Consider the following 144,179-nt stretch of genomic DNA (forward strand, 5'->3'; position numbering starts at 1 on the left):
CTCCTAGTGTTCTCTACATGTCTGAAAAATTGAAATCCTTCACTTTTATTATTGTTTCTCAGATAGGGAAAATACAAATTACTATGCAGTGGCAATATGTAGAATAGTTGACTTAAAAATAAGCCCTGTATCTTGCAGCATGCTTCAGCAGTAACCACTGAAAAACATAGCATGGTGTACTCATTATTGTTACTTGTATGACCTCATCCCTTATGATTTTTTTTATTTATTTCAACAAATAAAGATTTTTAGAGAGGTCAGTTGACCTCAGCACTCAATCTATAACATCTGTCATATAATTTACTTTTCATTTCCATCACATTATGCCATTTATTTGCTTTAAATAGAAAGTTTCTATATAAAGAAACTCATTGACATTGGCTATTATCAGAAACTCCAAATAAAGAATCAGGACATTTCAGCACAAAGGGTCAAGTCCTCTGCCTTAGCCCATGATGTGAATGGTATGGTTTAAATCATTTAGCAAAACTTTATATTTGGTTCTTTTCAAATACCACCTTTTCTATAGAGCTTTTTTTCTAGTGTTCCAAAAAATGTCATTCCCTACTGCAGTCACAGAATATTCTTTATGCATCTGTTATAATTCTCCCAACCATGTATTCCATGTACAGTCTCCTCTAATTCATTACTACATTTTATATTTCATAAACAAGGATATTAATTGTGCCCAAAACATAATTGATAGGTAACATCCTGGCTAGTTTTATGTCAACTTGACACAAGCTGTAGACATCAGATAGGAGGGAACCTCAATTGAGAAAATGCCTACATAAACTCAGGCTGTAATGATTGATGTAGGAGAGCTTAAACTATTGTGGGAGAGACAACACCTGGATTGGTGGTTCTGGTTTCTGTAAGAAAGCAGGCTGATGGGAAGCAAGAAAGGAAGCAGTACTCCCTGCATGGCATCTGCATCACCTCTTGCTTCCAGGTTCCTGGCCTGTCTTCCTTCAATGATAAGCTATGATTTGGAAATGTAAGCCAAATAAAACTATTACTCCCCAACTTGCTTTTGGTCATGGTGCTTCAACATAGTAATAGTAACCCTAACTAAGACAAGTAATAACAGATTTTTGAATGAATAAGTGACAGGTTGGGTGAATAAATGACTTTATTGATGGTTTTTTTCTCAGAGAGATGTCTTAAGTTGAAAGCATTTTTGAGGGTTTTCAGAAAAACAAAACAAAACAAAACAAAAACAGTTCTAGAGAACATTTACCTGGAATTCCTTCTTATGCAATTGGAATATGCTACAATATGCCTATATATGTAATTTTCTTTTCTGTTGCTGTTAATTAAACACCATAACTCAGGCAATGTATAGAAGAAAGAGATTAGTTTAAGCTTCCAGAGACATCATGGTAGCAGGCAGCAGAAAGGTGGCAGAACAGTAAGCTGAGAACTCACATCATGAAGAAGAGAGAGCTAACTAAAATTGGCATGAGGTCTGTAGCTTTGAAAGCCCTACCCAAACAACATACTTCCTTCAGCAAAGCAGCACTTCAAACTAAGAGACAACTATTCAAGCATGAGATCCTATGGGGAACATTCTTTTTTTTTATTTGACTTAGCAACAAGATTGTTTTACATGTCAATCCCAGTTCCCACTCCCTCCCCTCCTCCCCTGCCACCCCTCCTCCACCTAATACCCTACCTATCACATATCCTTTCTGCTCCCCAGGGAGGGTGAGACCTTCGATAGGGGGGTCATCAGAGTCTATCATATGCTTTGGGATAGGACCTAGGCCCACCCCCGTTTGTCTTGGCTCAGGGAGTATTCCTCTATGTGGATTGAGCTCCCAAAGTCCACACCTATGCCAGGGATAAGTCCTGAATGATTACAGGAGGTCCTGTAGATTTCGGAGGTCTCCTCACAGAAACCCATATTCCTGGGGTCTGGATCAGTTCCATGCTAGTATCCCACCTATCAGTGTGGGGACCAAGAGCTCCCTGTTGTTCAGGTCAGCTGTTTCTGTAAGTTTCACCAGCTTGGTCTGGCCCCCTTTGCCCATCACTCGTTCTTCTCTGCAACTGGATTCCAGTTCAGTTCAGTGATTAGTTGTGGGTGTCTGCTTCTACTTCCACCAGCTGCTGAATGAAGGCTATAGGATGGCATATAAGACAGTCATAAATCTCATTATCAGGGGAGGGCATTTAAGGTAACCTTTCCTCTGTTGCTTAGATTGTTAGTTGGTGTTATCTTTTTAGATCTCCAGACCTTTCCCTATTGCCTGATTTCTCCGTAAACCTAAAATGTCTCCCTCTATTATGGCATTTGTTTTCTTCTATTCTTCCACCGACTCAACCTTTCTGTTCCCTCATGTCCTCCTCACCCCTCCTCTTCTCCCCTTCTCATTCTCATAGCTCCCTCACCCCTCCTCCCTTGCTCCCAATTTGCTCAGGAGATCTTGTCCTTTTCCCCTTCTCCAGGGGACCATGTGTGTCTCTTTTAGTGTCCTTTTTGTTTACTAGTTTCTCTGGCAGTATGGATACCCAAACCATTACAGAAACCATCAATTATTTTTATCTTAAATGTTTGACAACATTCAGAAGGAACATCTTAAGTCCTGGAAGTCCCAGTACCTAGAATAGAAATAAAAACCCACTGAAATAATCTATCAAATTCCCTACAATGCTAGACGTGATACTTTTAAATGCCATTTCACTCTTAAGCTTCTGTTTTCTTTTTAGCTATTCCAAGTTCCATTGTTTGAGAATTGTCATATCTTTTCTGAATTCACTAGAAAGATAGATATAACCTCATATAAGACTCTTAGATGTTGTTTTCCTGAAATTCAACCTAGCCAGTTTAACTTGGAATGACTTCTTATCCAACAAAGATAAATCCATGCTTTTACATGCTTCAGTTTCACTGGAGAGTCTACATATTGCTTCCTAATTCCCTTCCAGCACAAGAAAGAATGCCTTAATATTCATATTCACGTGTTTTACACAGAAAATCTTGGATTCATGTTCCAGATTTCCCATTTTTTCTGTGTCTGTCATTTGACCTTAAGTAAGAGATTCTGGGTTTTTGTTGGTTTGCTTTCTTACATCCAGGAGTTACAAGTAATTTCATCATGGGCCTCTCTTAAAGACACTATGAAAGTATGTTGAGTGCATAATACACTGTAAATTTGTTCACATTTAAGGTATGGAAGACACTGATACAATGAAGCTCAGAAAAGGAAAACATTTAATGAAATGCTCAAAAACACTTTTTTCTTTTTGGCTGCAATCACTGTATGTCTAACTCTGGTTTATTTTAAGGTGACTCTGGAACATTACTGGCTTTGTTGTTCAGCCTTTCATCAAACATGTTCTCATCTTGTTCCTACTAGATAACATGCATGGTGCCAGATTGGTTAGAGAAAGATGAGAAGTTCTGACTTGACTGAGTATGCATGGTGGATGAAAGGATGAAACACACACAAGCATGGTTCTGAATTTGGTAATCACACAATAAGAAACTTGTAGGTCAGTCCTGGAGAAGGAAGACAGTTCAGTGTGTTTGGGGAGCTTCTGCAAGATGATAGAGCGTATCTCCAAAGATGGTGTAGATGATTATGCTATGCAGAGACATTTATCCTTAACTAAAGCTTTCCAAGGCAAGTGAGTGAGCATACTGGAACTGTTGCAGCATCAATTAGTAATTGAGAAATAGAGTTTCAGGTAGCCTCATAAACATTTATTAAGCATCTTCAATGCACTTTTTTTTTCAAGGAGTCAGGACTCCAGCAATGAACCTATCTGGTAAGTTCTCAGAGATCTTACACTGAAATGAGAGGACCTGGTGTTGAAGTCTACATTTAGACATAGTGGTAAGGACTAAGAACAATCATTCCCACAAAGTGGCTGGTACTGGACAGTACAAAGGACACCAGGTGACAGCTCTCCATTACCTGAAGCATCCAGAGCGAAGAGAAGCCAACAAGGAAAGAAAGATGAGAGCTAACTTAGAAAAGCACATAGTGTGCCAAGGTCTCTTGTGACCCAGAGAAGAACATGATGTAGTGAGAAGCAGGAGGGTAGCCTGCCAGGCTTCAGTCTGGAGGTGAAGACAAAAGCAGTGAGAGGTAAAGGCCAAAAGAGCAGTGATGGTCTGTACAAACTCACTGAGAACTTCAATTTTCAAGCTAAGTGTGTGATTAGCAGCTTTCCAGGAGATTTAAACAGAGTCGTGTCAATACCTTAGGAGCATTTTGAGAAAACCTTTCTCAACATCTCTGTAGAGAATTTTTTGCTGGGAGAAAGTGTGAAAATGAAAGGGGCTTTGCTCTTGTCCAGGTGTGAGATAATGCATTCTTGGACATATTGTTTTAAAGAGATTTCTTTGAAAAGAGTGGGAGGGGATTAGAGGTAGAACCATTACCTCCCTTCATACTTTATGAAGAGTAATGTTGCAATGAAAAAGACATGATTACCAGATAGCAAGGTACTACTCCCTTGATTCTCAATTTGTTTCCATCTTCTGACAGTATGCAATAATTTTCCTCTTGCAGACAGAGATGATTGGACAGGCAATATTACACATTCTGTAGAGGAAGTAGAATACCAAGGAAGTATGTGGCCTTTACCAAGGTAACACATCTATCAGGTAGATTGATTCAAATCTGAGCATGGCTTGGTTAGCTACCACAGTCTTTGCTGTTGACAGGTGTTCCAAGATGTCATCTAATGATATGATAGACCACAGGGTGCTATTGGGGAATTTAGGATACAACTGTCAAAATATGGCTGACAGAATGCTTCCTTTAAACAGCAAACCCTCAGGTCATAGGCCGCTGGGAAGATTATATATATATATATATATATATATATATATATAATATATTATGTATAACAAGTAGTGATATACAGATGGAGCAGGTTGTGTTTATGTATTTAGGAGTATCTGTGTGTGTGTGTGTGTGTGTGTGTGTGTGTGTGTGTGTGTGTGTGTGTGTGTGTGTGTAACAACAACTAATGAAAAAAGAGGCCATGATTTTGAAAGAAATAATGGAGGTGTATATGATGGAAGGGCCTGGGGGAAGAAAAGCTATAGGTACATGATGCAATTATATTATAAACTGAAAAAAAAGCCACCAAAACTTAAAGTTCTCTGAAGAACCTCTCAAAGATTAGTTGTAAAGTTTAAGTGTTTGTGGCTAGCGTGGATATGTTAAAATGTCCATGTGACCATTTCACGTTATCTCTTATAATAGAGACACAATTTTGATTAGCTAATTAGAGAGAAGGGGAGATTGGCATAGACATAATGATAATCAATTTGAAACTAGAAGATGGGACAATATTAAATTTCTGACTTAGCCTTTCTATAGATGATAACAGGAATGGAGATGATACTACTGTGTACTGCTAACTTCTCAGCACACTGAATGATTCTCTGGTGTTTTTTCTTGTGATATCATTATATCTATTTCAAATTTCCACAGTAAGAAAAGACAAAGCAGAAACCAGATGAGAATCTATGAACACATTTTCCTGGAGGGCATTTTATACATTCACATCTCTTCTAAGGAGCTACAGGCTGCAATTCCTCATGGTTGTTTTGGCAATTCTCAATACTTTGGATTTTATGAAAGAAAACCAGATTTGGTATGGCAAAACCCCTAGTGTTTTATACAGAAATGTGTGATGTCCCTATTAAGACCCTGAAAAGTGCATCATTTTCAAGTGGTGTATGAGTACTGAAGATTTAATTTTTAATTCAAACTTATCCTAATTTATTTTTAGTAATTTCATCCATGAATACTGTATCCGCATCATTTCTGTTACTCACCTCCAACCCTTACTATGCTCCACTTCCTCTTTCTTATTCAATGACATCTACATGTGTGTGTGCACTCACACATGTGTATCTTAATTGGTCTATTTGGTGTTGCTTCTATTGCTCATATGTACAAGTGTTTAGGGCTGGCCACTTAAAGGTAGAATCTATCAGGGGCTCACCCTTTGAGTAAAAGGTTTCTCTCAATTTCCATAAACATTGATCACTTGTATCTCTTCATGTAGAGGTGGGACTCTGAAGTTTCTCCATCTGCAATGGTGTATTTATTTTCTGGCATTTTCCTTTTGGTAGAGAAAATGTAAAATGTAATCTGATACTTCTATTATACATATGCTGGGTGCAAAATAAGTTTGCAACTTGCTACAGATATATCCTTTGAGCATATTAAGTTAATATTTACTTGCTTAAAGATGGTTACACATGGATGTGAATGGTCAAATTGACTGAGTTATTGATCAGCACAGGGTAATACCTGAATCATGCTCTAAATCCAAGAATAACTGTGTGCATTCAGAACAGGTATGCTCACACTTCAGTACTGAAAATTCAGAATCTTACATAAAATGGTTTGGGTTGAAGCACAAGGATGTGCATATACACATGCATATATATTCATTCTGTTTCACACTTAATTTCTTACTATGTCATGATGGTACCCCACCTGTTCCTGAACATTAGCCCAACCAGGATAAAACACAGTCATGAAGGAATTTAAAACATAGGCATTCCTTGATATTTAAACAAATCTACCACCCACACAACTAATAATGTTTCATAATCTTCTTGAACTCACATGAAAACTGACAAGTCACTAATGAACCCTCAAGTTCAACTAATGGAAAATGGGATCAAGTCTGCTGAGGTGTGCATTTAGGTTGTGCTTCTACTTTTATAACACCTAGGAAAAGGAATTTTTTCTACAGCTGGCTACAGAGTTAGATGAAGAACCCAAGGCAAGGACTACACAGGATACTGGTCTGTTTGCCTCCATAACCTTAGGTCTCCCCTGAAGTGAGATAGTAAGGCAATGGACTACCATCTGTAGCTTTGCCATCAACATCCAGGAACACAACAGGAACAAACTCAGCCAAATAAAGACAAATCCTAACCTCAAGTCCCATCAAAGCCAGAAATAGGCAAAAGTGAGTCAAGTCATGTCAACTGTGTAGGAACTGACAGCACAGCAAAGCAAGGTCAAGGACAAGGTAGAGCATCAGTCACTGCAAGTGAAATCTCTACTGATAGCGCAAGAGATGAACTGGGTGACTTAGAGCAGTAAGCTTGAGAAAGAAGAATAGACACATATCACAGAAATGTAACTCTCTGCCATCTATCAAGTGTCAGGATATGCTGGTTTCCAACATAGACATCTCCCTAGCAACTGAAAACCTTCCATATTGAAAAGCTCAAGCACAGAAAACTTTGCTAGTAAATTATATGAATTGTACATATAATAAACATCTCCAGTCAAGGCTTAACATAGTTGGACATCTATACTTACACAACTGTACAATCATGTGCAATCAACCAAATTCTGGGAAACAAAAGATACAAATACATGAAAAATTGACTGATGTACCAGTAAGTTTTATTTATGCATATTCCTGAGGTTCATATTTCTTATACAATTGTATATGTAAACTTACAATGTGTATGAAAGATAAGTACTAAATGTATGCAATAAACCCAGACTTTTATAGCAATGTATAAAATGTAGAATAGATCATAGGTTAACATTCTTATGACAAAGATTCAAATATTGTTCAGAATTAACAAGTGGATCAATTTAATTCACCCAAAAATTGAAATTATAAAAATTATGCCAAGTAGATGAATGCATAAAAATCTATTCAGAGCAGAAGCAATACTATTAGTTTTTCTTTCTTTCTGTATTTGCACTTGTAATTTCACTTTCCGGATCTTTCTCAAGCAATGCACCTCAGCTGTTATCTTGTCAAAGCTTTAGTCATACTCAGACCAAGTCACTGCTAGTCAAACATATACAGTGATTTCTATATGGATTATTAGAACTGGAAACAGAACAACAGATAACAGTGGGAGGATGTACACATAACTATAAAGTGAATTAACTTAATAAAATGTTCTCAAAACACAAATCTTGCAAAATGCTATTTTAGGAAACATAAAAATAGGAAAGGAGAATATTACTTTATTTCACTGTTGGGGAGTTAGCAAACAACATATTTTATTTTTCATGGATTTTTGTGAGAGTTAAAGCTATTATAAAAAGTAAAAGGTCCTTATTATCTACCTCTGATGAGAAAGAACCATTAGGGAGGATGAGAATGGGCTCAGGGATGGCCAGCATGTTCTAATGGATGGAAATTAATCATTATTTCATAAATATTTGTGAAATTAAATAACCATCCTATGTTTTTGAATGAACAATATTTTACATCATTTTCAACACATTAAAGAGGAAAATAAGGTGGAAAAAAGGGAGATAAATATTTGTAACTCTTCTGGGTGACATTTAGACTTGAAATGATTGTGTTCAGCCAAACAGGCAATGACTTCATATTTGCTGCTATGGCTTCTAAGCCCTTTGACTAGAATCCATGTAAAATTGCCTTTCAGTGAAGCCCAGGCATCAGGAGTGTCAAAATTCCCATTGAACAGGTGAGGACACTAGTCACCCAGAAGATGAATAATTGTCTGGAGGACAAAACTTAGCAAGCAGGGGTGAAAAAAATGAATCCAGTGTCTTCGATATGTAAAGCTTCTCCAGAGAGACCCACAGCTGAATCCTAAATCACTGGCCTCAACTGAGGTACCTTGTGCCATCTAGTTTCCAAGCCTACTAAGCCTAAGAGCATTAAAATAAGGTAAAACCTCCTAAAAGGCAGTACCCAATCAGATTGAATGATAGGGCACACTGGCAGTACACAGTCACTGTAAATCCCTCAGTCTGTATCATCTCTTTGGAAATACCAGCCCCACAAGAGGTTCAGTTACCATAGCTGCAATCTAGAACAGTTTCTAGCATCTTTTTAAAATTGCACTTAGAAAGAAAAAAAGAGGCAAAAGAGACCACAGTTCGTTAAATTGCTCAAGACAGTTTCCAAAGAGGAACTTCAGTGGATGCATTCATCCATTCGTTTGTGTGAAAAAAGTAGTCTTGACTATGGCTCGGCACGTGTATAGAGGAACTAAGCTCAGGCTACCAAGACCCATTGTGAGCTATTTTAGGAATTTGTCTGTAACCCCTAAGCTATGTGAGCTGCCCAATGTCTTTGTCTACAGTCACAGATATCTTTACAAAGCAATGTGTTGGTAGGGCTGGCTTAGCAGTTAAACATGAAATTTATCAGTCTTGTAGGAACCCAAGAAAATGTGTTTGAAAAGGATCATAGAATTTTTGAGAGTATTGTCAATATTGCTTCTAAATTATAAAAGATAGACTTAGATATTTGGCATCTTACATGACATTTGTCTTACCTAATTTTATTTAATTTTCAGAGTAACTTAAGGTGATTTTAATTTCACAGATTAGAGATAATACATTGGAAGTTTTGGAGCCTTTTCTGTGGTCATGCAGATTACCTGACTTAGCAATTTCCAAATGCCAGGTTTTTCATGTTATGATTTAAACAGCAATGGGAACTAAGGGAACTCCCTGTGCCTGGCTACAGTAATTTCTTTGGTAACAGAATCTCAGCCCAGGCTGTCCTCGAGAATTTGATAACTCATTATAACAGAGGATGATCTTGAACCCCAGATCTTCTTGGTCCCACTGCTCCAGTGATAGCATTACAGGCCTACATTAGCACACCAGGCAAAGCAATTTGTGCTCTGCGCAATTTTCATTTTTGTTGTTATTGCTTTGGTATTTCATATTGGAGTCAGGGTCTTAGACTTATACAGACTAGGTAAGCACTCCACCAAAAAAAAAATTTACATCTCCAGATATTTTCATTCAAATTATGCAGTTTGAGTTCTCTGTACCTTCACTTTCTCTGTAGTAACCCCTTTACAAACTGCATAGCTAGATGCCCATAAACATTAGCATTCATATGTATTATTCTGAACAATGACCCCTAAAGCTGGTTATCAGACGCAACAATGGGTGATTACAAATTAATTGAGGTTTGTAGAAGAGACACAGTGCTCATCTATAGAGATTCTGATTATGCTTATAATGATACAACCTGAATATTGATATACAGAAAGGTTTCCCAGGGGATTATGACAAGATTTGGGCTTAAAATTTATTATCTTAGCAATTCTTGATCTCAGCAACTATGCATTCATTCTTATGTCTTTGCATAAACAGCCTTTCTGTTTGACCTGCTCCATGTAGAGCCACACTTTTTTATTCTTTCTAACTCCTTGAGGTTGTGCAAAGATTATGTATGCCTCATTTTTTCTACTGTCTCCTGGTTTTCTTGCCAAAGCTCCAGTAGTTGGTCATTTCTCAGGTCTCTCTGATTTTCTCTTGACCTAACAAGAGTGTGACACTTGTTATTCCTAACCCACTTTTATGGGTTTCCCCTCTAGTTTGCATACAACTCATCTGAGAAAGAATTCTGTTTCCAAAAAACCTTATTATAAGGCATACATCCACAAAATGTAGTTTTCTCACATTTAAACATCTAAGCAATAATTTATTTCAAGACATCTCATTCTTGGAATAGCAGCAGTTACGCTGTATCAGATTAGATACTAGTTGGTAACATATTACATGGCCATAATGAGAATTCACTGGGCATCTACTTCAATATATAAATATTTTATCAAAGTGAGAAACTATAAAATATGAAACTATCCATATAATATACAAAATCCACTATTACTAGAAATGGTATCATTAGTTCTCTTTTTGTTAACTCCTTACTTTTAATTTGTCTTTTGATATAATAAAATCACTTTTCTACACAAACTTGGGGTTAAAGTGTCTTTGCTGGTTGATATGAATGGATGTAGATTTCTATGTCACAGAGGTTATTTGCTATAACAAAATACAATATTTCTGGTCCCATATTGAAATTTATTACATTCATTGATTTCTGAGTTATTGGCACTAGAATAATCTGGTTTGAAGATGAAGAACAATGCAGAGAAACAGAGAGCTTTCTTCTGAGTTTCCTGCCTGAGCAATGTTGTCGCCAGTGCCAGGGCTGACCACTAACCCTTTTGATTTGTATGTTTACCATGGAATCCATGATCTGTTGCTTTATAAAAATGTCCCCAGATCAGTGATTACTTTTCAAACTAAACTAGAGAATACTTTTTTCGATCACAGTTTCTAGACAATGGCAATTTAAGATGTTTGGTTTCTATTTTCCCTCTGTACAAACCTTTCTGCATCTGGATGTGTATGCTGGATAAAAGAAATCATAATTAGCTATCTTTGCATTATTCAGATCTTCAAGGGCTGGAAAATTCTGCTCACCAAGGGAAATAATCAAACGACTCATTAATAGAAAATAAATAATGAATCAGATGTAAAACAAATTCTCATGCATTAGAGAAGCATTTTGAAAAAAATCAAGTTACAGATTCTGAGTTCCCCAGGTGAAAGAAAAATATGCCTTCTAGACAGAAGCATGCCTTCTTTATGTACAGCTAACCCATGAGAACTCTCAGGGAGCCAATAGTGGTAGCACTGGGAGCAGATATTTAACCCCAGGAGGAAATGAAAAGACAGTGCTGTTGTAGGGTCATTCTGGTTGACTACAGCATTTTGGTCAGGTGTTGTTGATCTACTGAAACTTGGATGACCCTTTGTGGATATGCAGACTCATGCCAAGGTCCTCCTGGTTCTTCTCACATTGTATTATGTGCCATATTTTTTCCTATATCCCACAGATAGACTCTACTATCAGAACCACATATCTGTCATGCACCTTTGTAAGAGTGCTTGATACAAATTAAGTGTTCCACAGATGTGTGTCAAATGAAGTAACAGAACTCTAAGTGGACAATTTGGGAATACCAGGAGACAGTTCAAAATGGATCATATCCACTTGAAAATAACAGTCCCATCTTTATTATTGTAGCTATTAAAATAGGTGTTATTTCCAGTGTCACTACCCATCCTAACAACTTAAACCAGATGCTGCCAGATGCAACATGTATAAAACTACAATAGGTACATGCAAAAACATATTAAAACAAACTGTGGTAAGGCCTAAGCCCACAGAAAGTTAGCGAATATCTTATTTATCAGCCTGACAGAATCTGGGAGATGGGCCTCCAGCTGTGCCTAAAAGGGAATCTTAATTATGTTAATTAAGGTGTAGAGATCTGCCCAATGTAAGTGGCACCAGTTCCTCCCAGGAATCCTAGACTAAGTGTAGAAATGGACTGAACAGGAGCATGCATTCATCACTCTGTTTCTTGCTGTAGATTCAGTGTGAGCAGCTGCTTCAATCTTCTGCTGCCTTCACATCCCCACTGTAATGGAATGTGTCCTGAACCATGAGCTAAAATAAACCCTTTCTCCTCCAATTGCTTTTGTTGAGTAAGTTGTCTTGGCAATGGGAAGAGTAACTATGACAGAAGAATTAATTTCCACTGATATCATTTGGGCATCTAGGTTTAGACAAGTCTGAGCCATTGAAAGAAGTCAGCTTTTCAATTGCCCAAGGCAAAAATTTCCTTTAGAGCTTAATTAAGTTGAAAAGGTGTTCCTGTTCTATCATTTACAGCTCAAAGAACTTCAACTCATGCAGAGAAATACAAGAGAAAGTCTGTTGGTGAGCGTGTTTCTCTTCCCTCGGTGGAGGTTTAGTTGACATAGATTTGTCTTTTCAGAGCTTGTGAGTTAGTGGGTATTTCTGGACAAAAATTTATTTCTTCTTACTGCCTGGTTAATTTAGGGACCAACATGTCCAGGTTCTTGTCTGTGAGAAACCCTAGAGTTTCTCATTAATAAATGTACTGGGGATATCACAAATGGATTAGTATGTTAAAGGAATTAGACCTATATTGAAGCTCAATTTAGGTCTTTTTAGTATATTAAATGAGTTATAGTCTCTGAAATGAGTCAAAAATATATAATTACATACTAAACATTGGTAATTGTATATTTTCAAATTTAAAATTTGTGAACTGGGCAGTGGTGGTGCATGCCCTTTATCCCGGTACTGGAGAGGCAAGACAGGTGGTTCTCTGTAAGTATGAGACCAGCCTGGTCTACAAAGCAAGTTCCAGAACAGCCAGGGTTGTAACACAGAGAAATCCTATCTCAGAAAACAAACAATCAAACAAAAAATCAAAAAAAAAATGTGTGCCTGGAAAACAATCTTAAATTATGTTGTTATTGGAAAGCAAAAATATGGAGAAAAGGAAGACATTGCCATCCTCATAGAGAGGAAATGAGTTTTCAATACTTTGAAGATATTATTTTAGGTATGGTATACCACAAATTTTGCTTCTTTACTTCTTTCTTATTCAAAAGGATGTGGTAACTATGAGTCGGTGAATACATATTCACCTTGTAAAAACAAAATGGCTAATATTTCATTCATTTATTTTTAAAGTTTATATAAAATTTCCTGAGTCTTTATTTGTTATATACTAGAAAATAAATTTAATGATAAGCATTTGTCAAAAGCAGCTACTACCATTCACTAAACTCATACTTTTACTTATTAAATCAATACAAGCAATAAAATAAAAAATGGTATCTTTCAGGTGTTAGCTAAGCTTCCATCTCTTGAATCAGTGGCAGATAATCAAATATCACTAATAGATGAATGCCAATGACAAATGTATAAATGTCTGACTTTTCCTGTTAATTCACTGCCCAAGGACAAATGAAGTCCACACTGTATAGAAAATTCCAGAAATGAAAATAAATAATTATTTTAAGTTGTCTAATGAGATCTCACCCTCTTCCTTGGCTGCCTGGGGTATGAAAAATCTTGGCATGCAGAGTATCCACACGGTGTACCTTTCTTACCCATTAGTCCCTTGATAGCCATCTAAGCTTTAGTTACTCTCGGCGTCACAATGCTTTGTTCATAGAATACTGATTTATTGAATAGCTACTCTACTTGAAAACATAGTAGATATATAAAAAAGAAGTCATAAGGCACTTGCTTTAGGTTAAAGGTGAACATCTGACCTGTTATCATATCTGTGACTATGTGAGGAAAGCCATACTTCTACATCTTATCTTGGGTTTGTTACCTTTCAAAAGTTCAGGCATCCACTAACATCTTGTAATGCAGGCCCCATGATCCGTGGATAAAAAGTGAGAGAGGTTCTCAGAAGCACTGCTGCAAACCTTGAAACAATTCCTTCAAGAAAGTGACAGATTATATGAGTCTGATGTCATCCTTCCTCTAGAGAAGCTCCTGGAAATGCATCCCTGGCTATTTTTTCCAGAACTTTTTTATATGAATTAGCACCAGATTGTTTTATATGACAATCCCAATTCCCTTCTCCCTCCCTTACCACTCCCTCAACTAAAACCCTACCTATCACATATTCTTTCTGCTCCCCCTGGATGGTGAGGCCTTCCATAGGGTGTCATCAGAGCCTATTGTATCCTTTGTGATAGGGCCTAGGCTCACCCCCATGTCTTGGCTCAGGGAGTATTCCTGTATGTGGAATGGGCTCCCAAAGTCCACATCTATGCTAGGGATAGGTACTGAACTACTACAGGAGGTCCCATAGATTTCCAAGGTTTCCTCACTGAAACCCATTTTCTTGGGGTCTGGATCAGTCTCATGTTGGTATCCAGCTATCAGTCTGGGGAGCAAGACTTCCCTGATGTTCAGGTCAGCTGTTTTATCCCTGGCTATTGATCAATTGCTCTGCAAAAGGCAGAATCAGTAGGTATGGATCCAGAAGAGACAGACAGGAGAGATAAAGATATTGTTTACTTAGCAAGGTAAAAACACAGTAAAATTTCAAATGGAGCTCGGGTTAATGTTTGTGTGACCACAGTCAAGTCCAGGAAAGAACATAGCAATGAGTCAAGCAAATATGAGGAAGTGCATCTGTGGCAGGAGGATTCCAGGTTTATAGTCAGTCTGGGATGTTTAGTAAACTTGACTTCAGATTAGGCTACATGGTGAAATCTTATTTCAAAAGCAAATATGTAGAAACAAAACTCAAACAAACAATGCTAATATCATTATATTTGAATGGAAATTAAAATCAAAAGGTACTTAAAAAATTAGCAATTTAAAAAATTACAATTACCATGGGTCAGCACAAGTGAGAAGAGGGCATGGCCACAAATGTGAGCTGAAGGTTTAAATTGGTTGAGCTTCTCAACAGAATCTGTTTACTGCAGATACCTTAGTCTGCAAAAATGAACATGCTTTCTTACCTAACACATCTTTATCTGTGAGTTCCTTCTAAGGAAACTGCAGGCTACAAATTTAAATAAGAACATATTTTACAGTTTATAGTTATGAGGAAATTAAAATAACTTCAAAAATATTAAAAGATAGAGTCAATGCTAGTACTTTGCTCTCCAGAAATAATATGTTGTTAAATAAAGGAGATAAGGGACATTAGTAAGAAGTGTTAAAATAATTAACTTTAAAATTAATTCAAAATAAGTTCTAGAACCATACAGAAATCATGATCCATATAGATTTACAAGATAAAAGTAAGTATTCACCCAAAAGCGTGTGTCTGAAGAATAAGGAATATCTTTGATTTAAAATCAAGCACACAAAAGTGGAATATATGACCACCTCAGATGGCAAAAGGCTTTTGGGAGTAGAAAGGGATGAGTTCTCTCTAGTCCTCCATAGACTGAGTCTGACTCTCATTCTGGGGTAGGGTCCTTTAACATGGTGTACAGTGCTAACATTTGAGACAGAGCATTTCTTTCCCAATGCTTATTGAACTAAACTTCTCTTCCTGATGAAATACTGTAACTGGGTTCTAAAATAACCCTCATTTTATCCCTGCTCCTTTTCCTTAGACTAGTTATCATTCTCATCCAAGATAACCTGTAACTACAATAATAATGTGGTCAGTCCTAATAATTCTGCAGTAAATATATTAATGTAAAAATAACTCTAAGTCATTTATAGTCATGATCTTTTTTCTGTCAAGCTCTTTATAGTTTATATGGCACCACTGGTTGAAGCACCCCACACAGTCTTTATAAGAGCTGCCTAAAGAATATTTACTATGTTATCAGTTTAGATCCACAAACTGAAAATTAAATAACTTGCCTAAAGTATCTTCTAATAATTGGCATTTCATCTTCTGCCTCCAAAGCACCCAGAATTTCTGGATATAGATTTTGCATCTGTTTTGATAAACTGTGTAACTGCCAGCAAGTCTCTTAACTTCTCTGACCTCTACAGTAAAACACTCTGGTCCTGGGACTCCTATGGAAATGTCAAAACATAGACAAACATCACAGATGTGTGGCTGGTTGGCTTGCCAGGGTTCTGCGGGTGTCTGAGATTTCTAGAACCTATTTCCCTCTAGGATTTTATGGTGTGACAAGCCTCAAGCGTCTACATGTACTAGTATTCCAATTACAGGCTTTGCTGTTTAGGGGAAAAACCAAATACCCCATCTAAAGCAGGCAAGAAGTCAGTGAGACTGGGATGCAGTGAGTGAGGAGCAAAAACATGGAGATCTTTTTTTAAAAAATATTTTTATTTAGCTTAGAAACAATCTTATTTTACATATCAATATCTGTTCCCTCTCCCTCCCATCCTTCCATGCCCCACACTGACCTCCCCATCCCAACCCCCATCTACTCCCCAGAGAGGGTGAGGCCTTCCATGGGGGATCATGAAAGTCTGTCACATCATTTGGAGAAGGGCCTAGGTATGTAGATTGAGAGAGTATCCCTCCATGGGGGAATGGGCTCCCAAAGTCTGTTCGTGCACTAGGAATAAATACTGGTTCCACTGTCAGAGGTCCCATACACTGCCCAGACCTCCCAAATGACACCCACATTCAGGAGGCCTGGTTCGGTCCAACACTGGTTTCCCAGCTTTACAACTGGGGTCCCATGAGCTCCCACTTGCTCAGGTCACCTGTTTCTTTGGGTTTCCCCAGCATGGTGTTTACCCCTTTGCTCATACCTCCTCCCTCTTTACAACCGAATTCCAGGAGTTCAGCTCAGTGCTTAGCTGTGGATCGCTGCTTCCATCAGCTACTGGATGAAGGCTCTAGGACGGCCTTTAATCTAGACATCAGTCTCGTTATAAGGGAAAGGCCCATCCACTATTACTTAAATTCTTAGTTGGGATCATCCTCGTGGATCTCTGGACATTTCCCTAGGGCCAGATTTCTCTTTAAACCAAAAATGGCTCCCTCTATTAAGGTATCTCTATTCTTCCCTTGACTCAGTCTTCCTGATCCCTCATATTTTCCTCTCCACTCCTCTTCTTCCCTGCTCTTTCTCCTACCTTCCATCCCCCCACCATGCTCTCAATTTGCTCAGGAGATCTTGTCCCTTTCCCCTTCTCCAGGGGATCATGTATGTCTCCCTTAGGGTCCTCCTTGTTTCCTAGCTTCTCTGGAGGTGTGGATTGTAGACTGGTGATCCTTTTCTCTATATTTAATATCCATATATGAGTGAGCACATACATGGAGATATTTCTTTGTTTGCTGTCTGCAAACAAGAGGTGGTCATCTGTATAAAACAACAAATAAATAGTTGGTTCTTGTTTTAAACTTCACTTTTAAAACATTGACTGTGTGCTGTGCCATAATTGGGACACCATTATAAAAGATAATATCACAAAGATATGCATGTACCCTCAACACTTAGGAAATAAAACATCAGTAGTACAATTTCAGCTGCCTTCCTTCTTTATCTTTAGCTCACTTTCCCCGAGTAAACCTAACCTCAGAATCCACTGTAAGCTCTTTGTCTCTATTAATGTTTCAAACACGGTGGGTTTTTTTGTTTTGTTTTTGTTTTTATAGGGGGTATGCTATAGATAATTTATTCAAATATCTTGAAGTCTTTCTCTCACTTTACATTTTGTTTGTTGATTGATGCTGATGCATGTAGACTTGTTTAATAACATTGGCTGCTATGGAGTAACACCCCGTTTGTGTAATGAAAAATATTTTTGCTCAGTTTCACACATATATACACACCCATATATATGTTTAATGGTCACAAACATATTAATGGTAAAAAATTTCTTTGGATAAACAAAGAGAAGGTCATCATATATTTCCATCTTAAATTTTTGTAGATAATATATGTTGCTTTCCAAATTATAACAGTTTATACTGTCATCATACGTACTTGAGGGTTTCTATTTTTCTATCTCTGCTAAACCTTGGATTTGTCACACTGTTTCTCATAAATGTATTTCTTGGGTTGGGGATTTAGCTCAGAGGTAGGGCACTCAGCTACCAAGAGCAAGGACTTGGGGTCAGTCCTCAGCTCTGAAAATAATTAAAAGTAAAGAAAAACATGCACTTATTGTGTCTTGCCTTTCTCATACCCATATTCCTAGTGAGATTTATTACCACTGCCCCTCCTTAGACAATGAAATTTCCTTTTTAACAAATGACTGTTCATATCTTCTGGCCATTTTTTATTAGGTAACTTGAATCTTTGCTTAAGGGGATGTATGATGAATAATTGTGCCAAGTTCTTCTGCCTGCCATTATGTTGTTAAAAGTTTATTTTGAAAAAAAATATATGAAGTCTTAATTTTTATGCCAAGGAATTTTCAGCAATTCCCCAGTTGATGAATTTTGAGAATTACTCATAGAATTTTTGGACAAAATATGTAATTTTTCTAAAAATTAATTTTTTCTCTTTATGAGATACGAGTTTACACTTTTACTTCAATCATTTTCAATCCCATTGGAAAGTCATATTTCTCTTGAAGTATATTCTATTCTGGCATGTGTATTTAATTGGCTGTGGCCCCATGAAGTTATTGGCTTATGTCAGCTCTCTTTTGACTGTAAAATTATGAGAGGACCAGAACCTTTTCCTTAATATTTTGCATGTATAGTTGATGGAAAGGAAGCCTGAAGTTGTTGGGGGGGTACACAGAATGTGTGGTAGTGTTCTCCAGTGTCAGTGCTAAAGACTTTAGTTTGAGCCCTGATGATTGCCAGTATATTCTTCTTTATCCATGTAAACATATCTTTAAAAGAACTTTCCCTATACCTTCACATGTTGTAGAGAGACATATATTACTTCTAATTTCTGTTTAAAACAGTAAGATTATATAAGATTATAGTTTTAATAGAAACAAAATACCATGTTATTACTTTTAATATTTAAATTTTATTTATCAAAAATAATTTAGTTTGATTTCCTGTGTGCGTGTGTGTGTGTGTGTGTGTGTGTGTGTGTGTGTGTGTGTGTGTGTATGTGTGTGTGTGTGTTTACAGAGAACAACTAGTATGAGTCACTTCTCTCCTATAAACATATGAGTGCTGGGGTACAAATTCAAGTAGTCAAGAGCTATGCAACAGTAGCAGCTGAACCATCTTTCTGGCTTTCCCATGACATTCTTATTTTTTAAACACATGCATAACATGAATTCAAGAGTTTATTTATTTTACTGTTCACTCACTCAAATTTACATATTTTTATTATTAAAATAAACTTTTACAACATACCAATCACAAAATATAGCTCATTTGTTCAACTGGTGATTATTCCTTCATTAATATTAAATCAATCCCTGAGTATAAACTTAATGTAATAATTTGTAGGACTAATAAGAGGTATTTTTGAAAATAAGCAGTTGAAAATACCGATCCTATTCACTGTCCTTGTTTCTAGCTCTGTGTACCTGCACAACAGAAGTTCCAAATCACCAGTAATGGCTCAATATATGACTGATGTTGATGAATATGACTGCCTACTAAGCTATCAGATCCCATCTGTGTAGAGTTTTGTTTGCTTCCACTGGGTCTAATTTACCTAACCTTGGCAACTTAAAGGAGGAGAGATCTGTTGGGGCATGATTTCAGAGGACTCAGTTCATCAAAGTAAGGAAGAGGTATTGGAGCACCTGAATTCACATCACAGCAGGTTAGGAAGCAGAGAAAAAGGAATGATACCACCCTACTGACTTTATCCCCTTTTCCTCTTTTATCACATATTTCCCCTAATGAGTTGAATGTAATAGGCAGATCATAGCAGATCTTTACCCCTTGGTTTAACCTCCCTTGAAATGTCCTCAGACCTCCTAAATATATGCACACCCATAAATTTGCCTTGCAAACTTCTCAGTGGTTCTGAATACAATCAAGTTGACCACCCTGGTCAATAACCACGGATGTCTTGGATTATTCTAGGAAAATTCATTTCAAGAGGAAAAGCATTGTCTAAACATGTAGAGCACCTGTATTTTGGTTCACCTTTGGTAAATTATGACATTGTTATAAGCAAGATGGAGAAAGATAATGAATTTCTTTCTTATCAACTTTGACAAAAACTGAAAATACATATATTTTTCTATTTCTTTATATCATACTCTCTTAAAGCTGGGAAGCATCATGACCAGGATATATGGCCAAGGTCTTAGGTAAGATTTCCTTGTTATGTTTCTTCACCATTTTGGTATCATGCCAGAGGATGGCTCTTAAACAGTAGTCCACAGGAACAAATTAAATAAAGAGCAGCAGAGATACAATCAGGACACATGAAAACCTTTCCTATTGTAGATGTGAAATTCTTACTCACAATGTGTCTTTGGGGAAGGATCATTAGTCAAGGAATTAAGGACCAGGAATAAAAGCTGAACCCCTTGCTAAACCTGTTCCTTGATCTGTCACATACTTCAAGGCAAATTGCCATCATCTATCAATCAAAAAGGAGGGAACATGGTCTCACATTCCCACATGCTTTTGAAATTGTTGACACCTATAATTTCCCCAAGTGCATGTGGTTGCTTAAAACCAAATGAACATACATCCTTCTACTGGTGGCTTTTGATAGTAAGGGCAATTTTAAGGGGTAATTTGGTTACTGTACCTGTTTTGAAGTTTTAAATCAATGATATGTAGGTACCAAAGGCTCAGATATGTAACTTGTTATGAAAGTACTATGATAAAACATAGAGGTTCTTTTTAATTTATTTATTTTTATTTAAATTGGAAACAAGTTTCTTTCACATGTCAATCGCAGTTCTCTCTCCCTCCCCTCCTCCCCTGCCCCCCACCAACTCCCTATTCCATTCCCTTTCTCTCCCCAGGGAGGGTGAGGCCTTCCATGGGGGATCCTCAAGTCTGTCATAAAATTTGGAGCAGGGCCTAGGCCATCCCTGTGTGCCTACGCTGAGAGAGTATTCCTCTATGGGCAATGGGTTCCTAAAGTCCATTCATGTACTAGGGATAAATACTGATCCATTACCAGAGGGCCCACAGATTGCCCAGACCACCAAACTGACATCCACATTCAGGGGAGCTGGATCAGTCCTATGTTGGTTTTCCAGCTATCAGTCTGGGGTCCATGAGATCCTCATTGTTCAGGTCAGCTGTTTCTGTGGGTTTCTCCAGCCTAGTTTTGACCCCTTTGCTCATCACTCCTCCGTCTCTGCAACTGGATTCCAGGAGTTCAGCTCAGTGTTTAGCTGTGGGTGTCTGCTTCTGCTTCCATCAGCTACTGGATGAAGGCTCTAGGATGGCATTTAAGGTAGTCATCAATCTCATTATCAGAAGGCATTTAAGGTAGCCTCTCCAGTATTGCTTAGATTGTTAGTTGGAGTCAACCTTGTAGATCTCTGGACATTTCTATAGTGCCCAATTTCTCTTTAAACCTATAATGGCTCCCTCTATTATGGTACCTCTTTTCTTGCTCTCCTCTATTCTTCCCATAATTCCATCTTCCGCTCCTTCATATCCTCCTCTCCCATCCTCTTCTCCCCTTTTTTTTCTCCTAACTTCCTCTCCCCTCCCACCATGCTCCCAATTAGCTCAGGAGAGCTTGTCCCTTTCCCCTTCTCTGGGGGACCATGTATGTTTCTCTTAGAGTCATCCTTGTTTCCTAGTTTCTCTAGTGGTTTAGATTGTAGACATAGAGGTTCTTAAATGACCTCCACTAAACACCTCGTATCCAAAATTCTAACTTAATTAAAAATCATGCAACCACCCACAGTGTACCCTCACTCAAGCTGCTCCCAGTAGGTATGCTTATGTTTTCTCTTATGCTTCCTCTAAATATTTGACAACCTATTTCTGCCTGTAAATTCTTCATTGAAGTGAACAAGAGCACAGGCATCAGTAAAGATGTGAACTCCCTGGTCAACCTCTCTTATAACTTGGTGACCTTCCAAACTGAAAATGCATGGCATATTTTCTTGAAGATTCACAATATGCTATTCAGTGAACTTAGTGACTGGTAATATATAAAAGAAACACATTTTTGATTCTACTTTACAGATGAAAATGCTCACACTCAAAGAGGTCAGAGAGGCTGTTCCTCTGAAGAAGATTCTACTCTTTCTCTTTATTACATTTTAGGTATAAAGTGTCCCCCTAACATGATCTTATATCAGGCAGAGCAGATGGTACAGCAGATAAGAACATTAGCTTGTATAGCAAGAGGTCCTGGGTTCTGTTTCCAGCACCCATATGATGGCCAATGGTGGCTCAGAAGCATCTGTGGCTTCAGTTCAAAAAGATCTAATCTCCTCTTCTAGCCTTTACACACCAGCACCACTGAAAAGTGAGTGGATCAGGAACAATCTAGGTTAGTAACTAGTTTAATTCATTGATGAAGTCATCTATTTGATAGTGTCATTGGAAAGGATGGGAGTCTTTGGTGGTCATGGGGGCATATCCTTGAGGAAATTGTTTTGTCTGAGGCTACTTTCCATCTCTCTGTTTCCTGAACTCCATGAAATAGACAACCTTATTCCATCATTGTTCTACGACCTGTCTCATCACAGTCTTAGAAACAGTAGAGCCAGTTGTACACTTTCATTTCTAAAACTATTATCTGAATAAATCTTTCTTGTTTTTAAATCATTGCTCTCAGTTGTTTGTCCAAACAACACAAAAACCCAACACACCATCTATAATTTTTGCAGTACATCCTCGGAGCTGCAGTTCTTTGAAGAAGCCACATCTGCTTTCAAGCACTTCTAAACAGTTGAACATTGAAAAGGGCATGATGATGACAGAGAGATAAAATATTGCATATTGAGAACCAAAATTGTCTTGTCTACTTTCATAGCTTCTTAAACTCATGCTTTGTATGTAACTTAACATGTTAGTGGATCTTTAAAAAGCTCTTGAAACGTGTTGTTCTTGGTAGATCTCTAGCACTGGCCACCCTTTAAGATAAGGCAGTTTTAACATCTGAAATCCATGTAAGATGTTTCCCCTCTTGACTGCAGTCCACCAGCCTATTACTACAATCAATGTATTGAATAAATGTACTTACTATCTAGTGCTTTCCTGTTCTATGCCTTTAGTTGTCTTCATATAATAAAAAAGCCAATTAAAGGTAATTTGAACACATGGTCGAGCATATGTAATGCAGCATAAGCTATTTTCTTATTTCCCATAAAAGACCAATCATTGTTTTAATTGTCTAGCACAAAGAACATGTTTCTTGGACCCAGTTACTATCAAGCATTAAGGAGAATCAGGCAGCCTGGACATGCTAGTGACCACGAGGCTTTTCCCAAGGCATTTGGATAATGTCTTATTGATTAACACATGTCAAGTGACCAACTTAGATTCCTAAACAGAGACTCTCCATTATTGGATGCAATCTACATAATCATGAAGCAACAGGCCATTTTAAAATCAATTGTGTTTATGGTTTTCAGGTCTTGCTTCCTTTGCTGCATTTTGTATCTTGGAAGTAACATGAGTGACACTCCATGCAAATATATCTTCAAAAAATGTTGAGATTGTTTTCTTTAAACTGTCTTCTGTTGGAATGCCTTAAACTCCTCTGCCTTTGGTTAGAAATAGAGGACTTCCAAGCTTGGCGCTGAAAGGAAAAACCTGTAATTATTCATACTCTATTTAGTTTTTGTGTCATCTCAAATGTCCTTCAACTGTCCCCAATTTTTCATGTAATTCCTCCAGCAGAAGATCAAGATTGAATAGATGAGGATGTTGCTGGGGTTCTGCAGTTTTATTGCATACACTGAGGTGGAGATTTTCTCAGAGTCAGGGGTAGCACTTTTTCTCTCTCCAGTAAAGTTAAAGCCAAACCTCTCAGGAAGACTTATAAATTAACAGATTTTCCTAATAATTTTGGAATTCTGGTATAAGAAGATCTCTATAACCAAATTTTTATCTTAAAACACATGTGATATATATATATATATGTATATATATATGTATATATATATATAGCAGTAGTAAATCTATAATTAAACATCAGTATAATATATTCAATTCTTATCATGTCCACTTACAAGGAAACAGCATTTGAAAATTTATACCAACTTAAAATAAAAGATACTCATTTAAAATTCAATCCTACCAATTAGTGGCTATGAAAAGCTTTGGATTTTTAGATATTAAATTCATGAACTGGTGTTATGGTACCCAGTGTTAATGTTACCCTTAAATAAATTGGAATATACAAGAGAAAATATTGTAAGGTCACTTATTACACCATTTATATTCTGAGTCCTTTGTTTTCAGTGGGAAACTATAAAGAATTGGGTTTATAATTAACTTAGGTGCTTTGAAGATGGAAGGAAGAGGAGGAAGACATTACAGACAATGTCTAATGTCACTGGGAAATTTTGTTTCATGCACAAACAGCCAGAGACCCCGAGACCAACAAAAAATGACCATGTGTGAAAGTCAAATCCAGAATGAATGAGAGTTTTACTAAGATATGAAACAACCGTTCTAAAAGCACTGTTGATTTCTCAAAGAAAATTAATCACTGACATCACATTCCACAGACTAGATTGATGTTCTTCAAAATCTGCAAAGTAAATATATAGGCCTTCTTACTTCCAAGCAGTATTTGCAATCTGTGTCTTTACAGAGTTAAAGCTTTCATAGGGAGGTAAAGAACACATGCATTCTGCCTTTCCACAAACACAAAGAGTGTGTGTATGTGTGTGTATGTGTGTGTGTGTGTGTGTGTGTGTGTGTGTGTATGTGTGTGTGTAGAGGAGGTGACAGCCCTGTTACTTGCACTCTCACTATTTTTTCTACAGTGATCTCTGCTTAAGTAAGGATGCCAGCTTGTGGCTGAACAGATCTCCTTCTCCCACCCACTCCATTTTTTTTCAGATATGCTGACACAAATATGTTCCCTGTCTATCTGTTTATGAGCATTCTTTCAAACCTACATGGAGCAGTTGTGAACCAGCACAGGTAACATAACTGTGAATTACATTGTATTCTAGGAATGAAGCATGCTCTGGGATCCAAAGAACTGGAGTTTTACAGAGATTCTTACACACAAAAAAAATGATTTGGGCAGAAGAGAAAGAGTCCAGCATTCTAATGAAACTACCACAATGAAGACGTTTTTACATTTTTGAGAATACAAAGCTTACTATTTCCCATGTCTATGTCACCGACCTGGACAGACACACACACATTCACACACTTACTCACACTTATTCACACACAACCTCACTCACACACATACATACACACATACTCTAACCTTGTTTACTTAACTATTCCTACTGTAACTTTCATTAGCCCAACCCAACGAGCAAGCCAATATCCCTTTCAGTTTTATTCTCTTCCTCAAGGAGACCAGGAAGATGAAAAGTTAGGAGCTAAGGGAGAAAAACATGACTACACACACTAGTCAATGATTGTTGCTCAGTGTTTTGGTTTTGTTTTGCCAAAAGCAGTTTTATAATATCTTCAATTAAACTTTCAGTGAACTTCAACTGAAAGATTTCTTGAAGGCCTTTCCCTGAAAGAGCTGCACAAGGTATCCAGGAAGATATCCCTCTTATTCCCTCTTTCGTTCTCAGTTTTTTTTTTTTGTTTTGTTTTGTTTTGTTGTTTTTTTAGTCACCTGTCAGTGAAAGAGCCAATCAAGCAATTGGCAGTACTCAGATGCGGAACCACAGTCAACCTGAAAATAAAAATCATTTCATTTTTTAATGAAATTATTTTTGTGATTATTTCTTCTTTGAGAGGAGGACCCCACAGTCTCAGAAACAAAAATCACATTAGATAACTAATTATAGATCCTTATTCTTCGAGTGTAATTTAGGCTGAGAGCTATGTTCCTAAAATTATTTCCTTCCAGAAGAAATAAAAGTGCTTCTTGCTGCAGGCTCCGTTTTTCTGAGCAATAAATATAAAAAGATTAACTTCTCATCATTTCCCCAGAATGCAATGAATGCAGATGCTCCAAGGAGTTGGACGGAGTAGATTCTGATTGAAATTAGGCAACACAGTGAAGAATTACACCAGCTACCTGGTGTTGACACAAGACAGAAATAAAATCATCCAGGGGAAAATATTACCTTTGATGCAAGCATTTAGGACTGAGACAGTGCTCTGGACCAAGACCTCAGAGAGAAGAAACATGCACCCCCACCAGTGGTGCTCTCCATTTACACCTCATTTCTTGTCAATTGTTTCCCCTGATTTTCTGCCTTTTAAGGTTTTTTTTTTTTCCTCTTGGAAACCCCCTTCCACAATATATGTGGTTCCTCAGACACTCTAAGGTCTCCATCACCCTCCAATACTAAAATATACTTTGTCAGGTTATTCAATTCTTGAATAATATGTATTTCCCTGAAGTGAGCCTTCTGCTTCCATGACAGAACAATCCCATCGATGGCAATGAGAGCTACGGGAGCAGAGCATTTTGTCTGACATCGTTAACTGTATGCATTAGTAAATCCTGAGACAAACAATGACTGCTTTCAAATTTCAGTATTTTTTTAAGAAGCATCTACAGAGAATTTTCAGTGGATGAGCCAAAAAATGAATCTTTTAATCAACTCATTAAAGAAAGATTTTATTCAGCTCAGAGAGAACAGTTATTGTGTCTAACAATCAGGGGGCTGCTATTTACTGCATGCAGCATTCCTTGGGTTTGATGTATAAAAAACTCATTCTAATTCTTATTCTAAATTTGCCATAGCCTAAGAATCCCATGTCACAGCTTGAGCAATTCTAGGACAGAAAGATTAGGAAAAGCACTCTGGTTACCAAGAGCCAGAATTAGCATCCCTTCCTGAGAGGCCACACATACACATGTGTGCTTGATAGCTTTTATTGTATCGCCTTTCAGAATGGACTCTGAAGGTCACAGACTTCAACCACTGACAACCACCTCTTCTGTTTCACCCATCTCAGCTCAAGGCTTCCATTATGTTTCCTGGTTATGCTATACTCTACCTGTCTCCTGGCCTCCCTATTCTATCAATGGCTGAATCAGTTACAGTAGAGAGGGAAATTACTCCTGACACACCTATCCCCCCTATTGTTTTATACAGGGTTTCTCTGTGGCTTTGGAGGCTGTCCTGTATCTAGCTGTTGTAGATTGTAGACCAGGCTGGTCTCAAACTCACAGAGGTCCACCTGCCTTTGCCTCCTGAGTGCTGGGATTAAAGGTGTGTGCCACCATCACTAGACTACACCTATCCTTTCTTAAGAGTGAGTCCAGTGCCATCCTCAGCCTCCACTGACTAGGTCCAGAACTTTGATATTTTATTGCTACACTTTTATCCCTCAAGTGTGACATCTCTATATCATACTACATGCTTGACAGAGGTGTCTTCTTAATGAACAGGTTTTTCTGATCCATTGTCATCTGGATCTTGTTCAAGCTAAGGTGGTATTTGATTGACCATAACTGATAGGCCCCTTATATCTTCCAGTATAAACAACTAAGAAGAGATGTGTGAATAAGGCTATTTCAAGGATTTGGCTATGATTAAGAGTTTTAGGTCATCCCCTAGGAGAAAGCAGGTTTTGATGCTTTAACAAATGTAAAGAAATATGGGATCTCTGGTGAAAGTTCCCAGCTTTGAAGCAAAGCATGTTGGGAACATAGTTACTAGGCCAGCTTCCCATGGTCACTGTCAGTAGTGGGTTCCCATGGTTCATCTGTTCACTCAGCCCTATATAACTCAGGGGAAGAGTCTTCAGGATCTCTGGGGACACAATTAGCCCTTAACTCTTATTTCCAAACCTTTGCACCCCTTCAAGCACTAATTTTTATTTTATTTCCTTCAATACAAGTGCAGCAAGCACAAATGCTGTCAGGAGTGTGCTAATCACAGGAAGAGGGATAAGGAATGAGACCACAGACAGCACGAGAGGCTCATCTGTAGACAGAGGTTCCTGTAATTTCAAAGATCTTTGACAGCCTTTCTGATTCATTATTCATTATTCTGCATTCATTATTTCTAAGGTGAAATGTGAATTTTAAATTGGGATCTCAAGGAAGTGACTCCTGAGACGAGGGTTTGATTCACTGAGTTGCTTGAGAAAGCTGGTTGATCTTCCTAAGTAGCACTATCCCAGGAGCATGCAAACCAGACAGGGAGGAAGAAATAAAAACGGTGTGCTGCTGGATGATCATCATCATGGTCTGTTTGAGGTTAACTTTGTAGGGAACGCTGAGACTCTGTAGAACATCCCTACAATAGGAACCAGGGTTCCTGGACCACTTGTCCATTACTTCTCACCTGTCCATGGTACCTCAGAGCAATTATAACCTGTGGGGAAGCTGAAAAACCTCATCTAGACAATTCTAGAGACCTGAAGGAGGATATGACTAGGAATAGGGAGAGGTAGGCAAAGTAGCAGGAAAATCTGTTAAAACATAAAACTCTACTGAGTGTCTGCTCACCATTGAGAGTCGTTGTATAATGAAGCTTGAAGTGAATTTGAATCCAAGCTTTGTTAACAAAACACAGGACGACCCTCAGGAAATATACAATGTCCTGCATCCTCAATGAGGGACAGACACACATCTTCATGCTTATATTAGTCTGTGCTTTTGTTACGGTAATGAAATACCCAAGGGAGGTTGATGTAAAGAATAGAGCTGTAAGCAGTATGCAGTTTTGGAGACATTATTCATGTTTGGGCAGCCTCATCAATTTGGACTCAGAATTTTCTCTCCTGGGTTGTATTACATCATGGTCATGTGACGGTCAGAGGGCATCTGTGATCAAGAGACAGCATCATAAAACAGAAATCCAGAGAGATATTGAGGTGCTCTGTTCCTTCCAAAGTTATCTTTCCAAACTGAACTAAGGACCTGCTACTTAGCCCATATTTTCAAGTTTCCATTTCCCACAGAACCAATTCTCCAATTCATGAGTGTATAGGAGACAAGCCACATCTGAACAATGGCAAGACTGCAATAGAATAAAAGGAAATGTCACAGATATGGTGTATGCATGGAATATAGATAGTTACATATTATATGTGTGCCTAACTCTTTTTTCTTGTTTAGGCATCCTGTATGTGAAGCATGTCTCTAGAATCATTGTAGTCTGCCCATCATCTTCCTCAGGAACAGATCATGAAGCATTCCTTCCATTCACAAATTAGTCCAGAGCTTGCTCTTTCCTACCACTCCTCATGACACTTCACTTCATCCTTGCTAAAGTAGAAGCATCATTAGTCTGTAAAAGCAACACAGACAAATACATGAAACCCATACATGCCATTTATATAATATGGGTGTGACTTGCTAACATAAATTTCCTACAATGGCAGAGTGGTGGTGCATGTGTTCTTGCATCACAGAAGAAGACATAATTTAGGGCCTAAAGGTGAAGGGGAGGACAGGGATCAGAGGAAACGGAGAGAAATATAAGATAAATGAACAAGAGTAGGAACTCTAAATTGTCAATAAAGCAAAGGAAAGGGTCAAGGATTTAAAAAAGGTTTACAGGGACTAGAGTGATGGCTTACCAGTTAAGCACACTTCATTTATTGATCCTAGAGAAGAACTGGGTTTGATTTGCCGCCTGTACATGATGGATTACAAACTATAACTCAAAATCTAAGGGATACAATGACCACCTCTGGCCTATGCTGGCATAGCATCTATATTAAACATATACATATACTCAGTCACACAATATACATAAAATAAATAAACACATGTATTTTTTAGAAGATGTAACAGATTGGAGCCAGCTCATCTTTGATAGATGTATGATATGAAAGTGGAGACAGTTCAGTGGCTTAAGGGCCATATTTCCACTGATCTGTATGTACATTTGTAACCCAGTATCTAGACTAGTACAGTATGAGGTACACTATGTCCCACAAAGAGTTAACAGATGAATAAATGCATGAGTGGATCTCTGAGGGTGTAACCTCTTGAAGTGTTTTTGAGAGGTAAACAATGCAAAAGGAGGCAGAAATAGAGTTGCTGGTTGAGAAGACATCAGGGTATTCATTCTTTCATATTTTATCCTCACAAATCACTGTCACACATCAGGAAATCAATCTTCTCATCATTCCTTAAACCGATCTGACATTTCATCAGCTTTGCTGCACACCTGACATGCTCATTGTCAGAAACTTCCCTCCCCTTAGATTATAAGAAATCTTCCAGGAAAGTCATGTGCCTGTCCTGTAAATCTCTCTCTCTCTCTCTCTCTCTCTCTCTCTCTCTCTCTCTCTCTCTCTCTCTCTCTCTCTTCTCACACACACACACACACACACACACACACACACACACACACACACACACACACACACACACACACACACACACACACCTCTGTCCCCCTATACCTTATATTTAGTGAGTGTCTTATCCATCTTCATCCTGTTGTGCTCCTGTTCTCTCTATCAACCTTTCAGTAGCATTCCTCTTGCTTGGCAGGTTCTCCTGTGACATTATACACATACGTACCTTCATTATTATCTCTCCACATCTTATTGCATCTTTTTTTTCATTTGATTTTGACTAAGTTCCGCAAAGATGGTACATAGAGGTTTATTACCTATAGTTACAAACACAGCCCATACAGCAAAGTTCATCTTTACATACTTTTAAATATATTTTATTGTTAAACACTTCCAAAAAAACAAAAATAAATACTATAGATGAAATTCAGCCAATTCCAAAGTCTATTCAATTTAAGGAACTTATGGGAAACTGGAATAGGAATTTGAAACTAAAGACATAAAGGTTCTCATTAAGTTTTATACTTTTAGAATTAAATATATGTTATATACTTATCAACCACCAAAACTAAAATATCCACTACATAACTAGAAAATAAATAATTAGCCTTATATCATCTTTCATAACTGTCCTGTTACCTTAATTCACTCCTTCATCATCTTTATCAATATTTATTTTTCATCTAAAGCATATATCATGCAAAATATCTTGCATAAGTAGCAAAATCTCTCAAATGTACATGGGAAGAATTTTCTCCTCAAAATATTACTTTTACATATACTCAAAGTCCCAATTGAAGTCTCAAAATGTTATTTTGTAGATATTGATAAACTGATTCAAAGTTTCATTCCAGTGGCAGATTGCCAAAAATAACATCAAAAATACATATTCAACAGCTCCTACTACCTGACACACCATGAAGCTATAGTAAGGAAGGCAGTGCAATATAATGAACAGGAGACCCATAGATTTTCAACTGACCCTAAGAATAATTGCAAAAGAGACACTATGGAGGTAGCTCAGGGGATAAAGACAGACCACTCAATGACTATTTCTCCTTGCAGTAGACATCCTCATGAAAAACATTTACCATCTATATAGACACCAGGGTTCAAAACTGTCACGAGTCTAGATGTAAAGTGGTAACTAAAGAATCCATAAAAAATTACTGGAGAAAGTAATTTTAGAATCAAGAACACTTTAGATCTAATACCAGAAAAATGACTAATGAGCAAAAAATAAAATAAAATATTAGACTTCATTAAAGTTACAGAAAGATAAACCAAAAACTGGAAAGTGAGTCTATGAAAACACATGGCAACAGAGAACTTATTTTCAAGCTACTATTTAAAATCCAACAAGAAAAAGGCCAGTAACTGAGACACAAATAAGCCACAGATATTTTATCGATGTGCAAATGGTAAGTACACATCTTAAAGATGGTCAATATATTATGTCATTAGAGAATATTAAGATAAGTAAGGATAACACCATGAATATGGTAAAATGGCAGTAATTCGGAACACAGACAACACCAAGTGCAGATAGAAATGTGGGACACCAGGGACTCCTAACTATTAGTGGTGCAAATGGACATAATGCTGTCACTTTGGAAGACAATGTGGTAATTTATAACAAACCCAAGCCTACTCCTTTTTTATTTTTATTTTTGAGAGTCTTACTTTGTATTTGTTTTATTTAAACTAGAAAAAAGCTTGTTTTTCATGTCAATCGAAGTTCCCTCTCCCTCCTCTCCTGCCCTGTCCCCTACCAACCTCCTATCCCATTACCTTTCTGTTCCTCAGGGAGGGTAAGGCCTTCCATGGAGGATCTTCAAAGTCTTTCATGTCATTTGGAGCAGGTCCTAGACCCTCCTCCATGTGTCTAGGCTGAGAGAGAGTATCCCACTAAGTGGAATGGGCTCCCAAAGTCCATTCTTATACTAGGGATAAAAACTGATCCACTACTAGAGGCCCCATAGATTGTCCAGGCCTCCTAACTGACACTTATGTTCAAGGGGTCTGGGTCAGTCCTATGCTGGTTTTCTCAGCTATCACTCTGGAGTCCATGAGCTCCCCCTTGTTCAAGTCAGTTGTTCCTTGTTCAGGTCCCTTTGCTCATCATTCCTCTGTCTCTCCAACTAGATTCCAGGAGTTCATCTGAGTGTTTAGCTATGGGTGTCTGCTTCTGCTTCCATTAACTAATGGGTGAAGGCCCTATGATGGCATATAAGGAGATGGCATTATTGAAGAAGGGTATTTAAGGCAGCCTGTCCACTATTGCTTAGATTTAGTTGGGGTTATCCTTGTAGATCTTTGGACATTTCCCTAGTGCCAGATTTCTCTTTAAATCTATAATGGCTCCCTCTATTATGGTATCTCTTTTCTTGCTCTCCTTTATTCTTCCCCTGACTCAATCTTTTGCTCCCTCATGTCCTCCTCTCCCCTCCTATTCTCCCCTTCTCTTTCTCCTAACTCCCTTTCCCCTCCTGCTATGGTCCCAATTAGCTCAGGAGATCCTGTCTCTTTCCCCTTCTCCGGGGGACCATGTATGTTTCTCTTAGGGTTTTCCTTGTTGCCTAGTTTCTCTGGCAGTGTGGATTCTAGGCTGGTAATCCTTTGTTCTATGTCTAAAAGGAAACCTCTTACCACAGGATCCAGCAGCAAAGCACAAAGCTATTTGCCCAAATGAACTAAAAATGTTTGTTGAACCTCATACTTGGGTAGGAGATGTAGCAGGAAATGGTCTGAGAGGAGTTAGAAGGGGAATGGGTTTTTTTATATTATTAAAATATTGTATACATGCATGAAATTCTCAAAGAATGAGTTAAAAAATGAAAACTTGGTCCCTGTTCAGCTAAAGACATTTCATGTTAACTGATTAAAAGTATATCCAGAGTGTGCATATCAGTATTACAACAGTTTTACTCATAATTGTAAATGTTTGAAGGAATCAAGATGTCTTCCAGAATGCAGATTAATACATGTAGTAAATTAGAGAAATGGGGTATGATTCAGAGGCAAAGGGTAATGATACCATACATATGGAGGGACATTAGATTCATGCTGCTAAAGAGAAAGAAGCCAATCCAAAAAAAGATGTGATGGTTTGCTAACTACATGACATTTTGAAAAGACACAATAATAAATTTAGTAAAACAATTTGCAGTTATGCTCTACACAGGGAGCATTTTGAAGAGGTGAAGTACACTAAATAGAGTCCATTAAAACTGTCTGGTGTGATACTGTGACCATGGATACATGCCACCACATGTTTGTCAAACACCAGAGGAAGTGTGACATAACAAAAATGAACCCTAAGATGAACTAAAAACTACAAGTAGCAATGGCATATCAACGTGCGCCAATTAGCTATGACAAGTATGCTACATGAATAACTAAACATAACTAATTGAGGAAGCTATGGAAAGTAAGAGCATATATATGAGAATGCTGAACTATTACTCAAGAGTTCTCTAAATCTAAAATTTCTCTAAAACTATGAGTTTTAAAGTACTGCTAAAACCGAAGTTGAATAACTAGATGTTTGTAATGTCGCATTGACATGCTGAATCTCTACATGCTGGTTGTTGGAGAATTTATCACCTTTATGACCTTAAGCTTTGTAAAATTAACATATATTCAAATAAGAATAGATAAAAATAGAATTCACATGAGATGTGAATGTTCACATATTAGTATAATGAAATTTGTTTTGTTTTACATTTTGTATTTCCAACAGGTAATTTGGTATCATCTTACTTTATTGATTACAGTGTAAGTTCCCCAATATTGAAGACTGTGCTACTGACACAGTATGTTTCAGAAAACCATCCTTTCTGTCTGAATTCTCTGCCAGTAAGTAACTTCAGTTCATTAGTTAATTGATCCATGAAGGTGTTTCTTCCCAAGTCTCTTTCAGTGTCCATTGTTCCTCTTCTTGGTTTCATATTTAAGTTCGGGATCAACTGCGTTAAAAGATATTGTTGGATACATAGAAAATGCCATGACTGTCAGATGGTTGCAAGAAGTGGGACGATTGATTGAAAGGAGATGGTCAGAGATAGAATCCTATCCTCTTACATGCTTCTGTGACTGTGGTCCAGTCACCTGTTTCTCCAAACCTCAGGCTCCTCATCTGCAAAATAAATGTGCACCAACACATATTCCTGTTCCCACTAAGTACAAAGGGCAATTCTTGATTGTTTATCTTCCCATTATGCCTTTGCCCATATACCATAGCATTAAATCGTGTAGCTAGGCTTTCCAAGCCAGTTAAGTAGATATATTTTTACTTTGTTCTTCTGTTTAAGCTGCTCTTTCTGACCAAACATGCCTGAGTTGAAGCAATGCTATTTATAAATAATGAGACTTTTTTTGAGACTCTCTATTTTTAGCTTGAGCAAAATCACCACTTTTTTTTCCTGCTGAAAGAGCAGTCATGCATTGGAGACTTTTTTTCTTGCTAAAAAGTGGAATACAAAATCATTTCCCAAATAATAAAACCCTATGCTTTTACTTTGTCTTTAAGTTCCAAAACGGACAAACAAATAAACAAGAAAATACAACAACAAAAACTGGCTCAGAAGGTTTTCCTATGGAATGCAAAAGATGACAGGAACTGAGGACATTATCTATTCTCCCTCCTTTATTGAAGGTTTTAGAAATTGAGTGCCAACGAGTTCTCATCTCCTGGGCAAGGAAAAGTCACAAGGACTATGCACTAGTACTCATGAAATGAAAGTACTGATGTATCATGACTTGAATGGTAACAAATGCAACTGTTTTCTTCTAGTTTCAGTGAGGCAAGGAAATGATCATCTCTGAAGATATATCATTTCCTTCACACAGCTTTAAGGTAGATCAAGCTGAAATACATATGGGTATGCTGTTGTGAATTGTTCTTTCCATGTAGCCACAGAGGGACAATATGTGGCTTCTGGACATTTGATGTACTTCTTGCTCTTAGTTTCTGTCTGCAGCAATGTAGGATTCATGTTTCTGTGTATGCAAAGATACAGACAGGCCTGGAGCTTAAATCAGTACAAGCATATTTTCCTTTGCTTTCTTTCCCTGCATATTTCTTTCCATCACTTAACAAGAAACCTTGTCAGCAAAGCTCAGCCAGAAGTACAAAGGTTAAGCTTTGCCACCCTGGTCTTACCCTCCACTAAACTAGATCTAAATCACATGTGTCAAGTTGTATTGTAATCTGTTTTTTCTAGGCACAGAACCATCTCTTATTAAGGTGATACCCCTTGTTCTATGTGTGTTATCACTCTTTTGTGGTTTCAGTGGAGCAAGAACTGACTAATACAAGGTATTAAGTATTCTTATATTCAGAAGGTTATCTCCTTCTCCAGCTTCAACAACATCCAAACTTTGTATTGGAAAATACCAGGTTCTAAATAAGGAGGTTCTTTAATGTTCTAGCACTTGGTGAACTACATCACATACATCTTTCCCATCTTTGATCACCTTGCAGAAAATCAAATTTTGAAAGTGAAGTGTGAAATCCTTGTTTGTATTTCTTAGAACCAATAGGTAGAAGCACTGAAAAAAAAAAGAACACCAGTAGAGCAGGGCAAAAAGATCAACAATTGATAAATGGGACCTCAAGAAACTGAGAAGTTTCTGTAAGGCAAAGGACACTGTCAATCTGACAAAGTGGGAGCCTACAGAATGTGGAAAGATTTTCACTAACCCCCAAATCTGATAGAGGACCGTGAGCAAAAATATATAAATAAGTCAAGCAATTAGATACCACAAACCCAAATAATACAATTAAAAATCAGGTAAAGGTCTAAACAGAATTCTCAATAGAGGAATCTAAAACAGGCTGAGAAACACTTGTAGGAATGTTCAACATCCTTAGCCACAATGGAAATGCAAATCAAAACAACTTACCCTGGTCAGAATGGCTAAGATCAAAAACACAAGTTACAGCTCAGGTTGAAGAGGATGGGGGAAAGAGGACTACTCCTCCACTGCTGTAGAGTGCAAACTTTTACAGTCTCTATGGAAATCAATAGTGCAGTTCCTCAGAAAATAGTCAATCAATCTTCCTCAGGACATATACACAATGGATGATCCACCTACCACTGAAGGGACCAGCTCCCCATTTCAGCAGACATGACAGTCTAACATGTGTTTGCCTGAACTTGCCTTGGTCACTAGGAGGTCAGATGCCTGCCTATTGGCAAGGAACCAATCAGAAGTTGGCTGGTGGTGCTATGCTTTACCGCTCTGGGTGTGCTTTACAGACTAGTGCACAGCAATGACATGCAGAGCATAGCAACTGCCCAGGGAGGGCCTATGGGCCATAACAACCAGTTGACCAATCAACAGAGGGCAAGTCCTCCAAGCCTGGAGGCACACCAATCCTGAGCCTGTGCATACCCCTAGACGCTTCCCTTATGCTGCCCTATAAGATCTCTATGCTGTGGCTTCTCGGTGTCTTTCCCAGCCATCTGCCATGGTGGATGGATGAAAGGCCTGAGCTAACATGGGGTTAGCTCATTAAATAACTGCAATAAAACCTTTTGCTGGTTGCATCAAGCTCTCAACTCTGCCTGGTGATTGGGTTCTTCTCCCTCCTGGTCAGAAATCCTGGGGACCTGAGCCTCTGGGGAGTCTTTCACCACAAGGACACTTGCTCAAACTATCTTTGTTGGTGGCATTATTCATAATAGCCAGAAAATTGAAACAACATTGATGGACCTCAACAGAAGAATGAATAAAGACAATGTGGTAATTTACTCAGCCATTAAAAAAATCGTGAATTTTGCAGGCAAATGGATGGAACTAGAAAGAAAATCATCCTGAATGAGGTAACCCAGACCCAGAAAGACAAACATGGTATGTACTCACAAGTGGATGTTAGCTGTTAAATACAGGATAATAACACTATAATCCAAAGGCCTAGAGGAGCTAAGTAACAAGGAGGCCTTAAGCATGAACACATAGACCTCCCTGAAAAAGGGAAGTAGAATAAATTTAGCAGGTGCACTGGGGGTGTGTTGGATAGAAGTGGAAGGGATCAGTCGGAGAGCGGGTGGAGGGAGAGAGTTTGAGGAGAGACAGCTAGAATTGAGAATATAGAGGTTTGGTGCAAAAGCAGTGGCGTTGAAACCTCCTGGAATCAATGATGGTAAATCTAGTGAGGAGTCCTAGTAATTGAAAATAAGAAATCTGAACTGGCCACCGTTATGTAAACAGGCAAGGTTTCCAGTGTTGGGGAGGAGTTGCAATTGGTTGAGTGAGTCCTGTGGAGATGCTTAAACAACACAGACTGATGCTAGGACAGAGGGTTGCTGCTCTCTGCAAGCCAACAGTGGGGAGGGCAACATCCACACAGCTCATTGAATTTGGATGTCAATCTGGTGCCTGCATGGTACCTTTACCAGTTTTAGTCTCTTTGGCATGGAAAGCTACTCTGCAATCTAAGGAGAGAGGGGAAAGAGAAACCTTGACATCAACCTTGCCTATCCTGCCTAGGCGATCAGAGAACCCAGCAAAAAAGGGGAGGAAAGGCTGTAGGTGTCAGAGGTGATGGAAGCCACCAGGAAAACATGGCCTACTGAGTCAACTAAGCAGGGCTCATATGGGCTCACAGAGACTGAAACAGAGCACAGGGCCTGCAGGGATTTGCACCATTTTTTTTCAGTGTTTGTTTGTTTTTCTGTTATGTGATGGTTTTTAGCTTGGTGGTTTTTGTGGGATTCCTAATACTGGAAGTAGGTATATCTCTGACCCTTTTGACTGCTCTTGGAACTCTTTGTACAATTGGGTTGCCTTGCCCAGCATTGATATGAGGGCTTTTGCCTTGTCTTACTGTATTTTCATTTGTTCTGTTTGGCTGTCATCTCTTGAAGGCCTGCTCTTTTCTGATGAGGAACAGAGGTGGAATGGATCTGGAGAAGAAGGTAGGTGGGGGTAGCTGGAAGGAAGTAGGGAGGGGAAACTGTGGTTGGGATGTATTGTATGAGAGATGCTACTCTCAATATGTAAAATAAAAGAAAATATAGAGAAATAGAAAAAAACCCTATTCTAAAAGAGAAAAGGTAAATTTAATTTTAAAGTTAAATTTAAATGCTATCCAGAACATTTGTCATCAGCCAGCCTACTGGAAATAAGTAATTAATAGTCACCACTTTGATCTTACATTGCAAAGATGTCAATGGCTCGAACTCAGGGTCTGCAGTTTCATATAGAATTCTTATGCAACAACTGAACTATATTTAGCTTCACCAATGATTGATGTTCCCTTTGACAGACGGTTTTTAAAAGACAGACACATTTGTGCATGGGTGTGCCTGAAGTTCTGGGAACACACGACAAATCGGGTAATCAAGCAGAGCCACAAAGAGCCAGCTCAGAAAGGAGGAAGTCATTAAGATTCTCCATCCTGGCCTTGCCATGCCTAGGAATAAATAGCAATTTCCTATAGCGGTTTCTGAAAAGAATCAGGAGGAGAGGCTGTGAGTCAGGTGTTATGAATCCCAAGACCTTCCTGACTAGATAGGAGTTCATACAAGGTCAACTAGGTTAGCATCACATGTGATAGAAGAAAATTCCAGTAATCCTCAATAAAGCTAAATTGATTCTCATTGCTTGTTCTCCCCACATGGTGAAAAAATGGAATGGACCAGGTAAAATGTCACTTCTGTAAATGCTTTGCCTGCTCCCTTATAACATCTTTGTCTATCTTTATATGTAAGACATGCTATTGTCCATTATTCTATGGCAATATTAGTATTGGTAATTAGTAAATTAGTAATTAGTATTAGTAATTAGTAAATTAGTATTAGTAATTAGTAAAACATTCGTATTAGTTTGAGTTTTATTAGGAAAACAGACTTTCCTATCCTGGGGTAACCTGAATACAGGAATTGTGACTGGGTAAACCATATCTAACTGATGGGGAAGTAAAGTTAGGGATAACAGGGACAAACCGAGGTATTAAATAATAAACAAAACCCTAGATTCCATCAGCAAATCATGGTCTACATCTGTACTAATTCTAACTTCCACTGTGGAAGGAAACTATGTATGAGAATCTGATTACATTTCATCAGGAACAAGTTCTCACTTGGTCCAAGATAACATGAAAGCGGGAACCCAGGAATAGTTAGAGGGACTACATATCCATCATCTGTCCCATAGTGACAGTGAACTCTGTATACCAGCCAGAGCATGCAAACCTTGTAGTAGCTTCATCTTCTTAAAGTGATATTTTGAAGATAATAATGGCCTTAGAGTCCTCCATCTTATATCATGGTCATATGTGGATTTTCCAAATGCTCATCTAGATTCAGATAAAGAATAAAGAATAAGATACAGGGAGTTTGCTTGCAGTAGCTTGACACTGTTAATGTCCATTCTATTCTGTAGTTTTCTAAAGGGAGATTTGGTAATACTTGCTCATTTTCTAGCCATTGGTTTGAGACAGGCTTGCTATACTGTCAAAGCTGGTCCCAATCTCATGTTTTAGATCAAAAGAAGCCAGAATCTAAGGATCTCTACTTTAGGAACCACAGGAAACAAGTTCATTTAAATTAGAAAATAATTGGCTCTTGGAGATAGATCTAATGTCACTGTGTTATAAAATTTTTAGGAAATCTCACAAATTAATGTATTTTGTATTAGTAGAAATGTACAAAATTTGATGTTAGTGGCCAGAATGGGGTTTTAAAGAAAAAGCTACTACATCGTTTGCCATTCCTCCCATTAAGAGGTTGATTCTAAGTCTCAGTGACCATCTTTCTCATAGATTACAGAACGAACACTTTTGGTTTTCTTGCCTATGTTAGAGGTAGATGCTTCCACTGCTAGCTCTTGGGGCCGCTATTCATGAGTCCAGACACCACAAGATGAAAAAGCACAGCCTAGCTGATTTCTGGCAACAAGCAAGGATACATCTATTTTCTTTGGGCTTTTGACTAGGGGTGTGATACCTGCTTCTTGAGTTTCTGTTCTGAGTTCCTCAGTGGTGGATTGTATCATATCAATTTAAATGTAATTAGAAAGACTGCCATGGATCATAGGTAAATGAACTAAAGAGTGGTGTGCTGACTTGTCTTGTTAATCACAACTGATTCTTCAGCCCCAACTGACCAGAAAACAGAGATTCTAAGAACAAAATATTGCACAAATGGCTTTGACAGGGTCCTTGACAAGCCATGTCTCCACTCCTGCACCATTCTCAGCATTCCTGTCTTCTAAACTTCCATAGTATCTCAGTCAGCTCTGAGCATTGAATAACATTTTCTAGGGCAAATCCCCCAAATCTTTCCACAAAGCTTTCTCAAAGCCCATCATGGTCTGATCTATTACAGAAATACCCTATTCTCTGATATTGATTTCTTTTCTTCTACTGTTTCTGTTGCTGTGTTGAAACAACTGACAAAGGGCAACTTGAGGAAGAAAGGACTCCATGTTACAGATTATAGTCCATCATGGAGAGTAGTCATGGCAGGAGCCCAGGGCAAGAACCTGGAAATAGAAAATGAGTTTGGGACCATGGAAGATTACCACTTACTGATCCGCTCTTCATGGTTTTCTCAGTCAGCTTCCTCATACAACTCAGGACTAATTCCCCAAGGGTGTCACAAGCTAAAATGGGGTGGACCCTCTCATATGTAGTGTTAACCTATAAAATGTCCCAAAGACATGCCAACAGGGCAATCTGGTGGAGGCAATACCTCAGTTGAGATTCTCTGTTGCTCAGTGACTCTGGTTTGTTCAAATTGACAAGTGCTAAGAAGCAAAGTCGGTCAAATTTCCCATTCAAAAGCAGATGACAGGATTAAGCAACAGGATGTAGTTTTCTGACTCTTGTTTTAATGTGCTAGACTTCATCTTAACTTTGCTTAGTTGTACAATGGGAGAACCACACGTGAGAAAGCCCTGGGGTTCATTATCATTATCAGAAAAATGAGAATGAGAATGGCAAGCCTCCTGCCATTACCAGTATGAAGACAACCTAAAACAATCTAAACAGACAAACAAACTGAAATTACAGACTTTCCTAGAAATGTCTATTGTGTTGGAGATATAGTAAATTAGTAAATAGTAAATAGCTGTGTCTGCTATCTGCCATATCCTTGCTGCCAAGTGGGAAAGTTGTCATTCCTCCTTTGTAAGTGGTTTGTAAGAAGTCTTAAGGGACACTTTCAGGATGTTTTGACCTGTGTGTCATATGTGGTTGTTGTGCCCAAATTCTGAATCCCCAAATCACCAAGAGGCCCATTTTGATGCAAAAGCAATGAGTCTTTTATTGCCGTTGTTTAAAGAGCTAACCCCATGTTAGCTCAGGCCTTTCATTCACCCACCATGGCAGATGGCTGGGAAAAGACCCTGAGAAGCCACAGGGCAAAGATCTTATAGAGCAGCATAAGGGGGGTGTCTAGGGGTACACACAGGCTCAGGATTGGTGTGCCTCCAGGCTTGGAGGACTTGCCCTCTGTTGATTGGTCAACTGGTTGTTATGGCCCATAGGCCCTCCCTGGGTGGTTGATATGTACTGTATGTCATTGCTGTGCACTTGTCTGTAAAGCACACCCAGAGCCATAAAACATAGCACCACCAGTATAACTTCTGAATGGTTCACTGCCAAGAGGCAGGCATCTGACCTCCTAGTGACCAAGGCAAGGTCAGGAAATCACGTGTTAGGTTGTTATGGCTGCTGAAATGGGGAGCTTGTCCCTTCACTGTCAAGCTTGTCCTGTGACTCCTGAGCTGTCAACCCATCTCAGCCCTTTCCTAAGTCACCTGGTGCTGCCCATTTTGCTTCATTTTATTTACTTATCACCAAATTATCAGACATTATCTTGTTCTTTCATATCTTGGTTTCATAATTGTATTTCACCCTTTTAACAACAGCAGTTTAGATTCAGACTTGTTTAGTTATGAATTACCCATTTCCATGCCTACTGTCAATTAAGGCTCAGAAATATTAGTCAAACAAATTTAATGAATGACTTGTGGAATCTTGGCTCATTATCACTGATGAACCAGAGGCTTTATTATGTATTTAGTCTTTTCCTCTCAGTTTTTAGTGTCTGGACTAGAAACTTTACTTTCATATAAATTAGAAAGGATACATATCCTTTCAAAGTATCTTATATCTCTGATATAAGACTTCATGAGAAAATGGGTGAAGATGAATTGACAATGTCTATAGCACTGAATGAGAACCACACAATATGTATTTAGCTAGAGCATAATTGTTTCCTAGGGCCTTATCGTACAGTTTATATACAGTGTCTATTCCTGATTACCTGGTCACACAGCTTGCTGTAACAACAGTGTGCTCTGTCAGCTGTGCATTTGCAGAGGGTTCTCCAATCAACCCTTTTCTGAATGCCTTGTGTCTCATGACTGCCAATTCTCTGTGTACTATTCTCTTTTTATCAGAGTGTGCTTTGACTGCATTTGCTAATGAAAACTTGGTTATTGGACATGCCCTTGTCAAATTGAGTTTAAGTTGGAAATAGATTGCCTTTTGCAAAGACACATAGATATTGTTGCACTCTGTTCCTCTCCTACTCTGTCTAAAGCAAATGAGGACTTTTCTCAGCATCTTTTTCAGCTGCAGCCATGTGTAGGCAGGGAAGCCATAGTATTCATTACATGGGTGCTGAGCCTAAGGCAGGTCAACTGAAGGACAGAAAAGAAGAACAACTAGAGGAGGCTACAGGGTCACCTTTAAAGAAGTGTAGTTTTGAAAGCTGGATTCCTAAAAGCTGAGTAGGTGAAGCTTGCATAAGAGACAGACAGCCCCACCCCCACCCCCAACCCCACCCCCAATGCCAGTGCTTTTTCAAGCCTTTAATGTTGAAGATGCTACCAAAGGCAAATGTGGAGTGGCAATGGGTCTAACATGCATTGAATGTGAGTGAGTTACCTAGATTCAGAGAATGTAAAAAGAAAAAACATGGTGATCCCTATGTGTTCTTAGCATTTTTCCTTTCTCTTTGTAGCTACTTGCATCTGCAAGCACTCCATGAAGGTGGGGTGAGAGATGAAGTGTGAATGCTTGTTTGGGCTGGCTTACCAGGTGATTTGAAAGGCTTCTTAAGGATTTGAATGCTGTCTTGAAGGGAACTGGTAGACACTGACAGGTTTTAGGCAGCAAATTACTTTGTCAAATTTACAATTTAAAAGCTACCCCTGGCTACAGTGTGGGGGATAAATTGGAGTAGGCTGAGACTAAAAGCAAGGAAAAGATTAGGGAACCTGCTGCCACTGTCTATAAAAACCATAGTAACTTTACAATAGAGAAAAGGAATTCTTTGAAATGGATGAGGGAAGAAGCAATCAGTGTGGGCTAGGGAAACCTCTTCTCAGTGGTGGCCTCTGAACAAAGCTGGCATCTCTTGATTTATTAATATGCTTCCACTTCGACACCTACCAAATGAAGCACTAACACTCTGAGGTGGGGAGAGGTGGAGGAAGAGCCAATGTGATTATAGTCTAATGCCGGCCGATGGAATGAATGAAAAGCTCTGTAATTCTCAGCTGAGGTCTCTAATCACATGTTTGCTAGCTGTTTTCCTTTGCATAACTCAAGGTATTTCAGGAAGATATACTCATTCAGTGGTCAAATTCACACTTATTGTAAGTTAATTTTGTATTTCCTAGAAAGCCTTTTGGTGCCAAAGGAAGGCATTGTTCACTCCGGTCCATTCCTTGAATGCCCTCTGTCCTTCAAGGACACTGAGTTCTTTCTCCTATATGAGTCACTCAAGTGATTGACTTAATGGAATGGGGGTAGGGCAGGAAGTGATTGATATAATGGAGTAAGGGGAAGGCAGGAAAATGAGTCAAGTGTCTCAGCAAACCTGAAGCAGAGAAGGAAGGGCTGGATCTCAGATTCAGCTTCATTCTAGAGTCGGACTATGGGATTTAAAGATAGGAAGTACTGAGTTGAATGTGTGGAGTCATGACCAGTAAGGTCATCCCACAGATAGCCCACTCAATTCCAATCAAGGAGCTTTGAATTTCTCAACATGGGGTCTTGCCTAATACATGTATTTGATTTGTGTCATCCTACTAAACTTGCTGGTGTATAATGATGAAGTAATGACATTAGTCACAATGATAATGAAAAAAGGAGAGAGATTGTATGGGAAAATGGAAAGCTTGTTACAAGCCAAACTCCTCCCACATTTCTCTATGTGTCTAAGAGGTTCTTGATTGGGTCTGACAAAGTGAGATAGGGGTGGAATATGGCCTTATTTGAGCCTACTTCTTACATTAACTAGTATTGTTGTTGTTTGTCACAAGTTTATTTAAAGCAAATTAATGATGTATTTCATGCCTGAGAAAAACATGACAACATAAGATATACAGAGGAAGGAAATTGATAATGAAGACCTTGAAACAAATTCTGTTCACCTTTAAATTTTAACTTCTCAGAGGGTTTTGAGGGTGACTTGTCTTGATGGAATTATAAGCTGAGGCTATAACCTGAAAAGTTAACTACAGAACCTACTCTTAACTATGCTACAGAATTTCAGGGGTGATCATCACAAGCTATTTTTGCAGACAACAGCACTGAGAATCCAGGAGATAAGTTATCAACCAGTTAATGATAATAGCTAAGACAATGAATACGGTTTTGTAGAAGTAACTATTAGTTTCTATCTAATACTTTCCTCTAGAATTTGTTCCTCAGTTGTGTATGTTTCATACCCTTCTCAAAAGGGTTACTGTCAGATTACTATTTTGTAGAGGTATGTGTTCCAGGGAAAACCAGTCTTCAAAACCCACATGTACTAATTTACCTCTCAGGTATGTGATCTATCTATCTATCTATCTATCTATCTATCTATCTATCTATCTATCCATGCATCATCTATCTGTCCATGAATTGATTCTATGAATTCATTTATCTATCATCTACCTATCATATGTCTGTCATCTGTCTAACTATCATCTGTCTACATATCATCTGTCATTGATTATGTATTATCTAACTCTCTACCAATCATCTATTTATATGTTTGAAGGTATTAATTCAGAAGCCTAAGCCCTTATTTAAAAACACAGTAATATAATATTAAAGGGCCCACTTACTTAAGAATATATTAGGCTTGAACTGACCCAGCCCCTCATTTAAATATATAATATTTATTATAAAATATATATGACTTTGCTTTCCTACTGTACCTGAGAAAATTCTTGTCTTAATTAGGGCTTCTATTGCTATGACAAAACACCATGACCACAGAATAAAGTTAGGGAGGAAAGAGTTTATTTGGTTTACACTTCCACATTGCTATTCATCACTGAAGGAAGTCAAGGACAATAAATAAAACAGGGCAGCATTCTGGATGTAGGAGCTGATGCAGGGGCCCTAATTGGTGACTTGCTTCCCATGGCTTGCTCAGTCTGCTTTCTTACAAAATCCAGGACCATAAGCTCAAGGATGGCAACACCCACCATGAGCTGGGCTGTCCCCTATTGATCACTAATTGAGAAAATGCCTTACAGCTGGATCTCATGGAAGCATTTCCTCAACTGAGGCTCCTTTCTCTCTGATGACTCCAGCTAATGTCAAGTTGACACACAAAACCAGACAGTAGAACTGTCTTCCTGGCCTATCTATATGATGAAGTGATGTTTAAATAAATGTCAGGTACAAGACTGTTTTGTAAATGTAAGATGGTGAGTCTTTCCATGTATCCGCAGAAAACTGTTGGTGTCTGTTGTGGTTCTTAGATACATTTTCTATACTTCTTTTTCTCACTGTGCCATGCCATAGCATCAGGAATAAATAACTTAAAACTTGACCCCATTGACACCCTGAGGAAAAGTAGAACTCCTTGGAAGGTGCCCCTGACTCAGAACCATACTATATATGTATATCCATTCATTAATTTACTCAAATATTATATGTCTAATGTAAATTTATTTTGTAAAGGACTAAGATTTGGAAAGTAAAATAACACTTCTAACAAAGGATATGGTCTGTTACAGAAAATATGCATCCTATTTTAAAATAAGTTAATATGTAGGCCTTGCTGTGTAAAAGTCAGTAAGACTTCCTGAATGCAACCATCCATAGAATATTCAGGGGAAACAAAATTGTTCAGATAATTCAGAAGGTGCTTAACTAAAGGAAAACAGAATTCCCCCTGCCCCTTTAGAAAAAGAAGTGTGAAGCCTGGCCTGGGCAACATGAATCCACAGAAGCTTCCTGAATTGGAGATGCTGTGTTCTAAGCTCAAAAAGGCCAATCCTTTCTCCTGGCACTAGGGCAGGAGGTATTAAATACTGGTAAGTACTCTCAAATGCTAATATAAGTGCTAATGTTGAGCTTTGCTTCAGTCATGGCTGTTAATAACTCCTTTAATCATGTCTGGAAATGATTGAGCAAATCTGTGAACAGCAGGGAACAAAATAGGTTGTATTCTGAAGTCTAGCTGTCAGGAGAACACAACTGTCACTAAGCAGGCCCTTTATCAGAAACTGGCCACACTACTGTTATGGAACTCCATCTGTTAGGAACGACACTTTAGTTATGTTAAGGACACCTCAACAGCCAATACTGAAGACATGATCTTGTCATAATTACTTCAGACAGCTTCTGCTAGCCTAGAAAGTTAACACTCTAAGCAAGATGAGCCTGAGTGGAGTCTAAAGGACCCCATAGCTATGTATACTCAAGCCAAAGGGAGAGCATTTATCTGATGTCCCACAGAAGGCTTGGGACTGTCATAGATCATGACCTTTCATTTGTTTGAATGGTTGTATAATTACTGGTGCACAGACCATTGCCATAAACTCTTTATGGCTATATAAGTAAGGCAGCTTACTCACTTTTTCAAATCTCTCAAGCCACTCCCTTCTTGATGGCCTCTGGTATCAAAGAGTTAGAGTCAATAAAATTTTCTATTGAATGAGTGTTTCATGCTTGTTTCTCAACTTATCTGTCAGCAGGACGACCTGAGCTGGTGACACAGAGAGAAAACAATGGAATCTTAGGCACATTAATGGCAGTTGTGAAAACAGCAGCAGCTTGCTGCCTGGCAATTTCAGGAATACTTGCAGTGATAGAGGCAGCAGAAGCAAGAACCAATGAGAATTAGAAAGAACAGAGAAAATGGCCATAGTAGTGTGGCCAAAGTTGAGAAATTGAATCTTGGTCACTGGAGGAATTCTAGGTAGATGCTAAGCCATGCCTTCTAAGGCTTTTATGTTCTAGGCACATGAACTACAATTCTTAATGTTCAGAACTGAAAGAGAGATGAGTGTAGTGGTGTCTGCCTTGAATCCCAAGTGCTGAGTTCCTGGATAGCCAGAACTACAGAGGGAGACCCTGTCTTAAATCAAAACCAACAAAAAACAGAGGCTTGAATCCAAGCCTTAAGAATGATCTAACATTAGATGTCAAGTGTCAAGGGTTCCAACACACTAAAACCATGAGCTGTTGTACCTCTCACCACTTCCATTACTCAAGGCCTACTCATGAGCTGTAATGCCTGCATCCACAGTCTGCTGCTGCTATTCCCTGATACCAAAAGCTGAAGATTACAATAATGACTGAGTGCTGGGGCCACTGTTGGTTAAATCCCAGAGCAGTAAGCCTCCAACTTAGTTATCTGAAGCTATACATCTCTGGCCTCTAGAGACTGGAGCAACATTTCCTTAGCTCCTAGAGCTTAAAAGAGGAAGACTAAGTAAGCCAGCCCTGACCCAGGGTTTTGATACTAAAGAACTCACCATACGAAGAACTTTTCTTTGCCCATATACAGAGTTCATGTAAAGCAAAATGTTCCTAACTAGATGAAACATAACAAAAGGATGATTTGGTTGAAGCAGATTTACTAAATTATTTAGCCAGTGAAGTGCCAGGATTTCTCACGTTCTTAATCAGGTTCTCGGTGTTCATGACCACTTTGTTAATGGCTGCTATTCCAAACTTCTAAGCAGAGAATCCAAAGTAGAATGCGTAGACTTGGAGAAGCAGAGTCTCTAACTTCTATCTAGTTCTAAACTTTGAGTCCTAATTTGTCTTATGTTCTAGAAACACATGTAGACTTTTAAGGGTTTGAGAATCATCCTTGGAAAAATCAGAGTCATCCTGAAAGTTCACTAGAGTTGCCATAACAAAATGTCATAGCCTAAGTGGCTTAAACAAGAGACGTGTTACTCCACAATGACATATCAGCAGTTCTTGGTCATAGTGAGAGACATGAAAAAGAGTCATCACCTCTTTCTAGCTTAGTGTAGTTAGTGAGCACTCTGTGGTGCTCACCGGCTTACTAGCCTCCATCTTCCCATGGTGCTCTCTGTCTGTCTGTGCCTGAAGTTCCCTTTGATTAGGACACCATCATACCACATTTAGTTCTGCTCTAAGTCTTCTATGACTCTTTAACTGCACTATTCCCATTGCAGTAATATTCTGAGGTATTAGGAGTTGGGATCTCAACCAATGAATTTGGGGGAGGGGGCTTACATAATTCTTCACCATTACTCTCTTCTGTGAAATATCCAGTACAGATTGAGGCTTTGTGGAAAATTTGGGCTGAGAAAGAAGTAAAGGAAAGGACATACTGTAGTCTCATTAACAGCTTGTTTCATACAACGAGATAAGCACTGGTTTTGCAACAAGACGGGTCAGGTTATAATAGAGGTTTCTGGTGCTTCCATAAATGTATGAGTGCCACCCTCAAGCATAGCCCAACTATGCTAACCACCAATCAGCCTCCATGAAGACACAAGCAGCACACTTGACTGACAGCCACTGTGCATAATTGACCAAGCAGGAATCTGGCTGTAGGCTTCTTCTTCCCATTTACAAAGGATCTTCCAGGGATGGGAGTGGGGTGTAGGGATCTGCCTGCCAGGCCCAGCTCTGGGCCACCTGTGTATCTTGAATCATTCATTAGCAGATGTCCTGTCTCAACTTGCAAAACAGGAATATCTTAAACAAGGAGGAAGTCTCTGCAGAGATGTGGCATGGTGCTTCAAGCAAAGCTGCATCTGAAAGTGACAATGGTTGGGTGCTAGCTTTGGGGCAAAGAGAATTAATGTGCTTCATTTGGAGTGGCACATGAGTTGTCTGTTACAAGGACAGCACCCATATTGCCTATCAGTTTTGTCTTTCACAGCAGGCCTCACTTCCCAGCAGAGTAAGTGTCATCTTTAGAACAGATTCTTATATTTTCCTTAGTAGACAGAAACACACTGGGCTTAATTTTAGACACCACTAACATGGATTTATTTTGAATTCCAGAAGTTTCCATTTAGGTCATCTGAAATGCACATCCTGCAGGTTTTGTGTGTTTGTGCGAGAAAAATCCATCAACTATCTTGAATAACTCTGAATTATTTTAGAATATCATCCATAGATGGGTAATTTTGTGCCAAACAGAATAATTTTGTGTTAAAATGGAATCTTAACCAAAAGATCCTACAGATGAATCTCAGAGCTCATTACATTTTCAGTATTATCTTTGTGACTTTTTTTTTTTTTTTTAGTGTTATTTATTATGTATACAGTGTTTTGTCTTCATGTATTCCCACAGGCCAGAAGAGGGCACAAGATCTCATTAAAGATGATTGGGAGCCATCATGTGGTTGCTGGGAATTGAACTCAGTACCTCTTAAAGAGCAGGTAATGTTCTTAATCACTGAGCCATCTCTCCAACCTTCTTTGTGACTTTTCAATTATGTTTTTTTGGTCCGTATTTTTTCAAACTTTAATTGTTTTTTTCTTTTCTTTTCTTCTTCCTCTTTTAAATGGTTTTTCAAGACAGGGTTTCTCTGTGAAACAGTCCTGGCTGCCCCAGAAGTCACTCTGTAGAACAGGTTGGCCTCACAGAGATCTACCTGCTTCTAAAGGCAAGCACTGTTGGGCCCTGAGTCTGGACCCCCCAAACCACCAAGAGACCAGGTCCAATGCAAAAGCAAAGAGTCTTTTTAATTATGAGTTAATTCAGGTCCTCTATCTGTCCCACACATCAGGTAGAGTAGGAGGGAGTCTGAACAGCAGTGGGGCAGGGCATATGTTGGGGGTAGAGCAAGGGGGTTTGTCAGGGAGTCTGATAGTTGCATAGTAACAGTCTCAGGATTGGTGTGCCTCTGGTATGGGGGAAACTGTCTTGAGTTGATTGGTCAGCTTCAGCTACAGAAAGGCTACTATGCCTGGAGACCATCCTAGGGCCATTGGCACCTACTGCATTCCACTATTATCAATAAAGCACATTCAGAGCCCGCCAGCTAACTTCTAATTGGTTCCTTACCACATGGAGGTTATCTAGTAGTTTCTTCCCAGTAATTAAGGCAAGGCTGGGCAAGGTCAGGGGCCTACATCTCTCTGGGTCTTTTCTGCAGCCTGTCTTGGTTCCCAAAGCTAGGGGATTGGTGAGGGTCTGGGCCCTTCATGCACCACCACTACCTGGCCCAAAATTTAATTTTTAAAGCTCTGTTTTTAATTACCATAAGTGAAATTGTATGCTTAAACTACATTTTCATCAAAGTTCAGTAGAGCAGTTTAAGTTTTTGTAAACTAGAAAGTACAGTGCTGTGGTTTTGATATGGTCTAAATGTGTCTCTCAATAGTTCCTGTGTTTAGAGCCTGATTAGAGGCACTGATGAGACAAAGAGGGATCTTCTTGTAGTGAGATCTGGGGGAAGGTGGTTAAATCAATGGAGGTCTTCAAGTGTGAATAAGCTCATTCTGGAAAAATGAGTGATACCTTAACAAGTGGAATTTTGTGAAAGAATGATCTGGGCAGCTCAAATGCTCTCTACATTTCTCTCCCACTTTTTGTCTCATGTGACACACCCTAGGAGACCCTTACCAGAGCCAGCTGATACAAGTGCATTGTCATTCATTTTAATCTCTTTCAAAGTTAAAGTGAATCGAAACAGCACTTGTATTAGCTGGCTCTGGTAAGGGTCTCCTTGGATGTAACATTATAGCAAGATGATATGTGTTGATATATTAAATTTCATAGAGATGACTTAACTCGATGAATGACATTTATCAGATAGTGAGCTATGGTCTTTTGTTTCAAGGCTGTACTCATCCTGTTATGCTGTTTCCTTTAGACCTCTCAGTCAGACTTGGACTGCATTAGGTACTCTGTGAAAGGCTCTCCCAAATGACCCTGCTAAGTCACAACACACAGTTGAGTGAATCTATCAGATGAGAAAATCTTTAGGGATGGTTAAAACAGACTCCAAAGCACCACTGAACCAAATCAGACTGAGGGATGTAGATTTTCTGCTCACACATTACAAGGATGTGACAATTAGCCACTAAAGTAATAACACAGACATAGAGGAACATCATTAGAGTATGAAGCAGATGACTGGATTTCTCTCCAGCTTGGCCTTTGTTGGGTGTTCCCCCTCCCTTGGTAGGAAAATTACTTATTTTTCCTAAAAAAGTCAATAAGTGAACTGCAGCCACCTCCCTTGACTGATAGTCCTTCCTCTTGTTTGTCTGCCTTCCCCTTTCTCTTGTTGGCTGTCCCCTCTTTATTGAAAATAGATTTTCTTCTCACATGCTATATCATACTGGAATTTGCACCTCCTTCAACTCCTCATCTCCCTTCCAAACTTGATCTTTTCCATTTCTTTCTCAAATTAAAAAAAAAGGCTTCTAAGGGCTAATAACAAAACAATCTTAAGATGAAGTAAAAACTAACACAGCAACATTGGACAAAACAAGCAAACAGAAGGAAAAAGAACCCTTGAAAGGCACAAAAATCAGATACCCACCTATTTGCAAACTCAGGAATACCACACACACACACACACACACACACACACACACACACACACACACACACATATGCAGAGAACCTTATGCAAACCTGTACATGCCTCGGCATGCTGCCTCAGTCTCTGTGAGTTCATCTGGGCTTTGATCATGTTGATTCAGATGGCCTTGTTTATTTTGTGTTTTCCATTCCCTCTGGCTCTTATTCGTTTTCTGCACTCTCTTTCAGTGGGTTCCCTGAGCCCTGAAAGGAGGGATCTGATATGTCTCTGTGTTTGTGTCCATCTGCTGCAGGAAGAAGGTTCTGTGATGGTTGCTATCATTGGATCCTTTTAACAAGATAACTTATCTCCCTGGGTCTCTGGTCTAAGGTTGTATAAATGAAGAAAAGCATTTCATTATGAAGACAATGCAAGTTTCTGAGCATTCCTTACAACCTGCAATAAAATTTAAAATGCTAGCTGTTATTCCTGCAGAAATTCATCCTTAGAACAAACTTTGGCTTATTCAACCACAATTCTTCACAATATGTTCCATTATTTCCATGCACTTTTCATAAAATGGTGAAAAATAGCTGCATTCATATGAAATAATAATATCATTTAAGAATGGTTTCCTCCTGGGCTCCAGGGTATTAACTTGGATGGTTCCATAGTGTGTGTGTGCTTGTCATTTTCCCTGAACATTCTAGCAAAGATTTAATCACAACCAAAGTCGGTCTAATTGCAACATTCACATACTCTAACCACCATCAAAATGAGTAGAACCAAGTCAACAGTTCTTAACTGCTGCCAGCTACAATTTGTAACCTATGACCTTACTTAACCTTGAAAATTCCAGGGATAGGTTCTCCTACTTCCTAACTGTTCTTGGGGAAAGTCAGGGTTTGCGTAGCATTGTGTTCTAGGCAACAATAGGGATGTATGTATTCAAAATTTCTTATCTGTCCACATCCAGAGATGCAAAGTTTTATGGCATGAATCCAAATGTCCAGGAGTAAAATACCGCCTACTTTTCTGAGCCCACTTTCCTATATTCCTCTAAATATACCTCTCCTGTATCAGGGTTTTAAATTTACAGTTAAAGTTTTTCTTGAATATACACATCTTGGTAATTATTCTGATCTGAAATGGACGTCTTATGACCTCCAGTTCTTCAGGTACCACCTGGCTTCCTGATACCCTGGAATCCTATTGGATGTAATCCTGTTCCAAATCTCTCTCTCTCTCTCTCTCTCTCTCTCTCTCTCTCTCTCTCTCTCTCTCTCTCTGTCTCTGTCTGTCTGTCTGTCTGTCTGTGTCTGTCTCTGTCTCTGTCTCTGTCTCTGTCTCTCTTTCTCTCTCTATCTCTCTCTCCTTGAACAGGAGGTGGCCTTCCTGTGTAGACAAGACTCCTGAGGCATCACCTCTGGCCCAAGTCTCTTTGAAGTTCTTGTGACTTCACTAATCTTCCAGATAATATGTCATCTCTTCTGTTCCTCTGAGGAAGAGTTTTCAAATCAGCCTATAATCCTGTAGTGTCATCATGAAAAACAGTACAAAATTTCATTCCATTTCTAGGCCTCATTTTACTGTGTTTATTTTCAATAAAACTCTAAAAGTATTTTGTTCATTCTTCATTTTCAGTTCAATTCAATTCATTCTTCAGTTTCAATTTTGAGATTATTACACTTTTATATCCCAAACAACCTTGTATCTCTGTCTGATGTCCTTCAGTGTCCTGACTGCAGTACTCCTTTTTTCTTTTTCTTTTCTTTTTTTTTTTTTTTTTTTTTTTTTTGCTCAGCAATAGCACCATGTACTCTGGTTTTCAGTTTTCCATTTTCTCAGTTATCTGCGTGTCTCACACACTTCCTTATTCCTTAGTTTTTTTGATCCTTTCAGTCTCTCAATGTGAGACTGTCATTACAATTAGCGATTATATTTCTCTGATGCCTTCAAATAAAATTGGTAGTGATAGAATTCTCATAATGGTAAAATGTACCCATTTCTGGTTCCTGTTTTTGTAAGATCTGGCAAACAAACACTCACAGTAATGAAAGTTGCCACACACACCCCAAAGTTCGTATAACCTCCACCAGTTAATAGAAGAGAAATACTATAAATTAACAGGCATGTTATCCTGAATGAGAAATCATATCTAATTTAGCAGTATCCTTATCTAAGCAGGGGAAACCTGGTTAGTATGTGAATGGAAGAACTGCTATCATGCCAGGCTTCTAAGTGTGCTCTTTTGTTTTTCTAAGATAAAGCCTTCACCTTTTCATTGTAATTTGCCACATAGCTTCTCTGGCAAAGGTGCTAGATATTGTAGAAACAAATACTGCCTCTCCAACAATATTTCTAGAACTAAAGAGTTAAAATATCTCAACCTGATTAGTGAAGTCAGCATGACAAGGATGCTCATTCTTTGTTCTCCAGAAGAGTACCAGATCACATTGCAGTATTTTGAGCCTCTTCTAATAGCATAGTGTGGCAAATATTTATTCATGTTATTTCTTTTATTTTGCAGGTTTTTTCTAAGTGGTATCACATCACATGGACTAGCCATAGCTTTGTTATCTCTTTGCCTGGGAAGATACATATTAGTGGTTCAGGTTTTGGGACATTAGTAATAAACACTAGCATACAGGCTATACTGTTGAGGGTAATCTAGGGTAATCTAGAGGAACAGACCAAGACAATGAATATATACACATGGACATGTGTTAGATTGAGTTACAGAATATGGTTCAAATGATCAAAAATAGCCATTTTCACACTGGAAAAGCCTAGAACCTGGCAGTTAATTAGTTCATAAGATTCAATGACTCAGCAGTCCCAATCTGGTGCTAAAGGTCTTAAGGACTCCAGAAAGCCTATGGTTTTCAGTACTCATTGGAAGCTCAAACTAGCTGGGTTCTGATATCAATGAGGGGATGAGGCAGCAACTGTGTAAATGCAAGTTTTTCTTCCTTCTGTGTCTTTAATCTGGGCTGCCATTGGAAGGTGCCATCCAAATTGAAGGTGTTCTCCCATGTCAAATCAACCAAATTAGAAATCTCTCATAAGAGCCTTGCCTTTTTGTGCATTCCAAATACTGTTACTTGAAACATTATTAAGAGTCATACAGTTTTTTTGTCTCATTTGAACATACATTTTCACTTCTCTGAGACTAACACCTAGAATTGGGATTCCTCAATAGATTGTAAGTCTTTACTGAATAAGGAAAGACCATTTTTCCAGAGTAGTCTCACTACTTTATGGAAACCACACATGAGGAGAAATGAAGTTCTCCATTTTTTCAGTGCTTGGTTTTAGTGATTTATTCATATATTAAAGTCTATTTCACAGACTAGAATTACAGAGATCCAGCTTCTAATTCACATTTTATAATTTTATAATTATATATATAATATATATATATATATATATATATATATGAGACAAATTTTTAGGGTTTTTGTAGTATCACATGAGGTGGGGAAGACTTAGTTGCTCCTAAATATTTATTTAAAGGACTATTATTTTCCCCAAAATTGTCTTATTTTTGTTGATAATTGACTATGTATCTAATCTCTAAGTCCAAAATTTAGAAAAATCTGGCTTGTCACTATTTTACATGATCTTTAATTAAAGAATTTTTTGGTATTTTCTTATTAAAATAATCACGACACTTAAAAATTGCAAGAAAATCAAACTTTAGTTTTCATTAACTTTTATTGCAAAGTGGCTTCCTTGATGGTTGAGTTAATCAGCTACCTTGGAGAACCTGTCAACTTAAAGGCACTTTCTCCTCCTGCTACATTTGTCAGCATTTATCTGTCTTTGATCATTGCAGCTTCACAATTCGTTTTGGAATTAGAGACAGTGATTTCTTCAACTCTGTTCTTTTCTGATATTGTTTAAATTGTTTATGTTATTCTTTCTGTAACTTTTAAATTATTTTCTTATAAAAAACTTGTCAATATTTTAATTGATATTATGTTGAATTCGAAGATGGCTTTTGATAAAATTGATCAATACTGAGTCTTTGAACTCATGAATATGGTATGTTTCTCAATTTTTTTCACATCTATTTCCATCTGTATGTATACTTCTCAGCATATATCACTGGCACATATTTTGGCAATTTTGTACCTAATAGCATTTTAAATTTTGAACTGCTGTAATACTCTTTATAAATCTCAGCTTCTTTTTTTTTGTCACTAGTGTCAAGATATATAATTGATTCTTTCATACTTTGATCTTGTAGCTGATGAAATTGTTAAAAGTATTCCTTCCAATAGTTCTTGTACACTCTTTTGGGTCTTTTTATATAGATAATCATGTTGTCTACAAAGAAAGATATGTGTGTTAGTTCCTTTGTGGTTGGTGTGTCTTTTCTTCATTGATTGTATGTTAGGGATGTCAATAGAATATAAGGTGGAACTGAGAGAGCAGTCATTTTGTTTTTCTTCCATTTGAGGAGGAAAGAAGTCAGTCTTTGAAAAAAATTATATCCATGTCATCACTCAGAATCGTAACATTCATTTTAATTTCTAGTATTCCAGAAGGTTATAATGTAAAGGAACATTGAAATTTGAGACATATTTATGATGTTGTCAAAGTTTTTATGATTTTGGTATATTAACATGTTGAATTACATTGCATGTCAAGGCCTGAATCAAATTTACATTGCTGGTATAAGATGAACCTGGTTATAAAACATTATTCTTTCCATATTCTTCTGGATTGTATTTGATGACACTGTATTAGAGATATTTTTGTATCCATGATATCAGGCATATCGATATGAATTAGAGTTGTCCACTGAAACATACATCTGTATCTATATATTTTATATTTAGTATGTATTTGATATTTGAAGAATAAACTCACAGACTGAAGGAGACTCAGAAGTCTTGCAATATGTTTCCTGAAAACTAAAGAACTAAGAAAAACATGGGGTGATGCAGTGTAGCCTGAGCTCTGAGATATAGAGGAAAGAAAAAAATGGTGCTAGTCCAAATCCAGTGTCTGAAAGACACAAGAACTAGATGCAGAGAAGAGGAACATCCTAGCTCAAGAGGAGTGAGGAATTTTGCTTTATGCTGGATTTCTTCTTTTCTTTTTCAGTCCTGAGTCAAGTGGGGGAAGACTGCTCACATTGGCGAGAGGGATTTGTACCTCATGTACAGGCTGAAGTGTTATTCTCCCCATATGCACCATCCTAAACACAGACAGGAGTAGCATTTCACCTGGTAATTGAGCATTTCTTAGTTAGCTAAATGGAAACACTGGTCAACCACCACATGGCTTGTGACTTCATATACCTCTATATATTATTCATTAAAAGAAGTCCTAAGCCAGAAAGTTGGCTGAGTGGGTGAAAGGCACCTGCTGCAAAACCTGACAAGGCAGTTGGATCCTTAAACCCCATGTGTTAGAAGGACAAGATCAGTTCGCGTAAGCTGTCCTCTGAACCCCGCAGGTGAATAATGGCACATGTCCTTCTGAAATAAGTAAATGTAAAAAGGAAGAATTTTAAGTAAAAATAAATTTTCAAAACTCTAGAAAACAGTACTTCTTCTTGATAAGCAAATTTTGGCCACAGAAATTCACAACTGGACACAACACAGTGATAAACAAATTGTGGGGATCCAAGCCCCAGTGGCTACATCTACATCACAGCTCCTGCATCTATGGCTCAGGGAACACTTCAGAGAGGGAGCAGAAAAACTGTAAGGGCCAGAGTACCAGGGAGTCTGCTGTGAAGAATTCTCATAGAAATGAATGCATAAAAAAGACAGGAACAATGGAAATTCAATAGCATATTAATACGAAAGGAGAGATATTTTTGTCAGTTCCCTACCCGCAAGCAAACAAACAAACAAAAACACAGGCCCACTAGTGACTTCTGGGAGAAGGAAGTTAGTCTTTCCCAGGGATGAGTCCCATTATTGGTTGTCCAGTGCCCAGTAGTTAGCTCTGAAACCATAAATATATATATATACCACCACCAACAAAAACTCACTCATCAGAATATATATATATATTATATATATATATATATATATATATATCTGTTAGAGGATGGGGAGGAAAGGAAAAGTGGTATAATTCTACTTCAGTTAAAACATATTGAAACTTTATATTAGTATGTGTCAAAAAATCCTTATTGGGTTATTTTTAAAAAGAACTCAAAGTAGGAGGCCTATAAAGAGGGAGTGGGTGTAAAAGGAATTGGGAGGAAGAGTAGGGAGATGAATATGACCAAAATACATTGGATAATACTCTCAGAAAATTAACAAAAATATTATATTAAAATCTTTGTCTCATTTCAGTTATGAGGTCACATTGGCCTTATTAATCAAGTTGGGATATTTTTAGTCTTCTACCTCCTGGGAGAATTGACATAGAATGGCTATTTATTTCTAAGATATCTGGTACTTTTGCAAGAAAAAAACCATGTGGAAAGTTAAAATGAAAAGGAAAAAAAGAAAAAGGAAGGAAGGAAAGAAGGAAAAAAGGGAGGAAGGAAGGAGAGAAGGAAGAAAGGAGGCAAACTACCTGAAACAGAACTCAAAAAAGAAAAAACCTTCAGAGCTGAAGTTTTTCCCCTTGACTTCCCTGAGTTATTTTTATAATCAAACCTGAGACTCTTATGCTAGGAGGTGCACCCAATGACTGACTTGGTCATGGTGAGCATATACTTCCTTCTCTTATTGATAGACCAATATTAGAAGAAGCAAGTTTTCTTGATGGAAAGTAGGGCACAGTTCCCAGAGGAAAGGTGTTTGTGTGCTGAACAGAGCAAGTATCATTTCCCATAATTGACCAGCATAGTTTTCTGTTAAATCTGCATAACCAGAGGCCAGTTTATACAAGCTGCGGGGCTATAAATTTAAGAAAAGGAGGACATGGATAGAATTCAGAATGCTCTCAGGATTCCTCTCTCTAAAAAAAGCCATGAGCCCATCATCCCTGGCAGTAATGATGGGGAAGATGGATTCTGGCCTTCAGATATCTAATGGATTAAATCAGAGAGAAGGCAAATGCTGCTGTATGTCTGATCACATTTCAAACCATAATTTCTGTGAGTCTATTGTTAAAAGATATTTGAAGCCAAGAGAAAATAATCTGATGAAAGAATGTATAAACAATTACATTTTCAACAGTTTCAAAGGCAGGATCATTTTAGAGCATGTAGAAAGAAAGTACAGTTAGGAATGAATTTAGGTCTTGGTCTAGGACTATGTATAAACTATGAAAAATGGAACCGAGGGAAGCTGCCTTATTGATGTGGCCACCCAAAATTGCCCAGTACTTGCTACAATGTCTGATAATGTACATGCTAAAAACAAGTGTAATCGCTGTAAATAAAACCTAGTGTGACTGATAACACATGTGCTTGAAATAAAGTAGAGACTTTGTATTGGAGTCTAATAATGGGTTTAAAAAATTGTTGCTAAATTAGGGCTTGTTTCATATAACACAAATGAGTCAATCAATTTAAATGTTTATTTTTCCCCTGTAGGAAGAAGAAAGAAAGCAAAAAGCACATGGATGACAGGGAATATTTTAACCATCTCTGGTGTCAAATGATGCTTTAATGGGTTGTAGTAACATATTTTGCTTCAGATGCAATTCTTCCATTTTAAATAAGTGTTATGATTTCATTCTACTATAAAGGTCTATACATACCTGAGATACGTGCATACTTATTTTTAGTTCCCTTTTTCTATTCTCACATCTGGAGTTCTTGTTTGTTTCTTTGTTGTCATCTTTCTGGAGACTAAATGAAAGGAATAAGGTATATGGAAATATGGTGCTTAATCTGGAGTGTCCTTGATAATGTGAAACTATTCCTTTGTGTTCTAAAAATTATTTTCAATCATACCCTATTCAAGCAAAACTCACTCTTGTTACAAAGTTCTTTCTTTCATTTTTTCCTTGATGTCCATATACATATATACATACATACACACATACATCTATATTCACATAAACTAGCTGATAAAGAGCCCAATTATATGCCACTGTCTGAATTCAAAGACTTAATTATTTTCATAAATGAGATATTTCTGTAAGTTTTACAATGGGCATTTATAGTTCCAATGAGAAATACCTTGCTTTGGAAGACACATATTGGAATTATGATCAGATATTGGGTTCCACTTGGTCAACGACTAGCTGAATGACCGAGAAAAGAAACATTAATTTCCTACATTACTCAGTTGCTTCATTAGCAATATATTAACATGGGTTAAAAGCTTTAACAATACCTTTAATCCCAACATTCCAGAGGAAGAGAAAGGCTGAGCTCTGGTGGTTTCATGCTAGCCAGGGCCATGAAGTAAGTCCTGATTTCAATAAAATAACAATAACAAACCAAATAAAGAAAGTCCAAAAACAACAAAAAATCAATCATTAAGGGATTGAAAGATAGATGAGTGACCTGAGTTTGATTCCCAGCACCCATGGCTGGTAGCTCAAAGTACCTATATATCCACTTGAAGTTGATCTGACACCCTCTCTAGTCTTGCTTTGGTCCTGCCACACAGGTAATATACCCCCCAAATATGTGTTGGCATACTCAAGCTACCTCTCAGTGTTCAGTGAGATAATAGTTGCTAATGACTAGAAAGCTCAGCAACATATGCCCAACTAATGATATATTGAATTCCATATGTTGATAATAGATTTTGTGGAATTAATAAAAAGTCTGTGAGGCTGTGTCCCCACCCCTGCCACCCACTAGGCTCTGTCCCTGCAAGACCCACTCTGCCACCCAACTCCAAAGACATGAACATCTTCCCCTTATCCAGCCCTTCCTGGCAACACCAGCATACAACATAGGCACAGGCACAAACCGTATCAGTTGGAAAAACAGGTGAAAGACCCACATCCCAGATAGACTGACTGAAAGTCCATACCCTAAGTAAACCCCAGGGCACACCTGAGCACCTCCACCCCCATCCCAGTACCAACAAGGAAGCTGGACCCTGTCCCCACACTCTAGCAAGTAGGTTGGCCACACTCTCTGTGGCTAGCCCTCCCCTGCAACTCCAGTGGAATACATAAGCACAAAAGCAAAGAACATAACTTGGAAGAACAGGCACTGGCACAAGCCACACTATTTGGAAGAACAGATGAGCAAATTTAGTGTAAGAATACATTCAACAACCAAAAGAACAATATGGCAACATTAAGAGACAGTGATTCAACAATAGCAAGACCTGAATCTTCTAATGCAGCTCAAACACAAGAAAAGAAGCCTAAAATAACTTTACAAAGATGATGGAGGTTCTTAAAGATGAAATGAAAATTTTCCTGAAAGAAATTGAGGAAAAGACAAACAAAAAATTGGAAGTAATCAATAAATCCCATAAAGAAAGACAAATACAAGAAAATACAATCAAACAGGTGAAGAAAATGGTTCAGGACTTGAAACTGAAATAGAAACAATAAAACACAAACCAAGGGAAATCTTGAAATGGAAAATATGAACAGGAACTATAAATGCAAGCAGCACTAACAGAATAAAAGAGATGGAAGAGACAATCTCAGGCATTGAAGATAAGATAGAGGAACTAGATTCCTCACTTGAAGAAAATGTTAAATCCAATAATTTCCTGACATGAAACATCCAGGAAATCTGTAACACCATGAAAAGACCAAAACTAAGAATAATAGGGGTAGAAGAAGAAGGATTCCAGCTCAAGTTCACAGAAAACATATTCAACAAAATCATGGACGAAAACTTTCCCAACCTAAAGAAGGACATGTCTATAAAGGTAGAAGAGGCTTACAGAACACTAAATAAGCTGGACAAAACAAACAAACAAACAAACAAAATCCCCCAAAACAAACAACCAAAACATACATAGGCAGTAGGTAATCTCACGACAGCAAAACACAAAGAAGGGAAATACACATACTACCACAACCACCACAAAAAATTTACATGAATCAATAATCTTTGGTCAATAACATCTCTTAATATCAATGAACTCAATTCAACAATAAAAATCACAGGCTAACAGAATGGACACTAATACAGAATCCATCCTTCTTCTGCATACAAGAAACACACCTCAATTCCAAAGATAGACATTAACTGAGAGTAAAGGGCTGGGAAAGGATTTCCTGATCAGATGGACCTAAGAAGTGAGCAGGTGTAGCTATCCTAAGGACTTAAGAAGCAAGCAGGTATAGCTATTCTAATATCTAACAAAATAGACTTCAAACTAAAGTTAATCAAAGGAGATTGAGAAGGATATTTTATATTCATCAAGGGAAAAAAATCTGCCAAGATGCAGTCTCAATTTTGAACACCTATTCCCCCAAAACAAGGGCACCCACATTTGTAAAAGAAACATTCCTAAAACTTAAATCACACATCAAATCCAGCACATTAATGGTGGGAGAATTTAACATCATATTCTCACTAATGGACAGGCCTGCCAGACAGAAATTTAACAGAGAAACATGGGAACTAACTGATGTTATGACTCAAATGGACTTAATAGACATCTATAAAACATTACACCCAACCACAAAAGAATATACCTTCTTCTTAGCACTTTGTGGAACCTTCTCTAAAATTGACCACATACTCAGTAATAAAGCAAATCTCAACAGATACAAAACAATTGGAATAACCCCTTGTATCTTATTGGACCACTATGGGCTAAATTTAGAGTTTAAAAACAACACAAACTACAGAAAGCCTACAATGTTATAGAAACTGAACAAGTCTCAAATGAACCACCTCTGGTCAAGGAAGAAATAAGGAAAGAAATTAAAGACTTACTAGGATTCAATGAAAATGAATCCACAACACACACAAACTTATGGGACACTTTGAAAGCAGTGCTAAGAGGAAAGTTCATAGCACTAAGTGCCTACATAAAGAATTTGGATTAAAATCATACAAACAATTGAACATCACACCTGAAAGATCTAGAACAACAACAAAAACAAAATTACCCAGGAGAAGTAGATGACAGGAAATACTCAAACTAGAGCTGAAATAAAAAAAAAAAAGAAACAAAGACAGCAATACAGGGAATCAGTGAAACAAAGAGTTAGTTCTTTGAGAAAATCAACAAGATAGATAAAGCCTTATCCAAACTAACCAAAAGACAGAGAAAGAATATACAAATTAACAAAACCAGAAATGAAAAAGGGGACATAACAAAGACTCTGAAGAAATACAGAGAATCATTATGTCATACTTCAAAAACCTATAGTCAACAAAATTGGAAAATCTAAAAAAAATGCACAACCACATACCAAAATTAAATGAAGCCCAGATAAACAGTTTAAACAGACCAATAAATCCTAAGAAAATAGAATCAGTCATTAAAATTCTAACAACCAATAAATAAATAAATAAATAAATAAATAAATAGATAAATAAATAAGCTCAGAACCAGACCGTCTCAGCACAGAATTCTATCAGAATTTCAAAGAAGAGCTAATACCAATACTCCTCAAATTGTTTTGTTCAACACAGTAGAAACAGAAGAAATATTGCCAATTTTTTTTAATGAGGCCACAGTTAGCCTATATTCAACCAAACAAAAATACAACAAAGAAAGAAAATTGCAGACCAATCTCCCTCATGAACATTAATGCAAAAATACTCAACAAAATACTGCCAAACTGAATCCAAGAACACATAAAAAAATCATCCACCATGATGAAGTTGCATTCATCCCAGACATGCAGGGATAGTTCAACATAAAAATCTGTCAATATAATACACCATATAAACAAACTGAAAGAATACACACACACACACACACACACACACACACACACACACACACACAGGATCATCTTATTAGATTCTGAAAAAGCCTTTGATAATACCCCTTCATGATAAAGGTTCTGGAGAGATCATTGATACAAGGAATGTAGCTAAACATAATAAAGTCAATATACAGCAAACCAACAGCCAACATAAAATGAAATGGAGAAAAACTCAGAGATTTTACTAAAATTAAGGACATGAGGAGGCTGCTCACTCTCTCCTTATTTACTTATTATTGTACTCAAAATTCCAGCTACAGTAATAAGGCAACAAAAAGATATCAAGTGGATACAAATTGTAAAGGAAGTCAAACTTTAGCACTTTGCAGATTATATAATAGTGTACATAAGTGACCAGTTGAAGAGAGGGAGGAGGGATTTTATGAGCAAGCCGGTGATAAAACATGATGGGGAAACCCACAGGGACAGCTGACCTGAGTTTGTGGAAGTACATGGACTCTAGAATTATGAGTCTTCATGTTACTGACCTATGCCCTCTGCATGTATGTGACAATTGTGTAGTTTGGTCAGTTTCTGGGGTCTCTAGAAGGGGGAGCAGGACCTGTCCTGATACATGAGCTGGCTCTTTAGGACCTATTCCTATGGTGGGATGACTCACCCAGCCTTTATGGAAGCAGGAGGAACATGGTCCTACCTAAACTTGAATTGCCATGCTTTGTTGATCCCCAGGGGAGTCCTTACCACTTCTGAATGGAGACCAAGGAGGAGTAGGTGGGGGCAGAAGAAGGGAGGTTTGGGGAGGGGAAGTGAGGAGAGAAAACTCTGCTTGATATTTAAAATAAATTAATAAAACTTTAAAAAACATATTGGGAGGAGTCTAGACAGAATCTATAGAGAAATAATAGGACCATATTAAATATCTTACTACATTACCTTCTGGGATAATGTGTTGGTGCCAAACACTTAGCTTGTTGCCTAATATTTTCCTCTAGGTAAGTTACTTGATCTTTCTACATGAATATTAAAGTTATTTTTTATTCTTATATAGCATTTCTCTATAATTATCTTATTATTGGTTAACAATGGGTGAAAATATAAATTTACCAAGAATGTAGAGTACTAATTAACAATGCAATCCCAAGTCAAGTTTCATTTTAGATTCATTTATTTCCTTAAATCATCCACAACTTGTTATATTGATTTTCATTTTATTAAAAGTCAGGATTATTAAATGGTTGTTTGATCTTCACTGCTTATCTTCTGTAGCAACCATGTACTCTAGAAACATACCTTTGAAATTTTAACTAATGAATTTATTTATAATATTAGTATGTACATATGGTAATCAGAAGTCAATATTAAATGTCTTTCTCCATTTACTCCCCTATTTATTTGTTTGTTTTGTTAACTTTTTATTTTTTATATGTTTGTTTATTATTATTTTTTAAAATACCAATCCTGAGAATAAGAATTTATGGCTTCCTTGTTGCAAAACAAGCACTTTAGCCACAGGGCTATCTGCTCAGTGCCATTTAATCTGTTTAGTTTAAAATTTTTGTCATTTCTGCCACTCCTACCAAAGAAGCAGAGCCATAACTATCAGAACTCCAGAAGAAGTTCCTTTTAGGCAAAACAAAGCCACCAGAGAGAGCAACAGAAACCAAGGAAGAACACACAAATCCAAAAAACACAGGGTGAGATATCAGGACCCAGTTTTACAACCTTCCCCAAACCAGATGCCCAGATGCCCAGACACCAAGGTAAAAACACAATCAATAATAATATAACATAAAGAATATGTTTCAACTAGAGCTCAACAATCCCAACACTGCTGAAGTACAAGAAAAAAGACTTTACTTCAGCCTGTATGAATAATATGATAGAAGTCTTTAAAGAGGAAATGACTAATTAATTCCCTTAAAGAAATCTGTGAAATCATGAAGAAAAGTGGAAGGGAATGAATAAAATACTTCAATATGTGAAAATATAAAGAGAATCAATAAAACACAACACACACACACACACACACACACACACACACACACACAGAGAGTGAGGGAAATCTGGAAATAAAAGGCTGAGGAACTCAAACAGGTACCACAGAGGCAAGCCTCAGTAATCAAATATAAAGGATGAAATCGACACTCTCCGGAATTAAAGACACTACAGAAATGAATATCTTAGTCTACATTAACTCTAAAAAAGCCATGGCACAAAAGATCAGGAACTCTGGGCACTATTAAAAGACCAAATCTAAGAAAAAGAGGAATGGAGGAAGGAGAATAAGCACTGGTCAAAAAGAAAATTTCACTAATTCAAAGTAGAAGCAACATATAGAAGACCAAATATATTGAACCACAAAAGAAAGTCTCTTGGCACATAAATATCAAAATAATAATAGAACAAAGGAAGGATGTTAAAAGCATCAACGTAAAAGGACCAAGTAACATAAAGGTATACCTATTAGAATTACATCTTGCTTTGAAATCAAAACTCTAAAAGGTAGAAAGGCCTGGAAAAATGTTGTGGAGACTCTGAGAGAGCAGCAAGGCCAGCGCAAGTGTTGAGAAAAGATATGTCAACAAGTAGATGTAAGAAACAGGCTGTGTAGCCACTTTAACTACTGAAAAATCGACTTTAAACTAAAACTAATCAGATGATAAAGGGTAGAACACTACATATTCATCCAAGAAGATATTTCAATTCTTAGTAACTATACCCAAACACAAGGGCAACCAAGTTAGTAAAAGAAACACTACTTAAGGCCTACACACCCCTACCAAGGTGAGTGTACCCTCTGCTCCTGCCCTACTTCTGCCTAACATCCCCATTACCTCCAGATCTCTCTGGGCCTGCACCTGCAGAGAGTGGACCCATCCAGAAAGAGAGGAGCTCCCTGAGTCTGGAAACACCTCACTCATCTTTCCCCCTCTGCCAGCCCATCCTCTCCTGAGTGAGGAGACTACCAGGAGAGGCAAGACCACCCAGAGCTGCAGACATTAAAGTCTTGGACCCCACACACCACTGGGTGACAAGACGAGATAGAGAGACCCCACGTGCATCCATTGGAAGAAGAAATTGGAAGAAGATGGAAAAGGAACACACTAAAAATAGAAAGACCAATATGACACCCCCAGAATCCAGGGATGCCACAACAGCAAGATCTGAAATGCCCAACACAGAGGATGAAGAAGAGATGTACCTCTAAAATTATCTCAGGAAGATGGTAAAGACCTTTAAAGAGGAAACAAGAAAATCCCTTAAATAAATAGAAGAAAAAACAAGCAAAACATTACATGAATTGGAGGAAAAGACAAACAAAAACTTCAAGAAATAAACAAATCTCTTAAAGAATTTAAAGAAAGCCAAGAAAAAAAACAACCAAACAAGTGAAGGAAGCACTTGAAACAGTTCAAGGCATGAAAGCTGAAATAAAAACAAGAAAGGAAACACAGAATGAGGGGATGCTGGAAATAGAAAGGCTGGATAAACAATCAGGAACTAAAGATGTGAGTATAACCAATAGAATACATGAGATGGAAGAGAGAATTTCAGTTGTAGACTCACTAGAAGATGTACAGTCATCGACCAAAGAAAATCTCAAGTCCAACAAATCCCTAACACAAAATTTAGAGGAAATATGGACACCATGAAAAAGGTGAACTTAAGAAGTATTTATATATATATATAATAGGTATAGAAGTATATAATAGTAGTATAATAGAAGTATATAATATAGAAGTATATAATAGGTATAGAAGAAGGTGAAGAAATACAGCTCATAGGTACAGAAAACATATTCAACAAAATCATAGAAGAAAACTTCCCCAATATATAGAAGTATATACCTATGAAAGTACAAGAAGCTTACAGAACCCCAAACAGACTGGACCACAAAAAGAAGGCCCCTCAACACATAACAATCAAAACACCAAACCTATAGAATAAAGAGAAAATATTAAGAGCAACAAAGGGAAATGACCAAGTAACATATAAAGGCAGATCTATAACAATCATACCTGACTTCTCAATGGAAACTTTGAAAGCCAGAAGGTTTTGGATAGATATCCTACAGACACTAAGGGAGCATGGATGTCAAGAGAAACTACTGTCTCCAGCAAAACTTTCAATCACTATAGATGGAGAAAACAAGATATTCCATGACAAAACGAAACTTAAACAATACATATCCACAAGTCCAGTACTACAGAAAGTTCTGGAAGGAAAACTCCAATCCAACGAAGATAACTATACTCACAAAAATATAGGCAATAGATAATCCAATTTTACCAAACACGAAAAGAAACAAGAGGACATAATCCACATACAATGACACCACCATCAATAAATCCAAAACAAACAAGAACCAACAATCAATGGACATTAATATCCCTCATTGTGAATGGTCTTAACCTGCCTATAAAAAGATACAGGCTAACAGAATGGATATGAAGACAGAATCCATCCTTCTGCTGTATACAAGAAACACACCTTAAAGACAGGTGTTACCTCAGAGTAAAGGATTGGGAAAAGATTTTCCAATCAAATGGGGCCAAGAAACAAGCTGGTGTAGCAATCCTAATATCAAACAAATTAGATTTCATACTAAAATCAATCAAAAGAGATGAAGAAGGGCATTTCATACTCATCAAAGGAAAAGTTCATCAAGATGAAGTCTCAAACCTGAACATCTATGGCCCAAATACGAAGGCACCCATATTTGTAAAAGAAATATTGCTAAAGCTCAAACCACACATAAAACCACACACTCTTATAATAGGAGACCTCAACACCCTGCTTTCACCACTAGACAGGACTGCCAGACAGAAACTTAACAAAGAAACAAAAGATCTAACAGAAGTTATGATCCAACTGGGTTTAACAGATATCTATAGAACATTCCATCCAAACACAAAAGAATATGCCATCTTCTCAGAACCACATGGAACCTTCTCTAAAATTGACCACATAGTTGGCAACAAAGCAAACCTCCACAGATATAAAAAATTGAAATAACCCACTATATCTTAGAAGATCACCATGCTTTAAAGTTAGAATTCAACAGCAATACAAACTGCAGAAAAACTACAAACTCGGGGAAATTGAATAACACCCAATTGCACAATTCCTGGGTTGAGGAAGAAATAAAAAAGAAATTAAAGACTTCCTAGAATTTAATGAGAATGTAGACACAACATACCCTAACTTATGGGACACTCTGAAAGCAGTAGCAAGAGGGAAGTTCAGAGAAAAAGTGGCCACATGAAGAAGCTGGAGGAAAGTCACACTAGAAAATTGACAGAACAACTGAAAGCCTTAGAACAAAAAGAAACAAAGTCACTATAGAGGAGTAGATGCCAGGAAATAATCAAACTGAGGGCTGAAATAAATAAAATAGAAACTAGGAAAGTATTACAAAGAATCAATGAAACAAACAGTTGATACTTTGAGAAGATCAATAAGAAAGGCAAACCTCTATCCAAACTAACCAAAGGCAGAGAGAGAGAGAGAGAGAGAGAGAGAGAGAGAGAGAGAGAGAGAGAATGCTAATTAACACAATCAGAAATTAAAAAGGGGATTTAACAACAGACACTGATAAAATCCAGAGAAACATCAGGTCATAATTTGAAAACGTGTAATCCACAAAATTCGAAAATATAAAAGAAATGGACAATTTTCTGTATAGATATCACTTACCAAAATTAAACCAAGAACAGATAAGCAGTTTAAATCGACTTATACCCGTAATGACAGTCATCAAAAGCCTCCCAAAAAAAAAAAAAAAAAAAAAAGCCCAGGGCAAGATGGCTTCACTGCAGAATTCTACCAGAAATTCTAACAATTTGAATACTGGCTAATACCAGTACTCCTCAAATTGTTCCACAAAATAGAAACAGAAAGGACATTGCCAAACTCTTTTTACAAGGCTACAATCACTTTTTTTACCCAAGACACTCAATGATACAAATAAAAAAGAGAACTACAGACCAATATCCCTAATGAATATCGATGCAAAAATACTCAAAAAATATTGGTGAATTGAATCCAAGAACACATCAGAAAAATCATCCACCATGATCAAGTAGGCTTCATCCCAGGGATGCAAGGATGGTTCAACATATGAAAATCCATCAATGTAATCCACCATATGAACAAACTGAAAAAGAAAAACCACATGATAATCTCACTAGATGCTGAAAAAGCCTTTGACAAAAATCCAACTTCCCATCATGATAAAGATCTTGGAGAGAACAGGAATAACAGCAATATATCTAAACATAATAAAAGCAATATACACCAAATCAACAGTCACCATCAAACTAAATGGACAGAAACTCAAAGCGATTCCTCTAATGTCAGGAACAATACAAGGCTGTCCACTCTCTCCATATCTCTTCAATATTGTACAGGATGTTCTAGCTAGGCAATAAGACAAGAAAATGAGATCAAAGGGATATAAATTGGAAAGGAATATGTCAAACTTTCACTATTTTCAGATGATATGATACTCTACATAAGTGACCAGAAAAACTCTACCACATAACTTCTACAGCTAATAATCACCTTCAACAAAGTAGCAGGATACAAAATTAACTAAAAATGAAAATCAGTAGCCCTACTATATACAGATGATAAATCCAATGAGAAAGAAATCAGAGAAACATCACCCTTCACAATATCCACAAGCAACATAAAATATTTTGGGGTTTTGCTAACCAAAAAAGTGAAAGACTGTACAATAAGAACTTTGAGTCTTTAAAGAAAGAATTAAAGAAGATACCAGAAAATGTAAATATCTCCCATGCTCTTGGATAGGTAGGATCAACATAGTAAAAATGGCAATCTTGCCATTAGCAATCTTCAGATTCAATGCAATCCCCATCAAAATCCTAACACATTTCTTCACAGGCCTTGAAAAAACAATGCAATCATCCCTATATGGAAAAACAAAAATACCAAGATAGCCAAAACAACTCTGTAAAGTAAAGAATCTTCTGGAGGCATCACAATCCCTGACTTCAAGCTCTATTATAGAGCCATAGTTCTGAATACAATTTGGAATTGGCACAAAAATTGACCAATGGAATCGAATTGAAAACCCTGATATTAACCCACACATATATGAACACTTGATTTTTGACAAAGAAGCTAAATCTATACAATGGAAAAAAAGAAAGCATCTTCAACAAATGGTGATGGTACAACTGGATTCAGACATGCAGATAATTGCAGATAGATTGATATCTTCACCATGCACAAAACTTAAGTCCAAATGGATCAAAGATCTCAACATATATGTAGCCACACTGAATATTCTAGAAGAGAAAGTGGGAGACACCCTTGAACGAATTGGTACAGGAGACTGCTTCCTGAACATTACATCAGTAGCACAGACATTGAGATCTACAATTAATAAATGGGACCTCCTGAAACTGAGAAGCTTCTGCAAGGCAAAGGGCACTGTCAATAAGACAAAATGACAGCCCACAGAATGGGAAAAGATCTTCACCAACCCCACATCTGACAGAGGGCTGATTTCCAAAATATATAAAGAACTCAAGAAGCTAGCCACCAAAACACCAAACAATGAAAAGCGGGGTGCAGAACTAAATAGAGAATTCTGAACAGAGGAATCTGAAATGGTTGAAATACACTTAAGAAAGTGCTCAAAATCCTTGGCCATCAGAGAAATGCAACTCAAAACAACTCTAGGATACCATCTTACACCAGCCAGAATGGCTAAAATTAAAAACACCAATGACAATCTATGCTGGAGAGGATGTGGAGAAAGGGGAACACTCCTCTAATGCTGGTGGGAGTGCCAACTTGTAAAGCCACTTTGGAAATCTATATGGCGATTCCTCAGAAAAATGGGAATCAGTCTACCACGAGATCCAGCAATTCCACTCTTCAGCATATATCCAAAAGGAGTACATTCCTACAATAATGGCATCTGTTCAACCATGTTCATAGCAGCATTGTTTGTAATAGCCAGTACCTGGAAGCATCCTAGATGACCCTCAACTGAAGAATGGATAGAGAAAATGTAGTATGTTTACACAATGGAGTACTACTCACAGGAAAAAAATGGAATTTTGAAATTTGCAGGCAAATGGATAGAACTAGAAGAAACCATCCTGAATGAGGTAATCCTGTCACAAAAAAAGACAAACATGGCATGTACTCACTCATATATGAATTTTAGAGAGAGAGTAAAGGATTACTAGCCTACAATCATCTTCACCAAATAAACTAGGAGACATGAAGTACTCTAAGGGAAAAATGTACTGACCCCTGGAATGGGAAGAGGCATAAACTCCTGAGCTAATTGGGAGCGTGAGGGTAAGGGAGAGGGAGCTGGCAGAATGAGAGGAGGAGGAGGAGAAGAGAGGAGAAAATTGAGGAGCTGAAATATTGAGTTGGGGAAGAATAGAGGAGAGCAGGATGAGAGATACCATATTAGAGGGAGCCATTATTGGTCTGAGAACAGATCTGGCACTAGGGAGATTTCCAGAGACCCACAAGGATGACACGAACTGACAATCCAGGCAATTGTGGAGATGATAACCTAAACGCCCTTTTTCTAAAATGAGATTGATGACTAGTTTTTATGCCATCCTAGAGCACTCATCCAGTGGCTGAATGAAGCAGAGGCAGACACCCACAGATATACACTGAACTGAACTCGGGAACCCAGTTGCAGAGATGGAGGAATGAAGATCAAAGGTTTCCGGACCAGGCTGGTGAAACCCACAGAAATAGCTGGCCTGAACAAGGGGGAGCACATCGACCCTCAACTGCTGTCTGGGAGGCCACCACAGGTCTGATCCAGTCTCCTGAACATGGATGTCAATGAGGAGGCCTTTGCACTCTATGGGTCCCCTAGTAGTGGATCAGTATTTATTCCTGGTGTAAGAAGGGACTTTGAGAGCCCATCCCAGGAGAAGGGATCCACTCTTGGCCTGGCCACATGGGGTAGGGCCTAGGCCCAGCCCAGGATGATGTCATGGACTTTGGGGAGCCCTGGAGAGTGGAGGGGAGATGGGGTTTGGGGCAGGCAGGGGGTTGTTCGGGAGTGTTGGGAGGGGAGAGGAGTGTGAGGGAGAAGGGTTTAGCATGTGAAGCAAGCTTGTTCCTAATTTGAACTAATAAAATAAATAAATTAAATAAATAAATAAATAAATAAATAAATAAATAAATAAAATAAGAAACACTACTTAAATCATGTAACAACCCTCACAAACTGATGGTTGGGGTCTTGAGTCTTCCAATTTCACTAACAGACAGGTCACCCAGATGAAAAACTTAACAGAAATGTTGTTGCTACCTGACATTATAAACCAAATGAACCTAACAGATATTTACAGAACATTTCACCTAAACATAAGAGAATATACCTCTTTCACTGCATTTCATAGAACTTTCTCCAAAATTGACCACATACTCGGAAACAAAGCAAGTCTCAACAGATATAAAAAAATTAAAATAACATCCTGTGCCCTATCTGACCAACACAGAGTGAAGCTGGATATCAACAACAGAGGAAAACTAATGAATTCATAGAAACTGAACAACTCTCTAAAGCATGGAAATGGGTTAAGACAGACACTAAAAAAATTTAAAACTTTCTAGATTTGAAAGAAAATGAATATAGGGCATACTCATATTTATGGGACACAATGAAGATAGTTGGAAGAGACAAGTTCATAGCACTAAGTGCCTATATAAACAAACAAACAAACAAACAAAAAACCGGAGAGATCTCAACTAGCAATTTATCAGCACACCTGAAATCTCTAGAACAAAATGAAGGCATCACACCCCAAATGAGTAGACAGTGCTCATCAAACAGCACTAATCAAATTCAGTGCTGAAACAAATAAAATAGAAACAAAAAAATTTTGACAAAGAATCAGTGAAACAAAGAGTTGGTTTTTCAGGGCTGTGTTGGAGCAGCACTGGGGATATGAGGCAGAGGCAGGTAGATCTCTATGAGTTCAAGGCTAGCCTAGTGTTACACAAAGAAGCCCTGTCTCGGAAAGAAAATAATACAACTAAGAGTTTGTTGGCTTTATGAGAAAATCAATAAAATTGAGCAACTCTTATTCCAAATGAAAAGATGAGGAGAGAAATTCCAAATTAACATATAAGGGCTACATAACAACAGACACGAAGGGAATCCAAAGCCTCATAAGGACACACTTTGAAAATCTATACTTCGCCAAATTTGAAGATCTGAAATAAATGGATAAATTTCTCAGTAGATACCATTCACCAGCTTTTTAATTTTTTCTTTTTCTCTAATTTCCCTAATTACCTTCAATTTGTAGATCTCCTTCAATAGATTCTCATTAGCACAGGGGTTTGTTATTTGTCTTAAAGCAGATTTTTCAGGCAGTGCACAGGCTGCAGTCCCATCAGGAGCTCCTCTTCCTCTCTACATCGTCCTACATGCTGCAGTCTGTGTGGTGCTGGTTGTTACCCCACTCTTTCCAACGATCCCCTCTGGTGACAAGAGGAAGCACTAAGCACATCTTTGTCACAAGTGGAACATTTGTTTTCTTACTCAGTGTGAGCAATACTGGGAACCTAGCAAATCCAGAGTGCAAACCCCAGTATTATATTTGCACATTAAAGATTATTCTGCAACATGCTCTTAGCATCAAGTAAGGTTAGTGCCTTTGCTAGGTTCCCTGTGACCTTAATAAGTTGCAAATTCCAATAAGTATCAGTTTCATTATATTTAAAAGAAGTATCATTACATTTCTTCATGTATCACAAAATCACTGCTGCCAAGAACAAAATATTTGAAGAGAAAACTCTGAATAAAGAGTTAAAAGTCATAAGATGTTTTTCACATGGCAGTCATGTAGGATATGCCCTGATTGACAAATAAAACCACTGAAGAATTTGACACAAAGCCAATAAGTCAAAAGAGATGGAGTAGGGTGCATTCATTGTGACAGGGTAATTTTTGATAGAATTCCAAGTGGGATGAAGGAGGGTGGCTTGGACTTTTCAGTTTTACCCTCAAGACTTAGAGAAGATTCAAATAAACCTTTTATAGAAGATAGTCAGTAGAAAGCACAGTTGGCTGGGGCTGTTGATTTCAGAATGCAAATATGTTTGTTTGGGCAAAATAAAAGAAGATGAATGAAGAATGAAAACAAAAGAGCCATTTCCTCTGTAAAGTTTCCAGTGATCTTGCACCAGTGAAGACCATGGCTCCTGAGGAGATGGTGTTCCTGGGAGAGACTATGAAAAGATAGATAAATGAAAGGAAACGAGAAATTGCACAACACAAAGTTACCTTAGGCCTCTGAGACCTGTCCTCACTCCTTGTTCTTTTTTGTATATGTTAATTGTTGTTGCTCCTCTCTTCTCTTTTTGCATAATACATTTTCTGTGAATAGACACCTTTGAAACATAAGCACTCAATCTATATTCACCAGGAACTTGTGGCTTGAGCATTCCTGCTCAGGCATTTTGCAAAGTCTTTTAAAATTGAGCCATGGTGAATACAATTGCCAGCAAAAGAGATAATTTTACTAAGAAATATTAATAGGTCCTCCTTTCCAATAAGAAACCCTATAAGTCATGAGATTTTTTTAATCTGGTCATTGTTTGGCTCTATTTAAATTTGCACAGGCCATAGGCTTTTATAATCATGATCAAGCTCATTCTTCTGTTTCTTTCCTACTCCCTGCCTGCCTTTGAGATAGGGACCAGAAGCTAATGCATGCTAGTCAAGTACTTCTTCACCACTGAGCTACATGTCCTTCTTAGGCTGAAAAATTTCCAATGACTCACAGACCACATGAAGCAAATGTGTCACAAGTAGTTGCAGTCAGGGTCAGTGAAAGACTTTATTCCAAAGAAATAAGGAGAAAGGTGGTGGAGCAGGATAACAGATACCCTTTGCTGGCCTTCATGCATGCGCGCACCCCTAGACATGTGGAATATCACACATGCACATACACATGCAGAATACATAAAAATACAGATTTAGAAATCAAAAACACTAATGACAGTTCATGTTGGAGAGGATGTGGAGAAAGGGGAAGACTTCTCCACTGCTTGTGGGAGTGCCAACTTGTACAGCCACTTTGGAAATCAGTATGGCAACTCCTCAACAAAAGGGGAATCCGTCTACCACAAGATCCAGCAATTCCACTCTTAGGCATATACCCAAAAGAAGCACATTCATACAACAAGGACATATGTTCAACGATGTTCATAGCAGCACTATTTGTAATAGCCAGAAACTGCAAGCAGCCTAGATGCCCCTCAACCAAAGAATGGATAGAGAAAATGTGGTACATTTACAGAATGGAGTACTACTCAGAAGAAAAAAACAATGGAAACTTGAAATTTGCAGGAAAATGGATGGATCTAGAAGAAACTATTCTGAGCCAGGTAACCCAATCGCAAAAAGACAAAAATGATATGTATTCATGCATATGTGGATTTTAGACATAGAGTAAGGATTACCAGCCTACAATCCACACTGCCAAAGAAGCTAGTAAACAAGGAGGAGCCTAAGAGAGACATACATGGTCCCCTGGAGAAGGGGAGAGGTTCAAGAACTGTTGAGCAAATTGGGAGCATAGGAAGAGGAGGGAGGGGGCTAGGAGAATGAGAAGGGGAGAAGAGGAGGGATGCTGAGGACATGAGGGAACAGAAAGTATGAGTCAGGGGAAGAATACTCAATAACAAGAATGGAAATATAATAGAGGGAGACAATTTTGGTTTACAGAGAAATCAGGCACTAGGGAAATGTCTGGAGATCTACAAAAATGATACCAGCTAACTATCTCGGCAATGGAGGAGAAGCTACCTTAAATGCTCTCCCCTAATTATGAGATTGATGACTGACTTATATGCCTTCATCCATCAGCTGGTGGAAGTAGAAGCAGACACCCATAACTAATCACCAATCTGAACTGGAACCCGGATGCAGAGAAGGACCAGTAAAGAACACAGAGGTCCAGATAAGGCTGGTGAAACCCACAGAAACAGCTGACCTGAACATCCGGGAGTTCTTGCTCCCCAGTCTGATAGTTGGAATACCAGCATGGGACTGATCCAGACCCCAGGAATATGGGTTTCTGTGAGGAAACCTCAGAAATCTATGGGACCTCCCGTAGAAACCCAGTATTTATCCTAGCATAGGTGTGGACTTTGGGAGACCATTCTATATAGAGGAATACTCCCTGAGCCAAGACACATGGGGGTGGGCCTAGGCCCTATCCCAAAGGATATGAAAGACTCTGATGACACCCTATGGAAGGCCTCACCATCCAGGGGAAGCAGAAAAGATATGTGACAGATAAGGTTTTAGTTGGGGGGTGGGGGGGGGGGAAGGACGGGTGGGAGAAGGGAACTGGGATTGTCATGTAAAACAATCCTGTTTCTAATTTCAAATAAAAAAGTTGGAAAATAAAAAAAAAGAATTCATATCTGTGGCCTGTTGAAAATAGAATCTATAAAGAATAGAAGTATCTCTTCCTAAAATGTCTGATATCAGAACAGATGTCACTGACTGAGGCAAAGCAGAGAAATGTGAGGGACTTTGTTATGTTTTAGAATGTGTTTCTCAAAGTTTCATGCAGGGAGCTTCGTTCTCCCATGGGCTTATTGAAAGGGGATTGGATGTTAACATATGTGGCCTAGTGCTAGGGTCTCAGATCACTGTGTTACCCTTAAAAGTAACACACATAGTTTAGTAGGATCCTGGTGTTCGTTGATTTAAAGAGTTGGTTTTGAAAGAGCAAATGTCAACCCCAAGTCTCTCTGCTCCCTGCCTCTCCATGTGCTCTCTTTCTTACAGTCATATCCCAGGGCAGCATTGCTTCCTGGAGGCCTTTAAAAGAGTCCTAGGTGATGGAGCTGTTTAAAAATAGACCTTTGCTCTGACATCCGACCCTAAGAGTTCACAAATATAAGCCAAATAAGCCTCTTTTTATATAGAATACTCAGTCTCAGCTATTTTTCTATAATATCAGAAAATAGCTTTAATCACACTCTCTTCCCATTTTTGTTCTATTTTATATGGAACTTTGGTTACAGAGTATAAAGGCTTGAATGAGAAATGTCCCTTTTTGCATCAGGTACAAGAATACTTGGTGCCCAGTGTTACTAGCAGTGTTTTGGGAAGATTGTAGCCCCCTTAAGACATACAGCCTTACTGGAGGAAATGCATTAACATGAATGGTCTTTGAGAGTGGAAAGCCTTATGTTATCACCTGACCATCTCTTTCCTGTGTGTGGCTGAGATGTTATGTCTCAGCATCCATTCCCATTGACTGCTGCTGTTCCTCCTCCACCACTATGGACTCTCCCTCTGGAGCCATGAGCCCATATAAATTCTTTTTTCCTTACATTGCCTCTTACACGGTATAAAGACTTGAGGGGCTGGACCAGAGAGTTGAGCTCATGTTGTAGAATGACTGTCAGTGGGTAACTAAAAGGTTAAGAAGAGTGCCTACCATTTTAGGGAGAAAATAAAGGTCACAAGGGAGGGACATAATTTGAAATGGAGCAAAGTAGAAATTTGCTATAAATTTTCTTGAGTTCAGATGCCCATCCTTTGGCAGGCTAATTACATTCTGTTATTGATTTTAGAGTGTCTTGAAGTTGACATTAGAGAAATCTCATCAGTGTTTATGGGCTTAACATTTTACGCTGAAAAAGGTAACAATGTGAAGACAGAAAGCAACCAGGTAGTGTTGGATTTGAAGAGCAAACATAGACAAAGTATTAAAGTTTAGTGTTTGAAATAAGAATTAAATACATGTATATCCCATAAAATCCATTCAAAATAATTTATATTGGATAATTGAATAAATTAGTACTTAGATAGAAGTGAAGGATCAATAACAAACTGCACTGGAGAATATGTCAGTGTAAATTAAACTCCTATGATTTCTGACAGGAATATTAGAATCAGAAATAGATGCCTAGTTTTAAAATATGGATTCTAAAAAGCATTTGGCAAAGAAGCTCATGGTCTCATCATCTTCAAGACACAGGAAAGTGGATTCTGTGACAGAATCATAATTGAACTCGTAGGTGTTCATGTATATTATAAGGAAAGAATTAATGAGTGAATGTCAAACCCTGCACAAACCTATAGCAAGGCATCATCTGGGTGTCTTGTCTTCAATCTTATTCATTGCAACATTTTAACTGCAGGCACATAGACAGCAATTGGTGACAAGTGACATGGAGTAATAACTCTTTTGCAAGGCATAATCAAGAATCTTACACCCAATGATCCAAAAAGAGTGTCTTAAATGAAGGAGGAGGGGGAGGGGGAGGAGATGGAGAAGAAGAAGAAGAAGAAGAAGAAGAAGAAGAAGAAGAAGAAGAAGAAGAAGAAGAAGAAGAAGAAGAAGAAGAAGAAGAAGAAGAAGACGAAGAAGAAGAAGAAGACAATGATGACATTCTTGTTAGGCTTTTTCACAGAAAACAAGAATTGATTAGGTAATTTTGTCCCCTTTACTCCCTCATGTTTCATCTGACCTGTGTAAGAGATGACCCCTAACTGACAGTAGTGTCCTTACCTAGGGTCTGTAAGTAAAATGCATGAACTTGATTCCTGTTGTGGCTGTGCACTGAATCTGCATACTTCATCTGCAGAGAGGCTACCCCATCCTGGAGTTTTCACAGCACACAAGAGAAAACACATTTGAGTTTGCCAGGAAGCGGGAGGTTGTCAAACACATATAATCTAACAAAAAATCACACAAGAACTACAAGGTAATGTGCTTGTAGGGATGAGTTTTCCCTATGAGAGAACCTGATGACTGTCCAACCACAGAGACATTAGTTCATATCCTGGGTAAAAAGTGGTATCAGGTGAAAACCACCCTGCAAGCAATTCTGCCTAGGCCCCTTTTATTTCCATGAAGGCAGAGTTGTAACTGCTATGTCTGGAGTCTTCAACTAAATCAGGGGCTGTCAAAGCATGTGAGGCAGCCCTCATTTTCATGTTATGAAAAAAAGTGTAAATAAACTGAAACATTAACCATCTATTTCATTTTTTTCAGATGCTCATTCTTTGAAACCTTTAAATTGAATTTTAACACCCTAGTCCCTAGTCAGAAGGACTATAGATTTTACCAAAATTCCATCCTAAAACATGTTTCTCTTGTATTATTTCATGTGCCACCATATCACTTTTTCTTTCTGCCATTTATTCATTCTTTCTTTCATTATTCACTCTGTACTAACCAAATAAATTTGTGCTAGAAAGAGTGAAGCTATTATGTCCCATTAACCTTCATAACTTCATAACATAGCAATGGAAACATCACCAAGCAATTGTGCTAGATCACATTGAGTTAGTTACTATTTGTAAACCATGAGAGTTATAGAAAAAAAAATAAAGAAAGAAGAAGAATGACTGATGCTCTGGATGGATGGCCACAGGTGAAATACCTAAACTTTCTAATAGCTGCTCAAATTCTATCAGCATTTAAATATAAATGAAAAGGGGCTATTATGGCCCACACATAAACTTCTCATTCTGTTTCAGACTTAAGGGAACAACCCGACACCTTCCTTTTTTCAGAAAGTCACTGCTCTTTCAGGTTACAAACTCAAAATCTTGGCCAGCACTCCCTCTAGTGATGAAACCTATGAACTACCTTTTTGTCTTTCTTTGGTTTCATGAAAACACTTGTTATCAGTGGTTCTCAACCTGTGGCTTGCTACCCTGTGAACCAAATATTGGTCTTATATAAGATATTTACATTATGACTCCATTTTTAGGGAAGTTTTAGAGGCTATTCTGGAACACACTTTGTAGACCAGACTGGCCTTGAACTCACAGAGATCCACATGCCTCTGTCTCCTGAGTGTGGGGGATTAAAGGCCACTACAGCCCAGCTTATAATTCCTAACCTTAGGAAAACTACAGTTATGAAGTAGCAATGTAAATAATTTTTATGGTCGGGGTCATCACAACATGAGGAATTCTATTAAAGTGTTGCAGCATTAGGAATGTTGAGAATCATTGATTTAGATATGGCCCACAAAAATTATTTAATGTATAAAGATGTATTTAAGTGTTTTTAAGTTTAAAAATAAAGAAATAAAAAAATAAAGTATAAATAATTAAAAGAATAAATACTACCCAGAACTATGTCTATGAAAGTAATTCAATAACAGCAGCAGCAAAGTAACTAATCAGTGATTGCACATAGTTGCAGTAAGTGTCTAAAACTCTATAACTGACTCACGAAGTCATCTGACCATGTAAAAATCCACGGAGAAGGAAGAGACAAGGAGCAGAAGCTTGACGAGTTCCCAACCAACTTCTCAGCTCCAGAAGAGAATAAAAACCCTTTAGTAATCATTTCTGAGGTTTCCAGCCGTCACATGTGGGTTATCTTGGTGGTCTCAGTTTTGCCAGCACAATTTTGCTTAGGCCAGTTGCATTGCATAACTATTAATAACACTTTGTATCTTATCTTTATTTCACCCTACTTATATAACTTATAATGTGGCACCACAAATACATGGTCCAGTTGTCTAATGGTAGTTTTCTTTGATATTTCTGGGGGAGAAGTAGGCTAGCATGGAACAAGGAAGGTGTTACCAGGACATTGAGGCCAAGTACCTGCTTGGTGTCACTGAATGCATTGTTTTGTGGAATCTTTATCTTTGTAGCTAATCTGACCAATGGCTCTGATCAATGCTTCAGTGTGTCATAATTAATTAAAAGATTGGGGAGAATGTGAGAAGAGGCTATTCTCATAAATTTAATAATGTGTCCTTTGTTTTCCAGGGAATAGGGAAGCCATCTTCAGTCACACATTTCTCTGCATTGTTTGACCTCTCTGAAGTCCTTATACAACACTTTAGGCTTTTTAAAAATAATTGTAAAATATTGCCATTTCCATAACTTAAGTCTGAAAAGTTATGGCAAATGAAATAAAATACGGATGATAAACATTTCTTATTTAGAGCTAAATTTAGTTGCTCATTGCCACAGCTGCATATTTGGTACTTATCAAAACCCAAACATTAAAAATTCTTAGCATTAAAAAATAAGCCAGGAGGAGTAGAGCAAATTATAAAACACCATACAATAGGACGAAGGCAGTTACCAAAAAATAACAGCATAGAGCTCTATTTACTGGCATAGGAAATTGCTCATAACATATCATCAAGGGGGACAAGCAATCATGGTCAAACAGCTGCAATATTGTTACAAATGTAAGCAAAATTATAAAATATATAGTTATGTATTTTATATGGTTTAGAAGTGTCCCTAGAGACATTTCCAGGATTCATAGGATACAAAAATGGTAAGGGATTATAAATATTTGGAATCAGATCTCTCAAAGCCATAACTAATGAAGTAAAGTTAAAATCTTGCCTGAAATAAGGACTCCAGATGTAACTTGTTCTGGTCTCTGAGCTCTAATCCCCACCAGATATTTCCTGACATCCTTACATGTAGAGTTCATATTGGTTGGCTATGATTTGATTGTATTTCTCATTGTTTCTTGTGATGAAAGACAGAAGTTAAGTGTGGTGATGTCAAGAGGCATTGAAAATTTTAAGAGTGTAGTCTGTTTTATTTATCAATATATATATACCATATATGCATATATATTAACATATATTAACATATTATATATGTTAATTATATATATATATATATATTAACAATAATGAACAAGGAGGCTATGGCATTGAAAAAGAGTAAGGAGACATATACAGGAGGATTTGGAGGAAGGAATTAGAAGTGGAAAATGATGTAATTACATTGTAATCTCAAAATTAAAATTATTTTAAAAAGAGCATGCTGGTGAAAGGTCATTGTGTCACAGGTTCTATCATCTACTTTGAAGAGGTTAACTTAATTTTTGTAGGATCCTTGCACATTTCTGCAAGTGTCAGTTGCTATAAAGATGACTGAGCATGGTCCCCGAATATCTCCATCTTTCTGTTACATCATGTTTGCTCTCTTTCTGAATGATTATGGCTCATGGCCCATTTGCTCACAACAATGACATAGGCAAAGGAAGGAGAACACATAACCACAAAGTTGTTGAAGAGGAGGGAAGGGTAATCAGGCATGGTAGAGTTGGGGGGGAGAAATGATTATATTTTAAATTTAAAAAATTTGTATATTTGAAATAGGTTCCATGTCTCCAAAACAATGTTTACTAAATGCTGACTGTCTATGTTTCACAAACATTTAATTTAATTATGAAAAGGCATAAGAATTATTTTCCTTCAAAAATAAGTCATGAAATATTAAAGCATGCATGTCTTAAATTTTGAAGTTGTTAAATGGCAAATTTGTTTTGTTGTTAGTGGTGGTGATGGTGAGGATTATTGTTGTGGTTGATTTATTTTTTAATTTATTTTTTTGAATTACAAAAAGCCTGCTTAACATGTCAATCCCACCTCCCTCTCCCTCTCTTCCTCCCCTTCAGACCTCCAACTCCCCACACTTCAGGCAGGGTGATGTCCTCCATGGGGAATCCCCAAATTCTAACATATCATACAGGGCAGGGCCTAGGTTATCCCTCATGTGTCCAGGCTGAGAGAGCATCCCTCCATGTGGAATGTCCTCCCAAATTCCATTCATATTTTTTATTTAAATTAGAAACTAGAATGTTTACAAGTCAATCCCTATTCCCTCTCCTTCCCCTTCTCCCCTACTACTAGCACCCTACCTATCCAATACCATTTCTGATCTAGGGAGAGTGAGGCCTTCCATGGGGGAGGGCTCTTCAGGGTCTCTCATGTCCTTTGGGATATGGCTTAAGGCCTCCCCCTTGTGTCTAGGCTGAGGGAGTATCCCTCTATGTTAAATGGGCTCCCAAATTCCATTCCTATGCTAAGGATAAGTACTGATCTATTACAAGAGGTGCCATATATTTCTGAAGCCTCCTCACTGACACCCACATTCATGGCGTCTGGATCAGTTCCATGCTGGGTTCCCAGTGAACAGTCTGGGGGCCAAGAGCTACCTCTTGTTCAGGTCAGCTGTTTCTGTGGGTTTCACCAGTGTGGTCTTGACCAGTTGCTCATCACTCCTCTTTCTCTGCAACTGGATTCCAGTTCAGTTCAGGTTTCAGCTGTGGGTATCTGCTTCTACTTTCATCAGCTGCTGGATGAAGGCTCTAGGATGGTATACAAATTAGTCATCATTCTTGTTATCAAGGAGGGCATTTAAGGTAGCCTCTCCACTGTTGTTGAGATGGTTAGTTGGTGTCATCCTTGTAGGTCTCTGGACATTTACCTAGTGCCTGATTTCCCTTTAAACCTATACTGGCTCCCTCTTTGATGGTATCTCTTATTTTGCTCTCCTCTATTCTTCCCCCTACACAACCTTCCTGCTCCCTTATGTCTTCCACACCCCTCGTCTTCTCCTCATCTCATTCTCATAGATCTCTCTCCCCTCCTCCCATGCTCCCAATTTGCTCAGGAAATCTTGTTCCTTTCCCCTTCTCTGGTGGATCATGTATGTCTCTTTTAGAGTCATCCTTGTTGGCTAGTTTCTCTGGTGTTGTGGATTAAAGGCTGGTAATGCTTTGGTCTATGGGTAAAATAAATATATGAGTGAGTGCATACCATGTTTGTCTTTTTGTGACTGGGTTACCTTGCTCAGAATGGTTTCTTGTAGTTCCATCATTTGCCTGTGAATTTCAATATTCCATTGTTTTTTTTTCCACTAAGTAGTACTCCATTGTGTAAATATACCATATTTTCTGTATCTATTCTTCAGTTGAGGGGAACCTAGGATGCTTCCAGTTTCTGGCTATTACAAATAATGCTGCTATGAACGTAGTTGAACAGATGTCCTTGTTGTATGAATGTGCTTCTTTTGGGTATATGCCTAAGAGTGGATTTGCTGGATCTTGTGGTAGGCTTATTCCCATTTTCCTGAGGAGTAGGAGTTCCCTGGTACAGTTTTTCAGGTCACTTGTGTAAACTATCATATCAACTGCAAACAGTGAAAGTTTGACTTCTTCCTTTCCAATTTGTGTCCCTTGGTCTCCATTTGTTGTCTTATTGCTCTAACTAGCACTTAAGTATGATATTGAAGAGGTATGGAGAGAGTGGACAGCCTTGCCTTGTTCCTGATTTTAGAGGAATCCTGTTGAGTTATTCTCCATTTAGTGTGACATTGGCTGTAGGCTTATTGTATATTGCTTTGATTATGTTCAGGTATGTTCCTGTTATTCCTCATCTCTTCAAGACATTTATCATGAAGTGGTGTTGGATTTTCTCAAAGGCTTTTTCAGCATCTAGTGAGATGATCATGTGTGTTTTCTTCTTCAGTTGGTTTATATGGTGGATTACATTGATAGATTTTCCAGTGTTGAACTAACCCTGAATCCCTGGGGTGAAGCCTACTTGATTATGGTGGATGATTTTTTTCTGATATGTTATTGGATTTGGTTTGCCAGTATTCAATTGAGTATTTTTGCATCAAAGTTCATGAGGGATACTGGTGTGTATCTTTCTTAGTTGTGTCTTTGTGTGGCTATGATACCAAGGTAATTATAGCCTCATAAAATAGTTTGGCGATGAACGTTCTGCTTCTATTGTGTGGAATAATTTGAGGAGTATTGGTATTAGCTCTTTTTTGAATGTCTTGGTAGAATTCTTTAATGAAGCCTTCTAGCCCTGGGATATTTTTTGGTTGGGAGACTTTTGATAAATGCTTCTGTTTCCTTATGAGATATGGGCCTGTTTAAGATGCTCATCTGTTCTTGATTCAATTTTAGTAAGTGATATTTGTCCAAAAAATTGTCCATTTCCTTTAAATTTTTCAATTTTGTGGAGTACAGGTTTTCAAAGTATGACCTGAAGATTCTCTGGATTTCCTCAATGTCCTTTGTTAGTCCACCTTTTCATTTCTGATTTTGTTAATTTGTGTATTCCTTCTCTGCCTTTTGGTTAGTTTGGATAATGTTTTGTCTATCTTGTTGATTTTCTCAAAGAACCTACTCTTTGTTACATTGATTGTTTGTTTTCTTTGTTTTGACTTTATTGATTTCTGCCCTCAGTTTGATTATTCCCTGGTGTCTACTCCTCAGGGGAGAATTTGCTTCCCTTTGTTCTAGAGATTTCAGCTGAGATGTCAACTCTCTGGTGTGACTATTCTCCAGTTTCTTCATGTGAGCACTTAGTGCTATTAACTTTCCTCTCAGCGCTGATTTCAAATTGTCCTGTATGTTTGGGTATGTTGTGTCTTCATTTTTATTGTATTATAGGAAGTCTTTAATTTCTTTCTTTATTTCTTCCTTGACACAAGGATTGTGCAATTGGGTTTTGTTCAATTAACATGAGTTGGTAGGTTTTCGTCAATTTGTGTTGTTCTTGAATTCTAACTTTAAAGCATGGTGGTCTAATAAGACACAGGGGGTTATTCCAATTTTTTTTTTGTACCTGTTGAGGTTTGCTATCTTGCTGAGTATGTGGTCTATTTTAGAGAAGATTCCATGTGGTGCTGAAAAGAAGGTATATTATTTTGTGTTTGGATGGAATATTCTCAAGTTGTCTGTTAATCCCAATTGGGTCATAACTTCTGTTAGTTCCTTTGTTAAGTTTCTGTCTGGTGGTCCTGTCCATTGGTGAGTGGGATGTTGAAGTCTCCCACTATAACTGTGTGAGGTCTTGTTTGTGTTTTGAGTTTTAATGTTTCTTTTACGAATGTTGGTGACTTTGTATTTGGGGCATAGATGTTTAGAATTGAGACTACTTACTGGTGGATTTTTTCTGTGATGAATGTGAAATGACCTTCTTCATCTCTTTTGATTGATGTTAGCTTGAAATCTAATTTGTTAGATACTAGGATAGCTACCCCAGCTAGTTTCTTGGGTCCGTTTGATTGGAGTATCTTATCCCACCACATTACTCTGAGGTAATGTCTGTCTTTGAATTCGAGGTGTGTTTCTTGTATGCAGCAGAAGGATGGATTCTGTCTTCATATCCAATCTGTTAGCCTGTGTCTTTTAATAGGCTAGTTAAGACCACTAATATTGAGGGAAATTTAGGACCATTGAGTGCTTATTTTTGTTTGTTTTGCATTTGTTTTTGACAGTGTTATTGTATGTGGATTTACCCTGCTTTTTCTTTTGGCTTTTGGTAAATTGGGATTATCTATTGCCTATGTTTTTGTGAGTGTAGTTAATTTCCTTAGGTTGGAGTGTTATTTCCAGTACTTTCTATAGGGCTGGATTAGTGGTTATGTATTGTTTGAGAATGATTTTATCGTGGAATATCTTGTTTTCTCCATCTATAGTAATAGAATGCTTTTCTGGGTATAGTAGACTGGGTTGGCATCCATCTTCTCTTAGAGTTGGTAGAATATCTATACAGGTCCTTCTGGCTTTCAGAGTTTCCAAGGAGAAGTCTCTTGTAATTCTGACAGGTTTGCCTTTATATGTTGTTACTTGACCTTTTTCCTTTGCTGCTCTTAATATTCTTTCTTTATTTTGTACGTTTGGTGTTTTAATTATGTGACATGAAGAATTTCTTGTGTTCAATTTATTTGGTGTTCTGTAGGCTTCTTGTACTTTCACTGGCATGTCTTTCTTTAGGTTGAGAAAGTTTTCTTCTATGATTTTGTTGAAAATGCTTTCTGCACCTTTGAGTTGGGTTTCTTTACCTTCTACTATACCTATTATCCTTAGGTTTGGTCTTTTCATGGTGTTCCATATTTCATGGATATTTTGTGTTCAGGATTTGTTGTACTTATGATTTTCTTTGCTTGATGAATCTATTTCCTCTAGTTTAGCTTCAGCTTCTGAGATTCTGTCTTCCATCCCTTGTATTCAGTTGGTTATGCTTGCATCTGTGGTTCCTGATTGTTTACTCAGCTTTTCGATTTTCAGCATTCCTTCAGTTTGTGTTTTCTTTATTGTCTCTATTTCAGTTTTCATATTTTGAAATGTTCCCTTCAGCTGTTTAATTGTATTTCCTTGTCTTTCCTTGATATCTTTCATCTTTTGGTTTGTCTTTTCTTCCATTTCTCTGAAGGATTTTCTCATTTCCTCTGTTAGGGTCTCTATCATTGACCTGAAGTTGTTTATAAGGTTGCTGTCTTCAGCTTCATCTGTGTTTGGATGTTCAGGTCTTGCTGGTGTAGAGTCCCTAGACTCTGGTAGTGTCATATTGGTTTTCCTGTTTTTGGATTTATTCTTATATTGTCAGCTTTCTGTCTTTTCTTCCAGTGGGTGAAGGTGGTGTCTCTTCCTTTCCTGGTGTGTATGGGCCCAAGGTTCTCTTCAGGTGGGTTCAAAATGGTCTGATACTCTGACGGGTCTCAAAGTGGATGTAGCCATATCTGAGGCACTCACTGTCCAGGTGTGTGGGAGCAGGACTAGCACAAAGATGTCAACAGACTCAGGGTTGTTTGGTATTCAGGGGCTGAGTCCCTAAAGTCCATTCTTACACCAGGGATAAATACTGATCTACTACCTGAGGCCTCATAGATTGCAAAGGCCTCCTCTCTTACACCCACATTCGGGGGGGGGGTCTGAATCAGTCCCATGCTGGCCTCTCAGCCATCAGTCTGGGCTCCATGAGCTCTTCCTTGCTCAGGTCAGCTGTTTCTGTGGCTTTCACAATCCTGGTCTTGACCCCTTTGCTCATCACTCCTCCCTCTCTGCAACTGGATTCCAGGAGTTGGGCTCAGTGTTTAGCTGGGAGTGTTTTCTTCTGCTTCCATCAGACACTGGATTAAGGCTTTAGGATATTATACAAGGTAGTCCTCAATCTCATTATTGCAGAAGGGCATTTAAGGTAGACTCTCCACTATTGCTTAGAGTTCCAGTTGGTGTCATCCTTGTAGATCTCTGGAAATCTCCCTAGTACCAGATCTCTCCTCAAACCTATAAAGGCTCCCTCTATTTTGGTGTCTCTCATCCTGCTCTCCTCTCTTCTTCCCCTGACTCAACCCTCCTGCTCTCCCTTGCCCTCTTCTCCCCTCCTTTTCTCTCCCTCTCTTTCTCTGCTCCCTCTGCTCTCCTATGCTCCCAGTTTGGTCAGGAGATCCTGTCCCCTTCCCCTTCTCCTGGGTAACATTCATGTGTCCTTTAGGGACCTCCCTGTTTCCCAGACTCTCTGGCAGTGTGATTGTAGGCTGGCAATCCCCTGCTCCATGCCTAAAATCCATACATGAGTGACTACATACCATGTTTGTCTTTTTGTGACTGGGTTACCTCACTCAGGATGGTTTCTTCTAGTGTGATCCATTTGCCTGCAAATTTCAAGATTCCATTGATTATTTCCACTGAGTAGTACTCCATTGTGCAAAGGTACCACATTTTCTCTATCCATTCTTCAGTTGAGGGACATCTAGGTTGCTTCCAGGTTGTGTCTGTTACAAATAATGCTGCTATGAATATAGTTGAACAGATATCCTTGTTGTATGAATGTACATCCTTTGGGTATATGCCTAAGAGTAGAATTGCTGGATCTTGTGGTAGACTGATTCACACTTTCCTGAGGAATTGCCACACTGATTTCAAAAGTGGCTGTATGGGTTGGCATTCCTATCAGCAGTGGAGAAGTATTCCCCAATCTCCACATCCTCTCCAGCATAAACTGTCATTGGTCTTTTTGATTTTAGCCTTTTTGACAGGAGTAAGATGGTCACTCAGAGTTGTTCTGATTTGCATTTCCCTGATGCCTAACGATGTGGAACACTTTCTTAACACTCTATTAGCCATTTTAGACTTCTCTATTGAGAATTCTGTATTTAATTCTGTACCCCTCAGTTATAATTGGATTATTTGGTGTTTTAGAGATGAGCTTCTTTGGTTCTTTGTAAATTTTGGAGATCTGCTCTGTCATATGTTGGATTAGTGAATATCTTTTCCCAATCTGTGGGCTGTCATTTTGTCTTGTTGACTGTGTCTTTTGCCTTACAGAAGCTTCCCCGTTTCAGGAGGTCCCATTTATTAATTGTTGATCTCAGTGTCTATGTTACTGGTGTTATGTTCAGGAAGCATTCTCTTGTACCAATTTGTCCAAGGGTACTTCTAACTTTCTCTTCTAAGAGGTTCAGTGTCGTTGGATTTATGTTGAGGTTTGTGATCCATTTGTACTGGAGTTTTGTGCATGGTGATAGATATGGATCAATCTGCAGTCTTCTATACATGCCAGCATCCAGTTATGCCAGTACCATTCACTGAAGATGCTTTCTGTTTTCCATGATATAGTTTTAGCTTCTTTGTTAAAGATCAGGTGTTCATGTTTGGCGGTGGCGGGTTACAAACACTGAACACCCAGAGGCATCATGGCCTCCATCCGCAGGCCCAGGTAGGCCAGGAACAGTTTCCAGTTCTGGTTTGTCATTGCTACTCAGAGTCATCTGACGCAAGCGACCAGCATGCCATACAAAGTTTGGCAGAGGTATCCAACACCCTGAGGCCCGGTGACAGCTCTGCCTCCAACTGCCAGCCCGGTGGGACCCTGCACGCCCTAACACTGCCGACACCCAGGTAACAGTGACACCTCCATCCATGAGAAGAGGACTGACATCAGAGTATTAGATCTGCTTGCATCTACCAGAAGGGAACCATGGTCCCACACCCACCAGGAGAACAAGAAATACTTGCTACACCCATCAGAAAAAAGGATGAGAAGAGGACAAGGTAAAAGCACATCCAACAACAGAAAACCCAATATGACACCACCGGAGACTAGGAACCATACACCAGTAAGACCTCAACATCACAATGCAGATGAACCAGAAGAGAAGGACCTTAAAAACATCTTCAGGAAAATGATAGAGGACCTCAAAGAGGACATGAGAAAATCCTTAAAGAAATTGAAGACAAAAAAAACCAAAAAACACAAGAAACAGTTCAAGACCTAAAAACTGAAATAGAGACTATAAAGAAAGCACAATTTGAGGGAATGCTGGAAATAGAAAAGCTGGGTAAATGATCAGGAACTACAGATGTAAGCATAACCAACAGAATACAAGAGATGGAAGAGAGAATCTCAGGAGTTGAAGACACACTAGCGGAAATAGATTTATCAACCAAAGAAAATCTTAAGTCCAACAAATCCCTAACACAAAATATCCAGGAAATATGGGATACCGTGAAAAGACTAAACCTAAGAATAATAGGTATAGAAGAAGGTGAAGAAATCCAACTCAAATGCGCAGAAAACATATTCAACAAAATCATAGAAGAAAACTTTCCCAACCTAAAGAAAGACATGCCAATGAAAATACCAGAAGCCTACAGAACACCAAATAGACTGAACCAAAAAAAAGGTCACCTCACCACATAATAATCAAAACACCAAGCATACACAACAAAGAGAAAATATTAAGAGCAGCAAAGGAGAAAGGTCAAGTAACCTATAAAGGCAAACCTATCAGAATCCCACCTGACTTTTCCTTGGAAACTCTGAAAGCCAGAAGGTCCTGGATCAATATTCTACCTACTCTAAGACACCATGGATATTAACCTACACTAAGAGACCATGGATGCCAGCCCAGACTACTATACCCAGCAAAACTTTCAATCATTACAGATGGAGAAAACAAGATATTCCATGATAAAACCAGATTCAAACAATACATATCCAACAATCCAATTGCCCTACAGAAAGTACTGGAAGGTAAATAGCAACCCAGGGAAGTTAACTACAACCAGAAAAACAGAGGCAATAGATAATCCCAACTTACCAACAGTCAAAAGAAAAAAGGGATAGAATCACACACATAATCTTGCCACCATCACCAAATCAAAAACAAACAAGAATGAACAATAATCAATGGCCATTAATATCCATCAACATTAATGGTCTTAACTCCCCTATAAAAAGACACAGATAAGCAGAATGGATAAGAAGACAGAATCCTTCCTTCTGCTGCATACAAGAAACTCACCTCAACCTCAAAGACTATGAATTAAAGGTTGGGAAAAGATCTTCCAATCAAATGGACCCGAGCAGAGGTAGCAATCCTAATATCCAATAAATTGGACTTTAAACTAAAATCAGTCAAAAGAGATGAAGAAGGTCATTTTCTACTCATCAAAGGAGAAATCCATCAGGATGAAGTCTCATTTATGCCCCAAATATAAAGGCATTCACCTTTGTAAAAGAAACTTTACTAAAACTCAAATCACACATGAAACCACACACACTTATAGTGGGAGATTTCAACATCCCACTCTCACCACTGGACAGGAACACCAGACAGAATCTTAACAAAGAAACAAAAGAACTAATAGAAGTTATGGAACAATTGGACTTAACAGATATCTATAGAACATTGCACACAAATACAAAACAATTTACTTCTTCTCAGTGCCATGTGGAACATTCTCTAAAATCGACCACATAATTGGCAACATAGCAAACCTCAACAAGTACAAAAAAATTGAAATAATCCCCTGTGTCTTATCAGACCACCATGCTTTAAAATTAGAATTCAACAACAACAAGAACTACAGAAAACCTACAAATTCATGGAAATAAAGTAACACCCAATTGCACAATTCATGGGTCCAGGAAGAAATAAAAATAAATTAAATATTTCCTAGAATTCAATGAGAATGCAGACACAACATATCCAAACCTATGCGATACTCTGAAAGCAGTGCTAAGAGGAAAGTTCATAGTGCTAAATGCCCACATGAAGAAACAGGAGAATAATCTTACACTAGAGAATTAACAGCACAACTGAAAGCTTTAGAAAACAAGGAAGCCAATACACCCTGGAGCAGACACCAAGAAATAATCAAATTGAGGGCTGAAATCAATAAAATGGAAACTAGAACAATACAAAGAATCAATATAACACAAAGTTGGTTCTTCGAGAAAATCAACAAGATAGACAAACCTTTATCCAAACTAACCAAACAACAAAGAGTAAACATGCAAATTAATAAAATCAGGAATGAAAAGGGGGTCATAACAACAGACACAGAGGAAATCCAGAGAATCATCAGGTCATACTTTGAAAACCTATATTCCTCAAAATTTGAAAATCTAATGGAAATGGACAATTTTCTGGACAGATTTCACTTTCCAAAATTAAATCAAGAACAGATAGGCAACTTAAATAGACCTATAACCTCTAATGAAATTGAAGCAGTCATTAGAAGCCTCCAACCAAAAAAAAGCCCAAGGCCAGATGGCTTCAGGGCAGAATTCTACCAGAAATTCAAAGTACAGCTAATATCAATTCTCCTCAAAGTATTCCACACAATAGAAGCAGAAGGGTAATTACTAAACTCTTTTTATGAGGCCACAATAACCTTGATACCCAAGCCACACAAAGACACAACTAAGAAAGAGAACTACAGACCAATATCCCTCATGAACATTGATTCAAAATTCTCAATAAAATATTAGCAAATCGAATCCAAGAACACATCATGGAAATCATCCATCCTGATCAAGTAGACTTCATCCCAGGGATGCAAGGATGGTTCAACATACAAAAATCCATCAATGTAATCCACCATATAAACAGTTAGAGGGAAAAAATTCACATGATCATCTCACTAGATGCCGAAAAAGCCTTTGACAAAATCCAACATCCCTTCATGATAGAGGTCCAGGAGAAATCAGGGATAACGGGAACATACCTCAACATAATAAAAGCAATATACAGCAAACCAACAGCCAACATCAAATTAAGTGGAGAGAAACTCAATGCAATTCCTCTAAAATCAGGTACAAGACAAGGCTTTCCACTTTCTCCATACCTCTTCAATATTGTCCTTGAAGTTCTAGCTAGAGCAATAAGACAACAAAAGGAGATCAAGGGAATACAAATCAGAAAGGAAGAAGTCAAACTCTCACTATTTGCAGATGATATGATAGTCTAAGTAAGTGACCTGAAAAACTCAACCAGGGAACTCCTACAGGTGGTAAACACCTTCAGCAAAGTGGCAGGATACAAGATTAACTCAAAAAAAAATAATCTGTAGCCCTAATATATATGGATGACACATTGGTGGAGAAAGAAACCAGAGAAGCATCACCCTTTACAATTGCCACAAACAACATAAAATACCTTGGAGTAACACTAACCAAAAAAGTGAAAGACCTGTACCATAAGAATTTTGAGTCTCTAAAGAAAGAAATTAAAGAAGATACCCGAAAATGGAAAGATCTCCCATGCTCTTGGATAGGCAGGATCAACATAGTAAAAATGGCAATCTTGCCAAAAGCAATCTACAGATTCAATGCAATCCCCATCAAAATCCCAACACAATTCTTCACTGACCTTGAAAGAACAATTTTCAACATTATATGGAGAAACAAAAGACCAAGGATAGCCAAAACAACCCTGTACAATAGAGGAATTTCTGGAGGCATCACCATCCCTAACTTTAAGCTCTATTACAGAGCTATAGTCCTGAAAACAGCTTGGTATTGGCACAAAAATAGACAGGTAGACCAATGGAGTAGAATTGAAAACACTGATATTAACTCACACACCTATGAACACCTGATTTTTGACAAACAATCCAAATATATACGCTGGAACAAAGAGAACATCTTCAACAAATGGTGCTGGCATAACTGGATGCAAACATGTAGAAGACTACAGATAGACCCAAGCCTTTCGCCCTGCGCAAAACTTAAATCTAAATGGATCAAAGACCTCAACATAAACCCAGCCACACTGAACCTATAGAATAACTAACAGAAGAATAACTGTAGAATCACTAATAGTAGTCGAATTGGAGTTAAGGCTTACTCAATAGCAGGGAATCAGTGCCTTCACTGTACACCTATCTAACTACCTTGGACTTTAGGAAACAACCTACCACTCTTCTAAAACAGTATTATTCTTCATGCATTTTAAATATCAACCCATATGCCCACCAATAAGTGTAGCTTTCATTTCTCATCAAAGAAGCTTCTTTTTGTAACAGGTGGAAACTTTTAAATATCTACAACCACTTAACATGAAGAGAATAAGTGATGGTGTGTTTACATGCATCCAATGACATGTGCACATTCTTTTATGTATGTACATGTGTATTTGCATACAAATTCATATATATTTTTATATACACAAATGAAAAATAAAGAACAAAACTCCTAATTGGTTATTCAATACTGAACAGTCAGTCCTGATATAATATACATAAAGACTGATCAGGATTCATAGATATATAATAAAGATATATAATATGTGCATTATTTGTGTGTTTGTGTGTACATATATGCATGGATGTAACTACAACAATTAAAGAGAAGAACATGATTTTGAGAGGGAGCAAGTGGATACATAGGAGGAGCTGGATGGAGGAAATGATGTAATTATATTTAAATTTTAAAACAGGATAAATAAAAAATAAAAACCTAATTCAATGTAAAACAGTAATCAGACAGTGTTAATGTTTTATAAATAAAAGCTAATAGCATAGTAGGATCTTGTTTGCACAAACATGCTCACAATAATTATGCTAAGTAATTTTCAACAAAAGATAGCTAACCAATTCAGCAAAGTTTATTATTATTTAACTCATTTAACAGAAACAACTGGATATCTTTATGGAAAATGAACCTTTCTATGTGTATATAAATGAATGAAACATAAAGTAACCAAGATAAATCAAAGGCACACTGAAGGGAATGTATTCAGAGGACAAACAGTGTGTGTTGTAACCTTCACCTATCTATTATCTCTCTAAGCAAAACTTAACCTAAACCTAAGGTGATGCTGATCAGAACAGCTGTTGCCGCTCAGCAATGGGTAGAAACTGGACCCTCTGAGAAGGTAATGGGAATTTTCTTGACTGCGGCAAATAAAAGTGTTTACTTACCGGTTGACAGCTACATACATGATGATAGGCATGTGTTAATACTTATTGCCATCTATGTTTCAACTTGGTGTTTCACTGTGTTAACTATGTTGGAAGGCTTGGGACTGAATTGTGTAAATCATAGTCATTTTTTTTGTCACTGGTTTGGAATCTGGAGGTCCAAACATGTCAGCGAATCACCATTACGGGAGGTTTTTGTATGCCCAGGAAGACATTAGGTATTCTTACTCTTCTTGCTGGCTCTCTAGGGAGGTTGGGTTGCTCTCCTAATTATGACTTTAATTGTCCCATCCATTAGGTGCTCCAACCTGCACATAAAGTTGTTCTAGAGGTTAGCTCTTCCGTGTATGAGCTTATGGGAAGAAAAAAATTAATCCCCAAGAGAAAGCCATGGACTTAGATTTAAAAAAAAAAACAAAAAGATACCGGAGACATGGTTAATTTCTTCAGAATGATTTGTTGCTAGAAATATGACTTAGAAATACTCAAAATTTTACACATATAAACATGCAGTATCAGGAACATTTTGAAGGGTTAATAAAACATAACAGTTGAGTTTTAGTACAGTTGATTTATTCTGGCTAGCCTAGCCTTGCTAACCATGATACTTTAGATGAGAAAAAGGTCTGTGTGTCCCCTTAAATGTGGCTTGCCTTCGTCTAAGTTAACGCATGGCCACATCCACTGCCATAAATTATAGTTCTCACAACTCCATTGTTCTTTTGTCATATTAGAATTTTTTTCAAGAATCTGCATCAATCACCCACCTCCACACATTACATATGTGACAATTTACTGTTTAATAAAATCCAATTAAATTATTCAAAGGTTATGCTATGTAGGAGAGATCGTCAGTGCTAGGGAAATGTGAGAAGCTCAAAATATTACTTCCTATTTCTCCTTGTTCTAGTTGCAGGTTGTTGGAAATGTCATCCCCTGTTCCCCGCCACAGATACCCCTGTGCAAAGTAAGGACAGAATGGAGAAGTTTCATTGCCCTCTATTTGCACCATATATATATACATATATGTATATATATATATATGTATATTACATGTCACATATATGTATACATACATGAATATATCACACACATATATCACATATATGATGTATGTACATATATGTATATTACATATATGTGGTGCATATACATGGTATATATGTGTATATGTGTGTATCATGTACATATGTTGTACATATGTATATATATAAAATGCTTCTGAGCATGATGGTGGGCGCTGAAGTGAAGAGATGAAGGGTTTTTTTCATTTTCCATAAGAAGACTCCCATATTTATTTTATGAGATGTTTATGGTGGCAAAAGAGAAGAATTGTAAATTGTTGTTAGGGGCTGAGGAAAGGAGATGCTGACTGTTGTGATAACCTGTACTGTTTACTGTAGGCACAGAATGACAAAGGCAAGAGAATGTCCCAGGCCTGGAAAAGGTGTGGTATATTCCCAAGCTTGAAAACAGCATGGTGTATTATAGAACTCAGTGTATCTGTCTGCCTCCTTTGATGACTAGATACAAAACATAAGAAGACAGAACATGCCACCAATATGGTTACAAATTTTGAATATTTATTATTTGTGACTTTAATAAGTGAATTTTTAAATGAGATTGTATTATTTCCCTCTTACAAAGGCTATAGTAACATCTACACAGAGGGTAGTTGGAAGGGTCCCAGCTTTGAAACCAAAGTCACTGTGTACCTGGTTTACAAAGGCCAGCACTAAAACTGTTTGTAATTATTTTATTAATTATTTCAGTGCTTACAGAATACATAGAAGCAACTAAGATGTGGAAAGCATATATAAACGGTAGATTAATATTTCCATCTTCTAAAACTTTATTGTCCACTTACATAATTAAATTGGTACTTTAAAATTCCAGAGAAAACCAAGTGTGTCTTATGCTTGCTAAATCCTAAATATATCTACTTAACAAAACAATAAATATTTACCTCCTTTGTTAGACAATTTTTAAATCCTAAAGTATGTTTGGGTATGTATTGTCAACTGAGCCCCAAATAAGTCTCTGTAAGTAAGAATGGCAGCAGAGGATGAACCTGGGAGTAGGCAGAGAAAACAACTTTCTTTACAGTGTAAGAATCAGTGTGATCAGGATTCAAAGCAGTCACTGGGATTCCATATTTATTTCAATGTACTGTGCAACTTCTCTTATGAACTATTCTTTTCTAATTCTTTTGCCTTTTAGGCTCCATTCTGCCACACTACCAGACCTGCTGCCCCTTGTGGTCTTTGTATGTACATGTCAAGCTGGCTCTGGACCTTTTCCAGACTCTAACCTAATCATCCACATCTTCAAAAAACCAAGTAGACCTCTAGGTTGTTACCTGTATCTTTGGATTCCTTCCTGTCTGTCTAGCTTCTGTCTGACACAGAGGGGACCCAAAGAGACCTTCTACTTGCATTTGACATAATTAAGACTTTCAAGATATCAAGGACTTTTCTCACTATCAACATTTCATTTTAACTCTATCATAGATACCTAAAAGACAATGGACCTTCTGATTTCATGACCTCTTTAGAAGACACATGTAGCTGTGTTGTTTATAATCCTTGACTAAGAAATTATTTCTGACTGATGGATCACTCTCATTTTGAAATTAGTTAAATTATTCTGACTTACCTTCATTTAAAAAACTATGAATTTACAACATGGGGAAGGACGTTTAAAATAATAGTACAGGGTCCTTTGGTGTCTATTTAGTATCCTACTTACTTCAAGTAACTACCATCCCCAAATTTCTGTTATTATCATATATATATATATTATATATATATATATATATATATATAAATATATATATATGCTAATGCAAGTAAGTACATATTTTGATGAACTGTTTTCACCTTTTAATAAGAGGATATTTATATGGTATAAAATAATTTACATTTTACTATATTATATGTAGTATACCATTTATCATTAGGATTTTAATAACATCTAAATATATCTAAATATCCAATATATAAATTAGTCTCCAATTCAGTAACAACTGCTCTAATCTTTATTATTTCTGCAACCTACATTTTTGTGGTTTGTTTTGTTTTAGCATATTAAGGTCTTTCATTAGGTTATTTATTTGAGACTCCACCAATTTCTTCAACATAAATACTTATAACTACTATTAATATTCCTCCTAGAACTAATTCTTTTTTAATTATTTTATTTTTATGCATGTGTATCTGTGTTTGTCTATCTGCTACAAGTATGAGCCTGTTCCAAAGAAACCAGAAGGTGTCAGCAGATAGTCTGAGGATGGATTTATAGAAGGCTCCAAAATGAGTGAGTACTTAGCTTCTGTAGAGGATCAGGAAGTTCTCTTAACTAGTGAGCCATCTCTCCAGAAACTAATTCTAAGAATTTCTTCATGACCTTGTTGGTTTCTTCCAAGATCCATTGGTATTAAATAATGTACTGTTCAGCTTCTAGTTATTTATGAAAATTTTATGATATCTCTCACTACTTATTTCTTCTTTGATTCTAACATAATCTACCAAAAATAAGAAATCATTTCTATTCTTTTATATTTCTTAGTCCTTGCTTTGCTTTCATTACCTAGATTGTGGCTTAAGAGAAGGTTTCCGGGGCAACCAAAAATATGTCTGTTGGATGAAATAAGCCAAGTATCTGTAGAGTCCATTTATTATGATGTGGTTTAATTTAGATGTTTCTTTAGTAATTTTTAGATGAGTTGCCCAAAGTTGAGGGTTGAATACTATGGTTACCTCCATCACTATATCAGAAACTAGTATTTGTTTGTACATTAGTGTTTACTTTAAGAAATTAAGAGCCCCCTGAATGTGATGTATTGTACCAGGCTTTTTCTTCTGGGCCACCAACCAGCTTCCAAATCATGACACACAAAAAAAACTTGTTAGTTTTTCATGCTTAGCCTAGCTTAAGCGCATTTCTGTCTAGCTCCTTTAACTTAAATTAACCTGTTTGTTTTATCAGGGTTTATTACCTAGATTAATTTTGTATATCTTACTTTCACTGCTTCTGTGTGACTGGTGGGCTGGCATCTGCCTGCCTTTTTTTTTTGTAATTTTTTATTTGAATTAGAAACAAGATTATTTTGGATGTTAATCCCAGTTCCCTTTCCTTCCCCTCCTTCCCTGCCTCCCCCTAACTGACACCCTACCTATCCCATACCCTTTCTGCTCCCCAGGTAAGGTGAGGCCTTCCATAGAGGGTCTTCAGATTCTGTCATGTCCTTTGGGATAGGGCCTAGGCCAACCCCCATGTGTCTAGGCTAATGGAGTATCCCTATATGTAGAATGGATTCCCAAAGTCCACTCCTATGCTAGGGATAAGTACTGATCTTCTACAAGAGGCCCCATAGATTTCCAAGATCTTCTCACTGACACCTTCAATAATGGTGTCTGGATTAATCCCATGCTGGTATCCCATTTAACCAGCCTGTTCTGAAACCTTTGCTCATCACTCCTTCTTCTATGCAACTGGATTGCCGTTCAGCTCACTGTTTAGCTGTGTGTGTCTGCTTTTACGTATACCAGCTGCTGGATGAAGGCTCTAGGATGGCATATAAGTTATTCATCAATCTCAATATCAGAGGAGAGCATTTAAAGTAGCCTCTCCCCTGTTGCTTAGATTGTTAGTTGGTGTCATCTTTGTAGATACCCAGACATTTCCCTAGTGCCTGATTTCTCTTTAAACATATAATGTCTCCCTCTTTTTTTGCTATCTCTTATCTTGTTCTCCTCTATTCTTTCCCAAACTCAACCTTCTTGCTCCCTCATGTCCTTGTCTTTTCCCTACCTCATTCTCCTAGGTCCCTCTCCCCTTCCTCCATGCTCCCAATTTTCTCAGAAGATCTTATCCCTTTCCCCTTCTCTGGGGGACCATGTATGTCTCACTTACAGTACTCTGTGTTTACTAATTTCTCTGGCGATATGAATTCTTGGCTGGTAATCCTTTGCTCTCTATATAAAATCCATTTATGAGTGAGTACATACCATGTTTGTCTTTTTTTGTGATTCGGTTACCTTGTTCAGAATGGTTTCTTCTAGTTCCATACATTTGCCTGCAAATTTCAAGATTCCATTGTTTTTTTCTGCTGAGTAGTACTCCATTGAGTAAATATGCCACATTTTCTGTATCCATTCTTCAGTTGCAGTGCATCTAGGTTGCTTCCAGATTCTGGCTATTACAAATAATACTGCTATGAACATAGTTGAACAGATGTCCTTGCTGTATGAATGTGCTTCTTTTGGGTATATGCTTAAGAATGGAATTGCTGGAACTTGTGATAGACTGATTCGCAATTTCCTGAGGAATTGCCATAATGATTTCCAAAGTGGCTGTATGAGTCAGCACTCCCACCAGCAGTTCCCCTTTCACCACATCCTCTCCAGCATAAACTGTCATTGGTGTTTTTTTATTTTAGCCATTCTGATAGGAGTAAGATGGTATCTCAGAGTGGTTTTGAGCTGCATTGAGATGGCTAAGGATGTTAAGCACTTTCTTAAGTGTCTTTCAGCCATTTTAGATTCCTCTATTAAGAATTCTCTGTTTAGTTTTGTACCCCACTTTTTCATTGAATTGTTTTGTGTTTTGGTGACTAGCTTCTTGAGTTCTTTGTATATTTTGGAAATCAGCCCTCTGTCAGATGTGGGGTTGGTGTATATATTTACCCATTCTGTGGACTGCCATTTTGCCTTGTTGACTGTGTCCTTTGCCTTACAGAAGCTTCCCAGTTTCAGGAGGTCCCATTTATTAATTGTCAATCTCAGTGTCTGTGCTACTAGTATAATATCCAGGAAGTAGTCTTCCTTACCAATTTTTCAAGGGTATTTTCCACTTTCTCTTCTAAAGAGGTGCAGTGTTGCTGGATTTGTGTTGAAGTCTTTGATCCACTTGGACTTAAGTTTTGTGCATCTTCCTGGCTTCTTCTTCTTTTTTTTTTTTGTATCACGTTGTGGTTTTAATTTACATTTTGTTGGATATCTGTTGAAATTTTGCTTGACATATTTAATGGTTGTGAACTTTTTTTGAGTAAAATCATTTTTTTCCAACCTTTTTTTATTTGAATTAGAAACAGGATTGTTTTACATGACAATCCCAGTTCCCTTCTCCCACCCGTCCTCCCCTACCCCCCCTCGCAACTAAAACCTTATCTGTCACATATCTTTTCTGCTCCCCCTGGACGTGAGGCCTTCCATAGGGTGTCATCAGAGTCTTTCATATCCTTTGGGATAGGGCCTAGGCCCACCCCCATGTGTCTTGGCTCAGGGAGTATTCCTCTATATAGAATGGTCTCCCAAAGTCCACACCTATGCTAGGGATAAATACTGGGTTTCTACGGGAGGTCCCATAGATTTCTGAGGTTTCCTCACAGAAACCCATATTCCTGGGGTCTGGATCAGTCCCATGCTGGTATTCCAACTATCAGACTGGGGAGCAAGAACTCCCCGGATGTTCAGGTCAGCTGTTTCTGTGGGTTTCACCAGCCTTGTCTGGACCTTTGTGTTCTTCACTGGTCCTTCTCTGCATCCGGGTTCCAGTTCAGATCAGTGATTAGTTATGGGTGTCTGCTTCTACTTCCACCAGCTGCTGGATGAAGGTATATAAATCAGTCATCAATCTCATAATTAGGGGAGGGCATTTAAGGTAGCCTCTCCTCCATTGCTGAGATAGTTAGCTGGTGTCATCTTTGTAGATCTCCAGACATTTCCCTAGTGCCTGATTTCTCTGTAAACCAAAATTGTCTCCCTCTCTTATGATATTTCTATTCTTGTTATCATGTATTCTTCCCCTGACTCATACTTTCTGCTCCCTCATGTCCTCAGCATCCCTCTTCTTTTTCCCTTCTCATTCTCCTAGCCCCTTCCCTCCCCTTCCCATGCTCCCAATTTGCTCAACAGATCTTGAACCTCTCCCCTTCTCCAGGGGACCATGTATGTCTCTCTTAGGCTCCTCCTTGTTTACTCTTTGGCAGTGTGGATTGTAGGCTGGTAATCCTTACTCTATGTCTAAAATCAACATATGCGTGAATACATATCATTTTTGTCTTTTTGCGATTGGACTTACCTGGCTCAGAATGGTTTCTTCTAGATCCATCCATTTTCCTGCAAATTTCAAGTTTCCATTATTTATTTTTCTTCTGAGTAGTACTTCATTCTGTAAATGTACCACATTTTCTCTATCCATTCTTTGGTTGAGGGGCATCTAGGCTGCTTGCAATTTCTGGCTATTACAAATAGTGCTGCTACAGCCCTACCACCCTGAACGTGCCCGATCTTGTCTTCCTGGCTTCTTGACCTGGGAATTTTTCTCTTATTCATGCTCTTTCCCTTGTTATTCTTCCCAGGAGCCTAGATTTGTTCTGCTATTTTTTCTCTATCCCATCTTTCCCTGCCAATCCTTTCTCCTGCCCAGCTATTGGCTGTTCAGTTTTTTATTAGACCAGTTAGATGCCTTAGGCAGGCAAGGTAAAACACATGCAGCAAATCTTTACATAATTAAGCACATATCCTTACATTGCTAAACAAATGCATCATAAACAAAAGTAACACTTTTACACAATATAGTAATATTCTGCAACATAAACAAACTATCTTTACATAGTTAAAATAATTTTCCACAACAATGTATAAATGTTCAAGTTGTTGTATTTTCCTGATGGGTTTATCATTGTATTGATATGTAGTAGTCTTATCTACATTCCTACAGAATTTTTGTTTGCATTCTACTTTGTCAGTTATAAAACTAGCTAGATCATACCTTCCAGCTTTCTTTCATTTGATAGATTATCTTTCACACTTGAATTTTAGTACATGGCCCTCTGTGCTAATGAAAATCAACAAATGGTTGTTTCTTGTTTCATGATGTAGATAGTGAATTTCCAAACTTCTATCTCTGACTATGTGGTATTTTAAATGTAATTGATCCCTATAATCTCATAGGGTGTGACATTATTAGAAAGTGTGGCTTTTTAGAGTGGTTATGGCCTTGTTGGAGGTAGTGTGTCACTGTGGGGCAGAGGGCTTTGAGGTTTCCTATGCTCAGACCACTGCCCAGTAAGTCCGTTGACTTTCTCTTGCCTGCAAGATGTAGGATTCTCAGATACACCACCACTACATCTGCCTATATGCCTCCAAGCTCTCCATCATGATGACAATGGACTGAACCTCTGAAACCTCTGAAACTGTAAGTGAGTCACCCCAATTAACTTTTTTTTTTTATAAAACTTTCCATGCTCATGGTGTCTTTTCACAGCCATAGAAACCTTAACTAAGATACTGTGTTTGTGAAACAGATTCTTCTTCTCCTTTACTGGGCCCTGGGGACTCAACTTCTAGTCATCTTTGTAGTTCACCTAGAACAATTCCTGAGTCCAACTGAAGCTCCCTGGTGAAACATTCTGAAACCTTGATGGACTTCTATTTTTCACAACAATATAAATCCTACCTATTCAAGGTCTTTTAACATCTGTTTATGTATCTTCATATTGTTCAATTAGAGTGTTTACTTCTTCAAGTCCAAATTTCATTAATTCTATTTACATATTATCTACCAGTAAGTGTTCAACACAAAGGATTCACCCTACAAAATGCTTTGAATGAGTTTATGAACACTTTAGGATAGCTATAAAAGAGGAAAGAGCTTTTCAAGGAAAAGTTTTCTGGTGATTTTTAAATATTATCATTCCTAATTATTATTTTTCCTAAATGACAGAAATGGAGGTGTTGAAAACCTAAATAATATAAGTAGCTGCATAGCAGAATGTTATTTAAAGATGAGCACTGAAAAGCATTTTTGCCAGAACAAGACCATCTTATCAATGATACATCTCATAATATTTTTATCATTTAGTTTCTAACAATGTCTATTAACATATTTTATAATATCTGCTTTTACACTTTTAGAATTTTATTCGTGCATACGTGTGCTATATTTTGATTGTATCTAATGTCCTGGTTAGTTTTTTGTCAACTTGAGATTACTTGTAGGGTATTTTCCTAAATAGAAATTGATATGGTAGGACCCAGGTTACTTGAAGTGCTGTCATTCCTTGGCAGAAGATCCTGGGCATTATGACAGAGTTGACAGAGCAAGACAAGAGAAGCATTCCAAGATTCAGTTTCGGTTCTTGCCTCTAGCTTCCTTCTTTGAGTTGCCATGCTGACTTCTCTCAATGATAGGTTGTAATTGTCGAGGTAAGAAAAAACTTTTCCTTCAAAAGTCACTTTCGTCATGGGATTTATCACAGCAACAGAAACCTAAGTAAAACATCCACTACCTAAGCCACCTCCAGCTCCTCCAGCGTTTCCTTAACAAATGTCTCCTCCAACTTCATTTCTTCTTCTTTTTGCCATTTTAACAAACTGAGTGAAATTTTAGCTGCCCAATGAACATGCATTTTGTTCCAGTCATTGGAGCATATTCAAACTAACAGTGGTTGCACTGTCAAAGAAAATTCATTTTTTTCTCTCTCAACATCCATCAACTAACAATGACTCTATAGCTAGGAGTGAGGCATTGCAAATTCGTTTTACATCCATTCTATAATTTGTACTAACTTTGTCTTGAGAAAATCTTGTGCAGGTAACCACAGTGTCTGGGAGCTTCTGAATGCAATGAGTATGTTGTATATAGGCAACAGTATCTACATCAAACTTCCATACCCTGAAGGTATTACATTGTTTCCATATACCACAATGTTTCAAATTTTCTAAGTTTTAAGGATGGTTGGTGATCTAACTATCCCATCTATAGCTGAACATTCATCACAGTTATGCTTCCAAAAGAGAGGCAAAGGATAACTCCCTATGAGCTATTGATCAAAGAGACTCAAGGCGATAACTATTGCTCTTGATTACTTGAAATAATTAGATGTTGAAATTCTACAACTGAAGACACTATACATATGGTTTTTATGACATAGAGAAAGCTATCTTCAAATGATTTAGAAAGCCCCTCCATGATGAGTGGCTTTTGTAATGCTAGAATGTACTTTTCAGATTTCAAGAAAAGAAAAGGTAACAATGGTATTACTTAGTGCTAAATCCTGCATGCTATATACAATACCAACTTGTCAGATAAAATGTATCCTATGATGCAATAGTGGTAGACAGGACCATTATGGGGTAACAAAATACTTTCTGATTAGATTGAGATCTGAATTTTAGGAAGGAATTAATTAAATTGTAAATCTGTTCAAAAGCATATAGTATATCAAGGAACATAGGGTTGAACCTTAATTGTTTTGTTAAGTGTTTATGCTGTCAAATTGCCTTTGAAATATTGTGCTTATACATACAGACATGCAATTCTCTCAATGTTGGTCAGATGTGCTACATTTTACATTGGACAGTGGTTAATGCAGAGATTCATAACTAGACAAAATGGTGAGAACATATGACATTTTTACTAAAAGTAGCTTGGAAAAAGAAAAATTTATTTCACTTACACTTCTAGGGCAAAGCCCATCTTCAAGCAAAAAAAGAGAAATGCCCCCTGCAGGTGTAATCTCGGGTTACTCACTAGCATATTCTCAGAACCTAGACATGGTATCACTCACAGTAGGCTGTGCTCTTCTATAGGAAAACAAGAAAATGCCCTACTGAATGTGTACCGGCCAATCTGATTAAGAAATTCTCAGACTGAACTTCTCTCTTTGCAAGTTATGTCAAATTAATAATTAAAGCTAACCAGGGCATATGTGTTTTTGCAGTGCCTTCATTATATTTGTTCCTTGGGTTGCAAAATTATAGGTTCACTTGTAGCTGTTCCACATACTATTCATTTTGACTACTCCTCCTCCCATCCTCTCATTTCCCATCCCCATCACACTCCTCATCTGTTTGAAATTTTCTGTCGCCAATATTCTTCTTCCTACTATCATCTTACCTATAATTGACTATCCCCCTCCCTTAAAAGGGTCTGTTTATAGATTCCTAGTTTCTAAATGCACTCCAGGTTAAACATGCAAAACTACATATTTGAAACTAGGAATCAGATATGAGAAAAATATGGCATTAATCTTTTGAGACTTCAGTATATTTTCTTGCAGATACATCCATTTACCTGCAAATTTCATTTCATTTTTTTCATCTCAGCCAAGCAATATCCATTATATATAACGTGAATCAAATTTTATGACCATTTGTCAGTTGATGGACATCTATGTTGATTCCTATGTTGATTTCTTAGCTATTAAATGAATAGTACAGTAATGAACATACAAATGCACAGTTATCCTAGTAATAAGTCATGAAGTCTGTTTAGTGTATGCTTATGCTGAAGAGAATGTACTGACACTGTTTTTTTCTAAATAGCTATGATGTAAAACTGACTTCCAAATAGTTATGCCTATATCCATAGATTTATGCTTTTATTAACATTGGTAAGAGATGCTTATTGCTGAAGGAACTGGTTAATATAGAGTCTCACAACTGTTCAAAGTGTTATAAATACATGAGTGTGGACTGCGCTCAGTCTCAGGTGATACATTTGTATCAACCCTTCCTCCCAAGGATCAGGGAACATCTCAGAGGAGGGGGTTAAAATATGTAATATGGATAGGGAGGGGAGGGGTGTCTGTGGAGTACTGTCTTCTCCACAGGGCATGACTGTTACACACATGGAGTCACAGCATTTATGGTTATTTTCAAACCTATGCAAAATTAAGTTGGCTAACCGTTCCAGAACAGGGTATGAGGGTTGTCTGAGGCCCTATTCCTAGCTGAGGGGCCCTTGGTAGCTGAGAGTTACTTTTCTTTGTATAGTAATTTGACCATGTTTTAGTGAATTTCACCATGGCCTTGTGCATATGGGCAGTCCTAACTGGACTCAGTAGGTTATATAAGTAAAAGAGGACCTACATTTGGGAGGGAGATGAATTTTTAGTTCCCTCAAGGAATATGGGGTAAGGGCATGAGAGTGGATCAAGATACATTTTACATATGCACAAAGTTTTCTAATAATAAAAAAGAACTGACTAAAACTAATTATTTAGAGCTATCTGATCTCCTACGGGTAAAAACTTTTTGGAACAAAGTAACCTTTGCTGATTTTCTGGAAGCCCTAAGTTCTTATTCCCCAAGGTTTAATACTGAAGAAGAAAATTGATTTTACACAGAGAGTAATCAGATCTCCAGTGTGTCTGGATGATCATTCTGTGTGTGTGTGTGTGTGTGTGTGTGTGTGTGTGTGTGTGTGTGTGTGTAAATTTTCAAGAATAAAATACTCAGAGGAAGGGAGGGAGAAGGGAACTGGGATTGTCATATAATTAAATCTTGTTTGTAATTCAAATAAAAGAAGTCAAAAAAGAATAAAATACTCTTCCATGTTTCACATTTGTCTACTAGAAAAATGTTTTTTGAAGTTGACATAGCATTTCAAAATAAATTATACTATGCTATATGGAGAGGTATCTTAACCCTTCTTCTTTAAGGAAACATAACTGAAATAAATAAATTTACTAGCATGGATTGAGAGTTTTCTCTGTGTAGCACTTTATTGAAGTATGTTATGGACTTTAAGACAACTTTCATGTCAAGTGCATAGACACAATTGGTAACCATTAACGCCATTGTAACAATAGCATGCATGTGTAATGTAGCATTTCCCAAATTTATCTGACAAGAAATTCAGAGTATCTGTAAAAAATGCTTGTCAATATCAACTTCCCTGATTATTGGACTTAGAGAGTATAGACCCAGGTACTCAGGCTCCCTGAGGAGACAATGAACCTACTCCACTCCATGACATTTATGCTATCTGCAGATACACATTCAGATGTGTAGGTAGAACATCAAAGTAATTTCCAATTCAAACTTTGGTATTTTTATGAGTTTTGCTTTTTTTGTTTTACATTCCTGGTAGCAACTATAGTATAAAAACATATTTAAAATCACTACTTCCTTTGCAGTCTAGCCATAAGTGAGGAAGTAATATTGCCTTCTTCTCTTTCAGTGTGTCACTGGGATTCTGGTTTGGGATAAACAAAGAAGTCACACTAGAATGGTGGCAACAATTAGCAGAAAAACAGACTGAAACCCAAGATGCAAAACTCCCAAGGCCATGGCATCTGTGACCTGTGGATTATTTTGAACTAATGTCACTGTGTCTAAAGATGTCTTAATAAACTGCTGACACAAGTACTATGGACAACTGCTTTATACAAAGTCATACTATATTTCTCATGTTTGTTGAGGCTATAAGCCCAAGTCAGAGTATCAGTTAGGCAGGGGCTTAAGTTTTTCTTCCAAGACACCAATGGTTTATCTTTTTCAATGTGGGTATGTCAGTGGAAAAAAAAATCAAACATAGCTAACTGCCTATTTGGCCTCTTCTTAAACTAGTTCCAATATAAGAGTTACAACTTCATGATATAACTATATCTCAAACTGCCTATATATAAGTCCCATATCTCATTAAGATTAAATTTTAGACAAGAATTCTGAGAGGATACACACACTAAATAATCAATGTGATATCATTTCTAACTTTGTCTTAGTAAAATGATAAATTAGACACATCAAGTGGCCCAGAGTTTATCCACACACAATCAATGGTTCTTGTACCACTTATAATGCTGGGAGAAAATATAGAAACAGACAAGATGTGAGATTCTTATAAAGTGTGGATATCTGTAGGTGATAGGGAAGTATCTTCGAATTCTTCAACAGCTTTTACTGGAATAAATATAGAAGCAGTCATCAAAAGTCTCCCAACCCCCCCCCAAAAAAGCACAGGGCCAGATGGTTTCAGTGCATAATTCTACCAGAAACACAAATAATAGCTAATACTAATAATCCTCAAATTGTTCCACCCAATAGAAGCAGAAGGAACATTGCTAAACTCTTTTTAGGAGGCTACAATTACCTTGATACCAAAACAACATGAAGACACAACTAAGATAGAGAACTACACACCAATCTCCCTCATGAACATTGATACAAAAATGATCAATATAATACTGGCAAATTACATCCAAGAACACATCAGAAAAATCATCCACCATGACCTAGTAGGCTTCATCCCAGAGATGCAGGGATGGTTCAACTTATAAAAATCCATCAATGTAATCCACCACATAACCTGAAAAAGAAAAACCACATGATAATTTCACTTGATGCTGAAAAAGCCTTTGACAAAATTTAATACATCTTGATGATAAAGGTCTTGGAGAGATGAGGGATAATCAGGAACATGCATAAGCAAATAAAGGTAATTTACAGCAAATAGAGAGCCAACATCAAACTAAATGGAGAGAAACTCAATGTGATTTCTTTAAAATCAGGGACAAGACAAGGCTGCCCATTCTCCCCATACCTCTTCAATATTGTACTTGAAGTTCTTGTTAGAGCAATAAGACAAAAAAAAAGGAGATCAAGGGGAAACATATTGGAAAGGAAGATGTCAAAATTTCACTATTTGCAGATGATATGATAGTTTACATAAGTGACTTGAAGAGATCCTTCAGATGATAAACACCTTCAGCAAAAATGGAAGGATATAAGATTATATATATATATATATATATATTAAAGAGGCTATGAAAGAAATTAGAGAAACATCACCCTTTACAATAGCCACAAACAACATAAAATAACACTTGGGGTATTTCTATCCAAACAGGTGAAAGACACGTATGACAAGAACTTTGAGTCTTTTCTTTTTTGGTTTTTCAAGACAGGGTTTCTCTGTGTAGCTTTGGAGCCTATCCTGGCGCTCGCTCTGGAGACCAGGCTGGCCTCGAACTCACAAGAGATCTGCCTGCCTCTGCCTTCCGAGTTCTGGGATTAAAGGCATGTGCCACCAACACCCGGCTTAGAACTTTGAGTCTTTAAAAAAAGAAATTAAAGAAGATACCAGAAAATGGAAGGAAATCCCATGCTCATGGATAGGTAGGATCAAAATGGTAAAAATGGCAATCTTGCCAAAAGCAATCTACAGATTCAATGCAATCCCCATCAAAATCCCAGCACAATTCTTCAGAAACCTTAAAAGGACAATACTCAACTTTATATGGAAAAACAAAAAACCCAGGATACCCAAAACAACCCTGTGCAATAAAGGAACTTCTGGAAGCATTAAGATCCCTGAGTTTAAGTTCTACTGTAGAGCAGTAGTAATGAAAACAGCTTGTAATTGGCACAAAAACAGAAGGTAGACCAATGGAATAAAATTGAAGACCCTCATATTAACACACACACACCTATAAACATCTGATTTTTGACAAAGAAGCTTAAACTATACAATGGAAAAAAGAAAGCGTCTTCAACAAATGGTGCTGGCATAACTGGATGCTGACATGTAGAAGATTGCAGAAAGATCCATATCTATCGACATGCACAAAACTTAAGTTCAAATGGATCAAAAACCTCAATATAAATCCAGCCACACTGAACCTCTTAGAAGAGAAAGTGTGAGGTATCCTTGAACAAGTTGGCACAGGAGACTGCTTCCTGAACATAACATAAGTAGTACAGACAATGAGACTGACAATTATTAAATGGGACCTCCTGAAACTGGGAAGCTTCTGTAAGGCAAAGGACACAGTCAACAAGACAAAATGGCAGTCCACAGAATGGGTAAATATATAAACCAACCCCACATCTGACAGAGGACTGATTTCCAAAATACACAAAGAACTCAAGAAGCTAGTCACCAAAACACAAAACAATTCAATGAAAAAGTGGGGTACAGAACTAAACAGAGAATTCTTAGTAGAGGAATCTAAAATGGCTGAAAGACACTTAAGAAAGTGCTCAACATCCTTAGCCACCAGGGAAATGCAGCTCAAAACCACTCTGAGATACCATCTTACTCCTATCAGAATGGCTAATATAAAAAACACCAATGACAGTTTATGCTGGAGAGGATATGGAGAAAGGGGAATACTCCTCCATTACTGGTGGGAGTGCCAACTCATACAGCCGCTTTGAAAATCAGTATGGCGATTCCTCAGGAAAATGGGAATGAGTCTATATGATCCATCAAATCCACTCTTAGGCCTATATCCAAAGGATGCATATTCGTACAACAATGACATCTGGTCAACTATGTTCATACCAGTATGATTTGTAATAGTCAAAACCTGGAAGCAATCTAGATGTTGCTCAACTGAAGAGTGAATATACAAAATGTGGTACATTTACAAAATGGAGTACTACTCAGTGGGGAACAAAATGTAATCTTGAAATTCTCAGGCATATGAATGGAACTAGAAGAACCCATCCTTCGTGAGATAACCCAGTCACAGAAAGATAAACATGGTATGTACTCACTCATATATGGATATTAGATATAGAGCAAAGGATTACCAGCCTACAATCCACAACTCAGAGAAGCCAGGAAACACAGAGTACCATAAGAGAGACATACCGGGTCCCCCAGTGAAGGGGAAGTGGACAAGAGCCCCTGTACTAACTGGGAACATTTGGGGAAGGGGGAGGTATGCAAAAGAGGAGGGGAGAAGAGGATGGTGGTGGAGAACATGAGAGTTCAGGCAGATTGAGTGAGGAGATGAATAGAGGAGAGCAAGAAAAGAGACATCAATAGAAAGAGTCACTATAGGTTTAAAGAGAAATCTGGCACTGGGGATTGTTCAGAGATCCACAAGGATGACCCCAAGTAGGAATCTAAGCAATAGTGGAAAGGCTACCTTAAATGCCCTTTCCCTATAATGAAAATGATGACTACTTTAAATGCCATCCTAAAGCCTTCATCCAGGAGCTGATGGAAGCAGAAGCAGAGATCCACAGCTAAGCACTAAGCCAAACTCCTGGAATCCAATTTCAGAGAGGGAGGAGTGCCAAACTAAGTGGTCAAGACCACACTGAGAAAACCCACAGAAGCAGTTGACCTGAACATGTGGGAAGTCATGGACCCTAGTTTTACAGCAGGGGAACTAACATAGGATCAGAGCAGGCCCTATGAATGTTGGTATCAGCTGGGAGCATGGGACAGTCTATGGGGCCTCTGGCAGTTGAAACAGGATGTATCCCTAGTGCACAAACATACTTTGCGTGTCCATTTCACCTGGAGGGGTACTCTCTTAGCCTAGATACACAGGGGCATACCTAGTTCCTGCCCCAAATGTGTTGACAGATTTTATGATCCCTCATGGAAGACCTCATCCTCCCTGGGTAGTGGATGGGGTATGGAATGGGGCAGTAGGTGGGGGCACATGGGAGGAATGGGAAGGAGAGGGAACTGTGATTGATATTTAAAATAAGATTGTTTCTAATTTAAATAAAATATTTAAAAAATAAAATATCTTTTCTGAAAAAAAGAAAATTAGATGAAACACAGCTTCTCTTCTGCATTGAGGTCATAAGCTGATCCATTTCACATGCAAATTGTCTACAGTTAACTCTAACAGTCAAAATGTGGTTTTACAGACTTATCTCCAGTTTAGAGGCCTATTATACAAACTTGCTGAAGTTCCACAGCCAATTCATGGGTTCAGTTCCATCTTTCAACCTGTTTTCTTCTCTACCCTGAGTCATTTATTTCTTCCAACTGCAGATTCCAAACTGAGACATTCAGTTTCTACAGTTGTCCATGGGGGTTTTCTTAGCATTTCCCTGCAGAGCAATGGAATGAGATGTAGGTGTTTCTTTTTTAGGCTTTTCAAATTCTCAAGGTTGGAGGATTTTAAGTATTTGTCTAGGGTCACACAGAGTCTGATGAGTGCATAAAACTTTCAGTTTCCAAGATTTTCTCTTCTATATGAGATTGGATTGTCATATAAAAACTGCAGGCAGTTTTTTTCTTTAAAAAAAAGAAAAACAGTAAGGTTCCTGTACATGCAAAGGTGCTTTTGTATGCTCAGGCATAACAAGTTTGTTTTCTCCATCTCACCCTGCTGTTTGGCTAAGCTGATTTCTTCCACATCATCAACTCTTATGGACTTTAGCATAAGTAAGTTATAGCTTACAGTCTTCACTCAACTTTTACTATCTGATCATCTTTTACCTCAGATCATTGTTGCAATTTCATATCTTGTCCTTTCATGTTTTTACTGACTTTTTTTTTCATCAGACAGAATGAGTTTCACATCTAAAACAAAATTTATGGTGATGCCACACACATTGTTTTTCCTAATTTTGTCATCATCTTCTTCATGACTGGTGAACATCTAGTGCTCTTGATTATTCATGTTATATCAACTGATGGAACACACAATTGTAACTATGTATACCTTTAAACATGTGACAGAGTAGGATAATGGAAAGAATCTGATATATGAATATGATAATATACTAGCTTTCCTTGTCACAGACAACAGGAATCCACTAGTTATGCAATCTACAGTGAGTGGGATAATTTTAGCAAAGACTCAGTTATTCCTGATTGGTCCATGAAAGTTGAGTCCTTGTCCCTAAACTTCTTGTACCTGAACACGTAAAATATTCCCTCCTTTGGGTTCTCTGATTCACATCTATTCATTTACCTTCTGCTTTAATTGTTCACTCATGGGAAATTTATCACCAAACCACTCTTACAGTTTAGGGCCGAGAAAGCATGCACTTTGTGCTCAATGCCTGGCTTGGGCCTGGGCATATGGAGTATTCTTTGAATACCTGTCAAATGATTTTACAGAAGACATCATACATTTCTCCAAGGCACACTCATAAATTGGGTAATGGGTCTTTTTTAGCAGGATGGGAGCATTCAGTTTCTTGAAAATATTGAAAGGCCATTTCCTAAACCCTGATGTGCTCCATTCTCTTGGGTCCTTCAGATTTCTGTAAGAGAGAAAATTGGAATGGGATCAGTTCAGACAGTTACACAAAAAGGATATCTCTGATGGGAACATAAAGAAAAAGAAAGGACTGTCAGAGAAGAAATAGAATAAAAAATAGAGATAGTAAGGTTTGAAGAATATGAACGGCTACAATTAACACTTGTTATTTGTCTAAATTGAATAACTATTGTGGGAAGAACACAGTGATTCTCAAAGAAAAAATGGCTGAAGCCACAAAGAAAAAAATGACAAGCTTCTCAGATAGTAATACTGCAGATCCAGGAGGCACTGAAAAGTTCCTCCACAACCAGAGAAGTGGGAAATGAGTAATTTACTGGTATCTTTTCTAAAGGCTGAGATAATTTTCATATAACTATGAAAAGCAGCACATGTATTTCAGTTTCAATTATGAACATATGAGCATTCTTGTAGAAAATTTAAACAAAATTTTTGGAAGTTAATTCCAATAATTTATGATCAAAATATCTTATTTATTTATATATTTATTCATATTCTAAAAAAACTTGAAAGCCATTTTCTCTGGTTGATTCATTAAAAGGCCAAAACAGCAAATGGAGCTAACAAATGCACTGGCTAATTAGAATTGTGCAGAAACATACAGTTTGAAACATATATGGGTAATTTTTCCCTTTTGAGATGTGGTTCTCAGTGCAGCTCTTGCTGTCCTGGAACTTGCTCTGTAAACCAGGCTGACCTTTAACTCAGAGATCTATCTGCCTGCCTCTGATTCCTGAGTGCTTGGATTAAAGGAATGTGCCACCAGGCCCAGCTACATTATTACTTTTATAACTCTTGATTTCAGAAGATAACATGGCACAGCTACACCAACTACCTATGTTAAAATTCACATCAAAAATACCATAAAACATTGCAAGCAAGTCCATGTATTTTCAATAAATATAGCCTATAAAGGAAAAGGATTGAAGTTTATATAATTTCTGGACAAATTTTGGCTTTGTCTTATGGGCACAAAGGTTAGCAAATGCTTATTTATCTCCTTTAGGTGGTAACTAACAGGTAAGGGTGTGCAGGGATTAAAGGCGTGTGCCACCACTGCCTGGGCATTTCATATGTTTTGATACTACTTACTTTTGTCTTTGTATATATGTGAGTGAATGAGCATGCTCTTAAACATAATATAAGAGTCTTTAATATTATGAAGCTAAGATAACTTCATTGAACACAATGTCAATGTTCTTATACATATTTTATAGTACCAATAAATGTTCATTGTGTTTATAATTGTGGTAATTATCACAGCCATATTATTAACTCTCATACATACATACATACATACATACATACATACAAACATACATACATACATCCTCCTAAATCTATATGATATATGGTACTAGTGTTTATGCTATTTATAGTATTATTTATGGAGTTGCAAAGTGTTTGAAATTCTTAACTATAACTTTCAACACTCCTTATCCTATAGGAGTAATAAAAAGTCATAACAATAATAAGCAGAGATTTCAGAGTACTTGATAAAGATATTTTAAAATATTCTGTATGGTGAATTAGACATGACATGGCATGCATTGCAGTTCACAGACAAATCATCTAAGCAGAGAAAATCAGAGGCTGGAAGTGGCACCTGGTCTTGACTCAGCCACACCCCAAATCCTAGCCATCACTCTTAGTCAGCTGACTGTTCTCAGTCTTACTGTGGAAACTAATACCTCCTTCCATGTTCATTCAGGATTTTTATACTCATAGAGGAGAAATAAAGCACCACACAATTACCCAGGAATAGTTTTAATTCTCTCCTTCCTCTTGACACCTACTCACTTCCGGGAGTATACACACTCAATGAAACATGACAGTTCCCTGGAAACTGCATAGGGAAATAGACAGAACTATGCAGAATACAAATGGACATATTAGCCTATGTAGTAAGCAGAGTCAGCAATTATAAAAACACACAGGAAGAGAACACTGGGAGATAATGAAATAGTTATGTTTACCTAACATTCAATTAGAAGGATTTTTGTAATTCCTTAAAAAAAGAACATAGCATAATTTAAGCAAAAATTATGTGTGGTTCTGAACAAAACAGCAGCATCAGTTATCACTTTTCCATGTTCAAGGGGGTACATCACTTAGCTCCTGTCTATTTCATGTTACCAAAGTTCTTAACTCCGCAGTTCATACAGCAAGTTTAATCACTGAACTTAAAAAATGTGTATGTGTAACCTTGGCATGGTAATAAAATTATTAGTGAGTGCCTATTTGGTACTTAAATTTATAAATATATGGCATTTGTCTTAATATTATTAAAACATACATGTAAGTTATATTATACACATTGAGCAGGTTGCATCATGTACTTAGGAATAAGGTACCTATGTGTGTGTATGTAATAATGATTAATGAAAAAGAAGCCATGAATTTGAAAGAGAGAAAGGAGGTGTAGGCTTTGATGGGAGGAAAATGAAATGAGAAATTATATAATTATGTTATAATCTCAACAAATAAAAGAAATAACTAAAAAAAACCTTCAGGTGAAAGAAAAAAGAAGAATTATAAGTTATATGTTAGCCTGGGCTTCATCATAATTCCCTTATCATAATGCCTTTTTCTCCAAGAAAAATCAGATAGGTGAGTTTATGTATATTTGTGGACATTATCATCTATATAGAACTGTCACTGTTATTGCTAATTAGGCATATATAAGATAGAATTTAAATCAGCCGATGGAGTCACCAAATAATATATATATATATATATACATATATATATATATATATATATTTCACCACACACATGAAAGAGATGGGATGGGAAGAACCATGCCTCTTTGTCTCTAAATCTTAAGTTGTTTAGGAGCCTCAGTGCCTATTCTATCGGGAGCAGGTCAAGACCATAGCAAAGAGCAGCCTATCTATCCCATTTCTTATTGGTTTTCTTTTAATATTTAATTTATTTTCAGAACTATTGAGACTCTCCCTGTCATATCATCTGACAACATTAGCCTTACTGCCCTATGCCAATGATATACTCACTCTGTCACCAGGGCTCATCTGTCTGGCCACTGGCTAAAGTCCATCTATAAAACCGGATAATGCCACTTTTGCTTTTTCTTAAAAAACAAACAAACAAACAAACAAACAAAAAAACAAAAAAAACTTAAGTATTTTTTCTGATCCTTCTTAAGTTGAAAAACAAAAAGGAAATAATTTTTACACAAAGTATAGCCTTGGCCGAAATTTTTCATTAGTCATCATGTAATAAATCAAACTTCAAAAATGTTTTCAAATAAAGATTTAAACATCTAAATATTCTGTTATGGGATCATGATATTTACCCATCTACATCTTTTCACAGATACACAGAGAAAACTCAGTCAACTTTTAAAACTTTCTCTATTGTGAGCGTATATCTAATTTCTTTCAATTAATGGCACCTAGCTTCTGACAAGTTCTGACAAAAAATAAAATAATTGTCTATAGTGTATGTTATGCACACATCAGCAGCCACAGTAGCAGGAGCTTGGTGAAGGAACTTTCCCTGTAGTCATATCTTCCCCACTTCCAGCATCATAGATTGCCTTTCACATTGCCTTCAGACACTAGACTCATATTTTCTCATGGTAAATATGCTCTGATTTCATGTGATGAAATTAAATACACTGTAAAAGTTTTCATATCACAAAATATTATTTTAAAAAACACACTGATTTCCAAGCATGTTGTCATGTAAAAGGGTTTGGAACCCACAGAACTTTATATTGTGGATTCCCATAGCTATAGCCGTGTACATAATGCCATATGTATTTTCTTAAAATCAGTATTATTCTAAAATATCCTTCAAATAAGTTTATTCTCATTTGTATAAACTAAGAAGTTAAAAGTAGAAAGACCCACAAATGTTTCTGGACAAAATTCATGGGAAAAAAAATCACATGAACTATTGGTGTTCCTCCTTCTTCAAATAAAAGAAAGACTTGAAGACACAGTGTTTTAGAGCTCTAAATAGAACCATAGAACCCTTTTATTCTCTTTTATTATTTATTTAAAAATATTTTATTGTGCATAATTTATACACTTCAAATCATATTTAATCAGAATTATAAGCACCTGAAAATCACTTTAGGGCAAAAGTTCATTAATGTCTATAGATTCAGACATCCTCTGGGGTCTCAGGACAATTTAGCACTTTGGTATATGTAAATGATTGTATTCCTGTCTATCAAGAATAAGTTATCAAGTCTCTATTTCATTCCAAGTTTGTAGAATTCATTGATTTACACTGAAATAACTTCTGTGGTCTGGTATAGTGCAAGAAAATGGCCAGTCATTCAGTGATCATGCTGTAAGGCCATCACCTGCTGTGCCACACTCTGCAAGCACGGAAGAGAAAACAACTGAGCAAGAGGCACCAAAGGAAGTTCAGTAGAAAGAGAAAGGAGCTGGAATCAGGGATGCCAAATAAAGCTGGAGTGGAGGAAAATATGATAAACTATTTGGCCAGACTCATTGCAAATAAGCCTGGCCAAATGAGAGTAGATTTGAAGAGTTTTAGATGGCAAAAACAAAACAATTTTCTTGCCAGATAAACTGGGCTAATTAACAGGGAAGAATACTTTAGTGTGACAACATAAGTAGTGGAAACTGTCCTTGATTTTTTTAAGGAAAAAGGATGTGGGGAATAAGAGCAGTGTTTGAGATGATTGAATTTGAGTGGCTTAGAGGGATGGATAGGTAGAGCTAACTACTAAAGGATAACTGTACTGAGAAATCACTAATAAGAGGGCATCCACATAGGGCACTTGAGAGTTCTTCTTATACGTTCATTCCTACTTATGGATTTTTATATTAAGTTGGGTTCTGGGAAGCTTTAACCCATCCTTTATTGCCAGCACTGACTGGTACAATGTTCTCTGGGAAAACACTCTCTGAAGCCTGATGTGTAAGGAATCTTTGTGTGATCTTGCTTCCTTTTCTTAGACCCTCTTGGTTTAAAATATTTCCCACAGAAAACAAAACAAAATGGCTTCTTTATATTTGAAAAGAGTTTTCAACTTTTTATCTTTTTATTGTCAGCATTGGCATTGTTACCTTAGGATGACACCTCTGATTTTCTTTCTTACAGATCTCTAATGCTGTATTTGAGTTGCTTTAAGCTGTCTGCACATACAGTAGCTATTTTGAAGTTCATAATAACCCATTAAGAAAATGAGGGTAGAAGATTCTGAGACATGAATGTACCCTCTGGTGCCCAGCCACACATTTAAGAAGGAAATCAACAGGTTGTAACTTTCCCTTCTAAAACAGCTTCTCAATGTGATACTCTCATGACTTTTTTGACTATGTGATCGGGTGGCATTAAAAAAAACAAAAACAAACAAACAAAAACCTTCCAACATAGTGGGTAGTTATCTAGGATGCAAAGGAAATGTTAATAAGAAAAAAATTAAGGGACCCACCTTTGGTTCAGAGATTCACATCTTTGTGGCCAGATGTTTCCTCTTGCCTGCTAAGCCTTTTCCTCTCTGTGGACTGAAGTCAGCAGCCTTGTTCACCCCTTCATCCAAGGCAGGGTAATAGGAAATCAGAACAAAGCAAAATGTCCAAAGAAATATCACATTCAAAAGGAAATCCTTTGAAATGAGCATATTTTCTAGCAGAAATACAAACATTTGAACTGATATTGAAGGATACACTTGGCGTATATCAATATTTCCTTCCTCGTCTACAGACTAAAATGATCAACAGTGTTCCCTGCATAACAGATGGTGAGACTCACATTAAATATGAGGGAACCAGCTATTTCATTAACTCTTCAAATTCTGAGGTGAAAAATTTCCTCCATTGTAGCTCCCGATTCTCCAACACAATTATCATCCCACATGTGAAAGGGTTTCTTTTAAGAAGCATATTTCACCTACTTTGAGATCATCTTTGCATTTGTTCTCACTCTTACCAAAGTGAGAGGTCAATGTGTTTTCAAGGAAGAGTTATTTGATTTCAATATAACCTTTCCTCTCCCTTCTCAATGTACCTGCCTAGGACTATAAAGTAATTTTCTGAGAAGGTCTAGGTAGACTGAAATAAAGGCTTTGATGGCTTTACGTCTTTTCTTATATTTACTTCAACTTTGCATTGTATAGTTAGCTAGATGGACACTATCAGCAGGCTTACAGGCCATTGAGGCTGGACTTTGCTCTAGTTGTTTACTTTTATTGTGATAAACATCATAATCAACAGTAACATGGGGAAAGGGAGCTTATTATTTCTTACAGTTCTTTGAGATAGTCCATCATGAATGAAAGACAGGGCCGGAACCTGGAGTCAGAAACTGATGCAGAGGCCATGGAGGAACGCAGCTTTCTTGTTTGTCCCATGGCTGGCTCAACCTACCCGATTATGCCTTCTAGACTATCTGCCTAGGAGTGGCACCACCCACACTGTTCTGCCTCCTCCATCAATTATTCACTAAGAAAGTGGCTCACAGACTGGCCTACTGGCCAATCTTTTAGAGATATTTTCTCTGTTGAGTTTTCCTATTCCCAGATAACCCTAGATTGTATTAAGTAGACATTAAAATAACCAGAACAGACTGTTTCTTATTATCAGCAATTTGTGAAGTAAGAATCTAAAATAACCAATTTCTTATTTTGTTTATTTATTTTTCAAATGGACAGAGATCAGATTTGCATTTCTGGCCCTAGAGGAAGATAGGACTTTCTTTCTTTCTTTTTGTTTTTTAGTTTTTGTTTGTTTGTTTGTTTGTTTGTTTTTTAAGATAGGGTTTCTCTATGTAACAGTACTCCCTATCCTGGAACTCACTTGCCTCCCTATCCTGGAACTTGTAAATCAGGTTGGTCTTGAACTCCCAGAGATTTGCCTGCCTCTGCATCTTGTGTGCTGGGATTAAAGGCATTGCCATAACCACCTGGCTGTGACTTTCTAAAATGATCCAAATATCAATGATTCATATCTAGTCAGAGACCTTCTTGCTAGAAAGTTGTACCACTGGCCTTTCTGTTAAGGGATGGTGATGGGAGAAGTGCTTCTGTGTATGTGTTTGTCTTACTGGATGATAAATAAAGTACTATTTGGCCAATGAGGCAGCAAGTTAGGCAGGAGTAGGAGTCAAGGAGGATTCTGGGAAATGTAGTAAAGAAGTAGTGATCCAGGCAGGAAGTGAACATAGCAGGGAGACTCATATATGAACAAGGGCAAGTAGCAAGTGGGGCCCCCTCTCTCTTCCTCTTGGTCTTTGATGTGGAGTCACCATGTGATCCACTGGCAAGAGAGGGCACCAGCGAAGAAAAGCATCCTCTATAAGATAAGTCTTATAAAATATATAGCTTTGTGATAATTAAGACTGAGCTAACAGATGAAAAATCCTAGTCTTTGGCCAAGCAACATTTGTACCTATTATAAGTCTCTGTTTATTATTTGGGGCCCTAACTCGGCAGGCAGAACTCTGGCGTCTGTTGGAAAGCACCAACATGGCAGTAGGGCTCAGGCGGCTATTGGCAGAAAGATTTATCATAACAGGGTGGTCCAAATGAATCTGTCAGTCACATCAGGAAAACACTCCTCAGAAAAGAGTACAAAGTCTACTTAATCACATAGGTATTAGAAATAAAGAATGAATAATCATGTTGCACAAACAAACTCACAAAGTTAAAGGATAATGGCAAGGCAATTCTTTTGTAAAATGTTTGCCCCAAAATGCAAACTGGCTTAGGTTTGAACCCACCAGAGCCAACACAGCTCCTGTTTTTTATTCCTGACTTAAGTGGTGACTGTAATCTTGTTTCAGACTCATGTGATTGACTAATTGGCACAAAGGAGGAAAGGAGGGTTCAGGAATATGAGACTATTGCAGAATTATTACCGAAATTCGATCATAGTACAACTTGGAGAGTTAGAGGACTGTTTCATTATCCTGGCAGACCCAGTTGAGCTAACACTCAGAAAGGTTTGATCTCAATCCAAAAATTTTACAATATAGACTAGTGTCATTTTTAAGCTTTTTTTGTTATTGAGGGGTATGACCTCTAGACTATGTAAATAAGGACCATGAGCAAGAGTCCTCCATTCCTTTCCATCCCACCCCAGGGCAGACATGTTTACAAGAGCCTGAACAACTTCATGGTAAAGAAATTGGGTTTAGCTAATGCAGGAAACATGCATAATTACAGAAACAGACTATCGAAAATTATTCTTAAATGTGAAGTAGTCCATTGTAAAATTTCAAACTTTCTTAATTTTTACCACTTGCTTGGATAACTAAATTTGTTTTAAAAATCATGCATAGTTGCACAATGGTCTCCATTGCCATTGTCTAGTCTGATTTGTTTGTTTGTTTTTTCTTTTTTTCCCAAATTTAAAATTTAAATTAGAAAAGAACTGGGATTTGTCAATCCCAGTTCCCTCTCCTTCCCTTCCTCCCCTGCCAACCACTGATCCCTTATCTTACTGCCTTTTTGCTCCCCAGGGATGATGAGGCCTTCAGTGGGGGAATCTTCAATGTCTGTCATAGCATTTGGATCAGAGCCTAGGCCGTCCCTGTGTGTCTAGGCTGAGAGAGTATCCTTTTATGTGGAATGGGCTCCCAAATTCCATTTCTATATTAGGGATAAGTACTCATCCACTGACAGGGGCCCCTAACTGACACCCACAATCAGGGGAGTCTGGGTCAGTCCTATGCTGTCCTCCCAGCCATTAGTCTGGGGTCCATGACTTCCCCCTTGTTCAGCTCAGCTATTTCTGTGGGTTTCATCAGCCTAGTGATAAACTCCATCATCTACACTGTGTGTTTCTTTGAAAAAATTTCAACAGAAATCACAGGGAACAAAAGGGAAGCTAAAGTGAGATCTTTGTAACAATTTTAAGTCAAAAGCAGCCAAGGACCATGTGCCAGTTAATAGAAATAAAATGCCTTATTTTTAAAAACAGGTGGCAATTTGGATTTTAGTTTGTGCAACACATTTGCCAAAGCTGCCTAAGGGAAAAATACTTCCTTCACCAAATTCTTTTGAGACTTGCATTGCAAAGTGCATGGGAGAGCATCTGATGTTAGGAATGAAAATGAAATTTTTAGCTTCCCAACTGTTTCTTCCTGCCCCTATCAGCACTTTCTGAATGAGGTAGTGAAGGTCTTACAAAATGAAATACCATGGTTCATATTTCATATCTACAGCAAGTGGTGTTTTGGTGTTTTGCTTTGTTTTGTTATTATTTAATATTCCCTGCTGGGGGGCCCAGTGGCGGAGGAGTTGGAAACTGGAGCTATTACGTTATTAAGCAACAAACTCACCAGTGAGCAAAGGAGCTCTATTCATTGTCATTTTTTAATCTTTTATTCATTTAAAAATGTTGCTTAAGAAGAAGCCTTTGAGAGGAATTCACAACAGATTTTAAAGGAGCCTGTGGTTGAGGCTAAAGGTCCAGGTAGCAGCTGTGTGTCTTTGTTTGAATAACAATAATAATGGGGAATCAGTCTCCCAGGCATTTGTCATCTTAAGCTTGACCTCAATGCTTCTATTTCATGTGCTACCCTGCTTGCCCCACAGCCGTGCTAGACCTGCCCTTCATTTCTCTGAATTGGTGTATTGTGCTTGAGGACTTGCCCTCCTGACTTTCATTTTTCAATTGCTTTTTAAAATGCTTTTGCACATCTTATTTTCCCCCAAGTACATTTGGAGAATTAGTACAAATGAAAAATTACTCAAATACACTACTTACAGTAGAGTAGAACGGAGTGCAAACACAGTGAACTAGCAGTCAAACGATGCCAATTTAAGATCTGGCTGCATTGCAGATTGTCCAAATGCTCTGAAATAAGTCATCTCACCAAGCTGTGGCTCTGGTATCTTGCCCTGAGATGAAGATAGAAATTATAATGCTTACTTTTCTAGATTTCCTTTGTGAGTAAATTGAATATTAGCTTTGAAAACAAAACATCATCACATTGCTGGAATCTCTCTCTCTCTCTCTCTCTCTCTCTCTCTCTCTCTCTATCTCTCTCTCTCTCTGTGTGTGTGTGTGTGTTCTCTGTAAGTATGCATACAATACATATTCATGTGTGTTCAGGTGTGTAAACATATCTGTATACATGTGGCAGGCAGAGGGTCACAGTATGTTTTCTCCTCTATTGAAATCAGCCTATTCCCTACTCTAAGTTACTTCATACTGTATTATATAAAACAGCAGGTTTTCAGGCTGTGCATAGTCTTAGGAGACTCCATTTTACAAGAAGTTTTTACTTCTTTTTTTTTCTGTTGTGTGTGCTTTTGCCTTTTATCTACTTTTATTGGGTGGTGAGCTTTGGGTTGATTCCATACAGTGTCTCTTGTGAACAATGTTATGTTATACCAAGGAACACAATATACATTTATATTTTTATTTCAGTTCCTTTAGACATGCATCCAGATGTAGGACAGCTGAATCATAAAATAACTCATGCTTTTGGCTTTAGAGAAAATTCTAAAATGGCTCCATCAATATATATCTTCAGCTTACTAGGTCTCCCCACCTGCCACATCCTTGCCAGCATGTCTCAGTTCTACAGAAGCCAGGAAAATGGGTGTGAAACTACATTTCACCATGGTTTCAGTTTATAGTTCCCTGATGATCAATGGTACCGAGTCTTAGCCATTTCTGTGATTTTCTTTGATAAATGGCATTTAGGTCCTTGGCTTGCTTTCAATAGGATCATTTCTTGATAGTAAATCGAATCATAGGATCATAACTTCATGACAACATTTTACAGTACTTTGTAGCTTATATTTTCATCCTGTTAATTGTTTCCTTTTCTGTTCAGAAACAAAATTTAAGCTTGTTGTGTTCACATTTGTCTATTTATGTTCTCATTCCCTGGGCACTCAAGGTTGAAAAAATTTTGGTGAGACATTGCTTCATAGGCACAGTCTTGTTTTCAAGCCTTATACATAAGACTTTAATCCACACTGAGGTTCTTTGAATGTGATGTTTTGTAGTTTTATGCTTTGTATGTGAGTACCAGCTTTTCCCAATGTCCTGCATTAGGAAAGTTTATTTTCTCATATGTAGGTGAAAATTTGGTCATAGACCAACTTATTTGTAAATGAGTGTGTCTGTTTTATAGTTTCCTATTCTCTTTTATTAAATAATGTTTATTGATTGATTGATTGATTGATTGATTGATTGATTATTGTGACTCTGAACTGAACCTAGGAATTGGTCACATGCTAGGTTAAGTATTCTCAGTAAATTATATCCTGAGTTGTCCAGGTCAGATGTTCTTTCTGGGTTCATGCAAGGATTTCAAAAAGGAGAGCCAAGGATGTGAAAGGAAAGAGTCAAAGCCTGGGATAATGAGTGCTGCAAGAGCTGCTGACCCAATCAGTAAGTGTATTAGTACCACAGATGCTTGCATACTCCTCAGATGGGGAAGCAGAAAACCAGTCAGTAAAGTCCATCAGACAGCAGAATGACAGGAGGGCAGAGTACATTTAGTTCCTCTTTTGCAAGTCACATGCTGGTACAGTAAGTAGACAATTCACGTCTCAGTATTTAACATTTGGCAGCAGCTTTACAGGGAAAATGTCATGTTTCAGGCCTCAGTGTTGGAACACCTGAAGTCCTGGCACCAGTCCACTGATAGCCTTATCAAGGATGACACTGGAAGGGAACAAAAACCAGTGTCCTTGTCCTTGTCCAGGGCTCTGCAGGGCCTTTATCCCTACCCAGCCCCAACACCAGAGATTTCTTTTTGAGACCAAGATTCACTAAGTTTCTCAGGCTGGCCTTGGACTTGAGATCTTCCTGATTCAGCCTAACAAGCACTGAGATTTTAGATTTGCACATATAAGATATATATGTGATATGTGCCCATTTATGTGTTTGATGTGTGTATTCGTTGTGTGGTATATTTTGAGTATATGATTGTGTGATGCATGTATGTGGTGTGGGGTATGATTGTGTGTGTGCACATATGTATATGTGTATGCATGTGTGTTGTGTGATATGTGTGTGTGTAAACATGGGGTATGTACTGTGTGTGTGTGTGTGTGTGTGTGTGTGTATTGTTGTTGTTGTTGTTGTTGTTGTTTCCAGTCAGTGTCTTATGATCCTCCTGCTTCTGCCTTTCAAGTGTGGGATTAGAGGCATAAATCACCATGCCCTGTTCAAAACCCAGCTATACTAAACTTGAGCATGTACCAAAAGGATGCTCAATCATACCACAAGGATATTTGCTCAACTATGTTCATAGCAGCATTGTTCATAATAGCCAGAACTTGGAAACAACCTAGATGCCCCTCCACCAAAGAATGGATAAGGAAAATGAGGAACATTTACAAAACTGAGTATTACTCAGCTGTAAAAAATAATGACCTCATAACAACAAATGGATGGAACTAGAAAAAAAAAAGACAAACATGGTATGTACTCCCTCATAATTGGGCATTAGGAGTAAAATATAGTGTAACCAACCTACAATCCACAGCCCCAGTAAGGCTAGATAACAAGGAGGGTCCAAAGAGGGACTTATGGATTTCCGTGGGAAGGGGAAATAGAAAAGATCTCCTGAGTAAACTGGGAATGGGGCAGGGTTTGGGGTGGGATAGGAAATGGGAACATGAGAGATCAGGCTGGATGGTGAGGTGGGTTGGGAGCAGGATTGAGGGGGGAGAACAATGAAAGAGATGTCTTGATAAGGGAGGACATTTGGGGTTAGGGAGAAACCTAACATGAGGGACATTCCTAGGAATCTTCAAGGATGACCCCAGAGAAGAATCCTAGCAATAGTGGACAGGATGCCTGAACTGGCCATCTACTGTAATCAAATTCGTCAGTCTATTACACAGGTATCTATTACAAATCTAAGCAGTTAGTTTTAGTTTGAAAGATTTGAGGATACTCTATATGGTTCTTGCTGTCCAAATTACATCTCCACTGATGAATAAGGATTTCTTTTTCTCTACTGTTTGGACAGTATTTGTTATTATTTGCTTGTTGAGAATAGCTGGCTAAGATTATATCTCATTGCAATTTTGAGTTCCATTTATTCAGTGATTAAAAACATTAAGCATATTTTCATGTAATGGTTTACCATTTGTTATTTTCTTTTAAGAATTTTATACTGAGATTCATTGGCCTATTTTTAAATTGTAGCGTTCAGGTTTGTGTCTGAGTTTTGAAACTCCCTTTGTAGTCTAGAAGTTAATCTCTTCTTAAATTTAAAATTGAAAATATTTTCCTAAGCCATCAGATTGTTTTTTCCTATTTTGACTCTTCCCTTTACTGTGATGAATTGTTCAATTTGACATCATTCCATTTAACTATTTCTCCTTCTTCTTTGCTTACACTTTAAAGGTCTCAAAAATACAGTTATGTCTTCTCAAGTAGCTTTATATTTTCAGATCTTACAATTAGGTCTTTGATTCATTTTGAGTTGGTTCAAGATAGAGGCCAGCCTTTGTTGTTCTCCACAGGGACCTTCATTTTTTTTCCAGCATTATTTATTAAATAGGTTGGAAGTTATCCAGTGTATATTTCACAGGTTTGTCAAATATCACTTGGCTATAGATACATGGATCATGTCTTGGTTATTTTTTATAATCCAGTCACATTTCATGAGGCAAGTTTTATATTAAGGTTATGCTGTTTTGGTTGCTGGACCCTGACAAACTGTCTTGAAGTCAAGAATTTTGATGCTTCCAATTGTAGTATTTTATTAAGATTGCTTTTTTATTTGGGGTCTTTTGTGGTGCCATTAGTGGTGATCATTAGGACCACTAAATCCCTCTAAGTGTATGGACATTTTAGCAAATTTAATTGGAAAATGAACGTGTGCATGGGTATCTCTTTTCACTTATTTTGTCATCTTCAATTTATTTTGTTATTATTTTGTATTTTAACTGTGTAGTTTATCCACTTCCTTAAATTTTGTTTAACTCATTTTGCTATTAAAATCAGAATTCACTAGTTTGAGAAAAAGAAAATCATGAGCAAAATGCATTCTTATATAGAGGAAATAGTTGCTTGTTTCAAATATATAAAATATGGGGATGAATATATTCTAAGGACACATATATCACTCGAAATTGAAAATTAGATCACATTAAAATATTAAGGAATACACTGTATAACATTCATGCTGAAAAATCAATATTTGTTGGTAATTTTAAAATGATATAGCAAGTTAAACGTACAAGATAGCATCTATTATTAATGTATGGTAGTTTTAGCTCAAAACTGGGCATACTACATGTTGAAAAAAATTTAATGACAAAAGAGAGTGATTTGTTGTCCCCAAACAGTCATGCCATTATTGCATCAGTGGCCACATCTTGCCTGAAGGATTGGTGTGTAGTATTCAGGGTCCAGTGTTGGATAAGACACTTGATAACCTTTTTCCTCCAGCAGCCTGCACAGCATCTCCCAGCAAAATGAAAGCTATCTAGTAGGGAGAATGATGCTTGATCATTTTAAAATCGATTTCTCTGTATCCTGCCATGAAAGCATGATGTATTTTCAGCAATAGAGTCTAGTCATCTAGTTATGATGGGTAACCAAAATCAGTATCAATAGCTTGTATTGTTTTGGGTGCTTCTGGGAACACCCTAATCAATAACTCATATGAAAACAAAGAGGGGAACTCCTTCCCTGGCGTCTCCAGGCAGATTGAATTGGCCTCCCCAGGACAAAGCAACCCTGACTCTGCTGGGATCACTGGGCTAATCCTGCACCCAGGTATTGCAGAGGTGAGCTGCTTTGGACCCTGCCTTCGCCCCAACTTCTGCCTGCCCACTCTGGCAAATTCTGTCCTTGAGGCTGCAGACAGATCGACTTGTCCCTTGAGGACCAAGCAACCCAGAGTCTGCTGAAATCTCTGTGCTATTCCTGCTCTCACCCACCTAGAAAGCAACTGCCTAGAACATGCTTGAATCCACCTTGAGACCCATCAGAGTATTGGAGCCAATGGTACCGACCAGAAGAGAACCTTGGACCCATACAGACAAGGAAAAGAAGAGACACTACTTGCACTCACAGGAAGAAAAGATGGGAAGACGACAATATAAGAACACATGCAACAACAGGAAAACCAATATGACACCACCAGAGGCTAGGGACACTACACCAGCAAGATCTGAACATCCCAACACAGATGAAAAAGAAAAAAAGCAACCTTAAAAACAACTTTATGCAGGTGATAGAGACCCTAAAAGAGGAAATAAGAAAATCCTTCAGATAAATGGAAGAAGAGACAAACCACAAGATACAAGAAATCAAGGAAAGCCAAGGAAATACAAATAAAATCTGTAGGAAACAGTTGAAGACCTGAAAACTGAAATGAAGACAATAGGCAATAAAGAAAACACAAACTGAGGGAATGCTGGAAATGGAAAAGCTGAGTAAACAATCAGGAACCACAGATGCAAGCATAAGCAACAGAATACAAGAAATGGAAGACAGAATCTCAGATGCTGAAGATAAACTAGAGGAAATAGATTCATCGAGCAAAGAAAATCGTAAGTTCAACAAATCCTTAACACAAAATATCCAGGAAATATGGGACAAAATGAAAAGACAAAATTAACTAAAAAAAAAAAAACAAAAACAAACAGTAGCCCTACTACATACAGATGATAAACAGAATGAGAAAGAAATCAGAGAAACATCACCCTTCACAATATCCACAACCAACATATAATATCTTGGGGTAAAGCTAACCAAAAAAGTGAAAGAACTGTATCATAAGAATTTTGAGTCTTTAAAGAAAGAAATTAAAGAAGATACCAGAAAATGGAAGGATCTCCCATGTTGTTGGATAGGTAGGATCAACATAGTAAAAACGGCAATCTTGGCAAAAGCAATCTACAGATTTAATGCAATCCCCATCAAAATCCCAGCACAATTCTTCACAGATCTTGAAAAAACAATTCTCAACTTTTATGGAAAGACAAAAGAACCAGGTTATTGTACAGGGTTGCCTGTATAATAAAAGAACTTTTGGAGGCATCACCATTCCTGATTTCAAGCTCTATTGTAGAGCTATAGTCCTGTAAACAGCTTGGTATTGGCACAAAAATAAACAGGTAGACCAATTGAATTGAGTTGAAATCACTGATATTAACTCATACACCTACGAACACCTGATTTTTGACATAGAAGCTAAAGTTATATAATGGAATAAAGAAAACATCTTCAACAATGGTGCTGACACAACTAGATACTGGCATGTAGAAGACTTCAGATAGTTCCATGTCTATCACCATGCAAAAACTTAAGTCCAAATGGATCAAAGAACTCAACATAAACCCAGCCACACTGAACCACTTAGAAGAGAAAGTGGGAAATATTCTTGAGCCAATTGGTACAGGATACTGCTTCAACATAACACCAGTAGCACAGACACTGAGATCAACAATTAATAAATGGGACCTCCTGAAACTTAGAAGGTTCTGTAAGGCAAAGGACACAGACAACAAGACAAAATGACAACCCAAAGATTGGGAAAAGATATTCACTAACCCAATATCCAACAGAGGGCTGATTTCCAAAATTTACAAAGAACTCAAGAAGCTAGTCTCCGAAACACCAAACAATCCAATTAAAAAGTGGGGTACAGAACAAAATAGACAATTCTCAATAGAGGAATCTAAAATGGCGGAAAGACACATAAGAAAGTGTTCAACATCCTTAGCCATCAGGGACATGCAAATCAAAACAACTCTGATAGACAATATTACACCTGTCAGAAAGGCTAAAATCAATAACACCAATGACAGTTTATGCTGGAGAGGATGTGAAGCAAGGGGAACACTCCTCCACTGCTGGTGGGAGTGCCAACTCATACAGCCACTTGCGAAATCAGTATGGTGACTCTTCAAAAAAATGGTAATCAGTCTACCACAAGGTCCAGCAATTCCACTCTTAGGCATATGCACAAAAGTAGCATATTCACACACCAAGGACATCTGTTCAGTGATGTTCATCATAGCATTATTTGTAATAGCCAGAACATGTAAGCAACCTAGATGCCTCTCAACTGAAGAATGGATAGAGAAAATGTGGTATATTTACACAATGGAGTACTACTCTGCAGGGAAAAAAAAACAATGAATCTTGAATTTCATAGGCAAGTGGATGGAACTACAAGAAAGTATTCTCATCGAGGTAACCCAGTCAAAAAAGACAAAGTATGTACTCACTAGTAGAGTAAAGGATTACTAGCCTACAACCCACACTGCCAGAGAAGCTAGTAAACAAGGAGGACCCTAAGAGAGACACTCATTATCCCACAGAGAAGGGAAAATGGAAAAGAATAGCTGAAAAAATGTGAGAGCATGGGGGGGGGGATAGGGACCTAGGAGAATGAGAAAGGGAGACGAGGAGGGGTGAGGAAGACATGATGAGACAAGGAAGTTGAGTTGGGGAAAGAACAGAAGAGAGCAAGATAAGAGATAATATAAAAGAAGGAGACATTATGGGTTTAAAGAGTAATCAGGCACTAGGGAAATGTCTGGAGAGCTCCAAATATGTCACCAACTAACAATCTAAGCAACAAGGTGAGGTTACCTTAAATGTTCCCTCCTGATAATGAGATTGATGACTAATTCATTTGCCATCCTATTATAGCCTTCATCCAGCAGCTGGTGTAACTAGAAGCAGACACCCACAGCTAAACTGAACTGAAATCCAGATGCAGTGAAAGAAGCCAGATGAGAATAGGGGTCCATACCAGGCTGATGAAACAGCTGACCTGAACAAGGGAGAGCTCTTGGTCACCAGAATGATAGCTGGGAAACCAGCATGGGACTGATCCAGACCCCACAAATGTGTGTGTTAGTGAAGAGACTTTGGAAATCTATGGGGCCCCTTGTAGTGGATCAGTACTTATCCCTAGCATAGGAATGGACTTTGGGAACCCATCCCACATGGAAGATACTCCCTGAGCCTAGACACAAAGGGGTTTGCCTAGGCCCTATCCCAAAGGATATAACAGACTTTGAAGACCCCCTATGGAAGGGCTCACCCTCCCTGGGGAGCAGAAATTGTTTGGGATAGGTAGGGTGTTTCTTGGGGGGGGGCAGGGGAAGAGAGGAGGGAGAGGGACCTGGGATTAACATATAAAATAATCTTTCTAATAAAAATAAAATAAAAATAAATAAAATAAAATTAATAATAAAAATGAAAACAAAGAGATTTTCATTTAAAATATGTATTTTCTGGGAGAAACATTGTTCACCCTTGTGGGGTACTCTCATGATATCTTTGCTTGTACAAATAAAGCCTGTCTGACTGTCAGAAAATGGTGCTTGCCCCTGGCTAACCATAGAGGTCTGGAGGTCAGTGCATACAGACAGGAAGTGAGTTAGATGGGTGGGAACAGGATATAAGCAAGAAGAAACAGGAGATAGCTCTTCTGTCTGCCGAGATGCTAAGGAGGTAAGGAGGAAAGGTTTATTCTTTCTTTGCTCTGATCTCTCAGTATTTTCCTCTATATCCGACTCCAGGTTTTATTAGCTATGCCAATTAAGCATGCCATTTACAGGGTACCTCTGTGCAAGCTCCTTTTAAAATTATATTTTAAATTTCATAACTAACTAAACTAGTGGGGTTATGTTCCTAATACTGTGAACATGACCAAATTCTATGGCTGTCAAAGTTATAGACACAATGGGAAAATCAATTGATTTTTTTTTCTAATGGCCATTTTTTCTAACTTTATCCAAAATAGTTATGTCCATACATTTCTACTGTTTTTAACCCTTATCATAGAAGCTTCATATTGTAGTGGGTACTGGTTAATGCAGAGTCCATAAGTGTTCAAAGTGCTGAGAATATGTGATAGTGAGGTCTCAGCTGTTGAAGGGACATGTAAATCTATATTTCCTTCATAAGGCACAGTGAACAGTTCAGAAGAGAGAAATAGAAATAAAATAATTGTTGGGTGAGAGGAACTGCTATATAATGCTGTTCTCTGAATATGACAGGGATGCAGCACTAATGAATTCACAGAATTTTTGGCAACCCACATAAAACATATTTGTGAAAAATCAAGGCATTTGAAAACAAAAGTAGAATGAGGAAGAACTACCAAGGTCCGAACCCTAACTGAGGATCTCTTAAGAATTTATGGCTGCTGAGGGAGGAGGAATTACTTTTATTGGGGGTTTGACTACCAATAGGTTGCATGTACAAAGTAGATGGCCCCATACCCATACAAGAGAAGGCTTGATTGCTTTCAGAATACTTCAAAAGAGAAGAGAACTTGAAGCTGGGAGGAGATGTGCTGCTGGGGAGGCCAGAGGTATCTGGAAGGAAGGAATATAATCAACAGACGTGTACATGTGTGAAAATTTCAAAGAATACATCTTAAGGAGATTGTCATTTCAAAAGTGTAAAACAAAAAAAGTGAAAAATTATCTGACATTTTTATTTAAAAATGTATTATGCCTTTTGCACTGAATGAAGGCAAAAAATAACAATTATGTAGACAAGAAGAAAGGAAAGAAAAAGGCTGTCTTTATTTGTGCATAATCCATTCATCAAAAAGAAAGCTGCTGTGTGTAGGCATGATTTACATGATGGAGGCTCTTAAAAGACGCATCCCATTCTTTTCAGCACATTTCTTTCTACCTGGCTTTGAAAAAATGAGGTCTGTGTACAGAAAACCTATCACAATGCCTCTGTACAAACAACTAGATCCATTAGACTGTCTAGGTATGATCCTGGCTGGCAGTTTTGGGAAGGTCTTTGATACCCCAAATAAATACTGTCTTTATTAAAGCAGGTAAGTGAGCATCTAGAAAATGAATGTCCAGCTTGGATCAACTTTTGACTCAGGGAAATAGTGAGATGGTAAATATTTTGTTTGCTTCAAATTATTAAAATTGTGATAATTAGTAGTAGTAGACAATTTCTGGGGAGGACAGTCCTTCCATGGTCTCAGTCAAAAGGACAAAATGTGAAGCAGAACAGCAACCTGCTGTTTGTTCTTTGTTGATTTAGGGTTTAGAGGCTATTGCATGATCTGTGGTTGTTGCCCAGTTTATTCTATTGCAAGAAGTGAGCTCCCTCATCTCTGGCCACACTACTGCTTGCTCCAATGAGATCTGGAATGGCAGGAGGAGGGTTACAGAAAAAAACATAAGGCATTAGAGAGGGAAAGTAGCTACCCAATGTATGCATCATTTATTAATGCTCTTGTTTATGTCTAGATCTTCTGAGTTTTAATATGGTGCTTATTCCCCAAATCATAAATCTTTCTCCTGAGAGCAAAAGAGGCATCTAGTAAAGATAATGTGCCTGCACTTGAGAAGATCAATGAAAGAAACAGAGAATATCATTCCACACTGCTCTTTTTTCACCTTGAACATTTGAAGAAAATGTGATAAAATAAGCTTTTCTTCCACCCAGGTCTCCTCTTATATTTTCTGAAGGTATGTTTACTGCATTTTCAGCTGAGAATAACTATAAAGGATTTGCTCTATTGATTCTGTCTTTTTATCTCACTGATAAATAAGTAAATAAAGACTAGCACAGAGTAAAGGGGGTATGTACAATATGCAGGGTAAAAGACTAGCAGGAGAGACCACATTGTACACTGAGCATGAGTGAACTCTAAGAGGCATGGTTTGGTCAGGTGCTGAGCTATAAGCCCACAAGTGTCCACTCAAAACATTGAAGGGACCTGTAAACAAAGCCCTGGTTGGGATCCCACACACCTACACACCTTTATCACTCTATAAGCATTCCAGACATCCCAGATTCTGGGAACATTTACTTACTGAGTTACAAGGGCTTTGAAATTATAGCAAGCAAAGACAGAAACAGAATTATGAAAAGTGAACCACATACCAATCAATAAATCGAGTATCACATCAGCATAAATTAATAAGCATATCCAAATTATAGGTAATATATGCCATAATATCCCCCTATATGTATAAAATAAAAGTGTCTTCAAATTTGATTTTTAGCAACTGGAATATATGGCAATTAAATACCTTCATACACATATAAAGATATATTCAAATGTGCTCTTTCTGATGAGAACAGATCTATATTTTACATATCTTATTGTCTTGCTTTTCTTTGAAAGTCAGTTGTAGATTAAATGTCATTCTCATACTCTTTTCTACCTCCTATAAATGCAACATAATTGATTTTCAAATAACAGACCAATTTAGTTCAATTACTGAAATTAATCTTGTATAGCACATTGCATGATAGAATCTCAGGGGCAATTCTTCCCTCTATCCCTCTAGTTTTGTCCCTGGCTATTATGTGATTTGTGGACAGGCAGGTTAGCATTTTTCACTTTGTTATTTTTGTCCTTGGCATTCTCCTTTTGTCAGTGTTAGTATCAGGTTTTGATGTCTGGTGAACATTCCACCATTCTGTGTAAACACTCTTTGTTGTGATGGTATCACCAGAAATCTTCATTCTTGGAACTTCACTTTTCCTTCCAAGCAAGTACAAGTTATTGCAAACAGTTTGAGTCTTTACACAACTATTCTTCATCTTAGAAGTGTGTAACCTTTGACATTTGTTTTTATTCGCTTAGACATGTTTTAACTTAAGATGTTACATAGAAAATAACTTCTACCCTCCATAAAGATGGATAATATTCAAATACCCATGAACAAGTGCAGGAGGGAAAATGCCAAATTTCAGAGAAGAGGTTCTGTTGGTACTGTTATGAAATGTCATGGGTGAGGCCAAGCAGTTTCTGTTGATAGCATCCATGTGAAAAGTCTGCATCTGCATATTTTTCTAGTTAAAGAAATAATTCTGGAACACTAATTTACTCAAATGACATCAACATCATTTGGCTTTGCAAACACAGGGCTCAGGTCCATTTGCTATTTATGGGTTGCAATACACAGCACTCAGGGGCAGTGCTCACTGGAATTTAAAGGAAGAATTCAAACAAATTTAAAGTGTGAGAACATGGGCACAAAGACTCTTTCCCCTGAATAGCAATTTGGATTTAATTATAAATATTATCCATATAAATCGTCTATCAACATTTAGAGACTGCAGCTTGTCTCTTTTCTATGATACTTGCATATCTTATCTGTATTCTGTTACTAATTAAACCAAATCATTTTGAAATTACTTGCTCAGAAATCTTTTTCTCTCATAGAATGTTGTTGAGGACAGCATATGTACCTCATTTGCTTCTATATTCCTGGCATTTGTTTAAACAAAACTCAAACATTATATATATTAGATTGCATTTCTAAAGCTCAAAAGTAGTTCATTTCTCTCAAATATCAATTACATCTTTAAATATATTTTTATTTTTTGAATTTTTCAGACATGAATACAATGTATTTTGATCATATTCACCCCTACTGCCCACCATCTACTCCAGATCCTCCTATATCCCTCTGCCAACTTATATCCATATCCTTTTCCAACTTTATTGTCCATTTTTGGAAAATATCCCACTGAGTATAATTGGTTTTGTTCATATATGCATGGGTTTGGTGCCACCCAATGGAGCATGGTTGACTTAACAGGGGGCCACATGCTTAAAGGAAACCATCTCTTTTTCCCCTTGCAGCCATCAATAGCTCCTTAGCTATGTGTGGGGTGTCATTATCTCCCAATCTAAGTTCCAGTGTTGATTGGCTTGTTTAAGTCCAGGCAACACAACTGCTATAAGTTCCTAAGTGTAACAGCCCTGTTTTGAAGCAGAAGACTTCATTTTGCCCAGTCTTTTCTGACCTCTAGCTCTTTCAACCCAATGAATCATAACTTCAAAAATGTTCTCTGGGTAGGCTTTCATTGGTAGTTTGAATGGGATGCCATCATTATTCTCAGGCATTTGAAAATTTGGTCCCCAGTTGATGGTACTATTTGGGTAGGTGTAGGTGGTGAGGCCCTGCTGGAGGAACTATGACACTTTGAGGTTTCTAAAGCTTCAAGTCAATCTCAGTGCATGCTCTGCTTCTTGATTTTTAAGATATGAGTTCTCAGCTGTTGCTTCAGCAGCCTGACCTACCTACTGCCATGCATGTCTGCCTTGATGGTTGTAGACACTCCTCCTATTGGAACCTAAGCCTAACTAAAATATTTTTTAAAGGTGCCTTGGTCAAGGTATTTGATTATAGAAATCAACAAGTAATGAATAAAAGTTATAATATAGACATCCCTATTATGACAGACATTTATTCTCTTCATTTTGATCAGTTGCAAATGTATTAAATACTCTCTGCTGCACAAAGACACTTCTCTGATGATGAATAAGATCTTCTGTAGTCTATAAGTCTCATTCATACCTTCTTTCTCTTTATCCTCCATCTCCTGCCACATGTTTTTTTTTTCTTTTGATATTTTTATTAGTTCAAATTAGGAACAAGTTTGTTTCACATGTCAATCCCTTCTCCCTCTCCCTCCCCTCACTCCCACCCCACCTACCCCACCCGCGACCTACCCCCAATACATCCACCCTCCACTCCACAGGCAGGGTAGGGCCCTCAATGAGGGCGCCACACGAGTCCCCCATATCATCCTGGGCCGGGCCTATACCCTTCCCCATGTGTCCAGGCCAAGACTGCATCACTTAACGTGGGATGGGCTCTCAAAGACCCTTCTTACACCAGGGATAAATACTGATCCACTACCAGGGACCACATAGAGTACGAAGGCATCCTCATTGACATCCATGTTCAGGGGTCTGGATCAGTCCCATGCTGGCCTCCCAGACAGCATCTGGGGTCGATGTGCTCCCCCTTGTTCAGGCCAGCTGTTTCTGTGCGTTTCACTAGCCTGGTCCCGAAACCTTTGATCTTCATTCCTCCATCTCTGCAACTAGGTTCCCGAGTTCAGTTCAGTGTATATCTGTGGGTGTCATCCTCTGCTTCATGCAGCCACTGGATGAGTGCTCTAGGATGGCATTAAAAACTAGTCATCAATCTCATTTTAGAGAAAGGGTGTTTAGGTTATCCTCTCCATCATTGTCTGCATTGTCAGTTCATGTCATCCTTGTAGGTCTCTGGAAATCTCCCTAGTGCCAGATCTGTTCTCACACCTATAATGGCTCCCTCTAATATGGTATCTCTCATCCTGCTGTCCTCTATTCTTCCCAAACTCAATATTTCAGCTCCTCGATTTCCTCCTCTCTTCTCTCCTCTTCCTCTCATTCTGCCAGCTCCCTCTCCCTTACCCTTATGTTTCCAATTAGCTAAGGAGTTTCTGCCCCTTCCCATTCCTGGGGTCCGTGCATTTTTCCCTTACAGTACTTCATGTTTCCTAGTTTATTTGGTGAAGAGGATTGTAGGCTGGTAATCCTTTACTATCTGTCTAAAATTCATATATGAGTGAGTACATACCATGTTTGTCTTTTTGTGACTGGGTTACCTCACTCAGGATGGTTTCTTCTAGTTCCATTCATTTGCCTGCGAATTTCAAGATTCCATTGCTTTTTTCTGCTGATTAGTACTCCATTGTATAAATGTACCACATTTTCTGTATCCATTCTTCAGTTGAGGGTCATCGAGGTTGCTTCCGGGTACGGGCTATTACAAACAATGCTGCTATGAAACTGGTTGAACACATGTCCTTGTTGTATGAACATGCAATATTTGGGTATATGCCCAAGAGAGGAGTTGCTGGATCTTGAGGTAGACTGATTCCCAATTTTGTGAGCAACTGCCATACTGATTTCCAAAGTGGTCTTACATGTTTGCACTCCCACCACCAATGGAGGAGTGTTCCTTTTTCTCCACACCCTCTCCAGCATAGATTGTCATTGGTGTTTTTGATTGTAGCCATTCTGGCGAGTGTAAGGTGGTATAGCAGAGTTATTTTGAGTTGCATTTCTCTGATGGCCAAGGATTTTGAGCACTTTCTTAAGTGTCTTTCAGCCATTTCAGATTCCTCTGTTGAGAATTCTCTATTTAGTTCTGCACCCCAATTTTTAATTTCATTGTTTGGGTTTTGGTGGCTAGCTACTTGAGTACTTTGTGTATTTTGGAAATCAGCCCTTTGTCAGATGTGGGGTTGGTGAAGATCTTTTCCCATTCTGTGGGCTGTCATTTGGTCTTACTGACTGTGTCCTTTGCCTTACAGAAGCTTCTTAGTTTCAGGAGGTCCCATTTATTAATTGTAGATCTCAATGTCTGTGCTACTTGTGTTATGTTCAAGAAGCAGTCTCCTGTGCCAATTCATTCCAGGGTATCAACCACTTTCTTTTCTAGAAGATTCAGTGTGGCTGGGTTTATGGTGAGATGTTTGATCAATTTGCACTTAAGTTTTATGCATGGTGTCACTATGGATCTATCTACAATCATCTGCATGTCCAAATTCAGTTGTGCCAGCACCATTTGTTGAAGATGCTATCTTTCTTCCATTGTATTGATTTAGCATCTTTGTCAAAAATAAGATGTTCTGAGGTGTGTGGATTTTCAATTCAATTCCATTGGTCTATCTATTTTTGTGCCAATACCAAGTTGTTTTCAGAACTATCGCTCTGCAATAGAGATTGACATCAGGAATGGTGATACCTCCAAAAGATCTTTTATTGTACAAAGTTGTTTTGGCTATTCTGGGTTCTTTGTTTTTCCATATAAAGTTGAGTATTTTTCTTTCAAGGTCTATTAAGAACTGTTTTGGGAATTTTATGGGGATTGTGTTGACTTTGTAGATTACTTTTGGCAAGATTGCCATTTTTACTATGTTTATCCTACCTATCCAAGAGCATGGGAGTTCTTTTCATTTTCTGGTATCTTCTTTCATTTCTTTCTTTAAATACTCAAAGTTCTTACTGTACAGGTCTTTCACTTTTTTGGTTAGCGTTACCCCAAGATATTTTATGTTGCTTTTGGATATTGTAAATGGTGATGTTTCTCTGATTTCTTTCTCATTGCAATTATCATCTGTATATAGTAGGGCTACTGAGTTTTTTGAGTTAATTTTGTATCCTGCTACTTTGCTGATGGTGTTTATCAGCTGTAGGAGTTCCATGGTAGAGTTTTTCAGGTCACTTATGCAGACTATCATATCATCTGCAAATAGTGTGAGTTTGACTTCTTCCTTTCCAATTTGTATCCCTTTGATCCTCCTTTCTTATCTTATTGCTCTAGCTAGAACTTCAAGTATAATATTAGAGAGATATGGAGAGACTGGACAGCTTTGTCTTGATCCTGATTTTAGAGGAATCACTTTGAGTTTCTCTCCATTTAGTTTGATGACGGCTGTTGGTTTGGTGTATATTGGTTTTATCATGTTTAGATATATTCCTGTTATTGCTGTTCTCTCCAAGATCTTTATCATGAAGGGATGTTGGATTTTGTCAAAGGCTTTTTCAGCATCTAGTGAGATAATCATGTGGTTTTTCTTTTTCAGTTTGTTTATATGGTAGATTACATTGATGGATTTTAGTATGTTCAACCATCCTTGCATCCCTGGGATGACACCTACTTGATGATAGTGGATGATTTTTCAGATGTGTTCTTGGATTAGATTAGACAATATTTTGTTGAGTATTTTTGCATCGATGTTCATGAAGGATATTGGACTGTATTTCTCTTTTTTAGTTGTATCTTTGTGTGGCATGGGTATCAATGTGATTGTAGCCTCATACAAAGAGTTTTGCAATGTCCCTTCTGCTTTTATTGTTTGGAACAATTTGAGGAGTACTGGTATTAGCTCTTGCTTGAATTTTGGTAGAATTCTGCAGTGAGCCATCTAGCCCTGGGCTTTTTTTGGTTGGAAGGATTTTGTTGATTACTTCTATCTCACTAGGGGTTATAGTTCGATTTAAACTGCTTATCTGATCTTGATTTAATTTTGGTAAGTGATATCTATCCAGGAAACTGTCCATTTCCTTTAGATTTTCCAATTTTGTGGAGTACAGGTTTTCAAAGTATGACAATTCTCTGGATTTTCTCAGTATCCATTGTTATATCCCCCTTTTCATTTCTGATTTTGTTAATTAGAATGGTCTCTCTCTGCCTTTTGTTTAGTTTGGATAGAGGTTTGTCTATCCTATTGATCTTCTCAAAGAACCAACTCTTTGCTTCATTGATTCTTTGTAATGCTTTCCTAGTTTCTACTTTATTGATTTTAGCCCTCAGTTTGATTATTTCCTGGCGTCTACTCCTCTGTGGTGAGTTTGCTTCTTTTTGCTCTAAAGCTTTCAGTTGTTCTGTCCATTCTCTTGTGTGACTATTCTCCAGTTTCTTTATGTGGGCACTTAGTGGTATGAACTTTCCTCTTATTACTGCTTTCAAAGTATCCCAGAAGTTTGGGTATGTTGTGTCTACATTCTCATTAAAACCTAGCAAATCTTTAATTTCTTTTTTTTTTATTTCTTCATCTCTTTTGATTGATTTTAGTTTGAAGGCTGATTTGTTAGATATTAGAATTGCTACACCAGCTTGTTTCTTGCACCCATTTGACTAGAAAATCTTTTCCAAACCCTTTACTTTGAGGTAAAGAATGTCTTTGAAGTTGAAGTGTGTTTCTTGTATACAGCAAAAGGATGGATTCTGTCTTCGTATCCATTCCATTAGCCTGTATCTTTTTATGGGCAGGTTAAGACCATTGACCTTGAGGGATATTAATGTCCATTGATTGTTGGTTTTTGGTTTTTTTTGGATTTATTGTTGGTGGTATTATTGTGTGTGTATTTCACACTCCTGTTTCTTTTCATGTTTGGTAGAATTGAATTATCTATTACCTATGTTTTTTTTGTGTGTAGTTATCTTTGTTGGGTTGGAGTTTTCCTTCTAGAACTTTCTGTAGTGCTGGATTTGTGGATATGTATTTTTAAGTCTGGTTTTGTCATGGAATATCTTGTTTTCTCCATCTATAGTTATTGAAAGTTTTGCTGAGTATAGTAGTCTGCATTGGCATCCATGCTCCCTTAGTATTTGTAGGATATCTATCCAAGACCTTCTGGCTTTCAAAGTTTCCATTGAGAAGTCGGGTGTGATCTTCTGATAGGTCTGCCTTTATATGTTACTTGGCCTTTTTCCTTTGCTGCTCTTAATATTTTCTCTTTATTCTGAAGTTTTGATTATTATGTGTCCAGGAGACTTCTTTATGTGGTCCAGTCTGTTTTGTGTTATGTAAGTTTCTTGTACTTTCATAGGCATATCCTTATGTAGGTTGGGGAAGTTTTCTTCTTTGATTTTGTTGAATAAGTTTTCTGTACCTTGAGGTGTATTTCTTCACCTTCTTCTATACCTATTTTTCTTAGGTTTAGCCTTTTCATGGTGTCCCATATTTCCTGGATATCTTGTGTTTAGGATTTGTCAGATTTGAGATTTTCTTTGGTCGATGACTTTATATCTTCTAGAGAGTCTTCAACATCTGAGATTCTCTCTTCCATCTCTTGAATTCTATTGGTTATACTCACATCTTTAGTTCCTGATCATTTATCCAGGAATTCTATTTTCAGCATCGCCTCATTCTGTGTTTTCTTTATTGTTTTTATTTCAGCTTTCATGCCTTGAACTGTTTCGAGTGCTTCCTTCACTTGTTTGGTTGTATTTTCTTGGCTTCCTTTAGATTTCTAAGAGATTTGTTTACTTCTTGAATTTTGTGGTTTGTCTTTTCCTCCATCTCATGTAATTTTTTTGCTTGTTTTTTCTTCTATTTCTTTAAGGGATTTTCTTGTTTCCTCTTTAAAGAACTGTATCATCTTCCTAAAATAATTTTTGAGGTTCATCTCTTCTTCATCCTCTGTGTTGGGCTTTTCAGATCTTGCTGGTGTGGAGTCCCTAGATTCTGGTGGTGTCATATTGGTTTTTCTGTTCTTGAGTGTGTTCTTACTCTGTGTTCTTCCCATCCCTTCTTCAAGTGAGTGCAGGTGGGGTCTCTCCCTCTCTCAGTTGTTTGGCAGAAGGCTCAGCCTCTGGCAGCAGTGGGATGGCAGAGGGTGGTGGGTGGAAAAGAGTCCGAACGTACTCAGGATGGGCCTTCTGGTCTGGGCAGGTCCACTCTTGTGGGGGAGGGGGTTCAGGCAGAAGTTTGCATGGGTTTATGGGGGAAGTTGGGGGCGAAGATCAGTGCCCAGACTCACCTGAGGCTCTGGCGGCCGATGCAGGACAGAGGGCAGAGTGTGGACAGAGGTGAGGTGTGTCCAGACTCAGGTTGGACCCCCTTATAGACACTCTTATTGGGGGGTTCAGGCAGAAGCGAGAAGGGGTTGATGGGGGAGATGGGGGGCAGAGCAGCTCCCAGATTCACCTAAGGTTTGGGCATGTGCCACAGGACAGAGGGCAGAGTGTAGATAGGGGTGAGGTATGTCCGGACATTTGCCACATGTTTTTATTCCTTAATTATACAATTCCACAGCCCTAACAATCTTTAAATTCTGTAAAATATAATATCCTAGTTCCACATTCTATCTATTACTTTAGTCTTAATTTTTCAGTTTATCCAGTACTTATCCGTAGCTTTACTTTACCATCCCCTTTACATTTCTTTTCTTTCTAAGCGATCTCTAGCACACATGACATCATAGTTAATATGTCCCCACAATAGATATTGATATTAAAGGGATTATATTAATTCTCTTCTATATTTATTTATTTTAGGCTCTAATATATTTCAATTCATTAATTATAAATACAAAATTCTCTCAAATCTTTTGAACTGTCATTTATCTCCACTTTAATTATTCAGTTGATTAAGCAAGTTATTTAAAACTCCATGCATTTATTCAATTAGATATTTCATATTTTTGTATTTTATGAAAAGGTGGCTCATGACTATATGAATTTTCAGTTTCTTATAAGTATTTTTTGTCCAGTTCAGTGCATATGTTTTGTGTACCCTTCATAGATTCCCAATATCGACTCCTTCCCTTCCACAAT

Source organism: Cricetulus griseus, assembly GCF_003668045.3.
Source record: "Cricetulus griseus strain 17A/GY chromosome 1 unlocalized genomic scaffold, alternate assembly CriGri-PICRH-1.0 chr1_1, whole genome shotgun sequence".
NCBI lineage: Eukaryota > Metazoa > Chordata > Mammalia > Rodentia > Cricetidae > Cricetulus > Cricetulus griseus.